Below are 129,496 nucleotides of genomic sequence, written 5' to 3' on the forward strand. Positions count from 1 at the left end.
GGGGTCACTGCCCGGCGTCCTTCCCGGGACAGGAAGCAGGAACCGGGGACAAACAGCCGGAGGAAGCATGCACCCCCCGCCGGGCACGCCGCCAGCCGGCCAGGGCCCAGCCTCGGCCTCCGGGTGTTCAGGCGTGTCCGGGTCCGGGCCCTGGGGGAGCCGCTTCCCTGCCGGCTGCCCTCAGGACCAGGATGCACTGGCCCGTGAGCCCGCCACTGCTCCCGGGTCCCCGCAGGCCTTCTCCCCTCCCCCCACACCCCTCCACTCCCCCACCCACCCCACTTCCCCGTGAGCCCGCCACTGCTCCCGGGTCCCCGAGGGCCCTCACGTCCCTCACACCTGAGCTCAGAGCACAGCGGTGGCCTCACCATCGGTGGGGGGACCCCGGGACCACATCAACACAGGCCCCGTTTTCAGAGCAAACACTTGTAAATGCAGCAGCTGCTGGGCCGCCCGTCGCTGGAAGAGGAACCTGACCCCTGACCTCACTGTTCCCAGGAAAACCCGTGTCCAGCTCATCAGATGGGGTGTCAGGCGCTGTCTCACCCATGGGGAGCGGGGCCCTGCACGGCTCACCCTGCGCTGAGGGGGGGGGGCGGGGGATGGAGAAACTGTTTCCTAGGTTGTACTGAGCCCCAGGATGCCGTCCCTGCTCGGGTTTGGGGGCGTCCCGCTGTGTCCCTGCTCGGGTTTGGGGGCGTCCCGCTGTGTCCCTGCTCGGGTTTGGGGGCGTCCCGCTGGGCCGGGCAGTGTTTTCCGGGTGCACTGGAGTCGCCCCCTGTGCACAGAGAAGCAGGCCGGGTTGCAGCTCACCAGCAGGCCCGGCGCAGCGCCAAGGCCTTTGCGGGGGCGGGGGGGGGGGCGGCGGGGGCCCCGGGCCAGGCTGGCCGTAGCTGCAAGGCCCGGCGGGCAGGGAGAGGCCTCCGTGTCCAGCCGAGGGGGTGGGGGTGCCCGGGGGCACGGCTGGCCCTGGGAGAGGGGGTGCGGGCGAGGGAAGGGCCTTCGACGCCGAGGGCAGGGAGCGAGATGGCGTCGTCCTGGGGGGAGGACGGGCCCGCCCGGCTCGGGGAAGGCGGGACGGCCCCTGCCCGCGTCCTGCCCACGGGCACCGGGTGGCGGCCCGTGGCTCCGTGAACAGAGGGCTGGCGCTGAGAAGACAGAGGTGGTTGTTGAGTGACTGAGTGACCACATCAGCCCGACCCCAGCCCGGCCGCACAGACAGGGACAGACGGGCACGCTCCCCGGCCCCCGGCCCCCCCGACGGCGAGGACCCCTCGTGAACTGCTTCTCAAGGGTCACCCCTCAGTCTCGCAGCCTGAGTCATGGGGGAGACCCGGAGATCTCGCGAGTGTGGCCTTCCTTCACGGCCAGTGAGCGGCCCTGCCCGTGACAGCCCGCAGCACAGCGGGGCCTCCGCCATCCGCAGGAGGGGAAACCGAGGCACGGCTGCCTGGTCCGCAGGCCTGTGCTCACCGGGCCCGAGGGACCGGCCTCCGATTCTGGCTGATGCCTCTGCGTGTGAAGATCTCCCGCCACGAGTGGACGGGGACCCCGACCTCAGGGGGGACAGGGGGCCCCGACCTCAGGGATGGACAGGGGGCCCCGACTTCAGGGGTGGATGGGGGACCCCGACCTCAGGGGTGGACGGGGGACCCCGACCTCAGGAATGGACAGGGGGCCCCGACTTCAGGGGTGGATGGGGGACCCCAACCTCAGGGGTGGACGGGGACCCCGACCTCAGGGATGGACAGGGGGCCCCGACTTCAGGGGTGGATGGGGGACCCCAACCTCAGGGGTGGACGGGGACCCCGACCTCAGGGATGGACAGGGGGCCCCGACTTCAGGGGTGGATGGGGGACCCCAACCTCAGGGGTGGATGGGGAGCCCTGACTTCAGGGGTGGACGGGGGACCCCGACTTCAGGGATGGACAGGGGGCCCCGACTTCAGGGGTGGACAGGGGGCCCCGACTTCAGGGGGGATGATCAGCCCTGACCTCAGGGGGAGATGGGGACCCCCTCAGGGGGGACGGGGGACCCGACCTCAGGGGGGACGGGGCCCTGGGCCACACCGGGAAGGAGAGCAGTCACCGTTGGTGGTGACGGTGGGGTTTCCTCTCCATCGGGCAGGGGCTGCCCGAGGAGGAAGGGTGTCAGCGCCCCCCCCCCCCCCAGGAGAGAACCTGGCACCCAGCAGGCACCCGGGCGCTCTGTGGAGTGGGTGCACCAGGGTCACCACGGAGAGGTTTCGGGGCCCTCGGGGGGGGGGTCGTCTCGCCCCCTGCCGGGTCCCGATGAAACCAGGTCCCCATGGGGGACGCACAGGGCTCTGGGCCACTCACACCGGGAGGGACTCGGGAGCCGCCGGGCGTGGGCAGGCCGTGCTGGGCAGGGCGCCTGGGGGGCCTGTGGAGAGCTGCTCCCCCCCGCGCCCCGCAGCGCCCCCCCCCCCCACTGACCTCAGCACCCCCGGGGGACACGGGCTCAAAGGGTGGTCCCCAACCCGCCTCGCCCATGGGCTCTGCGGACCGCACAGTGAGCTCCTCTTTATAAAATAAACTGTCCTCCCAGCCAGCCGGGGAGCCAGGAGGTCAGGGTGCGACTCCCGGTCAGGGCACAGGCCCGGCTGCAGGCTCCGTCCCCAGCGTGGGGCGGGCAGGAGGCAGCCGACCAAGGTTTCATCACCGAGGTTTCTCTCTCTCTCCCTCTTTCTCTAAAAATCAATGCAAACCCGTATTTAAAAAAGAATATTCTCTTAGCAACATCGCCCCAGGAATAAAGATTTCAGAGGAAAAAGATAAAGAACCCTCACAACACGAAAGGAACGCTGGGATCCGTGCTCATGTTGCGTGCCAACTGGGGAAGGAGATGTTTGGGTCTACGATGGTGACTCACCCCTTTCACCGGGAGGAGGCTGCGTGGGGACCGCGGGTGTGCTGGGTAACGTGCTAGGATGGGCACCACCCACAGGCCAAGGGGACGGGGCAGGAGGGAGGGAGCAGGGGCAGGAGGGAGCGGGCAGGGGCAGGAGGGAGCTGCAGGGGCAGGAGGCAGTGGGCAGGGGCAGGAGGGAGGGGATGGGGCAGGAGGGAGCGGGCAGGAGGGAGGGGGCAGGAGCAGGAGGGAGGGGCAGGGGCAGGAGGGAGCGGCCAGGGGCAGGAGGGAGCGGGCAGGGGGGAGGGGGCAGGAGGGAGCGGGCAGGAGGGAGGGGCAGGGGCAGGAGGGAGGGGCAGGGGCAGGAGGGAGCGGGCAGGGGGGAGGGGGCAGGAGGGAGCGGCCAGGGGCAGGAGGGAGCGGGCAGGGGGGAGGGGGCAGGAGGGAGCGGCCAGGGGCAGGAGGGAGCGGGCAGGGGGGAGGGGGCAGGAGGGAGCTGCAGGGGCAGGAGGGAGGGGGCAGGAGGCAGCGGGCAGGAGGCAGCGGGCAGGGGAAGGAGGGAGCTGCAGGGGCCTGGCTCACACCTCTTTGGCCTTCAGAGGCCCCTGACTTAGCAGCTGTCGCTGGAAGGACCCTCAGGGGTCAGCAAAGTCCTCCCTCGCCGACGGGGCCCCAGCCCTGCAGGCGGCTGCCCAGGTGCCACGGCCCCAGGAGACGCCTCACCCAGGCCTGCGCCGCCCGCACAGACCTCAGGAGCCCTGGCATCTTCCAACCATTTATTTCATCTCGCAGACACAGACACACGGGTGTCCCCGCGTGGGCCCGGGAGGAACGACGAAGCGATGATAAACACACTCGCTGCAGGCTCAGCGTCAGCCGCCCCACGGCGCCCTCACCGTGGGCTCATCCAAGGAGCGGGGACACTGCAGGCCGTGGGGCCCGGACCGCGTGGGAGACTTCAGCCCACGTGAGCGCCGAGCCTTCCGTGTCCCGTCCCTGGTCCCTTCACAGCGAGTCCCGAAGCCCGGGGGAGGCGCCGGGGGCCAGCTGGGCGCTGGCGCGGGGCACGGGGCACGGCCTGGTTGGGTGGAGCGGACGCGGCCCCACGGTCAGAGGCAGCCACGCACGGGCACTCCCCCGCTCGCACCAGCTCCTCTGAAGAACAGCAGCGCGGAGGGGAGGAGAAGTAGAGCATCCGCTCTTTAACCCCAAACACAGCATCCTGAGAGCCGGGAAGTCTGAAACAAGACAGGACACGACGTAACACTTCCGCTTACATTCAGCCGCTCGGGGGTTACCACAGGTCAGGTCCCGAAACCCACCGCCAGGCAGAAGCCACAGGAGCGCCCGCAACGTCTCTCCCAGGAGGTCGGTGACGGGCCAGCAGGTTAGCCCCTGCCCCGGCTTTCCTGAGTGACGGCGGGGTGCAGACACGGAGCAGACGGTGCGCGTTCTCGCGTGTTCGGCGCAAAGCGAGTGCGGGTAACACAGGTGTTTTCTCAGCCGCAAAGGGTCCCCACAGCGTCCACTCTCCTCACGGGCAAGAAGCGCGAGTAAAGCCGCCAAGTTCCAAGCCCAGGGCTGGGGCCCGGCCCACGTCCAGGGGCAAAACCAGAAAGAAAACGAAGACGCTTCCGGCCGGTCCCTCGGGTTCCACGTGAACCTTGGCTGACAACAGGGTCACTGCTTGTCCACACACAGAACCATCACGCCCGGTACCCGGTCGCCCCGGCGGGGGGGGGGGGGGGGGGGGGGGGGGGCGGTGTCATGAACGCATGAGCCTCATTGGACGACTGGTCCAGGATGGGAAATGGTTTTACACCAACTGCTGTTCAGAGTAGGGCTGGGTCTGGGCTGAGAACGTCACGTTGCCTGGGACACGTCCTTCCTGGGCCATCCGTGCTCCGTGCCCAGCACCCCACCACCCCCCCCCCCCCCCCGCACCCGGCCCCCAGCATCTCCAATCCACACGCCAGGCCGGCGCTTTCCTGTCTCATTGGCGCAAACCTGCAGCCTCACCCCCGGAACTGCCCCCAAAGCAAAATAAACTGGTCCCCGCGGCCTTCGACAGTAACCTTCCTCGGAACGACTCCCCGAGGAGCATCACAGGGGCCGGGTGTGGCCGCTATAGGAATGCGAACAGCAGCCTGGTCACAGAAAGGAGATTCGAGACGGGTGCCGTGCTAGGAACGGGGTGTGTAAACAAACACGATGTGTCCTCTCGCTGGGAGCTCCCCGCCGTGGGGTTGCCGTCGCCGTGATGAAGGCCAGGCAGCCAGGCCACAGGACGCCGTGTCCCTCCTTCCGAAGACGAGGAACCGACTTTGCAGCATCGCCACCTTGGGTCTGACTGAACTGTCAATCACGCCCTCCCTCTGGCACAAGCTTCCGATGCGATCAAGCCGATCATGTCCAAACATGTTAACTGCTAACTCTCCTAACCACAGACCTTCCAGAGCCCAGCCGTTCCCGCTGCCCACAGACTGACACAGTCGGCCACTGACCCCTCCACGGGGCGGACAGGTGAGCAATGCTGAGCTGGGCATGAGGGCATCATCGGAGCAAGTATTTCAACTCCAACTGCAACCACCAGGGAGCCTGTCTGTCCGTCTGAGCTGTCAGGCGTTGTGTGACCGGGGAGGGAGAGCCGACGGCTCCCAGTCCCGAGCTCTGCGAAGCCGTGAGGGTCGCGTGAACAATTAGGAAGAACGGGCGTCCACCTGCAGACCTGCCGTGCACAGGCACGTGACGGCCCCTCGTGTCCACAGGCTGGCTGTCACTCTGCCACGTGTGCTGAGGAGGATGTTTCTAAAAACCCACCCGCTCCCCAGGATCACACCATCCGCACTGAGCATCCCGGCCGGGTCCCCAGGGGCCGTGCGCTCGGCCTCAGCATGGCCAGCAGCTGTGGGTTTCAGCTTCTTTGGGGGGAACAATCCTTCCTTCGAGTCCATCACAAAACACAGACGTGGCCCGGCCGGGGTGGCTCAGGGGTTGAGCGTCCACCTAGGAACCAGGAGGGCAGAGTTCGATTCCCTGGGTCAGGGCACAGGCCTGGATTGTGGACTCGATCCCCGGGGGGGCGGGGGGGGGGCGTGCAGGAGGCAGCCCATCAATGATTCTCTCTCATCACGGATGCTTCTATCTCGCTCTCTCTCCCTTCCTCTGAAATCTATAAAAAATATTTTAAAGAGAGAGAGAGCGCACGCGTGCTCATAGCCCTCACCGAAGGCTCTTGCCTAGGGGGAGCCCACCGAAACGCGAGCAGCTGTAGCAGGAACCTGACTTAGTGGGTGAGAGAGGGCTTAAGAGCTTTACTTAGCAGCGGCCACCCTAACCCTCCAGCCCAAACAGGTGTGGCTCCTCTGCGGCTGCGCGGAGAGAGTTCACCTGGGCCTACCTGGCCTTCCAACTCCCGGCGCGCTGCTCACCAGTAAGCCAAGGTGCCCGTGGGCCCCGTCTGTGTCCTGTGCACCCGGGTGCCGGCTGGCCCGCCCAGAGGCATCCCCTTTTGATCAAACCGCCCCCCCCCCCCCCCAACGCTGTCTCTCTGGGAGGTGACCTGTCTGCACAGCCTACACCTGGCGCCAAGGGCAAAGCAAAGCAAAGGGAAAGGCGATGCGCAACGGGGAGGCGGGCCTTAGCGCAGCAGCGCAGAGTCCTGGAAGCCGAGCTGCCAGCTCGCAACTCCAAAGCCTTAAAGGATGGTGGCAGCGCCCTACCCGCCCTCTCTCCCTCCTCCACTCCTGGCGGGCCCTGGGCCCCGGAGGCCTTCCCTGCCCAGGGCTGCCCGGGGGGGTGAGGGAGGAGACGCCCAGGGGACCCGGCCCGTCCTACGCAGCGCCCTCCTCGCCTCTGTCCAGCTTCTCCGGCAGGTTGAGCACGAAGGGGAAGAGCGCGCCCCGCACGTCCAGGGGGCCGCTCAGCGCCTCGGCCTCCACGCTGTCCTCCGCGCCCTCGTCCCCGCCGGGCTCGCCGTCCGGCGGGGGCACGAAGCGCCAGGTGCCGGCGCGGCTCACGCAGTAGATGCTGCCGCCCAGCGCCGCGCAGCGGAAGGGCTGCTGGCCCCACCCCGACGGCGCGCCCGGGAGCCGCAGGTGCGCGGCGCGGCAGCCCCACCGCTTGGCCAGGCAGTGGTAGCGCAGCACGCGCGCCCCGCCGGCCTGCGGCTGCCCGGCCGCCGGCGCCTCCCCGCGGGCCCCGCGCAGGTCGAAGCGGTAGATGCAGCCGCCCAGCGCGACCATGTCGGCCGAGCGCTCGCGGCCGCTGCTGCCCGGGCACTCCTGCCACTCGTCGCGCCGCGGGTCGTACTTGAGCAGGCGGTAGAAGAGCGAGCCCCCGGACACGTAGATCTCGCCGTTGCAGATGGCGGCCTCGTGCGCCACGGCGAAGGCGCCGCGGGGCAGCGGGGCCACGGCGGCCCAGCGGTCGGCGCGCGGGTCGTAGCGCTCCACGCTCAGCAGGCACTCGCCGCCCACGGCGTACAGGTGGCCGTCCAGGGCCAGCAGCTGCAGCTGCGAGCGCGCCTGGCGCAGCGGCCGCACGGCGCTCCAGCGGTCGGTGGCCGGGTTGTAGCAGAAGACCCGGTCCGAGGGCCGCGCGCGGCCGTCGGGGCCCGCGGGCGCCACGCCACCGGCCACGAAGAGGTAGTTGTAGAGCACGCACAGGCCGCAGCCCCGCGCCGGCGCGCCCTCGGGCAGCCGCGTCAGCTCCCGCCACTCGCGGGCCGCCTCGTGCCAGCAGTAGACGGCGGCGTCCCCGCGGCCCTCGGCGTCCCCCGACGGGCTCTGCGGCCGGCTGCCCGCGCGCTCCCCGGCCGGCCCCAGCGCGGCGGCCAGCAGGCGGGCCCGGCCGGCGCCCAGGCGGCGGCGCAGCAGCAGGTCTCGCTCGGCGCCCGACAGGCGCCCGAACACGGCGGGCTCGCGCAGCACCTCCAGGTAGTGGTCGCTCATGAAGCGGTAGGCGGCGTCGCGCAGCTCCGTCAGCCGCTGCCGCTTGGCCGCGCCCAGCACCTCCAGGCAGTTGGCGAGGCTCAGCTGCGGCGCCACGGCCTCGGTGGCGCGCTGCGCGGCGCAGGGCAGCTGCAGGCGGCGCGCGCCCGCCACCACCTCGGCCACGTTGTCGGGCCGCACGCCCGCCATGCGCCCGCTGTACGCGTAGGCCAGCAGCAGCCGCAGCGCCGCCCAGCCCACGCCGCTCACCCGCAGCACGTCGCGGGACGCGCGCGCGCGGAAGTAGTCGCTGCGCGCCGCCAGCACCGCCTTGTGCGCCCGCAGCCGGCGGCCGGACACCTCGATGACCAGGTCCGGCTCCCCGTGCGCGCTCCCGACGCCGGGGGGCACAGGCGCGGGGTCCCCGGCCTCCTCTGGGGATGCGGGCTCTTCCCAGGAAGCGGGCTCCTCCGGGGACGCGGCCTCCTCCAGGGACCAGGGCTCCTCCAGGGACGAGGGCTCCTCCGGCGACGCGGCGCCGCCGACCTCCCACTGCCGCTCCACCACCCGCTGGCCGCGGCGGCACGGGGGCGGGGAGGCCGCTGCGCCCTCGGCGGCGGAAGCGCGGGACTGCAGCGGGGACTCGTCCCCGGAGCTGAAGCACAGGGAGGCGCCCAGGCTGCAGGGGGACTGCGCCGGGGACGGGGACGGGGACGGGGACGCGGCGCCCTCCCCCCAGGCCGCGTCCGGCGGCTGCAGGCTGCCCTCTCCCGGAGCCTCGGGCGCGCTGCCGCCTCCCCCCGTCTGGCCGCGCGCTCCCTGCGCCCCGGGGCCCCTGGGATCCGGCCCTTGGCCCGGGTCATCCCCAGGGTAGAGGACACGGGGGGCCACCGGGTTCTCCATGGCAGCGCCCCTCCCCTCAGGAGCCCACCATGACCTTGGGCGGCTCAAGGTCGAGGGTTCCCTGGGGCTCCCGGCCTCGGTGGGCTCTCCTGGCGCGCGCTCAGGTTCCACGCCCGCTCCCACACTCCGGTGGTGGCTCCCGGAGATTCTCCCGGCCCCCGCCCCACCCTCCTCTCTTCAAAGAGGGCGTGTCAGCCCCCCGGTGCACCCGCTAAGGTGACCCTCGGGGAGCTCAGCCCAGGCCGGTGGTGATGCCTCAGTTAGAGCCCAGGACAGTCCCGGCCGGCCGGCGCCCCTGGGGCCCCCTCTGCAGAGCTGGGCTGTCAGGGGCACGTGAGGAACCTGGGCGGGCCCCCGCCTCCGGTGTCCCGCGTCATTGCTTTACACTCCATGACCTCACGCCCCGAGGCCCCGGGGGTCGGAGCCGGGGTGTCCTCTCAGAACGCGGCCTTTAACTCTGTCTTGTGTAAACAGGCCCCCGGGAGCTTCCTCTTTCTGGGGCTGCCATTTGTCATTGGGGGTCAGGAAACATCAGCCGGGGAGCGTCGGCCTTGCGTCCGGCTCAGCAGCTCTGGTGACCGGCCTGCTCCGCAGCCCCGGAGGCCAGCCCTCCCCTCACTCGCCAGGTGCGCGCTGGAGAAGCAGGATCGGCTGCAGCTCACTCATCAGCCGGCGGGGTCTGCGCTTCCCTCTGACCCACGGCATCCTGTCCGGCTCCTGTGGGGGGAGAGGAGGTGTTTGTGTCAGAGGGGTCGCCACACTCCCCGCATCACAGCTCAGGTCGCAGCTGTCCATTGGGGGGGAGGACCCTGCCTTCCTCCTGCCGGTCAGTGCTGACCGCGCACAGAGTAACAGGGATTTTAAAAATGCCCTCGCCCACCCCCTTCCCCCGCATGTGGGGGCCTGTGAAGGGGAACTCGGTGCAGGAATGGGCTCTGGCAGCATGTGGGGGGCAAAGCACTGAGCTGTCCCGTCCCTTCTGTTCCCCTGACTGGGCTCCAGGGAAAGCACACACCTCGGGGGAGCTCGGCTGACCTTCCTGTTGTTCTGCTTTTCTGTTACTCCTCACCTGAGGCTATTTCCTGTTGATTTTTAGAGAAAAGTGGGAGAGAGAGGGGAAGACAGAAACATCGATGTCAGAGACACATCAATGGGTTGCCTCCTGCACGTGCCCCAACCAGGGCCCAGGCGGGCAAGGAGCCTGCAACCCAGGTATGTGCCCTTGACCAGAATCGAACCCGGGACCCTTCTGAGTGTGTGCGGGGGGAGGGGGGCTCTAACCACTGACCAACACTGGCCAGGGCACCTTATTCCATTTGTTGCGGGTGGCACTTCCTGCAGTCTCCCCCAGGCCCTTGCCTCACACGCAGCCCCAGCAGATGGGGCGCCGGGCGGGCCCCTCCCTGCAGAGCCTCAGGCCCCTCGGAGCCTGCTGCGTGGCTGCCTCTGGGAATTGTGTGTCTGGGAACCGCAGGGAAGCTTCTCTCCCCAAAGCCCCGCGCAGCGAGAGAGAAGCAGAGGAAACCAGCCCGCTTCAAACAAATAACCACCCCGCGCCCAGAAGGCCCGCAGGCAGAGGCCAGACGCTGCGGCGAATTACAAACACGCCAAGAAAAGGCCTTTCCCAAGCGAGCGGCACAGCCTTCCTGGGCTCCGGAGCCGGGAGGGGGCGCAGCTCTGGCTTCCCAAGGAGGAGAAGGGCAAGAGGCAGCCCCACCCGGCTCGGGGTCTCCCTAGATGCCTGCGCCTCAGGGGAGACGACAGGACACAGCCACCTTCCCCAGCATCTCCTGGTTCTCTGCTCGGCGTTCTTCACACCGGGCCCTGGTGCTGAATGCTCAGGGCTGAGCGTGTGAGCGTGTGTGTGTGTGTGTGTGTGTGTGTGTGTGTGTGTGTCTGTCTGTCTGTCTGTCCTGCTCTTCCTGCTCCTGTTACTAACACACTCTCCGATTATTCTTAGAAATAAGTGTCTCCGAGCTGGGAAGGCGACATTCAATGCTCGCTCTCTCTCTCTCTCCCCCTCTCCCTCTCGCCCAGACTTCTTCAACAATAACCCGCTGGCTGGCGTAGCTGCGATGTGGGAGGCACCGTCTGAGGTCACGGGAGCCGTGAGAAATGCTGAGCGTAACCGGAGCCCTGCCGCCCCGGGTCGTGGGACGCTGAGCTCAGGGGACAGGCTGCTGTTTGCTCAGCTGTGTGGCCGCCAGGATGCTATCGCTCCCCCTTCTCGGGGGCCGTGGGCACCTGCCGGGGGAGAACACCGGCCCGCAGGGACCGAGGGATGACACACGAACCGGCCAAGGTCGGAGCGGAGTTCCTGGCCTGGCCTGGCCCCCCAGGCCTCGGCTGTCGTCGGGGGACCGGGCAGGGAAACGGAGTAAACTGGCTCTCTCTCACCAAACGCACGCGAACCGGAATGAAGGCAGAGGCCAGCTCTCACTCGGCTCACCCTTTGCACATTTCTGTGCAAAACAGGGCCGTGACCTCAGCCGACGGTGCTTCTTTCTTTACTTTGGCCTGGAAGAGGGTCCAGGCCGTCCCGGGGCGTCTTCCCGTCTTCCCAGCGCAAACATCAAGGCAGGGAGCGGGCCACCCGTAAAGCGGGGGAGCCTGTTTCCGGCCAAGGGCCCTGTGGAGACGTCTCTCTCTCGGCCGTACTACACGGCCCACTTAAAACCAGCTGCTCCATCTGGTCAGACACTCCATCGGCTCACCCTGATGCCTGGCCCCGCCAGGACAAATGATTTCCAGGGCCCTGTGCGGCCCGCGGGCCGGACGTTCCCCATCCCTGCTGTACAGGCGGGTTCGGAGCTGTTTTAAAGGCCCCGCCACGTGTGTAAGGCCTGAGAGGAGCGGGCGAGGACACACAGGGGGCAAGAGTGGGCTTACAGTTGTGTGCGTGGAAGTAATACAACAAGAACACGGCAAGGACACACGCTTCACGTGCTCACTATGCACCCACTGTGCCTGCCCGGAGGCAGGGGCTCTGGCTCCGTGATGAACAAACAGACCTGAAGCCGCCCGTCACCCAGCCCGTCTCCCCTATGTCCCGCCCCCATGCAGGTCCCCGCGTGGTCCCCACCAGGAGCCCCCTCCCACCCGCTCACGACACTCTCCCGGCTGGCACCCTGGGCCCTGCAGGCAGCCGGCTGGTGCCGGGCACACGGACGACGTCAGGGATGCTGTGACGGCCGGTGGCAGCCGTGCCCAGGCCGCCACCCTCCGCCCCCGGGCAGCCACATGGAAGGTGGTCCCCCACCCCCTCAGAGCAGGACACGTGGCCCACATGGAAGGTGGTCCCCCACCCCCATTCCCAGGACACGTGGCCCCACGCGGCAGAGCCCGGTCCTCTCCGAATGGTGCTGGAGAAACTCCACGGTGGCCGCTCCGTCTCCCAGCCCCCACTCCTGCCCCGGAGGACCCATTACCCCATGTCCCCTGACAGCTGTCAGGACGAGCCAGCCCACTGGGCACCCCTGTCCGCTGAGCCGTGTGCCCCTCGGCCGCGTCGGGGTTCCAAAGGGACTCCTCATTCTTGGTCTGGCTCTGGGCCCCATGGGCGGGAGCCGTCCCAGTGACATGCAGTGACCTCCGTCAGGGCCAGGTGGTATGGCTTAAGCATCGGCCCATGAACCAGGGGGTCCTGGTTCCATTCCCGGTTGGGGCACAGGCCCCGGTTGTGGGCTCGATCCCCAGTGGGGGGCGTGCAGGAGGCAGCCGATCCATGATTCTCTCTCATCGCTGATGTTTCTCTCTCTCTCCCTCTTCCTTCCTCTCCCTGAAGTCAATAAAAACGTATTTAAAAAAGTAACCCCCACTGGCTGAGGGGTCCTGCGGGAGGGATGGGATCCCGGAGCAGCCCCCAGGTCTGTCACCACCGCTGATGACAGAAGGAGCCGCCTGGGGAAGGGCTGTGTTGGGGGGAGGGGGGCATCAGCAGGGTCCTTCTCCCTTGTCCTCAGGACGAATTTTAGGGGGAACAGGTTTGAGTTCAATCTAATGCAGGGGGCGTCTCCCCCTGACGAATATCCATTTCTTCTCGGCCTTACAAACACCGAGACAGAACATTTTTTACAGTTTTCCCCCTTGTTTCACTGTTCACATGAGGCTTAAAAAGACTGTGGATCGTCCTAACATGGACATTATTTACGTGTTTAATGAGGACATTCCTTCACTTAGGATTAACTGCGCTTCACTATACTGTCACACGTTGCTAACAAGTATCTCCCATGCCAGTCATTCGCTGGCTTTAAAAGGTGCTTGTCCGTGGGCGCAGGAAGCTCACGCAAACCTCGCCGCGGGCATCACTTCCAAGGAATTCCTTCTCAGTGGCGCCCGCCCGGGCCACACCCTCGCGGTTTTGTTTTGTTTTAATATGTTTTTAGAGAGAGAGGAAGGGAGGGGGGGGAGAGAGAGAGAGAGATTGATGTGAAAGGGAAACATCGATGTGAGCATCATTAATCAGCTGCCTCCTGCACCCCTCACCCCCGCCCCACTGGGGATCAAGCCCACAACCCCGGCATGTGCCCTGACCTGGAATCAGTATACTTTCTTTTTTTTTAAGAGACAGTGGGAGAGAGGGAAAGACAGAAATACCGACGTGAGAGAAACACATAGATTGGTTGCCTCCTGCATGAGCCCGCCCCTACCAGAGCCAGGGCCAGGGAGGAGCCCGTAACCCAGGTGTGTGCCCTCAACCAGAACGGAACCCAGGACCCTTCGGTCCGCAGGCCAACACTCCATCCACTGGGCCACACCGGCCAGGGCCGGACCAGGATACTTTTGGTGCCTGAAACTGCTCATCCCACAGGGCAACCCCAGCCGGACCCTCATGGTCTCATGTGCATCTCCGGCCGCACCTGCGGGGTCGCACCTGTGCCCTGCCCCTGCCTGCCGCCCAGGGCACCAGAAAAGGCGGGTCACCAGGCAGTGCCTCAGGGTGAGGTTAATAAGCCCTTAAACCCCGGAGAAGCAGCGTCCTAGACACCTAGGGACCAGGGTTTCTGGCTGATCACAGGACCTGCTGGGGCTGCCCACACAGCCGTTGTGTCATTGTCTTCGGGTCCATTTAAAACGAGCTGGCAGTCGTGGGCACGGGGCGGGGGGGAGGCAGGGGGGAGAAGGGAGGGGGGAGCGGCGGGCGGCTGACTGAGCACACGCTAGGACACCCGGGACCCCCCCCACTCCGGATTCACATTCCTCAGGGACAAGAGTTTCGGGAGCAGCAGCCCGAGGGGTGTGGACAGCACAGGCCAAAGCCGCCCCCAAAGCGTCCACACCCAAGTCTTCCTCAGACCGCGTCCCGCTGACTCTGCGCCCGGCTCGGCTCAGCAGCGGGTGCCTGTGGGGCTCGGGGTGCAAAGCCGGGGTCTGCAGGGCGCCCCCGTGCTTCCAGCGGGACGGTGCTGAGGGAAGAGGAGCCCACGGAGGCGCCGGCCTGGGCTGAGCGTGAGCCGCGGACACAGTTCCTGGTCGGGCAGCTCGATCCCCGCCCCATCGGTCCGTGCGGGAGGCAACCCACCCCTGTCTCTCAGATCGATGCTTCCCTCTCTCTCTTTCCTTCCCTTTCCCCCTCTTCCTCTCTCTCAGAAAATCGATGGAAAATATCCTGGGCTGAGGATTAAAAATGAAACATCAGAAAGGGGGGCGGGGGGGGGAGGTGGCAGGCGCCTGGTGGGAGCAGGTTGCTGGGTATAAGAGACTGGGGGGTGTCCGGGACAGGTCGGGGGGCCCTGGCGAGCTGTCCGGCAGCCCCCAGCCTGTGGTTTGTAGCTCTTTCTAGGGAGAAGGTTCCAGAAAGGCTAGCGTGGCCGCCCCTGACCCCCCGAGGAGGGGGCACCATGCTCCGGTCCCATCACGCTGACCCAGCCTCCGAGGTGCCGTGTGTATCAGCACCAACAGGCATGATGCAGGGCCTGACCAGGGGTCACGCATCACGCCAGCCGCCAGCCAAGAGCCCAGACGGGACTGTTCTGTCCGACCAGAGCGGACCGGGGCCCCGAGTCCACGCGTGGGGGTGACTCCCAGCAGGGGGCGCGCACAGGCTGTGTGGGCAGGCTTCCCCCCCCTCCCCCCCGCCGGCCGCCGCCCCCACAAGCTCCCAGCGCGAAAACGGGCGCAAGGCCACTGCCCCCGCCCTGTCACCTCCACCCTCACCTCTCGGACCCACAACGGACAGCAGGGGCACAGGGCTGGGCGGGCTGCAGACAGGGAGCCCTGGCAGCTGATGGGAATGGGGCCTCAGGACCCAGGTCAGTGAGGCGGGAGGATGGGGGGGCCGGGGGGGGCCCTCTGTGGAAACAGCCCAACAGCGGAGAAAACGAGGGCCGGGGGGGGGTCTGCCGGACCCGCTGAGGACAGGGCACGTGTGGCCCGTCTCCTTCTGGAAACGCCCGCGTCCTTCTGCGCGGAGAGCTGGCTCGGCTGCGCGCAGGCGGCTTCCGTCTCGGCGCCAAAGTGACCGCCACGCTCAAAGGGAGCAGACCCGCTTCAGGCTGGAGTGTGAGGGGAAATGCCGACCGCCAGCCGCTGTATCCCAGGCCCACGGTCTCGGGCTGAGCAGGCAGGCCGCCCCCTCGCCGCGTGTTCGTGCTGAGAGGCTGCGGAGAGGCCCAGTTCAACCCGCCCCCTCCCCACACAGGGAGCCGGGACCCGCGAGGTGAGGGCGGCCCAAGGTCCCCGCCACTCAGTGAGACCAGCCCTGCCCGCCGCCCTATCGCCATTCCAGAAAGGAGTCTGAGACCCACCGCTTCCCACGCCTTCTCCAAAGCCGTGAGCGGCAGAAGCGCGCGGCCCACGTGCCGGCGGCCGGGGCTCCGTGGTCGGCGAGAGACTGCCCGCCAGCCTGGCACCTGCTCTGGCCGGGCCCTCGGGACGGGACGGAAGGGCAGACCAGAAGGACAGGCAGGGCGGCCGTGTCTCTGCACCTCCCAACCCAGCGCACTGGGGTGCGGCTCCCACACAGGGTGGGTCTGGGGGGCGCAGGCCCGCAGGCTGGGCGGGTGCACTGCTGAACAACTGCCCACCAGACAGAGGCTCTGGCCACCACCTCAGGGCTGTGGGCCGTCTCCCATGACAACGGGGAGGCGCGGCAGCCGCCATGATGGGACTGGTGTCTGTGAATGCCCCTCTGACTACGTACGAGGACCTGATCGAGGGACCAGACTGATGGCAGAGCCCCCACGGTGACTTGGGCAGCGGCAAAAGCAGCGATGACGTGGCGTGGACAAAGGTGGCAGGTCCGGGGCCACACACTCAGCAGTCCCCCACGACTCCAAGACCTCATGATGAAATAGTAACAGCAGCATCGAAACACTGCATCTCCCCCATCCTGGGAGATGCTGTCCCTTTAAGGCTCGGGCGATCTCCGTTCTGTAAAATTAATCCATGTCCCGCATCCTCCATCGAGCCCTACAGCACAGCGCTCCACTGACCTCCATACGAAACACCGGTCCATCAGGAGGAAGAGTTAGGGCGAGGGGTGCTGCCTGGCCGCCCCGCAGGGCTCCTGTGCGCCCGGTCCCACCACAGGGCCTTTGCACTGCTCTCCCTTCTCATCCTCACCCTCAGACCTCAGCTCCAGGTACCCCTGCCCGGGGCTCTCAGCCCTTGTCTCGGCTCATTGCACGTGAATTAGCTTGACTCTGTGTTAATGCCCTTCGCCTTAATTAGAATCCCAGCGGCAAGGGGTGGGCACCGGGTCTGCTCACTGGCCACTGGACCCCAGCACGCGGGCCTGCGCCTGCCCATGGTGGGCACTCAATAAATACTTGTGACAGGAGGTTAATGTTTCACCCGCACACGGAGCGGGGCTTCGGGTCCCAGGCACCCCCACTAGCAGGAGCTGGGGCGTTGCAAACGGTTAAGCTCCTCGAAGTTTCGATTTTATTCCAAACAAGACTGCTCGTTGCTAATGATTTCGCAAACAGGGGCTGGGCACCAAGACTATGACTTTAGCACAATCGCAGTCATTTCACTAGAAAAGCCTGAATCACGGCCGCGATGGAGACAGGGGTCCCTGAACTCCAGAGTGGCAGCTGTCAGCCATCCCGAGTCACTGGGGTGGGGGCGGGGGGTGGAGAGAACAGGGCCGGCTCCTGATCCGAAGCCCACCCCGGCCACAGCCAGGAGCCTCAGGGGCCGTGGGCTCCGCAGCCTCCCAGCTGCCTGTGCCGCCAGCTTCCCACACAGCGATTGTCACCCAGCAACGGATGCCGCTGGCATTCAGCATCCAGCACACAGCGCGGCCTCGCCAGCCGGAGGCGGTGGCCGCGGGCAGCCTGTCGGGTGGGTGGAGGGACAATCAAAGCAGGGCCCTCTTTCCTGTGGACCAGGCAGCTTCTCACACCCAGACGGGTGGAGCCAGGCCCGCGGCCCTGGGGACGGGGGTTACAAGGGGAGCGATGGCCTCACCCCAGTCCTCACCGGCTCCCCCACAGGCAGAGTGCTGTGCGTGGGGGCAGGACTCCCACCGTGTGACCGGAACCAGAACCACCACAGTCGCCCCCGGGACCGCCTCCAGCTCAACTCTCCCCGACGGACAGCCTCTCGCTCTGTTCCCTGCAGCCACGCCTGCCCTCTACGTCTCTGCACCAGCGTTCCTCCCGGGCCTCCCAGCAACGGCCTGCGCTGCCCAGTGGAAGCTCAAAGCCTTTCTGTCCCATTCAGGTCTCTGCTTGGTTACGAGCTGAATGCCAAGGGCCATGCGGGCAGACCTGGGCCGGCCCTGGCGCGAATCCGAGGGCTTCCGGGGCTCAGTCGTGGAGACGGGTGTTCTAGCCAGGAAACGTCCACTTGGGAGACCAGGCCCAGGGCGCCTGGCCCCCATCCCGCTTCCTAAACGCCCCAATCTCCAGCGAGTGGCTGCTGTGGGGGGGGGGCGGGGAGGAGTGGAGGAGCTGAGGGTCACCCGCCTGCAGTGGGTGCTGCTGGGTGGGCGGGGAGGAGTGGAGGAGCTGAGGGTCACCCGCCCGCAGTGGGTGCTGCTGGGGGGCGGGGGGGGGGAGTGGAGGAGCTGAGGGTCACCTGCCTGCAGTGGGTGCTGCTGGGGGGGGGGGGGGGCGGGGAGGAGTGGAGGAGCTGAGGGTCACCCGCCCGCAGTGGGTGCTGCTGGGTGGGTGGCGGGGGAGGAGTGGAGGAGCTGAGGGTCACCTGCCCGCAGTGGGTGCTGCTGGGTGGGTGGGCGGGGAGGAGTGGAGGAGCTGAGGGTCACCCGCCCGCAGTGGGTGCTGCTGGGTGGGTGGGGGGTGAGGAGTGGAGGAGCTGAGGGTCACCTGCCTGCAGTGGGTGCTGCTGGGTGGGTGGGGGGGAGGAGTGGAGGAGCTGAGGGTCACCCGCCCGCAGTGGGTGCTGCTGGGTGGGGGGGGGGGGGGGGGGGAGGAGTGGAGGAGCTGAGGGTCACCCGCCTGCAGTGGGTGCTGCTGGGGGGGGGGGGGAGGAGTGGAGGAGCTGAGGGTCACCCGCCTGCAGTGGGTGCTGCTGGGGGGGGGGGGAGGAGTGGAGGAGCTGAGGGTCACCCGCCCGCAGTGGGTGCTGCTGGGTGGGGGGGGGGGAGGAGTGGAGGAGCTGAGGGTCACCCGCCCGCAGTGGGTGCTGCTGGGTGGGTGGGGGGGGAGGAGTGGAGGAGCTGAGGGTCACCCGCCTGCAGTGGGTGCTGCTGGGTGGGTGGGGGGGGAGGAGTGGAGGAGCTGAGGGTCACCCGCCTGCAGTGGGTGCTGCTGGGGGGGTGGGGGGGGAGGAGTGGAGGAGCTGAGGGTCACCCGCCTGCAGTGGGTGCTGCTGGGGGGGGGGGGAGGAGTGGAGGAGCTGAGGGTCACCCGCCTGCAGTGGGTGAGAGACGTAAGGCCCCTCACTGCCTCGGCTTGTCCTTTCCCTCAGAGCGGACCCAGGGGGGAGGCGCACACGGGGAGATGGCTGTGTGCGACCTGAGAGGTGGTGAACTTTTTAAAATTGGTTTTAGAGGGGGGGGAGGGGGGAGGGAGGAGGGAGGAGGAGAGAGGAAGGAGAGAGGGAGGGATGTGTGGTTCCACTTAGTCATGCATTCATTCATTGGTTGATTCTGTACAAGTGCCCAGACCCAGGATCAAACCCACAGCCTTGGCCCCAGCTGGACTCTGCTCTAACCACTGAGCTTCCAGCTGGGGCCAGTTTCAAACCCTCCCCGTTTACCGTCCCAGGAGCTGGTGGAGGTGAGGGGGGAGGGGGGAGCCCCGCCCACACCTGCTCAGGAGGCCGGCGCCCAGCACGGGGGGGGGGGCGGGGGCGGGGCACGGAGAAAGGGGGTAAACTCACTGCAGAGCCCGCGGGGGTGCAGCTGGGGACCCCAGGAAGGGGTGAGAGGCACCGCCGGCCTGGGCCCCACGCGGGCTCCGGGTCCATGAGGCTGCTTTCCGGCCCCCCTTCCCCACCCCGGCCCCTCCGCACGGGCCGCGCGGTCAGGGGGGCAAAGGCTCCGCGAAAACAAAGCGTCCAGTTTTCGGGGGGCCCAGAACCCGGGGGGCGGGGGACGCAGGAGGAGCGGCTACCGGAGGTTCCGGGGCGAGAGCCACCCCGGGGCCCGCGGGCGCGGAGCCTGGCTCCCTCCAGCTCCAGCTCGCTCCTCCCGCCCCAGGGTCCCAGCCGGGGGACCTCTCACCCCCGCGCCCCGGGTCCCAGCCGGGGCACCTCTCACCCCCGCTCCCCGGGTCCCAGCCGGGGCACCTCTCACCCCCGCTCCCCGGGTCCCAGCCGGGGCACCTCTCACCCCCGCTCCCCGGGTCCCAGCCGGGGGACCTCTCACCCCCGCTCCCCGGGTCCCAGCCGGGGCACCTCTCACCCCCGCTCCCCGGGTCCCAGCCGGGGCACCTCTCACCCCCGCTCCCCGGGTCCCAGCCGGGGCACCTCTCACCCCCGCGCCCCGGGTCCCAGCCGGGGCACCTCTCACCCCCGCTCCCCGGGTCCCAGCCGGGGGACCTCTCACCCCCGCTCCCCGGGTCCCCCAGGAACGCCGCCCGGCAGCGGGGAGCGACCGGCTCAGCCCGACCCGCCAGCCAAGAGCGAGGCTGGGCGCCCGGCCGCCTCCCCGGGGCGCGCAGCGGGGCGCGGGGCGCGGGGCGCGCGTGGGGACGCGCAATCGGCGGCGGGACCTGCTGTGTCCTCCGAGCCTGAGCCTTCCCGCTTCCAACGCCCAAGGGCCGGCGGACCCCTTCCTGCAGGAGCGCACTGGGGTGGGGTCCCCGCGGTGGGCCCCTCGCCACGCAGACGTCCGGGACGGAGCCACCCACCCCTCACCGCCCCCCACGCGAGGCTGCCGCCCCGCCGCCCCCCGTCCCGGGCGGCCACTAGCCCCCCTCAGCGCCCCGCCGCCCCCGCACCTGCTCCCGCCCCTGCTCCCCGTCTTGCGCGTACGGCCGAGGCCTTGTCCCCGTCCCCGCCCGCCACCCCTACCTCGCCGCTCGGCGCCGCGCCCTCTGCCCCGGCGCTCACCGAGCCGGGACGGCCCGCGGGGTCTCCGGCGCGCGGTGCGCGGTGCGCGTGCGCAGGGCCTCCTCCCGGCACCTGTGCGAGTGCCCGCCGCCCGCCGCCCGCGCCCTCCGCGCCCCACCGCCCACCTCCCGCCCTGGAGGCGACCGCCCGGCCCCGCACTCACCCGCGACCGACCGCGGAGGCCCAGCCGCTGGGAGGAGCGCGGGGCTGCGCGGGAGTGGGGGCGGGGGCGGCTCCGTGTGGAGCGCGCCGGCGCGGGCGGGGGCCGGGAGTGGGGGCGGGGGTGGGGGCCGGGGGCCGGGGGCGGGGGCCGGCGCGGGCGGGGGGCGGGGGCCGGCCGAGGAGGGGTGGCCGGGGAGGGGGTGGCCGCGCTCTGAGCCTCCTGGGCGCCGGCTCCCGCGGGAAGGGGGCTCCAGGCAGGAGCGCGCGCACGGGAGGCGCGTCCCCTGCGCCCAGGACCCTCTCCCCTGGGGAATGGGGCGTGTGAACCCCCACGCGGAGGAGCGGAAGGCCTTGCCCACGGCCTCTCTCTTCCAAGTCCACCCACCTCCCCTAGGAACCCCGAAACTGTGGGATTCCGTGTTCATACCCTATTGTCTAACTAGCAGGGAAGAGGCGTTGTTGACAAATTCGTGGTTCAGAGCCTCTTGCCAGGGCCCCCTCTGGGTTTCAGGTTTGATCCCTGGCCAGCAGGACGCATGCCAGGGTCGCAGCCTCCCTCCCCAGGAGGGGCCTGCAGGAGGCAGCTGATCACCGTTCTCTCTCATCATTGATGCTTCTATCCCTCCTCCTCCCTTCCTCTCTGAAATCAATAAAAATGTATTCAAAAATAAATAGTCATTTCCCCAGCCAGGTCTTTCCCCTCCCCCCCCCCCCATGTTTTTGAAGAGCAACCTTGGGGGGACCCACAGCCTCAGGCTCCCTCGGGCCCCCTCACCTGCCTCTGCAGGGGAGCCCCAGGCCACGGGGCTGTGCCCCTCCTCGTGCTGGCCGGCCTGGCCTGACCTCTGTACCTCTCTGCGTGCCTCCGGCGATCGGGGGGGATCGGGGGATCGGGCACATTTAACTCTTCCTGCCACTGGGGTTACCATGCTTGGCACACACTAGGTTCTCAGTAACTGCTTATGGTCAGAAAGAACACACTAAGCGAGTTAACTTAAACCCCTGCACCAACCGTGCCGTCAGTCCGGCGTGTGGGGATCCCGCCTGCCGTTAGAGTGCGCTGCGCCCGGCACCGTCGGGGGAAACGCAGAGGGGCGTTCCACGACTTCATTAGCCCCGGGGTCTACAGCAGCCTCTGGAGCCCCCCAAACAGAACGGGGGATCACGTGAAGGAGGAGGAGGGCTCACCCCAAAGGTCAGATAACCCGCTTCACGAGCATTTCAGCAGTAACGACACGTCACTATTTCCAGTCTCCGCCTGCAGACTGTAGACTTGAAGACGTGCACAAATATATCCCCGAGCAACCTGTTCCGGCCAACGAAACCGCTCACAGGGCTGTGCTGGGTGGGATGTGTGCGCCCCAAACACCACAGTCCAGTGCCGGGTTCCGGGCCCACGAACCCGGGCAGCGGGGAGGAGTGGAGAGAGCCCGCGTTGGGACTCCACAGGGGGGGTGTCAAACCCCAGTGTCACCATTTGCAAGTCTGTGACTTGAGGACAGTTATCCTCTCTGTGCCCCACCATTCTCTTCTGAAAATGGTGGGGGGGGGGACCTCCCGTGGGGACCGAGGTGGTGCGTGCACTGCACGTACAGCGTGGGGGCCCCACCCGAGAGCAGGACTCCCCGTCTCAGGTCTGATCCTGCCACTGCCCCTCGGGGGACGTACCTCCGCACGCAGATACCACGGCCCGCCCAGCGCCCAGGCGCCCCGAGGGAGGCGGCTGTCAGTCCCGGGCCGGTTCTGAGCCTGTGGGGACAGACACAAAGCAGTGTGTCCTGATGCCAAAGCCTAGATGACTTCCCGAAGCCTTCAATGGCCCACGGAGTTCCCGGCCCCCCTTCCTCACCCTCCCCCACCCCACCGCCATCCGCCTTCCAAAAAGCAGCCGGTGAATCCCAGTAGCTGTCGGGAGTGGACCCAATGGCTACAAAGCACGCTGAGCCTCCCGGCATGAAACATGCGTGACAACGTCTGTGAGCTGCACGGACACAACAGCCGCCGTTGCCTTTAAAGCTGTCTCTGTCTGAGGAAGGAGAGCTGCCTTCCCCACGGCTCACTCCTGCGGGGGGGAACGGGGGTGCACTTGCCTCTTCTGTGAGCTGCTCCCAATACCCTGAGGGTCTCCCCTCACTCGGAGCTGTCCCAAATGTCCTGCAGGCCGGGGGCTGCGAGCCCCATGCAGGGACAGCCTGCGCCCCCTGCGCCCCGGGGCGTGGCTGGCCCTGTGTGCCCGTGGGTCCCTGCCAAGTCCCCGGGCGCGGACCAGGCCCCGGGGTCCTATCTGAAGATGCGAAAGGGACCTCCTGCAGCCCGGAGCCCCGCCCCGCGCTGCGATGCGGCACGCGTGCTCAGTGGTTTCGGACTCGGTGGACCGCGTGGCGCCTCCCATGGTCCCTTCTCGCATCCCCCGTGGGCGCCTGGTGCTGAGCACTGGCCTTCGTGGCCCGAAGCTACCGGGAGCCAACACGTGCTTATCAATGGGGCAAACTCACAACCACCACGTGGCCGTTAGGGTTATGAGTGTTGGTTCTAACAAACCTTCTTTGAAAAGAAATAAAAATGAGCATGTGATGGTTTTTAAACTATTTCCATCGCCGTTCTCAATAGCAAACCCTCAGCCGTGTGAATACACAAGGGCCTTTTCCACAGAGCCGCTCCAGTTCCAGGTCCTGTGAGTGGACGTGTCCCCTCCAGAGAGACATGCTGGGCCCTACCCCGACCGCAGGGTGTGCCCTGGTGGAGACGGGTCTGTATTCGTGATCAGGCGGTTGGCAAGGGGGCCCTGGTTCTGTGGGGCCGTGTCCTCCTAAGAAGAGGAGAGTCAGGCACAGACACACACAGGATGAGCCACGTGATGACGGAGCCGGGCCACAGACGGGGCCACAAGCCAAGGACAGCGAGGAGCCAGCCAACAGCAGAGCCGGGAGTCTCCAGAGCCTTCAGAGCAGCCGCCTGCCCACACCCTGACCTCCGACCCACGGCCTCCAGCTGTGAGAGGTGATGTCCTGCTGTCTGAATCGCCCCGTGGCCTCAGTCATGGCCGCCCCTCCCCCATGGCCTCGGTCACGGCCGCCCCAGCAAATCCCTGTGAATCTTTTCCGTGTGAGCAGTCCTTCCCAAACCACCTGCTGTGATCAGTGAACTGTTTTCTTATTTTCAGTCCATGAAAGCGACTTGCTGGCCAAATGAAAAGCTTAAACAAACAGAAGACACAGCCCTGGCCATGGCGTTACGTTTCACAGCCTTACACTCCCTCTGTGGTCTCAGGGCAGGGCTGGCCAGGTGGCAGGGCCTCAGGGAGCTGGCTCCACGGACGCCCGTCCCACCAGGGGACACAGCAGCTGCTCATCCTTGAGAAATCCCTGTGGTATGGCCACGCAGAGACATGGCCACATAGGAACACGGCCACACAGGGACCACAGCCACACAGGGACATGGCCACACAGGGACACGGCCACACAGGGACATGGCCACATAGGGACATGGCCACACAGGGACACGGCCACACAGGGACATGGCCACATAGGAACACGGCCACACAGGGACCACAGCCACACAGGGACATGGCCACACAGGGACATGGCCACACAGGGACATGGCCACACAGGGACACGGCCACACAGGGACATGGCCACATAGGAACACGGCCACACAGGGACACGGCCACGCAGGGACACGGCCACGCAGGGACACGGCACACGGTGGTGCTGTTGGAACACCCACCCTCGGTCTTTCCAGTGTGTCACTGTGGAGTTAGGGATGCACTTCAGAAAAATTAGGGGTTTTGGGGGGAAATGTTTGTGAACGGGCTGAGCTGCGTCCGGCCTGCTGGCTGCCTCCACGTTCTCCCCGACAAGGTCCCTGCCCGCTCTCTGGCTCGATGCCGACATCACCCGTGGGTGGACGCTCCGTCGGGGAGGCCCAGCCTCGGGGACCCTGCTCCTGACCCTGTACCCCTGTTCTCCGGGGCAGACATCCCCCTCGGCTCAGGACCCAGGGGCCCCCGGCCGCCCCGATAGTCCAGGACCCTCGTCTCAGCTCAAGCCCCTTAGTTTGGTGCCACGTGCAGACCACTTCCGGTCCGCGGGCCGCCGCTGTCCCCGGAGCCCCCAGCCAGGCCGCCGTGTTTCCAGTCAGTCCTCCTGTTGTTCCCTGGAATCCAAGAACCACGCGCAGGTGTTCTGGGGCGTCGCACTTGGCATGACCCAGGACGCCCGGGAGGAGCGGGGACCCTGGCTCCACCCGGCAGGGCCAGCAGCTGGATCTCCCGGGGTGGGGGGAGGAGGGGGCCCCATGACAAGGAGCGGGGTTCCTGCCTCGGCTGACACCTGGGGCTGCCGTGCCAGCATCCCCGGCCACCCTCCATGCTCCTGGACTCACCGGCAGCGACACCGGCCATGTCCCCGGCATCAGAAATGTCCCCTCCATCCCCGGCCACCCTCCATGCTCCTGGACTCACCGGCAGCGACACCGGCCATGTCCCTGGCATCGGAAATGTCCCCTCCATCCCCGCCCACCCTCCATGCTCCTGGACTCACCGGCAGTGATACCGGCCATGCCCCCGGCATCGGAAGTGTCCCCTCCCGGAGTGACAACTGCCCGGGTGACAACCACCGCTAGACAGAGCAGGATCCCATACGTCAGCACCAAACCCCAAACCCAATAAAACAAGAAACGAAAGAGCAGTGACTGGGGTGCGTCCTCATTGCTTACCTGACCGCCCCGCGCAGTGTGTCCGCGGCCTCACTCCTCGCCCAGGTCCCCTCACGGCTGTCCGGGAACCAGGGACAGCAGGAGGCGGGACGGACGGAGCGGGCACATGGCTCTCCATCTCCGCTCGCCCACCCGCCTCCCACACACGCCCCACACTCGGGGCTCCGGCCTTCAGCCACCACACAGCCTCCTGGGCAGGAGGTGGATCTCTGGTGCCCTCAGGAGGCGGCCGCCAGGCCTCGGGCGCAGGCCATCTGGTGCGGCTTTTCCTGCCAGCACCCCCCCTCCCCCCTCCCCCCCCCCCCCCCCCCCGCGTTGTCCCTGCTGCTTGAACGGAGCCGCAGGAGCAGTGTGAGGGGCATGAGGTCCCCATGTCTGTGTTCACTTTGGCCCCAGCCCAGCCCCCAGCTGCCGGCACAGGGTCCCATCTCAGCCCTCCTCCCCGGGGATCCCAGCCTGTCCCCCTGATTCTGGCAGGTTCTGCCGATGGACGCGGGCTGCCCCAGGTCCCCGCCGGCTCGGTCACAGACGGTCCGCACCCCTGACCAGAGGCTCAGCCGCGGCACCTGCCTCAGTGCCTCCCAGGGACACCCCAGCTCTCAGCGTCTGCCACTCCCTGGCGGTCACCGTGGGCAAGACCCCCCGACTCAGCCTCATCTGTGACTTGGGGGGCTGCTGCCCTGAGAAGCCTGCGGAGGCGCCTTCCCGTCCTTCCCAGGCGGCTGTGGGGCCGCTCCGACCACTGTCCCCCGCCCGGCGCTCCGTCCCCTTCAGTCACAGGGACAAGGACCGGGGAGCCGTGTCCTGCCCACTGCACACCCTCCTTAGGGGCAGGCGGAGGGGCACCGGGTCCAGGCCTGGGCAGCGGGAGGCCTGTGACCCCACCTCAGGGTCCGGGGGGCATTCTCAGCCCCATCAGGAGGCTGCAGAGATACGCCGGGGCCTTCACCCAACAGAGCCGTCAGGTACCAGGAGTCTGACCTGCATCTCCAGGGTTAATTCTGCCCGCGCTCCTTGGAGAGAGTCCCGGGGCCTGCCAGCTGTCCCCTGCCTTTCCGCCCAGTAAACAGCTCCCAACAGCCCTGCAGGGAGGGCAGGGAGCCTGGGGGCATGTGCGCATGTGTGTGAGAGACATGTGCATGTGTGTGCATGTGAGTCCATGTGTGTGCATGTTAGTCTCTGTGTGTGTGACGTGTGCATGTATATACATATGTGAGTGTGTGTGGTGCTCATGTGTGTAGCTGTGTGTGCATATGAGTACGTACCGTGTGTGGGCGTGCGTGCGCATGTGTGCACTGTGTGTGGGTGTGTGTGCATGTGTGGGGCGTGGAACACCTCTCCTCATGCTATCCTTACATTGCAAGCCTCAGCTCAGACATGACCTGCCCCCCTCAAGGCCCGGGGGACCCTCCTGCCTGGGCCCAGGTGCCCTAGACCAGAGGTCGCCAACCTTTCAGACCTCACGGACCCCCTTGGCAACCGCTGCTAGACAGGGGCCTGGGCAGAGCCTCAGGTGCTCCCTTTCCGCAGAAGTGCAGTCCAGGTGGCCAGGGAGGGAGGGAGGGAGGGAGGGAGGGGGGAGGGAGGGGGAGGGAGGGGGAGGGAGGGGGGAGCGAGGGAGAAAGAAGGTTCAGAGCAGGGAAGCACCCATCCGGCAGGGAGCTGGGGACAGTCGGTGGCAGCCTCCCTTCGCCCTTGGAGGCCGGAAGTCCGGACCCAGGCAGCAGACTGGGGGTGGGTGAGGGTGAGCTGTGACCTCACCTGGCGGAGGGGCTGGAGCTCCGGGGTTTGTAAGGACACTGATGGGATTCATGCTCATCACCCCCACAGGCCCCGCCTCCTGACACCGTGCCCTTGGGGTTAAGATTGAACACCTGAGTTTGGGGGGCACATTCAGTCCGCGCTCCGCCCCACACTCACCGCGCCTGTGGCTTTGCCGTCACCTGTGCAGGCTGCTGCCCGGGCGCCGGGGCCAGCCCCACGGAAGGCCCTCCGGAGTCTGAAAGGGGGAGGGAAGCAGGACCCCCGTGGACCCGCTGCTCGGACCTGGGTGGGGGGTGAGGGCAGAGCGGGCCTGGCCTTGCCCAGCACAGAACGGAACCCGCGACCAGGTCACAGCGACGGGCCTCCTCGGTGGACGGTCAGGTCTGGGAGCCGCCGGGCAGAGGCGTGAACGAGGCCCCGGCCGGCCGCTGTGGCTCTCACTGCCCCGGGGGAGCCCGGCTCTGCGAGGCGGCGGGTGATGGAGGGATGTGACAGCCGGAGGGACTGCTGGTGGCGCGGAGCGGGCGGGACTCCCGGCCCCCGAGCGCAGGGACCGTTGGCGGCTCCTGAACGCAGGCCGCCGCGCCCGGCAGGGAGGTTCCTGGTTCTCACCCACTTAGCGTGAGAAACCTGGTGCTTGAAACAAAACGAACTGAGGAGCGGAGTGGATCCAAGGAAGCAAGGAAGAGAGCGTGGAACCTCGGAGGGAGGCCGGGAGGCAGGTGATCAGCCGAGGACCTTGGAGCAGAGATGCAGGCCAGGGACACACACAGGGGCGGTGAGGGCCTGGGCCAGGGGAGCGGGCTGGAGGGGGTCAATGGGGGAAAAGGGACATGTGTAATGCTTTCAACAACGAAGATTTATTTACTAAGAAAATAAGGAATGCGTTACTGAGGCATCGATGCCGCCAGCACGCCTTCCGAGCCCCGCACTAACTGAAGGCGTCTGCGAGGCTGCGGGCGCCAGGGGCCCCCGGAAACGCCCCATCTCATCAGGGCTCGTGCCCTCCGGAGACCTCGCCCTGTTTGACATGCAGCCCGCGCTTCTCCAGGCGGCTGGGAACAAAGCTGCCGCAGACACGGCCTCCCCACGGCCCGGCTCCTGCTTCCGATTCGGAGCACGTGTGCCCGCGACCGCCTGCATTTCCCCGACTCCCGGCCGGCGAGGGAGGCTGACTGAAAGGACCCGACCCCTTCCGCTCCAGTGGAATCGCCCCTCTGTGTGTGACGGGGGAAAGGCAATGCACAACGTTGTGTTTTTAAATAAAAAAACTTTATTTATGAAATGAGCTAGCAGCCAACCGGGTAAGACAGCCTGCGGCAAGTTACCGTCCGGGGCGAGGCAAGCCCCTTGGGGAACACGTGGCTGAGTCACAACATTAGTGATCGGTCCCTGTAGGTGCTGAGGGAGCTGTTTCGGGGGGGGGGGAGGGAGGGGACCTCCGTGTTTTCATCATCCGGTGCGTGGAGCGCGTGCTGATGCGCGAGTTCACCCCGAGCACAGCGGCTGCACCTGCTTCTCGCACCGGCTCCCCGCTAGCTGCAGGCGGCCGGGCGAACCTGAGGGGGGGAACCTGAGGGACGCCAGGCCCTGGGATCGGGGGTGGGGATCCCCCTCAGGGCCGTCCGCCCCGGCAATGGCGCACCCTCAGCAACAGTGTGTCGGGCCGACGGGCGCGGACACAGCTTCAAGGAGCCCAGGAGCTTTGTTTGCGCGTCTCCTGCGAGACGGAGGGCGCCCTCCAGCAGGGGGTAGGGGGGGTCCCCGCTCCTGCCTGTGAGACGGGCCACGGACGCTGGACTCTGAATGTGGACAGGCATCGCGCATTTTGGTCCAAAGCAAACATTATCTATGCAGCGTTTCAGGTAATACATTCACTAAGATTTAGCTGTTAATTTCAATGGAAAAAATGCAATATAAAAACACGACTTCGTTAAAACATACAACGGGCACATGATGCCCCTTCGGGAAACCCAGCTCACGTCGGAAAGCCAGTGACACCCCCCCGCCCCCGCCCCGGCTTTCGTCACCGTCACAGGTCCCGCCCGGGCACGAAGACACACGATATAAATAAACAGCGGCTCTGGCCGGAAGGCGTGGTGAGGCCGAGTCAGTCCCCGCTCCGCGGATCCGCGCGTTCCCGGTGCTCAGCTCGCCCGGCCCCTCAGCCACGGGATGGGAAGGGGTGGAGGGTGGCGCTGGCGGGCGGGTGGTGGCGGGGAGCGCGGGGAGCCCCCAGTCTCCTGCCTTCCCGCGTTGGTCCGGTTCTCCGCAGGAAGGAGGCCGGGGACGCCGCCCCCACGATATTGCACGTTTCTCCCCGAAGCTGTTTAGTGGTCCCGGGGCGCAGACGGGCCGTCCCGTGTCACACGTGCAGCAGGGGGATCTGCCAGACCATGACGGAGGAGGCCAGCTCCTCGGGCCGCTGCTGCCGGGGCCGCCTGCCCACCCGCCGGTGGCCCTGGCCCCCGCACGCCACCAGCACCGAGCTGACCCTGGCCCTCCGGGCGCGGCGCCCTCCGCCCGGCAGGGTGCTGGGGTGCCGCAGGAGGTCCTGGAGGGTGCTGTCCTCGGGCCGGGGCTCCAGGGACCCCGACGACCCCGACAGCTCGCTCCTGTGCGTCCCGGAGCCCAGCGAACCCCCCAGCCACACGGCGGCGTCGGGGCCGCCCGGGCTCGGGCTGGGGCAGGGCCCGGCGCGCTCGCTGGGGGCGGCATCCTTCCGGTCTTCCTCCTGCGGCTCCGGGCCCGGCGGCGGGCTGTCCCCGGGCTTGTCCCTGTCGGCGCTGGGCGCGGCGGCCATGACCAGGAACTTGACGGGCCCGTGGTGTGCGTGGTAGGAGACCATGCCCCGCCCTGCGGGGAGAGGGCTCAGCTGTGGCCGGGGCAGAAGCCGGGGCCCACCCCACCGTCTCCGGGGCCCACCCCACCGTCTCCGGGGCCCACCCCACTGTCTGCGTCCCCCTGACAACGTCCTGCACAGACGCCTGCGACCTGAGCGACAGTTAAAGTTAAAATAGCTCCGAGGTGATGTCCTCGAGGGCTTTAAGTCAATACAAAGAAAGCTTTCAAAATGGTGGCCGGGAACACGGTGTTGGGTTTTGTCAACAGTATTCAGTTCTAGTATCTCGTGCTTTTATTTTTTTATTTTAGAGAGAGAGAGCAAGGGAGAGGGAGAAAGAGAGAAACAACGATAATGAGAATCATCAATCAGCTGCCTCCTGCACACCCCCTATGGGGATCGAGCCCACAACCCGGGCATGTGCCCTGGCCGGGAATCAAACCTGTGACCTCTTGGTTCATGGGTCGGTGCTCAACCACTGAGCCACGCTGGCCAGGCCGGGCCGAGATGGTGCTTTTAAAGCAATAAAACAGTCATTTCCCCGTGCTCTAAGAAAACATAATTTCCCTAAGTCTTGATGGAAAAACTATGCATCTGAAATGTGTCAGCGTTAGGAACAAGATGCCCAAACTTCCTGCCGTTTTTCATTACAGAAAGGCTTTGAGGTGGAGGGCAGGCTAACTCTATGGCTTTAATTCTGGGAGGGCTTTTCACTTAACACGTGATGAGATTCACGTTTCAGGCCTTTCCCTGAAACCCGGGGCCTGCACGCCGACTCCCCAAGGCCAGTCCGGGAGGGCTTCCCGGGGGAGGAGGCCTGGCCCAGGACGCGCGTCCCTGCCCACCACGTGCCTCTGGCTGAGACGGGTCTGCGGGCCCCCCTCCCCGCCCCCGTGTCCCACGTTGGCCAAGCTGACGACTAATTACAGGTCCGTGGCCGTGGTCAGCTGCCTCTCCTTGAGGGACAGCTGGGAAATTCAGAGCCCGCAGCCGCAGGGCCGCGGAGGGGGGCCGGGGAGGGACCTGACCACCCGGGAGGCACCTGAGCCTCACCTGGTGACTGAGGGAGCGGCTTGTTCCCTCCTCACCGCGACGCCACGCCCGACACCCCCCCACCCCGGGGAGCTGTGCCCTGACCCAGGACCCGGGGACGACCGAGCAGCCACCATGAGGCGTGGAGCCCAGGCCACTGCCCAGCACTGGGCGTGGACCAGTCACACGCGGGACAAGGACGCAGCTCAGAAACCAGGCCGCCAGGGAAACGTGTAACCTGGCAACACAGGCACACTGTGTAACAACCCTGCATGTTCTAAACACGGCACATTACAGCACGTGCTCCTTCGCACGGCAGGACGGAAGGACAAAAGGTTTGGAATGCACGCACAGCCTCCACGCACACTAAACCCCGCACGTGACGTGGCGCAGCAGCGGCCGGACGAGGAGGCGGGCCGGCCAGCGCGGTGAGCCGGCAGGAGGCGGGGGCGTGTCTGCTCACCTGTCACTTTGGGGATGCCCTGCAGACGAGGGACGGGCAGGGCCACCACGAGCCCCAGGCTGGTGCCCACCATCAGCAAGCCGTGGCCGACGAGCAGGCTGGTCACGGACAGCCGCTGGTGCCCTGCGGGGACGGAGAGGGGCGGCCGGGCGGCCAGGCGTGCTGTCTGAGCTGGGACGGACCTGGCCCCAGAGCCACGTCCACAGCAAGCCTCCAGGGAGCACCGTGAGGGAGCTCTGACCACCCTGCACCCCGTCCACGGGACGAGAAAGACAGGCCCGACCCTGGGAGCGTGTCCGGGCAGCCCCTCCGCAGAGCCCGCTGCGCCCCCGCCCGCTCCGCCTCGCTCGGGCTGGCACCCTCCGAGGCGAAGCAAATGCCACAGGTCATCTCTGCACCCATGTACTCTGTTAGTAAAGCAAGGAGTCCTGAGGCATACACACACACATGTATGTGCACTTGTACAAGGCACACATGCATACCCCTGTGTACACACATATGCATGTAGATGTGCACATACACACACATGCATGTGGCACACATACACTCAGACACATATGAACGCATACACATATGAACGCATACCCGCATGTGGGCTCACACGCATGCACATTCACGCATGCCCAGGGAGGGAGGTGCTGCCTGTGACCCCGAGGGTCCGCCCAGGGAGTCCCCCTCCTCTGGCTCCAGCTGCAGGCCCTGCCCGGGGCCCAGCCCGTGGAGTTAATGCTGAGAGCCGGCCCTCTGGATCGGTGGCTACACAGTCCGCACTGGAATCGGGTTCTCACCAATCCAGAGAGCCGCTGGCAAACGCAGGGTCCTTGCCCTGACAGGACGGGGCCCACGCGAAACTGAGACAGGCTGAGCCCAGCTCCGCCCCCCACCCCTCCTCTCCACACCGCTCCCATCTCCACGCACGCCCCGGCCCCGGCCCCCGACCGCCCCCACCCCGTCTCCATCACCCCTCCGCCTGCGGGACCCGCCTCCCCCAGCACCTGGTAACAGGTGGTGGACCGGGGTGGCGATGTTGATGTCCTGGAGGTGTTTGAGGGTCTCCGTGTGGAACAGGCGCAGCGTGGACCCGGCGGTGAAGGCGATCCAAATCCCCACGCCAGCGACGGCCATGTGCGAGACCACCATGCCCTCCTCCTGGTGCGCCTCCAGCTGGCTCTGCGGGGCAGGGAGAGGTGTGGGCGGGCATCGCGGGCGGGGCCAGGCGGAAACCCGCCTCTGACCCGCCTGGAGCTCCGGGTCCTGCAGCCGACCTGCCTGCGGCGTCCACACGTGTCGGCGGGGCTGCGGCTGCGTCTTCAGGTTTGTACAACCTGCTGAGCGCGGGGCTTGGGAGTGTCCCACCCACCCCTTGGGCTCGGATAACCCGAGGGCCCAGCCCCTGGGGTGGCGCGCTCAGTGCTGCCGAAGATGGGGGACAGAGCCGGCCGCACCTGCACCCCCACCTGTGACGCACCAACCCCTACGGCGCTGGCAAGTCACGTGAAGACATTTAAGCCTCCGGCTCCTTCCAACAGCACCTGGCCCCTCGCACCCGCTCAGCCCACGCCCACTCCGCTCCCACCCCACAGAGCACATTCCGGAACGTTCCTCTAGCGCCCCCGCCCCCCCCCCTCCCCGCCATCCCAGGTGGAGACGCATCTGGAGGGGAGGTCTGCCGAGCTGTGCCCACCTCTCCCTGCTTTTCCTGCACAGCAGGGACTCAACCCCTCCCTCCCTTCCTTCCTCCCCCCGCCCCCCCGCTCCCTCCCTCCCTCCTTCCTTCCCTTCTTTTTTAAGAAAGCAGATTTCTACTTCTCTCTCTATAAACGCACTTACTCATTTTGGAGCTAAAAATGCACAGAAAGGGGACTTTTATTTACATCAAATATATTACTTCTGAGTCTCCCGGATGCACAGCCAGGTCGCCTTTGGAACACTGGAAATGATGTTTGATTATAACGAGGCCACACTAACGTTACGTCGGCCTGGGAACGCGTGCTGGGCGCTATGGAAACCCTCGTTCAGTGGTTTGGTATAAATTGTGGGAAAAAATCAACACACTGTTTCTGCAGAAATGTTTTAAAGGAAGATTGTTGTGTTGTTATTCCTTCTCTGTGAGAAGAAACCCACGTTCAGACTGAAAATGTTCTTTCTGGCTCTTGTAAATTATATTTCTTCAAATAATAACTTACTGCACTAATAAATAACGGCCACGCCAGGGGGCTGCCTAAAAAATCTCCCTTAACCCACAAAACAACCTGAGAAGGCAGGTTTATCCCCATGGGACAGACCTGATCACTGAGGCCCAGCTGAACGGCTCAGCCAAGGTCACTGGGCCTCGGTGATCAGGTCTGTTAACGCGTTTCTCTTTCTACCGCTCAGTAAGACGTCTCTACTGCGAACATCCGCTCCCAGCCCCAGAGGCAGCACACGGGCATGTATTTCCCCAATCTTTAAATTATAAAAATGGTGATGCACACGCATAGCAGATGTGGAAAAGCTTCCAAAACTACCCGGCGAATTGCTCCCTTTCTTCTGGCAGCTCCTCGGCACGGACTGTCCCTGGGACGCCTCCCGGATTCCCGGTGGTAACACCCTTCTCCCACTCTGACACGGAATGCTCCGTTTCTGTCTCAGCACCGCGTTCACCGGGCGTGTTTAGGAGAACGGGGCTGGGGCCTGGCACAATGCCCTTCCCACACGGCGACCGTGTCCCCATCCTTGGCTGAAGAATCCATTCATCCCACAGCTCGGAACGCCACTTCCGCCCTGGCCAGGTTGCTCAGTGGTTAGAGCGTCGGCCCATGGAGCATGGGGTCTCCGGTTATGCCCAGTCAAGGGCATGTACCTCCGTTGTGGGCTGGATCCCCGGTCCCCGGTTGGGGAATGGGCAGGAAGCAACCAGTTGATGTGTCTCTCTCAAATCGATGTTTTTCACTGTCTCTCTCCCTCTCCTCTCTCCAAAAATCACTGGGAAAATATCCTTAGCTGAGGGTTTAAAAAACAACACCACCACTTCCATCGAAAGCTAACCTCCCACAGGACCCTGAAGACTATTACGTTCTCACTGAACGCAGTCTTTACAGGAAACGGCGAGCAACTGCTCAGGGTGAGTGGCCAGACCAGGGTTGTGGAGCTTCCTGGGCAATCCTCCTCCGGAGGAATCGGGAGGAGTTTTCTCTGAGCTTCCGGCAGGGCGAGGCGCTGCTGCGGGAGGGAGGCCCGACCTCCAGCCCTGGGAGGTGATGGGGGCCGGGGCCATCCTGGGGGCACCGCCCCCCCTCGGCACCGCCACGCCCAACCACTCACCTCCACGGCGTGCGTCTCCGCGCTGATGACGGAGACCTGGCCTCCCGAGGCGGCCCACAGCGTGTCCTCCGCCATCAGCAGGCTCCGGACCGGCAGCACGCCCAGTTTTACCACCTTCCGAGGCTCCGGGTCCCAGGATCCGTCTGAAGAGGAAGCACTTCTGTTAATTTCACTCATGTGCAGCGAGCCGTGCGCAGGGCTGGGGGAAGGGTCCGGACGATCCCAAAGAGCAGAGAGCCTAGTGTCCGCTGCGGCCCGCGGCTCAGGCGGGCTCTGGGGGTCTCGAGTTCCCCGGTGGGCACCGTTGTCACGGCAACCTGGGCAGCAGGCCGTGCCCACCCCCGCACAGCCGCTTGGTGTGTGCCGGACACGTTATTCACCCTAAGCCTCGGCTTCCTCCTCAGCAAAAGGGGGACAACAGTGCCACGGCCTGACAGGCTGTGGTGAGAATCGACAATAATGCGATGAAAAGCCCAGCACAGCGCCTGGCAGACAGGCGTTCCATAAAGACCATCATCTGTGTATATAAAAGCCTCACACACTAAGTGTCCCCTTGGGAGTTTGACCGCGAGAACGGGAGTTCGATCACTCGCTAGGACCTGCGCTGTTATGTTCACGGACGGCGCAGAACATGGCGGGTGACCAGCGATGGCGAGGGAAGGAGGAGGCAGGGAGGTGGGGAACCTGATTGGCCCTGATTGGCCCTGATTGCCGGCCAGGCCTAGGGACCATACCCGTGCATGAATTTTGTGCACCGGGCCTCTAGTTTACAATAATCATAGATATATGACGTGACTCAGTCATCATAAAGGGAATTGTACCCAAAATAATTCAGCAAATGTTTAAACACCCCCATTCCTGCTTTTATTTTAAAATATGCCTTGATATGGACTGTATTATTGGGGAGAAAACACATCTCCATGGAAAATGAAGAACTTGCTTCAGTGCTGAAACCCAGGAAATAGTAAGTGTTCTGGCTTCTAAATACTGCCAGACACCCACCGCTGAGGTGCATCACCCGGGGTGCGTGGTGAGAGCCAACAGACAACGTGAAGAACAATAAAACATCCCTTCAGCCTGGCTGGTGTGGCTCCAGGGTTCAGGGTCGACCTAGGAACCAGGAGGTCAGGGTTCGATTCCCCATCAGGGCACATGCCCAGGTTGTGGGCTCGATCCCCAGTCGGGGGCGTGCAGGAGGCAGCCCATCAAGTCTCACTCATCATTGATGTTTCTCCCTCTCGCTCCCTCTCCCATCCTCAATAAAATATATTTTATTGATTTCAGAGAGAGGAACGAAGAGGGAGCAAGGGATAGAAACAGCAACGATGAAAGAGTATTATTGATTGGCTGCCTCCTGCTGGGGATGGAGCCCAAAACTGGGGCATGACCGACCTGGAATCGAACTGTGACCTCCTGGTTCCTAGGTTGACACTCAACCACTGAGCCACACTGGCCAGGCAGGGGGGGAACCTTTGTTCTGCCAAGGGCCATGTGGATATTTATAACATTAGAGGCCCAGTGCATGAAATTCGTGCATGTGTGTGGGGTGGGGGGCCCTCAGCCCGGCCTGCACCCTCTCCAATCCGGGACCCCTCAGGTGATGTCCAACTACCGGTTTAGGGCCTAAACCGGTAGTGGGACATCCCTCTGGCAATCCGGGACCGCTGGCTCCTAACCGCTCGCCTGCCAGCCTGCCTGATCACCCCTAACCGCTTCTGCCTGCCTGCTGGTCTGATCGCCCCTAACTGCTCCCCTACCAGCCTGATCGCCCCTAACTGCTCCCCTGCAGGCCTGATCACCCCTAATTGCTCCCCTGCAGGCCTGATTGCCCCTAACTGCTCCCCTGCCAGCCTGATCACCCCTAACTGCTCCCCTGCAGGCCTGATCGCCCCTAACTGCCTCTGCTTTGGTCCCTGCACCTGGGACCCAGGCTTCCCTCCCTCTGGCCAGCCACAGGCACCCAGACTCAGGCTTCCCTCCCTCTGGCCGGCTGCAGCACCCGGGACCCCAGGAGGCTTCGCCCCAGCCGGCCACAGGCACCTGGGACTCACGGCGGCTTCTCCCAGGCCCCAGCTTTGTCAGGAAGGATGTCCGAAAGACGTCCGGTTGGACTAATTAGCATATTACCCTTTTATTAGTATAGATTCACAGGCCATACAAAATGACCAACTTAAAAATGAGCTGCTCTATGTGGTCAAACATTTAATTAACTCACCCCAATGCCTCGGTAGGGCCAGACCAAGTGATTTCACGGGCCTTATATGGCCCGCAGGCCAGACGCTCCCCCGCTGCCTTACAGGAACAGGAGACCAGAGCCCTGGTGGCCGTAAGTCACGGGGAGAGGGCGCCCTCTGCAGGCAGCAGCGGCCCGACCTCGGACTCCCAGCCCCTGAACCCCGTGCGCGTCTGTGGCATTGGCTGTGGCAGCCACCTGCCCGCGTGACCCCGTCACCTGGTGCCTTCGCGTAGACGGCCACGGCCCCATCGACCAGGCCCGCGTACAGGCTGCGCGGCGTGCAGGCCAAGCTCAGGACCGCGGCCTTGTCGGGCGTGAAGAACTGCTGCAGCCGCACCTTCTTGGCGCCTGGGCTGCTTTTGTAGACGGAGATGCTGGAAGAGAAGGGCGAGCCGTGAGCCCGCCCGCCGCGCGGACAGAGCCCATGCCGGGGCCGCTGCCCGGGCCGCCGCTTTCCACGGGACGCCCACCCTCACTCCTTCCAGAAACGCCAGCTGTGTCTTAGCCTCTACCACTTTGGCCTCTTTCTGGCATTTTAAAGGAGAAATTTAGCCCGGCTGGCATGGCTCAGTGGTTGAGCGTAAACCTATGAACCAGGAGGTCACAGTTCGATTCCCGGTCAGGGCACGTGCCCGGGTTGTGGGCTCCATCCCCAGTGTGGGGCGTGCAGGAGGCAGCTGATCAGTTATTCTCTCTCTTCATTAATGTTTCTGTCTCTCTATCTCTCTCTTCCTCTCTGAAATCAATAAAAATATCTTTCAAAAAATAAGGTAGAGGAGAAATATTGGGCTACAAAGAAACGAGTCCCTCCGATGTCGGTTGGGAATTCGCATCAGGAGCCACGTTAGCTTTCCCGGAGGCGTGTCCGTGGGCGTCCATGACAACGCAGACTGGGGCTGTTTGTCCCCAACACACGCGGGACCTGCACCACCTCCGCTTCCCCGCACACGCCTCACAGACGGGCGTGACCGCTGCCTCACACTGGCCCAGCGATGGGACTACGACCAGCAGTGAAACTGTGATCGGGGCCGGGACTGGGACCGAGGGGGGACCCACCTTCCTTCCTCGGTCCCCAGGCAGACGGTGGGGACGCCCAGCGCGCTCCCGGCCGCGGTGCCGGGCTCCGGGGCGGGGCTGGGCGGGGGGCCCCGCTCCGCGGGCGTGTGCACCATGCAGAGAATGCGCGACTCCACGTTGAAGCACTCGATGACTTTGGGGTTGGAGTTGTGGAAGGAGATGATGGCGATCTGGCCCATCTGGCCCGTACAGCTTCCGATCTGAGGGGGAGGGGGGGACAGGAGGGGAGAAACGGGCCTGAAGCACCCACAGCCCACGGAGACCGGCGCTGACCCGCAGGGACCAGGGCCAGGGTCCCGGCAGCCGCCACGCTTGTATTTAAAGGACCTGCTAACAGAGCCCGCTTTTCTACGTGTTAATTAGGTGGTTTTTCCACAAGCGGCTGGGAAGGCCTGGGCTGGGGCGGGCTGGAGGGGCTCAATGGGGAAAGGGGGACATACCGAATACTTTCAACAATGAAGATTTATTTTTAAAAAAAGGCTATTTTTCTTTTAATTTGGATAACAAGAACAGAGTTTTGATTTTTTAAATCATATTTCATATGCTTTGAAAACCATACACCTCACTCTACACAAGGATGTTTACACACAACGTAAGTCTGAGGAAGCAGATTGATGTCAACTTTAGGAAATTTCAGTCGAGTTTACCCGCTGTTTGCCAGGAAAACTGCTCAAAAGAGAGGGAAACACCCGGCCGGTGTGGCTCACGGGCTGAGCATCGACCTAGGAACCAGGAGGTCACAGTTTGATTCTGGGTCAGGGCACAGGCCCGGGTTGTGGGCTCCATCCCCAGTGTGGGGTGTGCAGGAGGCAGCCGATCCATGATTCCCTCTCATCACGGATGTTTCTCTCTCTCTCTCTCTCTCTCTCTCTCTCTCTCTCTCTCTCTCTCTCCCCCCTCCCTCTCTGACATCAATAAAAGGATTTTTTAAACGAGGGAGGGAAGCGGTAAGCAGACCCCAGGTGGCCCGCAGCGTCTCCCTGGCAGGTGCCGCGCCTTGCCCACGCTGGCCTGCTGCTCCGTCCCCGTGGCCCCTCCTCCCGCTCGCTAGAGCCTTCGGGGACACCCGCAAGGCCCTCCCCGACGTAAACCTAAGTGCCACTGCTTTTCAGTGGACAGAGCCAGGCCTCGCTAGGACGAGAGCGGACGGAAAGAGAGCCGGCCTCCTGAGGGCTGTGGCGGGGGGGGGGGGGGGGGGGGAGGGCGGTGGGGACTGTGCTGCACGGATGGCTTTCCTTTCGCGGGTTTGGGGATGCGGTGACGCCCGCGCTGTGCTTCCTGTCACAGACGGCTTCCCGCTCCACAGGCTTTCCTGGGAAAGGCGCGGTCACCGGCCTGCTCCGGGGCCAGGGGCGGGGACAGCGGGGGGCGGGGGGGCGGGCAGGAGAGGGAGAGGGAAGGCCTCAGCTGCAGGCCCCGATCATGGAGAATTCCTCGTAAGGTCCTCACACCCCGAGGCGACGGCCTGCCTGTCCCTTCCTCCAGCGGCGGGGCCTTTTTGGACCGGCGCCCGGAGGACACAGGCGCCTCAACATGCACCGACCAGAAACGCCCGCTGCCCCCGGGGCGTAATCACATGCAGTGTTTCCTCTGGCACAAAGGCACTTTCTGCTGTTTCCAGTAAAAAGCCAGCAATGACTTGGAAGGTTGGGGGGCGGGGGCAGAGGAGAGGGGGACCCACACAACTGAACCCCCGAACGAATGAGAGATCTGAGAGAGTCTGTGAGTAAAGCCGGCTGTCTCTGTCTGAGAGAGTCTGTGAGTGAAGCCGGCTGTCTCTGTCTGAGAGTCTGTGAGTGAAGCCGGCTGTCTCTGTCTGAGAGAGTCTGTGAGTGAAGCCGGCTGTCTCTGTCTGAGAGAGTCTGTGAGTGAAGCCGGCTGTCTCTGTCTGAGAGAGTCTGTGAGTGAAGCCGGCTGTCTCTGTCTGAGAGAGTCTGTGAGTGAAGCCGGCTGTCTCTGTCTGAGAGAGTCTGTGAGTGAAGCCGGCTGTCTCTGTCTGAGAGTCTGTGAGTGAAGCCGGCTGTCTCTGTCTGAGAGAGTCTGTGAGTGAAGCCGGCTGTCTCTGTCTGAGAGAGTCTGTGAGTGAAGACGGCTGTCTCTGTCTGAGAGTCTGTCAGTGAAGCCGGCTGTCTCTGTCTGAGAGAGTCTGTGAGTGAAGCCGGCTGTCTCTGTCTGAGAGAGTCTGTGAGTGAAGCCGGCTGTCTCTGTCTGAGAGAGTCTGTGAGTGAAGCCGGCTGTCTCTGTCTGAGAGAGTCTGTGTGAGTGAAGACGGCTGTCTCTGTCTGAGAGAGTGTGTGAGTGAAGCCGGCTGTCTCTGTCTGAGAGAGTCTGTGAGTGAAGCCGGCTGTCTCTGTCTGAGAGAGTCTGTGAGTGAAGCCGGCTGTCTCTGTCTGAGAGTCTGTGAGTGAAGCCGGCTGTCTCTGTCTGAGAGTCTGTGAGTGAAGCCGGCTGTCTCTGTCTGAGAGAGTCTGTGAGTGAAGCCGGCTGTCTCTGTCTGAGAGAGTCTGTGAGTGAAGCCGGCTGTCTCTGTCTGAGAGAGTCTGTGAGTGAAGCCGGCTGTCTCTGTCTGAGAGAGTCTGTGAGTGAAGCCGGCTGTCTCTGTCTGAGAGAGTCTGTGTGAGTGAAGACGGCTGTCTCTGTCTGAGAGAGTGTGTGAGTGAAGCCGGCTGTCTCTGTCTGAGAGAGTCTGTGAGTGAAGCCGGCTGTCTCTGTCTGAGAGAGTCTGTGAGTGAAGCCGGCTGTCTCTGTCTGAGAGTCTGTGAGTGAAGCCGGCTGTCTCTGTCTGAGAGTCTGTGAGTGAAGCCGGCTGTCTCTGTCTGAGAGAGTCTGTCAGTGAAGCCGGCTGTCTCTGTCTGAGAGAGTCTGTGAGTGAAGCCGGCTGTCTCTGTCTGAGAGAGTCTGTGAGTGAAGCCGGCTGTCTCTGTCTGAGAGAGTCTGTCAGTGAAGCCGGCTGTCTCTGTCTGAGAGTCTGTGTGAGTGAAGCCGGCTGTCTCTGTCTGAGAGTCTGTGAGTGAAGCCGGCTGTCTCTGTCTGAGAGTCTGTGAGTGAAGCCGGCTGTCTCTGTCTGAGAGAGTCTGTGAGTGAAGCCGGCTGTCTCTGTCTGAGAGTCTGTGTGAGTGAAGCCGGCTGTCTCTGTCTGAGAGTCTGTGAGTGAAGCCGGCTGTCTCTGTTTGAGAGAGTCTGTGTGAGTGAAGCCGGCTGTCTCTGTCTGAGAGTCTGTGAGTGAAGCCGGCTGTCTCTGTCTGAGAGAGTCTGTGAGTGAAGCCGGCTGTCTCTGTCTGAGAGAGTCTGTGAGTGAAGCCGGCTGTCTCTGTCTGAGAGGGTCTGTGAGTGAAGCCGGCTGTCTCTGTCTGAGAGAGTCTGTCAGTGAAGCCGGCTGTCTCTGTCTGAGAGGGTCTGTGAGTGAAGCTGGCTGTCTCTGTCTGAGAGAGTCTGTGTGAGTGAAGCCGGCTGTCTCTGTCTGAGAGGGTCTGTGAGTGAAGCCGGCTGTCTCTGTCTGAGAGTCTGTGTGAGTGAAGCCGGCTGTCTCTGTCTGAGAGGGTCTGTGAGTGAAGCCGGCTGTCTCTGTCTGAGAGTCTGTGTCAGTGAAGCCGGCTGTCTCTGTCTGAGAGTCTGTGTGAGTGAAGCCGGCTGTCTCTGTCTGAGAGTCTGTGAGTGAAGCCGGCTGTCTCTGTCTGAGAGTCTGTGTGAGTGAAGCCGGCTGTCTCTGTCTGAGAGTCTGTGTGAGTGAAGCCGGCTGTCTCTGTCTGAGAGAGTCTGTGAGTGAAGCCGGCTGTCTCTGTCTGAGAGAGTCTGTGAGTGAAGCCGGCTGTCTCTGTCTGAGAGAGTCTGTGAGTGAAGCCGGCTGTCTCTGTCTGAGAGAGTCTGTGAGTGAAGCCGGCTGTCTCTGTCTGAGAGAGTCTGTGAGTGAAGCCGGCTGTCTCTGTCTGAGAGAGTCTGTGAGTGAAGCCGGCTGTCTCTGTCTGAGAGAGTCTGTGAGTGAAGCCGGCTGTCTCTGTCTGAGAGGGTCTGTGAGTGAAGCCGGCTGTCTCTGTCTGAGAGAGTCTGTGAGTGAAGCCGGCTGTCTCTGTCTGAGAGGGTCTGTGAGTGAAGCCGGCTGTCTCTGTCTGAGAGAGTCTGTGAGTGAAGCCGGCTGTCTCTGTCTGAGAGGGTCTGTGAGTGAAGCCGGCTGTCTCTGTCTGAGAGTCTGTGAGTGAAGCCGGCTGTCTCTGTCTGAGAGAGTCTGTGAGTGAAGCCGGCTGTCTCTGTCTGAGAGAGTCTGTGAGTGAAGCCGGCTGTCTCTGTCTGAGAGTCTGTGTGAGTGAAGCCGGCTGTCTCTGTCTGAGAGAGTCTGTGAGTGAAGCCGGCTGTCTCTGTCTGAGAGAGTCTGTGTGAGTGAAGCCGGCTGTCTCTGGCGGAGTGTAACCGGCAGCTTTAGGGAAGGACAAGAGGAAGCATCTTCCTCCTGAGAACCCACAGCGTCCCCGAAGCCAGGAGAGCCCCCCGCCAGGGCCCGCGATGACGCCCACGTTTAGACACGGGCCCGGGACAGTGGCAGCCACAGCTCCACGTAGCACGCCCAGGTCTCGGTTTCCTGTCCCTCCCACCGCACACCTGCCCGCCAGGGGCGTGGACGCGGGCGGCATCTTACCCACAGGAAGCCCTGGGCTGCGCCTGTGGGGTCCGGCCGGCCGGCGCGGCCCGGGTGGGGCTCGGGGTTGTAGACAGCGCACTCGATCTGAGGGGAGAGGCGGCGGTTAACCGGGCGGAGGCAGCGCGGGTGGGTCTTCAGCGAAGGCAGGCTCCGCGCTGAGCCAGCTGAACCCGAGACCCAGGCCGCGCGATCCCACGTGGCGGGGGGAGGGGGAGCGCAGGCCCGGGAGCGGACACCAACGTGCGCGCTCCGGTCTTGCGTGTCTCTTCGTGGACCCAGGGCCGCTGGGACGGGCCGTGGCCTGGCGCCAGGCGGGCTCAGCTCCTGCGTGGAGGTGGGGGGCCCTGCCCCCTCCCCGGCCGCCCGCCTCTCCCGGGGGAAGGGACCCCTCCGCCTCGGGTGTGGGTGTCCCGGAGACCAGCGTGAGAAATAAGGTCTCCCGTTTCCCGCAGACACACGCACGCCTGAGCCCACGCGGGGGACGTGAACAGAACGGCACCGGGAGCGCGGCCCACGTGGACTCTGGATGCTGCCGTGCGTGGCACAGCGTCCACGGGTGGGGTGCACCCCGCTCCACACCCCCCAGCACCCAGTGCCACGACACGGCAGGCACAGCTTCAGACCAGGGGATCCCCGTGGGCCCTAATGCTGACCCCAGGGCAGGAGTGGCCGCGCTGACCAGGGACCCAGCACTCAGCGCTGGACTCTGCCCCCCGCTCGTCCCTCACTCCCCGAGCGGGACAGGAGTCCCCCACACCCTCCACCCCCCGCGGGGCGAGAGCCCCCCACCCCCCGAGCGGGGCAGGGACCCCAAGCGGCACGCAGACCCTCCGGCACCTTGAACTCCTGCTGCTTGGCCACGGTCACCGGCATGTGTCCCACGAGGAGCGGGTGTCTGTCCTTCGTGACCTGGTTCCCGTCGTCCTCCACGCAGAACCAGCCCATGTGGTTGTCCTCCTCTGTGGCGTTGGGGAGAGGCGCGAGGACGGCGTGAGGGGGCTCCCCGCGTGGGGGACGGGGAGCCCCCTGCCTCATTCCCGGAGCAGGACCCCCCTCTCCTCCAGGGGCGTACCTGCCCCCCCACTTCACACAGGGTGGCAGGTGAGTGATGGGTGGGGGCGCGCGCCCAGGGGGAGGGGCGTGACCTCGCCGCAGGAGCACGCGGGGCTATGTTTTCTGATCTTTGCTCATTTTTTTTAAGCAGCTGAGCCGTTTCAGTTCGGAGACAGAGTGAGAAATGAGATTTCCCCACCAAAGCTTTCCCTGCGGGTGAGCGCGGGATCCGAGGAGAGGACACAGCGGCTCAGCTTCCTGTTTGCGAGTCACCCTGCCCCGGGCTGGGGACCCCCCCCCCCCCGCCATGTGCAGGGGAAGGAGCTGCGTCGCCGTCCGCGCCCACGCACGCCCGACACAGGCCGTCCCGGGCCACGGCTCCCGGCAGCCGAGCGCGGCCCCCACAGCCCCACGGCCACGGCTCTGCTGTCCTTTATTTTCTGTTCATTGTTCACTGTCGGGGTGTGGCTGCATCTGACAGAATTCCACACATGCACCCCCCCTCCCCAGTGCTCTGAGCAGCAGACGCCTCGCCCTGCGTGTGAATTACATGAGAATACACGTCGACACATCTCAACCGCCCGTTTCATACGCAGGGGCCGGTGCTGCTGTTCACGTGGCACCTACTTCATCTGAAGCAGGGAGCTTGGATCCGCTTTGTCTAGGGGACACGCCTCGTCTGGGGACACGCCTCGTCTGGGGACACGCCTCGTCTGGGGACACGCCTGGTCTAGCGGACACGCCTCGTCTGGGAGCCCGCCCTTACCCAGCGCGAGCTTGGCCATCTGCAGGCTGCTGAGCCAGGACTCCTTGCAGGCGGGCGTGAAGGTGCTGAACACGGCCGTGAAGAAGGTGGGCCGCCCGGACCTGCGGGGACGGAGGGCTCAGGTCTCGGGGCCTCAGCGCCGCGGGTCCCGTGTGCCCGCCGTCCCCGTGACCGGGCCGCGGCGGGGACACTCACTTGTCCTGCTTGCCCGGGAGCTGCAGCTGGAGCCGGCAGCAGTCGGCGGCGCGGATCTCCTCCTCCTTCCGCAGGACCAGCCGCTGCAGCCCGGACGCCCAGTCGTGGGCCACGGCCTGGTTCAGGTTCTACGGCGGACACGTGGGCATTTCCCTTTTTCATTTTCCTTTATTGATCTCTGCCCCCCACTGGCCCGTTCCAGCCCCCCCCACCCCCCCGCAGGCCCTCACCCGTCCCTGAGCCTGTGGGCTATGCACATGTGCACACGAGGTCTTCATTGCTCTCTCCCACCCCCCACCCTCCCTGCCTTTCCTCGGAGGTTCGCAGCCTGTTCCGTGCATCTCTGAATATTTTTTAAAAATATATTTTTATTGAATTCAGAGAGGAAGGGAGAGGGGGAGAGAGAGAAAAATATCAACGATGAGAGAGAATCATGGATCTGCTGCCTCCTGCACGCCCCACACTGGGGATAGAGCCCACAATCCAAGCATGTGCCCTTGACAGAATCAAACCTGGGACCCTTCAGTCCGCAGGCCAATGCTCTATCCACTGAGCCACACCAGCCAGTGCATGGATATTTTCTGTTCACCAGTTTATTTGGTTCATGAGACTCCACGTATGAGTGAGATCATGTGACACTGTCTTTCTCTGACCAGCTTATTTCCCTTAGCTGAGGAGCGGCTGGGGTGGGGAGCATTGGGGGAGACGCAACGCATTTTAGAGTGAGATGGGACCAGGCGGAGGGGGTGGGGGGGAAGCAAGGCTGTCACACAAGAAAGAGAGCCTGGGAGGCGGCCGCGCGGCGGTGCTGGGCGTTTCCATGACAACTCACCCCTGGGGTCTGTGAAGGGACGTTGTCCCCCCCCCCCCGCCCCCCGCCCCAGCCCACCCTGTCCAAACCAGGGCAGACACGACCGCTCGGGTCTCACCGCAACCTGGTCTGGTACCACCCGCGACCCCAGGCCGACTCCGGCCGGAGGCAGACAGAGCGCCACGGCGGGCGGGCGGGCCCTCACCTGGTAGTGGCCCCGCAGGTCCCCGATGAGCTGCGCGATCTGCCCCACCACGTTGAGGTCGTGCAGCAGGTTCTGCAGGTCCTGGTACAGCTGCCCGGGCCCCACGTGGACTCTGTCTGCAAAACACGCACAGAAGGCGGGCTGGGCCGCGCCGCCGCTGCCCGGGAGGAAGACCGCGGACGAGTGCCGCTCGCTTCCAGTTTAAACAGTGAGCGCTTTCGGGCATTTGGAAATGCTGACTTTTCTTTTCATTTTGAAACTAGAGGCCCGGTGCACGACATTCGTGCACTGACGGGGGGGTCCCTCAGCCGGGCCAGTGCCCTCTCGCAGTCCGGGACCCCTCAGCGGACATCCCCCGAGGGGTCCTTAGCGCTGCCTCGGAGGCGGGAGAGGCTCCCGCCACCACCGCTGTGCTTGCCAGCCGTGAGCCCGGCTTCTGGCTGAGCGGCGCTCCCCCTGTGGGAGCGCACTGACCATCAGGGGGCAGCTCCTGCATTAGCGTCTGCCCCTGGTGGTCAGTGCATGTCATAGCGACCAGTCGTTCCCCGGTTTGGTCGATGTGCATATTCGCCTTTTATTATATAGGCTAATTTCAGATTTACAGAGGACTTGCACTCCTGAGGTTAAAACCTCTCAGAACCTCAGCACCTCCGTCACCACGGAAACCACCCCATGGGACCAGACCGGGGGCACCTGAGCTCAGAGCCACCTGTGCACACAGACAGCCTCCTCCTGTCCACTTTCCGTGGAAATGCACAGCCCGGGCACATGCCAGGGTTGCGGGTTCGATCCCCAGTGTGGCACATGCAGGAGGCAGCCGATCAATGAGTCTCTCTCATCATTGATGTTTGTCTCTCTTTCCCTCTCTAAAATCAATAAAAATATATATTAAAAAATAAACTTAAAAAATCTACAGTCTAGCTGAAACCAGTTTGGTTCAGTGGATAGAGCGTTGGCCTGCGGACTCAAGAGTCCCAGGTTCGATTCCGGTCAAGGGCATGTACCTTGGTTGCGGGCACATCCCCAGTAGGGGGTGTGCAAGAGGCAGCTGATTGATGTTTCTCTCTCATCGATGTTTCTAACTCTCTATCCCCCTCTCTTCCTCTCTGTAAAAAATCAATAAAATATATTTTAAAAAATCTACAGTCTGAAGACTATCCTATATAATAAACAGGTAATATGCAAATTGACCCTCACACCCTCACACAAGATGGCCGCCCCATGTAGTCAAAGATGGCCACCACAAGATGGTCGGCACGGGAGGGTAGTTGTGAGCGATCAGGCCAGCAGGGGAGGGCAGTTAGGGGCGACCAGGCCAGCAGGGGAGGGAGAGCAGTTGGGGGTGACCAGGCCTGCAGGGGAGGGCAGTTAGGGGCGACCAGACCGGCAGGGGAGGACAGTTGGGGGCGACCAGGCCTGCAGGTGAGGGCAGTTGGGGGCGACCAAGCTGGCAGGGGAGGGCAGTTGGGGGTGACTAGGCCTGCAGGGGAGGGCAGTTAGGGGTGACCAGGCCTGCAGAGGAGAAAAGTCAGGGGCGACCAGGCCTGCAGGAGAGGGCAGTTGGGGGCGACCAAGCCGGCAGGGGAGGGCAGTTAGGGGTGACCAGGCCTGCAGGGGAGGGCAGCTAGGGGTGACTGGGCTGGCAGGGGAGGGCAGTTGGGGGCAACCAGGCCTGCAGGGGAGGGCAGTTAGGGGCGACCAGGCTGGCAGGCAGGCGAGCAGTTGGGAGCCAGCAGTCCGGGATTGTGAGAGGGATGTCTGACTGCCGGTTTAGGTCCAATCCCTGTGGGTCCCAGTTTGAAGTGGGTGCAGGCTGGGCTGAGGGACACCCCCTCCCCATGATGAATTTCGTGCACCAGGCCTCTAGTCCTATATAATAAAAGCCTAATATGCAAATCAACCAAACGGTGGAACGCCCGGTCGCTATGACACGCACAGACCACCAGGGGGCAGACACTCAGGGCAGGAGATGCCCCCAGCCCACAAGCCCCAGGCCAGCCAAGGCGGGTGCCAGCGGGGGCCCCCCCAATCGCCCCACCGATTGCTCCACAGATCGGCCCTGATCGCCGGCCTGGTCTAGGGACCCTACCCATGCATGAATTTCGTGCACCGGGCCTCTAGTTCATAAATAATAACCGTAAATATGATGCAACAGCTGAAGCGTTTCCAAAGTACGTGATGCCTTCCTCTCACTTTCCCTGTGAAGTTCACAGCCCAGGGCCCCTCCATGGCCGGGGAGGCGCCGGGCGCTGGCCCGCAGCAGAGCCAGCCCCAGACCAGGGCTCGCTGTCCATCAAGTCGGTGCACACACAGGACAGGAGCCTGCATCCTAACTGCCACGGGACACGCAGCACAGAACCGGGCCTGGGGGACGGAGCCGGCCACATGCAGGAGCTTCGCCAGGAACCCGGAGTGGCCACTGCCCGCCCCAGAGACAAGCCCAAGGTCAGCACCCAATCTGGCAGGTCAGCCTGTCCGCCCGCCAACGCTGACAGTGTCACCCACACAGTTCCCACATCTCTGCCCACGCCGCCCACGCCAACAGCGAGGTCACTTACGTGGCTTGGCGTTGGCCACCACGGCCAGGCTCTCAGGTGGGTGCTCGGCGGCGCCCTCAGGGTGACCGTACTCGACGACCGCCACGTGGCCCAGCGGCACGCTCCACTTCAGCAGGTGCCTCTGGCCGGCCGGCAGCAGCGCGTGGCCGTCCTGGCCCGTCCTGCCACGACAACCCGAGCCATGGCGTGACGTCGGACACTTCCCACCCGCAGCTTCCCCAGAGGGAGGCCCGGAGCTGTGCTCCCCGAGCCCTGGTGCTCTCGGGAGCCAGCACCACCTGCTGCACGACAAGGCTTCCCATCAGGTGAGCGGGAGGGCGCCGTCCACGGTCTGCCCCGGAGAGCCCGGGGGAGGGACGGGACGACCTCACGGAGAGCCCGGGGGAGGGATGGGACGACCTCCAGCAGAGCCCGGGGGACAGACGGGACGACCTCCAGCAGAGCCCGGGGGAGGGACAGGCCAACCTCCAGCAGAGCCCAGCGCCGAGGGCTCCCCGAACACTGCCAACAGGAAACTCCTGTGGGGGAGCCCTCCTCTCACTGCCGCCCCGGGGCTAATGCTCACATTCCTTCTTTCCTCTCGAGCACAGCATAACCATGTTAGTGACATCAAATCACCTCATAGTCTCTGTGACCAAAACACGCATTGAGGCCCTGGCTGGTGTGCTCAGTGGTCAGAGCGTCGGCCCCGCACCGAAGGGTCGCAGGTTCGATGCCTGGCCCCGGTCGGGGCACGTGTGAGAGGCAACCAATGGTTGTGTCTCCCTCACATCGATGTTTCTCTCTCTCCCCTCCTTTCACTCTCTCTAAAAAAAACGAATGGAAAAGATATCCTCAGGCGAGGATTAACAGCAACAAAAGAACCTTATCGCATAGGCAGCAATTAAACGTTTAAAACATCTCATGATCCACACAGATCACTTTCTTCTTTGTCACACAAGGAGCAAACATGCAGAAAAACACAGAACACACGTACGGTCGGGTGAACCCGGAGAAAGCATGTATGAAAGCGTGTGTGCGCACGCGTGTGTGCGCGCGCGTGCGTGCGTGCGTGTGTGCGCGTGTGTGTGCGTGTGTGCGTGCGTGTGCGTGTAAGGAGAAATGACCCCGTCCGCCCTCATTTCTACCAGCGTGGCCTTGGCGGCTCCCAGGGGCCCGCCCGGAAGTAAGCGGTTCGTGGTTGGTTCGAAGCGTGTCCCCCGCCTCACGGGCGGTCCCTGCGCGTGGCACCCAGGGGGCCGGGACGGATGGGCACCAGCAGGCGGCCCGCTCCCGGGCCGGGCCGGTCCTTACCGGGCGCTGACGGTGACGCACATGAGCACGTCGGTCAGCATGAGCAGCCGCCGCTCCTTGGTCTTGAGGACCTCCCCGCGGTCGTTGTACACGGTCTCGATCACGTCGTCGGACCGGATGAGGTGCCGGCTCCCGCTGCTGAGAAGCTGGACATTCACGTCACGCTCGACACGGTCGCCACGCTCGCGGTGATCAGGAAAGGGAGAGGAGCGCCCGCGGGGCACGGACAGCGCGGGGTCAGCCGCGTCTTCAGGGAGGACCCGCCCGGCGCCCGCAGCCAGCGCTGGGAGCTCAGAGCGCGGCTGTTCCCCCGAAAGCTCCACAGACGGGTTTCAGGTCCTCTCCACGCGGGAGGGACCGCACCCCTGTGACACGCTTCTGAGGCTGAGACACTGACACGCCTGGCCATGGCTCAGGGGCTGAGCGTTGACCCGTGAACCAGGAGGTCACGGTTCGATTCCCGCTCAGGGCACAGGCCCGGGTTCCATGCCCGAGTTGAGGGCTCCATCCCCAGCAGGGGGCGTGCAGGAGGCAGCTGACCAATGATTCTCTCTCCTCATTGATGTTTCTCTCTCTCTCTCCCTCTCCCTTTCTCGCTCTCTGAAATCAACACATATATCTTTAAAATATGTAAAATATAAATAAACTGCACACACAGGGCTTTAACTCAGCATCTAAAATAACACCCCGCGTCTGAAAGCAGAATTCAGCGGGAAGAGCGGCTCTTCACCTTTTCGGGGTCCTGGGTCCCCTTGAGGGCCCGATGAACCCGTGCACCCCTTTCCTGAGGACGCCCAGACTCTGAAGCGTAGGCAGCCTCCGGCGTCGGCGGCTGGCCCGGGAGCTGCCGGAGGCCCCGGGGTTAGTGGCAGGGCGGAGACAGCGGCGGAGACAGCGGCGGGTTAGTGAGAGCAGAGGGCACCCCGGGAGGCGGGGCAGCTCCGGCCACCTTGTTCAGGTATCGCTCGTTCACGGCCTTCGCGATCTGCTTCATTTCGCAGCGCCGATCCGCGTCTCGCTTTCTCTCGTTCAGCTTCTCTGCCAGCGTCTCCAGCTCCGTCAGCGCCATCTGGAGGGGCAGCCGGTCGGGGTGTCCGCGGGGCGTGTGCCTCAGCATGTCCTTTGGGGGAAACGAGTAAACGTGTGTGTGCGTGTGTGTGTGTGTGTGTGTGTGTGTGTGTGTGACTGCCCGTGTGGGGGCCGAGGGCCGTGGTCACCCGCAGACGCCCCGCCCAGGGCCCCATCGCCCACGCGGCCGCAGAGGGTGCCCGTGAGGTCAGCGGTCGCTGGGGAAGAATAAAAACCCGCCGGGAAGGACGCAAACCAGGTGAGTCACAGCCTGACGGACGCTTCGACAGGGCCTTGCCCAAAGACGAGGTTAGCTCACCCCACGGCCTTGCTCACGGAAAGGCCCTGGCCCGGCCGCGTGGCTCAGGGGTTGAGCATCGACCTATGAACCAGGAGGTCACGGCTCGCTTCCCTATCAGGGCACATGTCCGGGTTGGGGGCTCGATCCCCAGTGTGGGGCGTGCAGGAGGCAGCCGGTCCATGATTCTCTCTCATCACTGATGTTTCTCTCTCTCTCCCTCTCCCTTCCTCTCTGGAATCAATAAAGATAAATTTTAACACCCACACACACCAACACCACACTCGGTCCTGCCCCAGGCCAGGCTGCAGGCACGGAGCCCGACACTCGGGTTCTGAGTGACGGGAGGAGCCTGTCCAGCGCGGCTGAGCCGAGGCCAGTGGTGGCTCCCGTGGCCGTGGCTCCAGGTGGATTGGAGGCTGCCCTCCAGGGAGGGGCCTGAGGGATGAGGGGGTCCCCATTGGCCAGTGAGGCCATCCGTCTGCCTCCACAGGGCACAGCCCCGGAAACCCACCGGCAGGGCTGGAGAGGGTCGGGGTTGGGAGGGTGGTGAGCGCCCGGCAGCCCCAGGCCCCCCGCCTGCCCCTCCCCCGGGCGTCCATCTGGCGGCCGAGGTATAAACCGAGAACGCCAGTGCCTTCCTGAGGTCCGGGAGCCCCGCCAGCCCGTCCCTGAACCTGCGGGGCGTGGGGACCCCGCTGGGTAGCCGAGTGGGACAGAACTGGGTGGCTGTGGCCGGCTACTGCACTTGGCGTCTGAAGTGGACGGGCCCTGGGCCTGAGGGCTGACGCTCGGGGGTCGGTGTCAGCTGAGCCGGACGCAGGAGGCAGGCTGGTGGGGGCCCCCTCGGAGGAGAGGAGGGCTGAGGCTCCAGGGAGGACTGGTTCCAGGGGCCCCTGGGGTCAGCAGGGGTCAGCAGGGTCAGGGGGTCGCGGTACCTGGAGCAGCAGGATGAACTGCGGGAACCTCTGGATGGGCCTGGTCATCAGGCTGTAGAGCGTCACGCGGTCTGGACTGGACTCCTGGCTCTGCTGCGAGGAGAGGGGTCTCACTCACCTCGGGCAGCGGGTCGCCAAGGCCGTCCACGCCCAGCACGCGGCCTCGGGGCGGTCAAGGCCACGCAGGGCCTGCGTCCGCGTCTGCAGACACTTCCTCCACTGCCTGCCCCCCGCCTGTCCCCCCCCCTCCTGTCCCTCAGGTCCGCCTCTCGGCCCCTGGCCTGCAGCGCGCGGGGCTGGCTTCTGAGTCAGAGCCTTCGAGCCCTGGCCGGTGTGCTCAGTGGTTAGAGCACCGGCCCGCACACCAAAGGGTCCCAGGTTCAGTTCCTGGTCAAGGGCACGGACCCGGTTTGCAGGTTTGATCGCCAGCCCTGGTTGGGGCGCGAGGGGGAGGCCACCAATGGATGTGTCTCTCTCACATCGATGTTCCTCTCTCTCTCTCTCTTTCTCTCTCTCTCTCTCTCTCTCTCTCTCTCTCTCTCTCTCTCTCCCCATCCCTTCCACTCTCTCTAAAAATCAATGGAAAAAATATCTTCAGGTGAGGATTAACAAAATAATAATAATAATAAAATAAATTATAAAAAATAAAAGCTATGTTACCCCTGAAAATGCATCTTTCTTTCTCGCATTGATCCAACACCCAGGGCGCTGTTAGTTCTAGAGCCGTTACAGTGAGCGGCACGGTACACGGAGCGGCACGGTACACGGAGCGGCACGGTACACGGAGCAGCACGGTACACGGAGCGGCAGGGTACACTGAGCAGGGTACACTGGGAGGCGAGGGTGCGTCGTTTCATTATCAGGTATCCCACGTGGAGCCTGCTATCAGAGGCGTTAAAACCCAAAATGGGCCCTGACCGGTGTGGCTCAGTGGATAGAGCGTCGGCCTGCGGACTGAAGGGTCCCAGGTTCGATTCCGGTCAAGGGCATGTACCTTGGTTGCGGGCACATCCCCAGTAGGAGGTGTGCAGGAGGCAGCTGATCAATGTTTCTCTCTGATAGATGTTTCTAACTCTCTGTCCTTCTCCCTTCCTCTCTGTAAAAAATCAATAAAAAACACACACACACAAAGAAAAACACCCCGAAATGGGGAAAGGCTGCCTACCTTTAAAAACTCCAGGAAGGCGGGCTTCGTGGAGCAGGCCTTCCTGAGGACGGCCACGGCTGCGCTGAAGTTGTTCACGTACTCGCTGTAGGCGTCCAGCACCATGGACTTGGAGAACTGAAATCGGACGCGAGAAACGTGAGGAACGTGGCACCCAGGGGCCTCCCAACCTCAAGTGACCCCCGTCACGGCCACGCCACATGAAACAAACTCCATTTCCACCAGGTATGACTTTCTGGGGACTCTGTTCCGTTCCATTGGTCTATGTGCCTGCTCTTGTGCCAGGACCAGGCTCTTCTGAGCGCAGTGGCTTTGTAGTGTAACTTAGTATCTGGTATTGTGATCCCTCCCATTTTGCTCTACTTTCTCAAGATGCTGCGGCTATTCAGGGTCTTTTTTGGCTCCATATACATTTTTGGAGAGTTTGTTCTAGATCTGTGAAATATGGCATTGGTATTTTAATAGGGGTTGCGTTGAATCTGGAGCTTGCTTTGGGTAGTATGGACATTTTAATGATGTTGATTCTACCAATCCATGAACATGGTATACTCTTCCATTAGTTTATGTCTTCCTCTACCTCTTTTTTCAACATCCTGTGGTTTTCTGAGTACAGGTCTTTTACCTCCTTGGTTAAGTGTATTCCTAAGTATCTTAATTATTTTGGGTGCAATGGTAAATGGGATTATTTAGTTTCTCTTTCTGAGAATTCATTATCGGTGTATAAAAAAGTCATAGATTTATGGGTGTGGATTTTGTTCCTGATACATTGCCAAATTCATTTATTAAATCTAGTTGTTTTTTTTGGTGGAGTCTTTAGGGTTTTCTATGTACAATATCATGTCATCTGCGAATAATGAGAGTTTTATTTCCTCCTTTCCAATGTGGATGCCTTTTATTTCTTCTTCTTGTCTGATCGCTGTGGCTAGGACTTCCAGTACGATGTTGAACAGGAGTGGTGAAAGCCGACATCCTGTCTTGTTCCTGTTCTTGGGGAAAGGGTTTTAGCTTTTGCCCACTGAGCAGGATGTTTTTAAGCCAACGCGTCGGCGTTGTTTGAACAGCGGGGTGCGGGCGCCTGCGCGCAGGCCTCCTTGCTCAGAGCCGTGGCAGCCTGGGTTTCCGCACACGTCCTGGCCGTCCACGTGCAGAGATGACATTACAGCCGCCCTTCCTTACGCTCCGGCCCGCCCGCCCTCACGCCTGGTTCCCCCTCCAGGACAGGGCGGCACGCGGGGCAGCGTGAGGTCCCGGCTCCTGCAATGCCCTGGGCCGAGGGCCGTGCACGTAGGTCCTCGGTCCTATTTTCCGAGAAGCACAGAGGCGCCGGGAGGCAGAGACGTTGTCTCGCTCTGTGTTTCTCTCGAGTCCGCACGTCCGTCCGCCAGGATGGAAGCCACGGCCTCGGGCGACACCTGGTGGGGCCTCACTCAGGGAAGGAGCATGCTCACCTGCGTCACGCTTAAAACAGAGAGGACTGTTTCCGCCCGTGGGCGTGGCTCAGTGACGACCTATGACCCAGGAGGTCAGGGTTCAATGCCCAGTCAGGGCGCAGGAGCGGGCTGGATGCTCCCACACCAGCATTCACGGGCGGAGCCTCCAGCAGGGGGCGTGCAGGAGGCAGCCCAGCCATGACGCGCTCCTCTCTGACGCTTCCATCTCTCTCTGTCCCTTCTTCTCTGAGATCAATAAAAACATGTGTTTCTTAAAAGGGCTGTTCCCATTCAAAAGTTGGTCCCAGGAAAATATTGTGAGAAGGGGATGGAGGAAAAGCGGAGGTGACGACAGAGGAAATGACCAAGATTTCCGTTTCCCTGACAACGGCCGCAGGGGTGTGCGCAGACCCCTCGGCGAGCTCGGTTCCTCCTGCTGCCCCAGAGGAAGGAGGCGTCACATGGCGGTCACGGCGCCCACACAATTCCACGGGCACGGGACCCGCAGCTGCGCCCTTCGCCGGCGCCCTCGGTCAGCGCCACCCATCCATCCATCCATCGCGTGCCGCTCTGTTCCCGCGGGCTCCTGCGTCCTGAAGCGAAGCTCGTGGGTCACAAGGCGCCTGAGCCGTGGACGGACCGAGGACGGACGGATGGTCCAAAGGGCCCGACGCTTCCTCCAGGAGCCCGTGCCCAGGAGCGGCCGCAGCCCCCCCCCCCCCGCCCCCCGCCCCCCGCCGGCCCGGGGGCCAGCGTCTGCACAGGAGCTCCGGCGCGGAGCACGGGCTGCGGGGCCCGGCAGGTGTGCTCGGCCAGCTCCCCACGGGCCCAGGAGGGGACGGGCTACAGAGGGACGGCCTCACGCAGGCTCCCCGCCCCCGCCCGCACGCTGACGGGCACAGCCGGGCTCGGCCACGCGGCCCGTCAGACTCTCAGACCCCCGTCCCCGGGCCTCCGCAGACTGTCTCCCGGCGACGCACCAAGTCCGCCTGGAGGTGCAGGCGTGGCCCGTCCTGCCGGGCCCGCCCTGGGCAGCAGGCGGCTGACCGTGGGGGCGGCCGGCACTCACCGAAGCCACGAAGACGTCGCCGATCATCTCCACGGCGTCCCACTCGGCCACGCGGCTGGCCAGCGCCATCTGGAACAGGCGGTGGCACTGCAGCACCTCCCGGAGGCGGTGGAACACCACCCGCAGCTTCCGCTCGCTCAGCACCCGCGGCTCCATCTCCGCCAGCGGCCGCTCGTACTGCTGGGGACAGGGGGAGGACGGGCGGGCGAAGTGTGGAGGGACGTGTCGTGTCCGTACAGGGACTCCAAAACGCACCACTCCGCGCATCTTTACTTACTTATTACTTATTTATGTTTAATCCTCACCCAAGGATATTTCCACTGATTTTTAGAGAGAGTGGAAGAGAGAGGGAGAGATAGAGAGAAACACTGATGTGAGAGAAACACATCGGTTGGTTGCCTCCTGCATGGGCCCCGACCAGGGCCCAGCCGGGGAGAAGCCTGCAACCTAGGTACATGCCCTTGACCAGAATCGAACCCGGGACCCTTTGGACCACAGGCCGGTGCTCTATCCACTGAGCCACACTGGCCAGGGCTCAGCCTGTTTTTAGCTTAAAAGACGTCTGTTAACGTTCCTACAGGGGAGCCACCGCTGCAGCCGCCAGCGTTCCCTTTCCAGGGCGTTCGGCGGCGGCGGCGGCGGAGCGAAAGGCAGACATGAAGGGCCTTGTGCCCAGGTGGACGGTGAGGGACACGCACCTCCAGGATCCGCGTGAGGGCGTCCACGTAGTTCTTCTCGCTGTCGACAATGGAGCCCAGAATATACCTCCTGACCACCTGGAGGGAGCGGACAAACCGCGGAGACATTACCTCCTGCAGAGAGAGCCACGTCACTCCGCGGGAGGCTGCTGACAGGCGCTGGGGTCCGGTTTCACGGCCGTCGGTAAGGAAACCCCTGGGCCTCACCGCACTGTAAACAGCGGCTCGCGAGCTAGCGTGCGGACAGGCGCGCTGCCCCAGCCGCAGCGTGTCCGTCTCTAACCCTCACGGATTCGCTGTAACCACAGGCGGGCACGCGGCGCCACAGCACCAACACATGCCACCATGACGCACGGCGGTGACCGTCAGGCACGCACCGCCCGACTGAGTGACACGTTCCATGGAACGCGCCCGACTCTGAGTGACACGTTCCATGTAACATGCCCGACTCTGCGTGACACGTTCCATGGAACGCGCCCGACTCTGAGTGACACGTTCCATGTAACATGCCCGACTCTGCGTGACACGTTCCATGGAACGCGCCCGACTCTGAGTGACACGTTCCATGTAACATGCCCGACTCTGCGTGACACGTTCCATGTAACACGCCCGACTCTGAGTGACACGTTCCATGTAACACGCCCGACTCTGAGTGACACGTTCCATGTAACGCGCCCGACTCTGAGTGACACGTTCCATGTAACATGCCTGACTCTGAGTGACACGTTCCATGGAACGCGCCCGACTCTGAGTGACACGTTCCATGTAACGCGCCCGACTCTGAGTGACACGTTCCATGTAACGCGCCCGACTCTGAGTGACACGTTCCATGTAACGCGCCCGACTCTGAGTGACACGTTCCATGTAACACGCCCGACTCTGAGTGACACGTTCCATGTAACGCGCCCGACTCTGAGTGACACGTTCCATGTAACGTGCCCGACTCTGAGTGACACGTTCCATGTAACATGCCTGACTCTGAGTGACACGTTCCATGGAACGCGCCCGACTCTGAGTGACACGTTCCATGTAACGCGCCCGACTCTGAGTGACACGTTCCATGTAACGCGCCCGACTGAGTGACACGTTCCATGGAACGCGCCCGACTCTGAGTGACACGTTCCATGTAACGTGCCCGACTCTGAGTGACACGTTCCATGTAACATGCCTGACTCTGAGTGACACGTTCCATGGAACGCGCCCGACTCTGAGTGACACGTTCCATGTAACGCGCCCGACTCTGAGTGACACGTTCCATGTAACGCGCCCGACTCTGAGTGACACGTTCCATGTAACGCGCCCGACTCTGAGTGACACGTTCCATGTAACACGCCCGACTCTGAGTGACACGTTCCATGTAACGCGCCCGACTCTGAGTGACACGTTCCATGGAACGCGCCCGACTCTGAGTGACACGTTCCATGTAACGCGCCCGACTGAGTGACACGTTCCATGTAACGCGCCCGACTCTGAGTGACACGTTCCATGTAACGCGCCCGACTCTGAGTGACACGTTCCATGTAACGCGCCCGACTCTGAGTGACACGTTCCATGTAACGCGCCCGACTCTGAGTGACACGTTCCATGTAACGCGCCCGACTCTGAGTGACACGTTCCATGTAACACGCCCGACTCTGAGTGACACGTTCCATGTAACGCGCCCGACTCTGAGTGACACGTTCCATGGAACGCGCCCGACTCTGAGTGACACGTTCCATGTAACGCGCCCGACTGAGTGACACGTTCCATGTAACGCGCCCGACTCTGAGTGACACGTTCCATGTAACGCGCCCGACTCTGAGTGACACGTTCCATGTAACGCGCCCGACTCTGAGTGACACGTTCCATGTAACGCGCCCGACTCTGAGTGACACGTTCCATGTAACGCGCCCGACTGAGTGACACGTTCCATGTAACGCGCCCGACTCTGAGTGACACGTTCCATGTAACGCGCCCGACTCTGAGTGACACGTTCCATGTAACGCGCCCGACTGAGTGACACGTTCCATGTAACGCGCCCGACTCTGAGTGACACGTTCCATGTAACGCGCCCGACTCTGAGTGACACGTTCCATGTAACGCGCCCGACTCTGAGTGACACGTTCCATGTAACGCGCCCGACTCTGAGTGACACGTTCCATGTAACGCGCCCGACTCTGAGTGACACGTTCCATGTAACGCGCCCGACTCTGAGTGACATGTTCCATGTAACGCGCCCGACTCTGAGTGACACGTTCCATGTAACGCGCCCGACTCTGCGTGACACGTTCCATGTAACACGCCCGACTCTGAGTGACACGTTCCATGTAACACGCCCGACTCTGAGTGACACGTTCCATGTAACGCGCCCGACTCTGAGTGACACGTTCCATGGAACGCGCCCGACTCTGAGTGACACGTTCCATGTAACGCGCCCGACTGAGTGACACGTTCCATGTAACACGCCCGACTCTGAGTGACACGTTCCATGTAACGCGCCCGACTCTGAGTGACACGTTCCATGTAACGCGCCCGACTCTGAGTGACACGTTCCATGTAACGCGCCCGACTCTGAGTGACACGTTCCATGTAACGCGCCCGACTCTGAGTGACACGTTCCATGGAACGCGCCCGACTCTGAGTGACACGTTCCATGTAACGCGCCCGACTCTGAGTGACACGTTCCATGGAACGCGCCCGACTCTGAGTGACACGTTCCATGGAACGCGCCCGACTCTGAGTGACACGTTCCATGGAACGCGCCCGACTCTGAGTGACACGTTCCATGGAACGCGCCCGACTCTGAGTGACACGTTCCATGGAACGCGCCCGACTCTGAGTGACACGTTCCATGGAACGCGCCCGACTGAGTGACACGTTCCATGTAACACGCCCGACTCTGGTGATACGTTCCATGTAACATGCCCGACTCTGAGTGACACGTTCCATGTAACATGCCTGTCTGGGTTACACGTTCCATGTAACACGCCCGACTCTGAGTGACACGTTTCACGTGGAAACGACTGCGAGGAGCAGCTCATCCTGACGCGGAGGAGCCACTGGCCACCTGCCCAATACCCTGCTCCCGGACGACAGAGGCCCGGAGCCCTGGAAGGCGGCGGACGCTTGTCTGCGGAGATCTGACCGCCAGCAGGCACCGCGGGCGGGAACACGGCAGCATCGCCCGCCTGCTCCAGGCGCGGAGCTCGCTGCGGCCTGAGCCGCCTGCCTTCTGAACGCTGACACCATCGTTGGGTCCAGGTTCACCACGGCGGTGCGTCTGAGCACACGGCAGGCTCTGTGACGCCTGTGACGGCCCGTGACCGCCTCGGCGCTGGCCGCAGCCTCAACACCGTTCGGCAGGTTATTTTTGCCAATAAACGGAAACCAGCATAAGTCACAATCAGGCTGGTTTTAAAGCACACGCACATGCACACGCCTACAGGCACACACATGCACACGCCTACATGCGCACACATACACACATGCACACACGCACAGGCACACACGGGCACAGACAGGCACACATGCACACACATGCACAGGCACACATGTGCACACACATACGCACACGCACACAGGCATACACAGGCACACACGGGCACAGGCACACACAGGCACGCACACACATGCACACGCGCACAGGCACACACATGCACACACAATCACATGCCCACCCCCAGCCAACCCAGGGAGTGCACGCCCCCGCACCTGGCGGCCGGGACAGCGGCTCCCACAGGAAGTAGCTCAGCTAACAGACGGGCCACTAGGACAACAGACCTTCATTGACAAGCGAGTGGATCGTCCTTCACAGAAAAGACTGTTCGATTCACAAAATTAAGACCAAAATAACCCCTCGGGATAGTTAAGGAAGAAAGGACGCAGTGAAGACAGGACGGCTGTGCCCGGGATTAGACCCAAGCACACAAGCCGGCCAGTCCCCACCCTCCCCGGGGGCCAGCCCCCACCCTCCCCGGGGGCCCCATCCGCCTGGCTGGGCCACAGCCGACCCTCAGAATGGGAGTTAGGCCCAGGTCCGAGTCACCTCCCGCCTCAAACGGGCAGAGGGTCAAACCGAGGCCAGCTTCCCCACCATTCACATCACAGACGCGGTCTCCCCTCGGAGGGAGGCTCCTCGGGGTCTGACCTAGGGAGACTACTCTAGGTCTGACCTATTTCTTTTTCTAAAGTCCTGAGATAATCCTCACGTATCGGACAAAGGACCTGGCATTGGTCCAAGACAAGTTAATAAAAATACAAGAATTCTCCCGCAGACGTGACACCACCCGGTGAACCCGCCGTTCTCCCGCACCAGAAGTAACTCCCCCGTGTACACTCTGCACCTGCAGGCCCTCAGAGTCACCCCGGGGAGACTCAAAATACTCAAGAACCGGCATGTCCGAGCCCAGGTCCCGGCCGCCCGGGTCCCGGCCGCCCCTGCTGGGTAACCCTCCGCCTGCCCAGCGTCCTACCTGCTGCTGGGACAGCCCCTCAGGCATCGGGGTGAGCACGGCGTCGGGGTGCCGGCAGTCCACGTCGATGAACACGCTCTGCTCCTCCTCGAGGCCCGGCCTGGGATCTGAGGAGTCGGGACGTGCGGGTGTGACACGGAGACCACGTCCCCCCACGTAGCGGAGCAGCCAATCGCTGTCGACCGAGACCGAGCACGGTCTCCCGTTCCCGTCCACCCCCCCCCACCCCCCCGCGATGACCCAGGCGACACGCCCACACCGCGGACACACCCTGCCCACAGGGAGCTGCTGGTGCGCGGAATGTTCAGTCCCTGGAGTTCACCTTCCAGGGCAGAGGGGGCGTTTGAGTGCCTGATGGTGAACTAGAAATGGCTATGCTATATAATGCTATCTAATAAAAGGCTAATATGCAAATCGAGCACCCGGCAGAATGACCGGTCGCTATGATGCACACTAACCACCAGGGGGCAGACACGCAACACAGGAGCTGTCCCCTGGTGGTCAGTGCGCTCCCACAGGGGGAGCTCTGCTCAGCCAGAAGCCGGGCTCACGGCTGGTGAGCACAGAGGTGGTGGCGGGAGCCTCTCCCACCTCCGCAGCAGCACTAAGGGTGTCCATGGGACAGAGAGGGTGCCACGGGACTGAGGACCCTCCCCTCCCCCCGAGTGCACGAATATCGTGCACCAGGCCTCTAGTTTAATCTATAAAATATCACTGCCATCCCTGGCACATGCCCAATCTGTCGATGTTTCTCTCTCTCTCCTTTCCCTTCCTCTCTCTATAAAATAAAATAAATAAAACAGGTCCTTGGATGAGGATTAAAAAAATAATAAAAATGAAGTCTCACACCCAGAAACAGAGAACGGCTGCGGAGCCGCCTGAGAGCCAGCACTGCTGGCCAGGACGCTCGGGGGACTCCCTGGGCTTCCTGACCGCCTGCCTGGCCCACCACACGTCTGAAAAGGCACAGGTTCCCCATTCAGAAAGTTTACAGCAAAACTACATTCTTCTTCGCAAACGCAGTAAAGCTAAACAAACGAAGATTCCCCAAAGGGCTGGAAACCAGAAAAGCACGGGACGTGGCCCGGGTCCCAGCCGGAGCTCTGGGCCTCCACGGGGCCCCCTCCCTGGGCCCGGGTCCCAGCCTGAGCTCTGGGCCTCCACGGGGCCCCTCCCTGGGCCCGGGTCCCAGCCTGAGCTCTGGGCCTCCACGGGGCCCCCTCCCTGGGCCCGCGTCCCAGCCTGAGCTCTGGGCTGCCACGGGGCCCCCTCCCTGGGCCCGGGTCCCAGCCTGAGCTCTGGGCCTCCACGGGGCCCCCTCCCTGGGCCCGGGTCCCAGCCTGAGCTCTGGGCTGCCACAGGGCCCCCTCCCTGGGCCCGGGTCCCAGCCTGAGCTCTGGGCCTCCACGGGGCCCCCTCCCTGGGCCCGGGTCCCAGCCTGAGCCCTGGGCTGCCACGGGGCCCCTCCATGGGCCCGGGTCCCAGCCTGAGCTCTGGGCCTCCACGGGGCCCCTCCCTGGGCCCGCGTCCCAGCCTGAGCACTGGGCTGCCACGGGGCCCCTCTCTGGGCCCGGGTCCCAGCCTGAGCTCTGGGCTGCCACGGGGCCCCCTCCCTGGGCCCGGGTCCCAGCCTGAGCTCTGGGCTGCCACGGGGCCCCCTCCCTGGGCCCGGGTCCCAGCCTGAGCTCTGGGCTGCCACGGGGCCCCCTCCCTGGGCCCGGGTCCCAGCCTGAGCTCTGGGCTGCCACGGGGCCCCTCCCTGGGCCCGGGTCCCAGCCTGAGCTCTGGGCCTCCACGGGGCCCCTCCCTGGGCCCGCGTCCCAGCCTGAGCTCTGGGCTGCCACGGGGCCCCCTCCCTGGGCCCGGGTCCCAGCCTGAGCTCTGGGCCTCCACGGGGCCCCTCCCTGGGCCCGGGTCCCAGCCTGAGCTCTGGGCCTCCACGGGGCCCCTCCCTGGGCCCGGGTCCCAGCCTGAGCCCTGGCCTGCCCTGGAGCCCCCTCCCTGGGCCCGGGTCCCAGCCTGAGCTCTGGGCTGCCACGGGGCCCCTCCCTGGGCCCGGGTCCCAGCCTGAGCTCTGGGCCTCCACGGGGCCCCCTCCCTGGGCCCGGGTCCCAGCCTGAGCTCTGGGCTGCCACGGGGCCCCCTCCCTGGGCCCGGGTCCCAGCCTGAGCTCTGGCCTGCCACGGGGCCCCCTCCCTGGGCCCGGGTCCCAGCCTGAGCCCTGGGCTGCCACGGGGCCCCCTCCCTGGGCCCGGGTCCCAGCCTGAGCTCTGGGCTGCCACGGGGCCCCCTCCCTGGGCCCGGGTCCCAGCCTGAGCTCTGGGCCTCCACGGGGCCCCTCCCTGGGCCCGGGTCCCAGCCTGATCTCTGGGCTGCCACGGGGCCCCCTCCCTGGGCCCGGGTCCCAGCCTGAGCTCTGGCCTGCCACGGGGCCCCCTCCCTGAGCCCAGGTCCCAGCCTGAGCTCTGGGCCTCCACGGGGCCCCTCCCTGGGCCCGCGTCCCAGCCTGAGCACTGGGCTGCCACGGGGCCCCTCTCTGGGCCCGGGTCCCAGCCTGAGCTCTGGGCCTCCACGGGGCCCCTCCCTGGGCCCGCGTCCCAGCCTGAGCACTGGGCTGCCACGGGGCCCCTCTCTGGGCCCGGGTCCCAGCCTGAGCTCTGGGCTGCCACGGGGCACCCTCCCTGGGCCCGGGTCCCAGCCTGAGCTCTGGGCTGCCACGGGGCCCCTCTCTGGGCCCGGGTCCCAGCCTGAGCACTGGGCTGCCACGGGGCCCCTCCCTGGGCCCGGGTCCCAGCCTGAGCACTGGGCTGCCACGGGGCCCCTCTCTGGGCCCGGGTCCCAGCCTGAGCTCTGGGCTGCCACGGGGCACCCTCCCTGGGCCCGGGTCCCAGCCTGAGCTCTGGGCTGCCACGGGGCCCCCTCCCTGGGCCCGGGTCCCAGCCTGAGCTCTGGGCTGCCACGGGGCCCCCTCCCTGGGCCCGGGTCCCAGCCTGAGCTCTGGGCCTCCACGGGGCCCCTCCCTGGGCCCGGGTCCCAGCCTGAGCTCTGGGCCTCCACGGGGCCCCTCCCTGGGCCCGGGTCCCAGCCTGAGCCCTGGCCTGCCCTGGAGCCCCCTCCCTGGGCCCGGGTCCCAGCCTGAGCTCTGGGCTGCCACGGGGCCCCTCCCTGGGCCCGGGTCCCAGCCTGAGCTCTGGGCCTCCACGGGGCCCCCTCCCTGGGCCCGGGTCCCAGCCTGAGCTCTGGGCTGCCACGGGGCCCCCTCCCTGGGCCCGGGTCCCAGCCTGAGCCCTGGGCTGCCACGGGGCCCCCTCCCTGGGCCCGGGTCCCAGCCTGAGCTCTGGGCTGCCACGGGGCCCCCTCCCTGGGCCCGGGTCCCAGCCTGAGCTCTGGGCCTCCACGGGGCCCCTCCCTGGGCCCGGGTCCCAGCCTGATCTCTGGGCTGCCACGGGGCCCCCTCCCTGGGCCCGGGTCCCAGCCTGAGCCCTGGCCTGCCACGGGGCCCCCTCCCTGAGCCCAGGTCCCAGCCTGAGCTCTGGGCCTCCACGGGGCCCCTCCCTGGGCCCGGGTCCCAGCCTGAGCTCTGGGCCTCCACGGGGCCCCTCCCTGGGCCCAGGTCCCAGCCTGAGCTCTGGGCTGCCACGGGGCCTCCTCCCTGGGCCCGCGTCCCCGAGGCCTGGGGGGACGTCGTGAGGGAGAGCAGGGGAGGAAGCCCCTCGGGTGGGGGCACCGATGGCCCAGGGCTGAGAGGGGACAATAAAGAGGGGTGAAGGCGACTCCCTGGGAGCTCACTCAACTTCCTGTGGTTTGTGGAGTGCCTGTGAGCAGGTCCCTCGGCTCAGAGCCCCACCCTCAGCCCCACAAAGCCTCCCAGGAGGGAGCGCAGGCTGAGCAGAGCCCAAGGTGAGCAGGCCCCAGGGTCGGGGGAGCAGGCCCCGGGGTGGGGGGAGCAGGCCCCAGAGAGGGGGGAGCAGGCTCCGGGGAAGTAGAGCCCAAGGTGGAGCAGGCCCCGAGCACATGTGGGAACTGCCCACCAGCTTCCCGGCCGGAGGCGCACAGCCAGGCCCCCCGCGGGGACCGGGCGCCGACCTTGGGCAATGAAGGACTTGGTCCTGATGAAGGAGCGGCCCCTCTTCACGGCGGCCTTGGTCTTCTCCAGCCCGTCCCGCGTGCCCTCCTTGGCAGCCTTCATCAGCTTCTGCACCTGCGGGCGAGGCGGGGCGTGAGGGCGGGCGGCCCGTACAAACCCACCTGCACTTTCCACCTCCTGTCAAAGAGCACAGTCGGAGTCTGATCGGAACGTCCCGGAACGGCCGTGGGACCGGGGAGCGCGCTCCTGTGGCCTGAGTGCGTGTGTGGTGCGGGGCGGTCTGTCTTCTTAAAAAACAGGGAAAAACAGCCTGGCCGGCGTGGCTCAGTGGTTGAGCATCGACCTATGAACCAGGAGGTCACGGCTCGATTCCCGGTCAGGGCACAGGCCCGGGTTGCGGGCTCCATCCCCAGTGTGGGGTGTGCAGGAGGCAGCCGGTCCATGATTCTCTCTCATCATCGATGTTTCTCTCTCTCTCCCTCTCCTTTCCTCCCTGAAAACAATAAAAAAACCATTTTTCTTTAAAGGGAGGAACAAACTTTAACTACAGAGCCCTCCTTTGATTGACATGGTTACAGAGTCCCCTGATGTTTAAATCTTTATTGGAATCACTGGCCGCACAAGCAGCTTTGCAGACCGGGCAGGCGGTGAAGGCCTCAGCCCCGGAGAGGGCAGACCTGCCCGCACACCTGCCCGCCCGCCAGCCCTGGCCTCCGCAGCCCGCCCCAGCCACGGGCAGCCACGTCCACGGCCCACAGCCCCGCCCACTGCACAGAGCGCTGCATCCACGCGATGGTAAGACACAGCAAAGTGACTGCAGACAGACAGAGGGGCAGACAGACAGAGGGGCAGCGGGGGCAGGACCAGGCCGACCTCCAGCCTCTGCGGACACCTGAGGCCACAGGCACGCCCCGGCCGTGGCCTCCCTGACCGCGTTCCCCGCGAGCGTCTCAGAGCGGCCGGCAGAGGTGTCTGCTTCCTTAAAGGGCTCACGTCTGAGGGGTGGCCTTGGGGACCAGGGCTCCTTCCGGAGAAACTCGACGGCCTCTGACGGGAGGCCCAGCGCCTTCCCGAGCGACCCTCTGACCCGTCACCCTTGTCCGGTGGAGAGGCTCAGGTACCGCCCAGGGCTCCCGCCTGCGCCTGGCTCCCACCCGCCTGCCTCCCGCCAGCACCCCCGCAGGCCTCAGGCCCGCTGTGCACCGTGCGAAGAGGCGCTGGCCCGGGCCCTGCTGCCAGCCCAGGTGCGAGCGGCTGGCGTTCCAGATGGGCCGGGGCTGCCCCTGTGTCTGCGGATTGGGGCTCCGGTGTGAGCAGGCTGCCCCCCGCCGCCCCCCGGGGAGCGGCTTCCAGGTGAGGTCACACATTGCACCTCCAGCCCCACCGTCCCTGCAAGCCCTTCCCCCACACACACACCCCCCCTGCCCCCCGAGCCTCAGGCGCCTTCCCAAAACTGTCCAGCAGGACCACGCTCACCCCCCTGAAACTGAACCACGTCAGCGCCCAACAGGGCCCCACTTCCGGCAGCCGGAGGACCCCTCTGCCACGGCGTCCACCCTGTGAGCAGCTGGGCGTCCCTAACCACAGCGTCCACAGTGCGCCCGACACCCCCAAGGCTTCCCTTCGCCATGGCCCCGAACCCCACTCTCTTCCCCCAACCCGGCCACTATGCCTCATCTCAGCCCATTCCTGTCTTGGCTCTGTCCGTCCGAGGCTGACCCACTCCCTTCCCCCCCTCCCCCTCTTCCCACCCCCCCCCCCCCCTTGCCGCCACCCTGCATGTGCAGGAACAAGGAGGCCTGGCCCGGAGCTGGGGAGGCACTGCAGGTGAGGAGAGCCTCCGTGTCCGGCCAGAGGGAGGAGCCAGCCGGCCCTCAGGTACCCACCCACCCATCGCCAAGGCTGCCCATGTGCCCGCCTCCCCTGGGCCCTGCCGCTCCCGACCGACCGTCCACCGTTCCGTGGACCCGGCCACCTTCACACGCTCCCGCTGGCTAAGTGGCCGCCCGGAAACCCGCCGGACCCTGGACTCGCCCAGGACGGCCCTGCCCAGACCGGCCACCCGCGGGACCTGCCTGACCCTGAGCGAGCCTGCTGACTCCGGGCCCTGGTCCTGCTCCCGGCCCCCGGCACAGACACACTGGCCCCCGGCACAGACACACTGGCCCCGGCACAGACACACTGGCCCCCGGCACAGACACACTGGTCCCCGGCACAGACACACTGGCCCCCGGCACAGACACACTGGCCCCCGGCACAGACACACTGGCCCCCGGCACAGACACACTGGCCCCCGGCACAGACACACTGGCCCCCGGCACAGACACACTGGCCCCCGGCACAGACACACTGGGCACGGAGCAGCGGGGGAGGGGGCGATGCTAAGCAGACGTCTACTTCCAGGTAAGCGCACTCAGCACACGGCCACGGCCACAGGACAGGGGAGGAGGCCGGACTGAAGGAAGCTGCACGAGACAGGGGCCTTTAAAACAGCGCAAGGGCCCGGTGGCGTGGCGCAGGGGGTGAGCGATGATCTATGACCCAGGAGGTCACGATTTGATTCCCGGTCAGGGCGCAGGCCTGGGTTGTGGGCTCCATCCCCCGTGGGGGGCATGCAGGAGGCAGCCGATCCATGATTCTCTCTCCTCATTGATGCTTCTCCCTCTCTCTCTCCCTCTCCCTTCCTCTCTGACATCAATTAAAAAATATATTTTTAAAAATAAGTAAACAAGTAAAAAAATAAATAAGACACATCTCAAGGAACTGGTGGCCGTCACACATCCAAACCCAGCCCCTCACACCCGGGTCTCCGGACCCCGCTCCGCTCGGGACAAGGATGGAGCCGCGGGCCGCCGTCCACCGGGGCTGTGTCCCTGTATTCACTGCAGGACTCGGGGACGCTGAGGGGACTGAACGTTTTCCATTAATAGTCCCTGAAAAGTAATCATAACCCTACTCCTGTGTCTTCGCCGACACGTTTATGGAAAAGCCATTGTCTTTCCCCACTGCCGGGGCGCTCTGCAGGCGGCTGGGCCCTGCCTTCCAGGGGCTGGGATGGCCCACCTGGGGGGCCTCTAGGAACCCCTCCGCCTGCAGTGAGAGAGCGAGGGGGAGAGAGGGAGGCAAATGGCCCCCCAGCTGGACCGGAAGCTGCTGAGCATCTGGGCGGCCCCGGGGAGGCCCCGGCCAGCTCCGAAGCCGCGTTCCCTGGGTGCAGCTGAGCAGTCCCCAGGGCCTCGGGCCTCGGGCGCGCATTGTGGACACAGCGGGTGGGGAGGGGCCCACGCTACCTTCAGCTCCTGCTTCTGCTTGAGCTGCTGAATCTCCCCCGCGCCCACTGTGCTGGCCACCAACTCTCTCATCTTTCTCTCATAGCGCGCCTTCACCCGGGCCAGGTCGTGGGACAGCTGAGCACAAAGAGACACATCCTTTCACAAGGCGCTCCGCTGGGAACGGCCGACACTCTTACCCCGAGGGGCTCCCGGGACCCCACACCACACCGCCAGCCCCGAGGGCCCACGACTCTCAGAAATAAACACCAGTGATTGCAGCCCGGCCGGCCGGCCTGGCTCCGTGGCTGAGTGCTGACCTAGGACTCAGGAGGTCACGGTTCGATTCCCGGTCAGGGCACAGGCCCGGGTTGCGGGCTCGATCCCCAGTGGGGGGCGTGCGGGAGGCAGCCGGTCCATGATTCTCTCCCATCACTGGTGTTTCCATCCCCCCCTCCCTGCCCCTTCCTCCCTGAAATCAATAAAAATACATTTTTAAAAATAAAAATAAGCATGCGTGATGACAACAGCATCGGGACAGACGCGACCCCAGGCGAGCCGGCCGGGAGAACTGTCTATGCGAGAGGGCAAATGCACACGGAGGCCTGGCCCTCGTCCCACCATCGGGAGGAGGTGAGGGACCGATCTGGGAAGCCTGCAGGGAAGACTCCTGTCCGTCTTCTCCACACGCAAGAACCCTGGGCGCGGGCCTGCAGGGCTCGACGGGTCGGCCAGGGGGCCTGTGAGTCCCCAGGTGAGGGGACGCCCTCTGCAGCTGGTGGGACACAGCGAGGTCTCACAGTGGGACCACAGCGTCCACGTTGCTATGCCAACGGGGCCCTGCTCCCCGGGTCAGCACGCCCACTGCGCCGGGGCGAGAACACCGGAAGTCGTTTCTGATGGACAGGGCGGCTGTTCCAGACGCCCTCCCGGAGCGACAGTGCCAGGACTTCTCAGCCAGGAGCCTGGTCCTTGTGCGGCACCGCCCCCTCAAACACCCCTGGCCCCACCCCTCCCCAGGGTGTCGCCACGGCAACGTGCTCCCGGTCAGCGTTGTGCTGGCCTCGCACTGGCTTCCAGCGGGGAGGCTGCTGCTCGGCCCATGTGCTCACTGGCCTGGGGGGGCTGCCTGGCGCCAACAGGCTCCTCGGGGCCCCACCCGACCTGGCGCCTGTACCGTCCTCGACCAGGCTGACTGGAGGCGGGATTTAAGGGGGCTTTGCCCGCTCTCCCAAGGCACCGCTGAGCACCCCATCCTGCTGCAACTGGGCCCCGAAGTGCTACTTTCAAGTCTGTTTAAAGCCAGAGTGCTGGGCGCGGCTGGACTGAGTCAGGTATGGCTGTCGCTTCACCCCCTGGCTGAGGCTGGCGCCGATGCTCCCGGTGACAGCAGGGAGCTGAGTTCCCTAACACTGAGCCGTCGGGGTGCCCACCAAATGCAGCTGGTTCTCGAGGTTCCTGATACAGGTCACCCAGACCCCTGGACCCTACCTCCGGGGTATGTGCGTCCGGTTCCAGTGTGGGCGGGGCCACGCCAGGAGGCATCAGGTCACGGGCTGCTTCTGTCCCACCCACCAGGTCACACCCGGGCTGCGTCTGTCCCGCCCACCAGGTCACACCCGGGCTGCGTCCCAACCTCCACAGAAAGTACACGAGGACGCTGACATCACTGCAGACGTCAGAACCACCCCCTTTGAAAACAGCCCAAACCCCAACAACCAGAGTGGACGTGGCACAGCCAGTCACCACGGCAACCCGGGACCTCACACACCAGACCTGCCTCCGCCCGGTCCCAGACTCCATGCCTCAATCCTGTGTCCCCTGTTGGGCCCTGAGGCCAGAGTCACACACACTCCCCTCCAGCGTGGTCGTGGGCAGCTCGGGGCCTGTCCTGTCACGTGGTCTGTGTTACGTCTTCCTGCTCGTGGTGGGCTCCGGACTCACACCGCCCCTGAGGGACAGCGGGTGGCACTGTCTGGCAGGCCCGGCTCCACCTCAGCGTGCAGGGAGGTCACCGTGCACACCGATTGTCCAGAGGACGGCGATGTGCTTCTGAAACACGCAGGAGGGCAGCTCTCCCAGGCCTCTGCGGGCTGCGCTCCACATGTGCGCTCCCCGCTGCCGGGATGTCGGCCCCTCCTCTGCCAATACCTGTGCTCGCCTCGAGCCGCCTACCGGCACCCTAAAACACTCGTTTACACGCCCTGTGAGCCGGCACCGCACGGGCTGGCCCGGGTACGTGTCGTAAGCCGACGGCCGCACACGCACCTGCTTCCTGTGGCTGCTGCGCAGGAAGGAGCGGGGGACCCCGTTCCTGCCCTCGGAGTCGCTCTGCTCCCCGTAACTTTCAAACTCACTGGAACTCCACCCGTACTCCAGGGAGCTGTTTCCGCCCTCGTCTCCGTTCTCGACGTCGTCGTAGATCATCTCATCTGGGGCGCAAGCACAGGATGAAGTTAGGAGCGCACACCTCACCCGCTACCGATTCCTGCAGGTGCCTCACTTCACCACGTGGCGGGGGGAGCGCTTCAGAAAAGCAGCGGGCGGGGCAGGCTCGGGGCTGCCCCTCCGGGAGGCATCAGGTGGGACCTGGGGGACTGGAGATGCCTGGGCTTCCCAAAGCTCTGACACCTCAGCCCCGTCTGTATCCTGAGGCCCCTGGTCCTGCACAGAATCCACAGTGACCCCAACACGAAATCCACAGTCACACCAATGACTGTTGGTCAGAGACCTTCCCATGGAGAAAATTTTTTGTTTAGATAAATGCAAGGGATAGAAATATTTTGGGTGGATGGGTGGATAGATGGATAGTGGATGGGTAGATGGATGGATGGATGGATGGATGAATGGATGGGTGGGTGGGTGGGTGGATGGATGGATAGTGAATGGTGGATGGGTGGTTAGATGGATGGATGGATGGGTGGATGGATGGATGGACGGTTAGATGGATGGATGGTTAGATGGGTGAATGGATAGGTAGATGGATGGAAGGGTGGGTGGGTGGGTGGATGGATGGATGGATGGATGGATAGTGGATGGGTGGAGAGTTAGATGGATGGATGTGTGGATAAATGGACGTTTAGATGGATGGATGTTTAGATGAGTGGGTGAGTGGGTGGGTGGGTGGGTGGGTGGGTGGATGGATGGATGGATGGATGGAAGGGTAGATGGATGGAAGGGTGGGTAGATGGATGAAAGGGTAGATGGATAGAAGGGTAGGTAGATAGATGGATGGGTCAATGGCTTAATAAGACTATAAATAATCTGCTCCCGGATTGAAAGGGCTCTATCACCTCGGCCCCTCTGACTTGTGAAGGACACGCCAAGGCAATGACACACGTGTCCTCACAGGGGACTCCTGCTCTGCATTCTCAGAGAATCACGCTTGCGTTTGGTGGGTCCTCTCTTCTGTTTTCTGTCTCCTGGTTCCGGTGTGTGTGTCGTTTTTACTTCTTCCCTCCCCTTCTCTGACTGCCGAGTCGGATGCTGAGCTCATTATTTTTCATTCTTTTTGGTTTTTTTTAGCAGATGCCATAATCTCTTTAATTTCTAACTATTCTAAATCCACTCTATAAATTCTTATGTAATATTTTCATTATTATTCAAGTTAAAACATCTCCTAACTTCCACTCTAACTTCATCTTTGGCCATGGGGTGTGTGTGGTCATGTGACTTTTTAAAAATTTATTTCAGAGAGGGAGAGGGAGAGATAGAAACATCAATGATGAAAGAGAATCATTGATTGGCTGCCTCCTGCACACCTCCTACTGGGGATAGAGCCCACAGCCTGGCCATATGCCCTTGCCTGGAACGAACTGGGGACCATTCAATCCGCAGACCGATGCTCCATCCACTGAGCCAAACCGGCCAGCCTATGTGACTTTTAATGTTCAAATGTGTGTGCTTATTTTTTCCTTGCTCTATCAGGCTTTCAGCGAGCAATGAGGCCTGAACACCAATTCTCTGGCGTTTGTTAGTATCTGCTTTGGGGCATACGACTACGCAGTCAATGTTCAGAAGCGCCCCAGGTGTTTGAAAAAGCTGTGCATTCTGAACCTATTCGCTTCAGGATTCCATGTGTGTCTTTCGAGTCATCGGTACACAATTATGTACTAATCTGTCACATTTTGCTTTATATATTTTTTTGGTTTTTTAAAATATATTTTTATTGATTTCAGAGAGGAAGGGAGAGGGAGAAAGATAGAAACATCAATAATGAGAGAGAATTGATTGGCTGCCTCCTGCACGACCCCCACTGGGGATGGAGCCCACAACCCGGGCATGTGCCCTGACCGGAAATTGACCTCCTGGTTCATAAGTCGACACTCAACCACTGAGCCACACCGGCCAGGCTGTTTTATATGTTTTAGGCCATTTTGCTGGATGCACACACGTTCAGAACTGTGACATCATTCTCCTGTGGAGGAATCTCTATCTAGTCATGTTTTATAGCTAACACACCATATATTATCCAGTTGTACTGGCTATGTAGTGGTTAGCATTGTCTTACATTCCTTTTTACGTACAAATGCTTACATACAAATGTCCTGTGTCCTTACATAGTTCTCATAATACATGTCTGGCTTTACTATGTTATTCAACCCGGGAACCTCTGTTCCTGGTGACTGGAGCCCAATCATCTATAATAATAAAAGTGTAATATGCTAATTAGACCAGACGTCCTTCTGGATAACCTTCCAGACAAGCCGGGGCGGAGGGAAGCCCAGGTCCTGGGTCCCGGAGGGAAGCTGGTACTGGCAGCTGGGGGAAGGAAGGCGTACTCTTGCACAGATTTTATGCACCGGGCCTCTAGTATTTGCTGTAAGTAGCAATACACCGGGCTCACTCTGCCATCTTCCTGCCACGCCGTTCGCCGTGCTTCTCACTTTACTCTTTCTTGCTGGCTGCCAGCGTGCGTGTCGCTCCACTAATCCTGAAGTTAAATCCTCTCTTTCTGGCCTTTCAGCGGGAACCCATGAACTGCAGGCCTGGCCTGTCACATGAAAGCCAGCGTCTACGCGCTTCTCCTGAACACCGCACGGACGGTCGGCCCCGCTGACGGCTCCGCTCGCTGCCGACTCGGTGCGGTTCCCACGACTCACTGATCTGTCGGTTATTTGCTCACTGTTCTCTCTGCTCCCCATTATGTTCCGCATCCTCCTCCCTGAAACAGGAACAACATTAAGTGTTTCCTCAGAGTCTGTGCGTGGGAGAGCTCCGTCTCCATCTCTTCTTGAAGAGGTTACTTTGGCCGGCGGTGGAAATCCGGGTAGAGACGGCGGGCTTTCCTCGGCGCTCTGCGCGTACCACCCTGCCGCCCCCAGCCAGAGACGTCGCTCCTCCTCCCGAATCACGGCTCCTCGTGGGCACCGTGCCGGCCTGCGGCCTGTCGGGGGCTCGCCGGGACGCGGTGCCGCAGCGTCACCTGCACGGGCCCAGGGTGGCCAGGTCGATGCGTGGCCCACTCCGAAGCCGCATTTCTGCCATCTGAGAACTTGTGTCTTCCTTTAATTCTAGAACATTCTTAGTCCTTTCTTCTATTTTCTCATTTATTAGATGTGCGCTGGTGCATCCCACCTACATGTTCCCGACCTTTTCATTCATACTTTTCATATTTCAACTCTTTCTGCTTCTTTAGGGAAATTAAGGTAACAACCCTCTGGTCCTAGCCGGTGTGGCTCAGTGGATAGAGCGTCGGCCTGTGGGCTGAAGGGTCCCAGGTTCGATTCCGGTCAAGGGCACAAGCCCGGGTTGCAGGCTTGATCCCCAGTGCAGGGCGTGCAGGAGGCACCTGACCAATGATTCTCTCATCATTGATGTTTCTCACTCTCTCCCTCTCCCTTCCTCTCAGAAATCAATAAAAATATATTTTAAAAAAAAAGATACCGACCCTCTATGAAGTGCTGTGATGTAAACGCACACAGGTGCGCCCACCACATGGATCGAGCGAGACACTGTGAGACACAGAGAACATGGACGAGACACACACAGCACACGCAGAGGAGTGTGTACAGGCGGCATCTGCAAGCCTGGGAGAGACGGCCCACCGTCTCCCGACACGCAGCGCCGGACGGAGTCCCACCTGGCTCGGAGTCCGACTCCTCTCTCGGGACGTCGTCATAAATGGCTTCCTCGGGGTCTGCAAGGAGAGGGGGACCTGTGAGGACAGCCAGACCCGCCGAGCGCACTTCCCGGGGCAGGGCCCGGTCCCCAGGGAGCCGGCCATCCCGCGGCCGTCGGCGCGGGCACACGGCACCTGCCAAGTGTGAGCACTATGGTGAGGGCCGGGCGTGTCCCTGGGGGTGAAGGAAATCCCTCTAGCAAGCGTGTCAAACCCCAAGGCTAACACGGGCCAGATGAGCGAGGCATGCGGCCCGTGGGCCGCGAGTTTGACACGCTTCCTCCAAACGGACCGGCTGGGCGGCATCCCCACAGGGGCTTTGTGGTCCAGGCCAACGCGGCCCATTACTGTATGTTCAGTTGCACGTGTCCCCGTGGCCCTTTGACAAGCATGAAATTCGTGAAGGTGGTGTGTCTGACACAGAAACTCGACGTGGCATTAACGTGTCAGAGACAAGCACCGCCCAGTGCCGCGGGGGACGTGGGAAAGTTCACAGGAGCCGACGACGCAACGCCTGAGCCCTGGACGCGAAGGACGGCCACCGGCGGCGGGAGAATGGGGAACGCTCAGCCGCTGGCCGCTGTGCTCAGGGGCTAGAGCGTCGGTTACAAATCAAAGGGTCAAGGGTCGGCTTCCTGGTCAAGGGCACGCACGCGCGGAGGCAACCCATCGCTGTGTCTCTCACAGTGTTTTGGGTGTGTTTTTTCTCTCTCTCCCTTCCACTCTAACAATCGATGGGACAATATGCCCAGGTGAGGGTTAATTAGTTAAAATGTTGGACTTTGAGGACAAGATTTCTCAAGCAGCTTCACGTGAAACATTCGTTTCCTTAAGTTAAGTGGGCGGAGCTTCGTGGGCAAATCCCGAGTGTGCGCTGCGGAGGGTCGTGGAGGACACGCGACGTGGGAGAGTCATCGGCTGTCGGAAAGGGTGGTGTGTGACGTGGACTTCGCCACACGTCACTGCTCCCACGTGGAAACAAACCAGCAGGCCACAGGTCACAAAGCAACACCGGGAAGAAAAGGGGGGGTCCCGGTCAGTCCCGGACCTGGAGCCACGGCGACCCCCCGCCGGCGGGGGCAGGGGCCAAATTCCGGAACAGCCCTAACATTTACACCTACCACCCCGTGAGTGTCTGCTCCTCCGGGCCCCGGGGGCTGCGGCCTACGGGGCACCTTTCACACAGCATCCCGACTGTCATCTGGAGCGGACGCACAGCGGTGGGGGGGGGGGGCTGTCATCTGGAGCGGACGCACGGGGAGGGGGTTGGGGGGGGTGCTGTCATCTGGAGCGGACGCACGGGGAGGGGGGGGCATTCAGGCCATTTTACTTTGGGAATGAAATCGCTACAGAGCATCCTGTGACGATCCTGATTTAACCCCCTCCCCGCCTCCCCAGAGGGATCAGCTAATGACGCTGAGCCCTATTCACTACAGTACCCTAACCAGCCAGGGCGACGCCTCCAGGGGGTTCCTAATTGGGAGGCGGCTATGGCTGCGAGTCTGTCACAGAAAACGATCCCACAGCAATCAGCGGGTGGAAAGGAGGCGGCTGGAAAAGCAAGCTTCACTTTCCTTTAAAAATTTAAAAACAAGTAAATCACCCTGGCCGGGTTGGCTCAGTGGGTAGGGTCCCGGGTTCAATTCTGGTCAAGGGCATGTACCTCAGTTACAGGCTCCTCCCGGCCCAGGTCAGGGCGCGTGCAGGAGGCAACCAATCGATGTGTTTCTCTCACATCAGTGTTTCTCTCTGACTCTCCCTCTCTCTTCCACTCTCTCTGAAAATCAATGGAAAACTATCCTCGGGTGAGGATTAACAAAAAACGAAAAACAACAAGTCAATCCAGCTAAAACAGCTGCCCTCTCTAACCACACGTGGGCAGGCCTGGCCCGCCGTGGGGTCCGTGGTGGCTGCACCCCCTCCCCCCACCCCCATGGAGAGGCACCAGCTGGCGGGAAGAAGCCTTTCGGTGTCAAACACCAGGGGGCGCCGTGCTGGGCGGGAGAGCTCCCAGTGACTGATGGGAGATGAGTGGCGGATGTCATAACCTTTAGCCCGGACGCAGGGCAGGAGGCTAACGGGCTGAGCCCGGCACCAGCGCGGGCGTGGCGAGGACCCGGGCGGGGGCAGCCCTGGCGGGCGGGCAGCTTACTGTCCATCCAGGCGGTGTTGGCGGGATCGGCCACCCAGCGGGCGAGGGCGCTGTCCTCGGCTTGGGCCCGGTCCTCGCTGCGGGAAAGCAAACGGCACGTCACCACAGACCATCCTTCCCGCCCTCGCTGCCGCGGGTCCCCGAAGCACACAGGGCCCCCACGCGTGCCCGCGGCGCATTCCCCCAACGGGCCCGGGCTCTCCCACGCTCCGAGTGCTCCGCCCACCGCTGAACGCCCAGCTCGAGGGGTGAGGGGAGTCTGGCCGGGAGGGGTTCCCCTGGGCACCCCGAGCAGAGGAAAGGCCGGTCAGTAGACCAGCTGGGAGGACTCCGGTGAAATCGGGCTTAAACAGAGTTAACTCTTTTTCTTCCCAGCCAAGGGTCCTAAGAGCCTGTCACACCAAGGCACACGGCGCGCCTCCCCGAGGGAGGCTGGGCCTGCACGGCTCCTGTTTGGCTGGTCTCCCACACGGAATAACACGAGCGTCTTGCCGTCCTGTGTTCAGGGGGACCCACGTGGGGGCCCTGATGAGGGCAGAGGCTGACGGACAGCGGTGAGGAGCCACGGGGGCCCGGGCAGCCGGCACCTCCGCGCACCGGCCCCCCGGCCCTCGGCGCCGGGGACCAGTCGTGGCTCAGGACACCCGGGAACAGCCGCTCGGGTACCTGTTTGCCGGGTCCTCGGAACTCACAGAGTTGCCCTGGCCGTCTTCCGCCACCTCGGGCGTCTCTGCCAAGAGAGAAAAGAACGCGTGTGGCTCGAGGCCGATAAACATGCAGGTTGATCTTCACCCTAAAATGATTTCCTCCGTTGTTTCTGACCAACGATCGAGTATCTTAGCAGGAAGGTGGGTGAGTGATGGATTCGAGGTGTTTTAGGTTTCAGATGGAGTGTCTTCCACGTGGGGTCACACTACAGAGTGATGTCCCAGGGTCGTCGGAAACAGCCAGAAGTAAAAGGGCACCCCAACAAGTCCCGTTCCTGGGACACAAGGACCCTCGGTCCCAGCGGCTCTCCCGGGAGGGAGTTCACAGGGAACGTGAGGCCCCGCCGTTCCGTACGTTTCCCCGGGAATGGGATGGGATGCATTTGGAAGTGTCTGCAGGGCGTCCTCGGGGAGTTCCAGGCGAAATGCTAACACGCTGCGGACGGGTCACGAGCGTTCTCGTGTTTTCACATCACACAGAGCTTACCAAGTCTCGTACTTCAAAGAGATATGAGCTTGTAAGAACATGTAATAAATAACTTCAAATGCAACGGGTATTTAATTTTAAAGCGTGCCGTTAACATGTATGTAAAACGTTTTTTGTACTCGTTCGATAGAAATGTATCTGGCCGCTGGGTAAAGCGAGCGATAAAACTACTGGTCCGCAGGGTGTTAAGTTGGTGATAGTGAACAACCAAACCTTCCCTGCTCTCACACATGCACACACTCACACATACACAGCCACACATACATGCACGTGCACACACACATACACACTCTCATGTACATGTGTACACACTCATGCACACACATTCCCACACACCATATGTAGTCATGCACACACATATACACATTCATGCATACATACACTTATGAGCATACACATTCCCATGCACACACTCATCTACACACACATTCCTACACACACACACTCGTGCACACACACATTTCCACACATGTATACACTCGTGTGCACTCACACAGACAGCCACACCTCCGTGCTTGCACACACACACACATATACACACTCATGCACACACACACGCGTGCGCACACGAAGTCCGTCTCGCACGGGGAGGCGGTGCAGGGAGAGGGCCCACCTTCCTCGTCCAGGGACACGGAGCGCACGATGACGGGGCTGGCGTAGGCGGGCAGGAGCGCGGGCAGGCTGGAGGGCACGGCGTAGCCGCAGGGCACGGGCACCGAGTACCCGCTGGGCACGTGCAGGCTCACGGCCTCCTCCTCGGCCTCGGGGTCTGGGGGCGCGGGCTGCTCTTCCTGGAAGGGCGTGATGTCGATGATGGAGTAGGGGTTCACTCTCGCTGGGGCCCCAAGCTTAGTCGGTTCCACCGGCGCGCCCAGGTCGGTCCCCGTCCCGTCTTCCCCTCCTGGAGGCAAACCCAGCGTCAGGCCCACGCGCTCGGGCAGCAGTGCGCCCCCCCCCCGCCCCTGCCCTACCCCGACCCCCAGCGCCAGGGCTCCTTGAGGGCCCCTCTATGGGCAGATAGACGGTGTTCAGGGTGCACCCCCTGACCTCGGGGAGGGTGAACTTTGGGGCAGGAGGGCCCCGTGGCCTGGTGAGAGGCTCTGTTACAGGAAAAGCAAGGCTGGCCGACCGGTGCACGGGCAGCGGGTAAGCAGCCGGCCCTCCTGGCGCCGACAGGCAAAGTCCTGCATCGGGTTCCCCAGCGGCAGCCTGACCGCTCCCCGCCGGCAGCGGCAGCGGCACCTGACGAGGCCGTGCCCATCGGACACCAGGAACACCTGTCCCGCCCGGTGAAGAGCGGGCATTGGGGAGACTGACAGTCTGGAAGCGGCGTGAGTTCAAGTGCACACGGCCCGGGTTCCATGCAGTCATTCCAGCTCCCGCCACATCACAGAGGCACACCTCCCTCAGGCCCCCGGCCCAGCGGGCCCTTCCTGCCGGCGAGGGGCCTGGGTCCGAGGCCACCGGGCACTCACCGGAGCTGGTGGGGGCGGTGGCTCCCACGTGCCCGGCCTCGGGGGCGCCCGGGGCTCCTCTGTCCGCTTCTGGAACCTCATCTCCGCTGTCAAACTCGAACTGTTCTCCCTCCTCCTCCTCCTCCTCATTATTGTTCGTGTCGTATTTTACTTCATTTCCTGCTGTTTAACAGAGATGACATGTTCACAGGCATGACCAGAGAGATGACATGTTCACAGGCATGACCAGCAAAACCACTTCCACGTTCCGGACAGAGACGGCTGGGTTCGAGGTGCCGGCCGCCCTGTGCTGGGGGAGACCTTCGGGGCTGGGCTTGGGGGTCGGCGGCTCTGACTTCCTCTCATGGGACCCACAGCTCCCCCTGGGAAAGGAAGACAAAGGACGGGCACTTTCCTCACCGGAGACCTTCCTCCCCCCCCCCCCCCCCGGACCCTGAGAGCCAGGGAGCTCCCTCCCCCCCAACCCTGAGAGCCAGGGGGGCTCCCATCCCCCCCGGACCCTGAGAGCCAGGGGAGCTCCCTCCCCCAGGGACCCTGAGAGCCAGGGGGGCTCCCTCCCCCCCCCCACCCGGACCCTGAGAGCCAGGGGAGCTCCCATCCCAGCGGGCGCTGGACCACAGGGGGCGGGGCATTTAAGTCCCTGGTTCCTGTCCCTGGGACACAAGGGACCTCGGGTGGAACCTGGGCCTCAAGATTCGCCACCCCCTGCAGCTCTGTCCAGGCTGCTCTTCCGGGAGGCCGGGAGGCCGGGAGGCCGGGAGGCCGGGAGGCAGGGAGGCCGGGAGGCCGGGAGACTGGGAGGCTGGGAGGCCGGGAGGCTGGGAGGCCGGGAGACTGGGAGGCTGGGAGGCCGGGAGGCTGGGGGGCTGGGAGGCCGGGAGACTGGGAGGCTGGGGGGCTGGGAGGCTGGGGGGCTGGGAGGCTGGGAGGGCAAAGTCCTGCGGACGTGCCGGCTTTTACAGCACAAACCACAGGTCCCGAGGACTATGTGGCCGCAATCCCAAATCGCAGAGCGGGCTCTCTTTAAAAATTTGTAGGGAAAATACATTCCTGGAATTGAAAGGGTGCACAATGGCATTGCAAGCCTCCATGCTGGCCTGTGTCTTGTGTGTGTTACATATAAAAATACTTAAAGATTAAATGTATAAATATTTTCTTTAAAAAGAAATGGGTGAAGGGATCCAAAGGTACGAACTTCCAGCCCGGCCGGCGTGGCTCAGGGGCTGAGCATCGACCTAGGAACCAGGAGGTCAGGGTTTGATTCCCGGTCAGGGCACCGGCCCGGGTTGTGGGCTCCATCCTCAGTGTGGGGTGTGCAGGAGGCAGCTGACCAGTGATTCTCTCTCATCATGGATGTTTCCTCTCCCTCTCTCCCTCCCTCTCCCTCTCTCTCCCTGACGTCAATAAAAATAAATAAAACACAAACAGCGACAACCAGAGCAGCCGTCGGTCCGGAGGCGCTTCCTGCTCCGGCAGCCGGGGGAGGGCACATCCCAGCGGGTGGGTCTCCGGGAGGAAGCAGACGCTTCCTTTCCCCTGAGGAGGGGGGTCCAGGCCGGGAAGGGGGGCAGAGTCCCGCCCTCCCCTGCCGTCCGGAGTCGGTCGGGTCCCGGGGACCCAGGGCGGCCTCACCCCACCTGTCCGTGGCACACAGGACCCGCGGGACATTCGAGAACACGTTCCCCCAGCTTTCCCGTGCTTTAAAACGACGACAAACACTGAACGGGGATCCAGAAAAGGCTCCCGGAGGGTACCCTGAGCACGTTCCTCTGAGAAGCGTGTGCGTGCGGCCTGTCCCAGGGCCAGCTGCCACCCCGAGAGCCCTGCACCGGGGTCCTCCTCCGATCCGCCGCTGAGCATTGTCTTCAGGAAGCAACCGGAAGGCGTAGGAGACTTGAGTGCCAGGACAGTTTTAAGAAACAACCGGAGGGTCTCATGACGAAAGATCGTCTTTCAGATCAGGACCGTGGTCGGCAAACTGCGGCTCGCGAGCCACACGCGGCTCTTTGGCCCCTTGAGTGTGGCTCTTCCACAAAATACCACAGCCTGGGCGAGTCTATGTTGAAGAAGTGGCGTTAGAAGAAGTTTAAGGTTAAAAAATTTGGCTCTCAAAAGAAATTTCAATCATTGTACTGTTGGTATTTGGCTCTGTGACTAATGAGTTTGCCGACCCCTGGGCTCGGACACCCTGCAATGAGCCGCTACGGGCAATGAAGCTGCGGCTGAAGGTTCTCGACACCATGGAGCTTCGTTCACGTAAGCTGACCAGTTACGTGAACGCAGTTTTTAATATGTCTCTTCGCGCTCATTTACTAGAAGATAACGGTGTGGGGAGGGAGTGGGGGCTGGGGCCGGGGTGCCGCCATGGAAACCGGTCCGGTGATGACACGCGATCACCCTTGGACCCGCAGTCCCACTGCCGAAAGCCACACTCAGACGGCCTGCGTGCCCCGCGCTCACAGGACGCCGAGGGGGGGGCGCACCCGCGGGTCCGGGCCGGCCAACAGGTAAACAGAAGGTGCCCGTCGCCCACGGGGGGGCCTCAGTCCTGCAGCGGAAGGAGGCGCTGCCGCCGGCGATGGGCCCGGGGACACTGCCCAGCGCGAGGGCAGCGCAGAGACCGACACTGACCCCACTCGGGGCCCTGGAGCCGGGATTCGGAGACAGAGGGGATGGTGGTGCTGGGCGGGGGGGCGTGTTCAATGGGACGGAGTTTCAGGGCGGGAAGACGAGCGTCTGGAGGTGGGGGTGACGTGGCCCCTGACCCACCGGGCGACCCACCGGGCGGTGCCGCGGACTGTGCCACCAGAGGAGACCGCACCTCCCTCCTCGCCCAGCTGAAGTGCCTGCCACGGCGGCCGCCTCTGCCGCGCTGCAGACACAGCGGCACCTCAGTTCTCGGACTTAATTCGTCCCAGAGGCTGTTCGAAAATGAAATCATTTCCCCATCAGAGATCACAGGAATGGAATTATTCCATTCCAGACCCCCACGTGACCCCGCGTTAACCTTCCTTATTCTCAGCACATGTCTCCTGCACTGATTAATCTATAGATAAACACTTCAAAACAAAAAGGACAGGATGGCCCTAGTCGGTGTGGTTCAGTGGCTAGAGCGTCGGCCTGCGGACCGAAGGGTCCTGGGTTGGATTCTGGTCCAGGGCACATGCCTTGGTTGCAGGCTCCTCCCTGGCCCGGGCCCAGGTCAGGGCTCGTGCATGAGGCAACCCATCAATGTGTTTCTCTCACATCGATGTTTCTCTCTGTCTCTCCCTCTCTCTTCCACTCTCCCTAAGAATCAATGGGAAAATATCCTCAGGTGAGGATTAAGCCAAAAAACAAACAAAAGGGACATGAGCTATAAATGAAAATTTAATCAAAGGAGAGGAAATGTACGGTAAAAAATGAAAAATTAATAATAAGAAGCAACAAGAGTCAAAACCCATGCAAACATTCACAGCTCACACTCCTGGGATATCAACCACGTGAGGCAGGCTGTAAGCTGGCTCCACTCCCGCATCCCTCTTTTGTCGCCCGAGGGACACGTGACCGATCACACGGGTGTCGGCAGGAAAGGGGGTCAGGCTGAGAGGCGAACTGGCCGAGATGGAGACGTTCGAGACCCGAGGGCTGACTGTCATGGGCATTTTCTCTGTGTTTCTCTGCGTTTTCCGAAGTTCCCGCCACAAGCCCGCACTCGTCCCTGGTGCTCCTGTGTCGCTAAAACACAAAGCCGCCGCCCCCAGAAGTGGCCAGAGCGTGTCTGTCCCGAGACCCGGAGCTCCGGCCTGGCCCGTGAGACACAGCCGGGCAAGGGGTCCTGCCCCGCGTGGTCGCCCCTCGCGCGCTTTCCCACCAGCCCGTGTCCCGCCGCCGGAGAGCAGCGTGCAGCGGAGAAGGCGTTTGGGCTCCGAGACTAAGGAGTCACCTTATTCACTAAAGAAGCTGCTGAAGGCGTTAGCGCCATTCGTCTCCTTCGCGGAACACAGACGTGTCCAGGCCACTCCCCAGATCCCTCGCCATCTCCTAAGCTCACGGTGCCCCACAGGGAACCGATGCCGCCCGGCACCCTGGCGCAGCCCTGTCTGAGGGACGGCGGGCACGGGCCCAGACCGCGGCCTGCCTCCGAGCCACACGCGGCTCCTTCTGCCGGCACTCGCCTCCCCACGTCACAGCTCACGCTCTGAGCTTTAACGATTAGGTCACACCCCCCAAGTGATGTCTAGGAAACTGTTTCTTAGACAAATAGAGCTTTGAAAGGTGTGGCCCAAAACCAGCTCCTAAATACTTGTGAAGGGACGAAGCGAAGAGTGAGCTTCGGGCCCTAAAACGCACGCCCCCCCGCCATGAAGGGGACAGTGGTGTGCCCAGTGTCCTCAGGTCTACGTGGGCACTCTCACCCCCCCCCCAAACAGGAGGCAGCGCCTCTGTAGGTCACACCTGGGAAGGCACGAGCTGCTGAGGACAGCTGCCCTGTTCGCCACGTGCCACACATCTCCTGGGTGAGACTGGCCTGCCAACTGCTCACTCCCCATGCACTTGTGCAAAGAATGAATGAGTGAGTGAATGAATGAGTGAGTGAGTGAATGAGTGAGTGAATGAATGAGTGAATGAGTGAATGAATGAGTGAATGAGTGAGTGAGTGAATAAGTGGAATGAGTGAGTGAGTGAATGAATGAGTGAGTGAATGAATGAATGAGTGAATGAGTGAGAGAGTGAACAAGTGAAAAAGTGCATGAATGAGTGAGTAAATGAGTGAGTGAGTGAATGAATCAGTGAGTGAGTGAATGAGTGAGTGAATGAATGAGTGAATGAGTGAATGAGTGAATGAATGAGTGAATGAGTGAGTGAATAAGTGGAATGAGTGAGTGAGTGAATGAATGAATGAGTGAGTGAGTGAGAGAGTGAACAAGTGAACAAGTGCGTGAATGAGTGAGTAAATGAGTGAGTGAGTGAATGAATGATGAGCAGATGAGTGGTTTCAAATATTTTCCCGCCACGAACATTAATTTCCCCCCCAATAGAACTGCAAGTAGAACCCCAACCAGCAGAATGGAATAAAATACAGAAACCCTCCGAGGGTTTAAGTCTTCCTTTAAACCACGGTGCCTCACGCAGCGCCTGAGGGGCCAGGGGCCTGGACGCCCGGATGCTGTCCCTGCGCACAGACGACGGCACCGGAGCTGTGGGAGCGGCGGCTGCACCCTCCCAGCTGGGTCCGTCCCCCCGGAACACGGAGCGCACCACAGCTGCCTCAGAGAGCACGCTGCCGTCCCGCATCCCTGTCCTGAGGGCAGGACCCCAGGCGCCAGGCTGGGCCTCGCTCGCGGTGACCTCATGTGCCCTGACCGGCAATTGAACGGTGACCTCTTGGTGAGGGGGCGACGCTCAATCCACTGAGCCACACCGGCCGGCCCCCGTGGCATATTTCAGTGGCAAAGAGGTTTCTGCTTCCCACGGTGAGTCACACCAGTGAAAATGCTGTTTCCGATCCCACGGATGCTAGTCCGTTAGGGTTCTGGGCGGCCCAAAGCAGGGGCGGGGCCCCGGGCAGGGCGTGGGCATCCGTCTGCCCGCGCCCGCCCAGCTGCCCGTGCCTGAGCCAGCCAGACCCGCAGCCACCGTTCCAGGTCCCCTCTGCAGGGCTCGGGGCAGGGACCGGCCACCCCCCTGCGCCCACGGCCCTCCAGGCGGCTCCGCCCACTCACAGCCTTAGCGCCCACCCAGGCCAGCACGCGAGGACCAGTGAGAGAACACCGCTTTTCAGCCCAGAGAGAAAAGTCATCCACTTTGTTCCGAGGCCCAAAGAGCAGAGTTAATTAATTACAATATGAAAGTTTTATCTAAGATGCAATGTTTCTCTTCTGTCTGATGAAGGCTGTTTTGTTTTTAAATCTTTTATTGTTTAAAACAAAGGAGGAGTGTTGTAAGGGGCAGCTGCCTGGGCCTCCAACAAGGGGCTGCTCACAGCCTCCGCCTCCTCCTGGCCCTGGGTGGCCCTGGGTGGCACAGCCTGTGCTGAAGGGGAGGTCCCCCAGACCCAGGCCAGGCCCCCCCGCCCCCAGCTGTTCTCCCAGGTCTGAGCTCCCTGCCCAGGCACCCACATCCCGTGCAGTGCGGCACCCGCACCAGCACAGACACACAGACCCCCCTGACAGAACTGGGAGCCAGAAATGAACCCCTCAGTATGACACCTCCCGGGTATACCCCCCCCCCAGGGCAGGAACAGCTGGGGCAGGTGTGAATGCGGTTCACCGCCCGCCCCACCCCACCCCCGGCCTCCCCTTCGGACTCGGAGCTCAGCATCCTCGGGGTCGCACCCGGAGCTGTGGTTTGGGGAAGGGCCCCCCCTGGTGAGGCCGCAGGAGGACACACTCGGGTGGTGGTGGCTGTCCTTGTTTGCGAGGGCGGGTGGGAGCAGCGCTGGTCTCCCTCATTCTCAGTTAAACCAACCAGTCAGACCCAGCCCAGAAGCCCTAACAGCAGGACGCCCACAAGGAGGAACCCCGCAGCGATGAAACCCGCAGCGAGAACGCACCGTCTCCACGGCCTCCAGCGAGGCGCAGCCTTACCTTCCGCAGCGGCAGCGGGGGCAGGCGGCTCCGGCTCCGGCTTGGGCTCCGGGGGGTCCATGCTGTGCGGCTCCGGGAGCCTGGCCCTGGCCCTGGGCAGCCCTGTGGGAGGAGAGAGGCCGTCAGGTCAGGTGCGAGCTGCCCTCAGCCCACAGGCACCCCAGCGCCAGCGCCAGGAGGGACACTGGGTCTCAGTCACAGCCACACGAGAGAGCTCACCCCTGCCAGTCACAGGGCCACAGGACGGAACCTCCGGAAATAACCAGAGGAACCCAGGGTCCCATTCCTGCCTCACCCAGCGGCAGCCAGGGCTCCCCACCGGCACGGGGTCACCCCCAGAACCCCTCTTCCTCCGGACTCAGGCCAAGGGGAGACGGGACACACAGGTACACGTGTGGCTTCCTCTTCCTCCAACCAGCACTGTGGGGTTTGGTTTGGTTCTGTTTGTTTAATATATTTTTACTAGAGGCCCGGTGCACAAATTCATGCATCAGTGGGGTCCCTTGGCCTGGCCTGTGGGATGGGGTTGAAACCAGCTCTCCGACATCCCCTGAGGGGTCCCGGATTGCGAGAGGGTGCAGGCCAGATTAAGGAACCCGACCAGTGCATGATCGGGGCTTAGGCGGGACGTGGGAGGCTGGCCAGCTGGGAGGGACCCCGGGAGGGCTCCAGGGCGTGTCTGGCCCGTTTCACTCCGTCCCAATCAGCCGGACCCCAGCAGCAAGCTAACCTACTGGTTGGAGCGTCTGCCCCCTGGTGGTCAGTGCACATCATAGCGAGTGGCTTTAGCATATCATTAGCATATGTCATTTTGATTGGTTGAACAGACTACAGGACAACCAGACACTTAGCATATTAGGCTTTTATTATATAGGATTGACTTCAGCGAGGAAGGGGGGGAGAGAGAGAGAGAGAGAGAGAGAGAGAGAGAGAGAGAGAAACATCAATGATGAGAGAGAACCATGGATCGGCTGACTCTTGCATGCCCCCTACTGGGAATCGAGCCTGCAACCTGGGCAAGTGCCCTTGACCGGAATCGAACCCAGGACCCTTCAGTCTGCAGGCGGACGCTCTACTCACTGAGCCACACCAGCCAGGGCCACTGCGGGTTCTGAGTGAAGAACCGTTGCCCCGGACTGAGACCGAGGCTGCCGCTCTCCTAACGCGGTCTCTGCAGGCGGCTTCAGTTTCTCTTTCTGCGTCTCTCGCTGCCCCACGGGCCGCGGAGAAGGAGTCTGAGCAGGCGTGTGGCAGCGGCTCCATCAGAAGGCGGGTCCCTCGCGGCCCCATGGAGACAGCGGTTCCCTGTGGCTGGCGGCACCTGCCCGGCTCCCAGCACAGTTTGCTCCGGAGGCCGCTCACTGCAGGGCGACCTTCGCGGGTCCCAGGAGCCCGGGCGGGGGACGAGGGAGGGGGAAAGCACAGAGGGCGTGGGGACGGCACTGACTCCCCAGCCTCACCGCCAGGGGCTGCGACCTCAGGACCCTCTGGTCCCTCCGCGCGGCAGGGCGGGCTCTCAGTCCCGCAGCCCCTGGTGCCACCCCGGAGCTGCTGCCCCTCATAACCAGGAGGCCCGCGTGTCTGCGCTCACGGGGGCACATCCCGCCCGCTGCCAGCCCGGAGCTGGGGAGGCCCTTTGGGAATCGCCCATCGAGGGCAGAGCAGTTCCCCTGAGGCCGCCCGCCTCTCTCTGGCCCCTCCCCCAGCCGCTGCCTGACCGCCGGGGCCAGGCTCAGACCCGCAGGACGAGTAGGAGGACAGGGCACCGGTTCCTCCGCGGAGCTCAGTCCCGGACGCCAAGGCCCTGCGGCCTCCAGAACATGATCAGCGCCTTCCCCACCCTGGCCGCGTCCTCACTGACCCCGGGACTCCGATCCTGACAGCTCACAGGTCCTCACTGACCCCGGGACTCCGATCCTGACAGCTCACAGGTCCTCACTGACCCCCGGGACTCGGGTCCTGACAGCTCACAGGTCCTCACTGACCCTGGGGCTCGGGTCCTGACAGCTCACAGGTCCTCACTGACCCCGGGACTCGGATCCTGACAGCTCACAGGTCCTCACTGACCCCGGGACTCCGATCCTGACAGCTCACAGGTCCTCACTGATCTCCTGTACTCCGATCCTGACAGCTCACAGGTCCTCACTGACCCCGGGACTCGGATCCTGACAGCTCACAGCTCCTCACTGACCCCCGGGGCTCCGATCCTGACAGCTCACAGGTCCTCACTGACCCCCGGGGCTCCGATCCTGACAGCTCACAGGTCCTCACTGACCCCCGGGACTCGGGTCCTGACAGCTCACAGGTCCTCACTGACCCTGGGGCTCGGGTCCTGACAGCTCACAGGTCCTCACTGACCCCGGGACTCGGATCCTGACAGCTCACAGGTCCTCACTGACCCCGGGACTCCGATCCTGACAGCTCACAGGTCCTCACTGATCTCCTGTACTCCGATCCTGACAGCTCACAGGTCCTCACTGACCCCGGGACTCGGATCCTGACAGCTCACAGCTCCTCACTGACCCCAGGGCTCCGATCCTGACAGCTCACAGGTCCTCACTGACCCCGGGACTCCGATCCTGACAGCTCACAGGTCCTCACTGACCCCGGGACTCCGATCCTGACAGCTCACAGCTCCTCACTGACCCCGGGACTCCGATCCTGACAGCTCACAGCTCCTCACTGACCCCGGGACTCAGGTCCTGACAGCTCACAGGTCCTCACTGACCCCCCGGGCTCCGATCCTGACAGCTCACAGGTCCTCACTGACCCCGGGGCTCCCATCCTGACAGCCCAGCAGGTGCCCTATGCGCTCAGGCCACTGGGACACCAGGCGTAAGGAAGGCAGAGGATGGCGGATTGGGGTCCCCCCAAGCACCCCCAGAGACAGAGCCGCCCATCCAGCCGAAGGCTCCTCTCCAATGGGCTTGAGTCCCGCGTGAGCGTAGACACCCCTTTCCAGCCACTGCCTCGGGCCCTAACCCCGGAACCCGGCTGAAGCCACCCTGCTTCCCCCTCCGAGACGGAAGGCAGTGACAGGCTGGAACAGCAGCGGCACTGGCGCTTCGTCCAGACGCCCTTCCGGCCGCTCCAGCCTGGCCGGCTCCTGTCCGACCCAGCGAGGGATTAGAGCGCAATACTCACGCATACATCTGACTTTGGGGTCTGACCGTCCACACTGCTTTCTTTAAAATAATAATGACGTCCACCTGTGAGGGCCCCGTCCCCACGGCCAGACAGCAAGCCTCCCGCCCGTCAGAAGCACAGCCTGCCGGGCCGGCCAGCGTGGCTCCGTGGTTGAGCATCAACCTATGAACCAGGAGGTCATGGTTCAATCCGTCAGGGCACAGGCCCGGGTTGTGGGCTCCATCCCCAGTAGGGGGCGTGCAGGAGACAGCCGATCCATGATTCTCATCACGGATGTTGCTATCTCTCTGCCTCTCCCATCCTCTCTGAAATCCATGAAAATGTATTTAAATAAACTTTTTAAAAGCACAGCCTGTGGCGGGAGCCCGGAGGCCTCGCTGCATGGGGATGGGGGGCAGCGTGGCCAGTCCTTCTGTTTTCTGCCGAATTCCCAGGCGACTCACTGAGCGGAGGGGCTGAGGCTGAGGCTGTGCCGCCAGGGGGCAGCCCCTGGGAGGGAGCAGCGGGCTCGGCTCCCAGTGGCGTCGCTCTGAGCGGGACTGAATGTGCGGCCTCCCCACGCCCCCTTCACCACGGCCACGGCACAGCGTGACAGCGCGGACACTGTATTTTACTTTAAAAAGCCACGTCTAGTCCTGACCGGTGTGGCTCAGTGGATAGAGCGTCCGCCTGTGGACTGAAGGGTCCCGGGTTCGATTCCGGTCAAGGGCATGTGCCTTGGTTGTGGGCACATCCCCAGTAGGGGTGTGCAGGAGGCAGCTGATCGATATTTCTCTCTCATCGATGTTTGTAACTCTCTATCCCTCTCCCTTCCTCTCTGTAAAAAATCAATAAAATATATTTTAAAAAATACAAAGCCATGTCTAGTATCAGAAGTGGTTCATGGAAGAGGAATGCTTCAAACCTAAAAGAAGCATTCTGAATATTTTAAAAAGTCCTTTCACTATTGTTTACTAAAAGTATAAAACATGGGCGGCTGCCGGAAGATGAAAGAGGAGCGGGCAGGGGAGATATGGGGGGGGGGGGGGGGGAGAAGAGGAACAATTGTAATAATCTGAACAATAAAGATTTATTAAATTAAAAAAAGAGAGAGAAAAAAAAAAAGAGGAGCGGGCAGTGGAAGAACCACAGGCCTGGGCGTTTTCATGAAGCAACTGCTCATCTGAAAGCCCTCACACAAGAGCAAATGAAGACGCGAACACAGACTTCCAGGCTCCGCCAGGCTGGGGAGGCTGACCCGGGGTCAGGAAGAGGCGGCAGTGGGGGGTGGGGGGCAGGTGAGAGGGTCCCCCCCCCCCCCCGGCTCTGCACCCGCCTCCCCTGCTCTCAGGCAGGGCCCCTGCGACCATGACCTAGGACAGGACCTGGCCCTGCCCCTCACCCTGCAGGACGCAGCCCTGGCCTCCTCCGGGGACCTCGCCACGTTTCCCTAGACCCGTGGTCGGCAAACCGCGGCTCGCGAGCCATATGCGGCTCTTTGGCCCCTTGAGTGTGGCTCTTGCACAAAATACCACGGCCTGGGCGAGTCTATGTTGAAGAAGTGGCGTTAGAAGAAGCTTAAGTTTAAAAAATTTGGCTCTCCGAAGTAATTTCAGTCGTTGTGCTGCTGATATTTGGCTCTGTGGACTAATGAGTTTGCCGACCCCTGGCCTAGACCCAGACTTCCCTCCACTGCCGAGCTCCCAGGACGCCCCTCATTCCGCCACCTCCCGCTTCCAGGAGGCTTCACTGAGCGCTCTCCCCCCCCCCAAACGCTTCACAGCCGCGCCCCCGTGTCCTAGTCCACTCCACGCCCCGCTCTTGTGGTAACTGTGACGTCTGAACCCAGCAGCCACGTGCTGGACGTGGCGCGACCGAGCACTCCATGGCGGCAGCCCCACGCTGCCTTGTGCAATAACGAACAGCGTCGCACACAGCAGGCCTCTCAGTGCTGGTGAGCACGTTTTCAGACCATTACTGACAGAGGAGTAAGCTGAAATCACTGATTTCCCCTTCCCTCTAGCTGATGCGCAACACGCTCCGTGTAAAGAGCATTTCACACACCTGCCTTCCAGCAATGTGGTGAGTAAGCGAAGGTCTGTGAGTTGGCTGGGCGCGAGGGGAGCAGTCCACCGCCCCACCAGGGCGCCTCTACCCACAATTCCCACAGCGTCTCCCTCTAACCTCACCACAAAAATAACTCCGGAGGAAATGTGCCTCTCAAAATAGCAACGCGGTGAAGTTGGTCAAACTAGAAAGTCAGCCTTCACTTTGACAGATAAAAAGCCATCCTGACATAACGGAGTTTTACCTCTTCCCTCGCTGTCTACCCGCCCTGGACGGGGCACTGATCGATTATGCACAGCACCTGCCACGACCACCTTCCAACTGACAAGCGATCGGGACGTCTGTACTGACCAGAGGCGGCCACTCGGCCACGTCCCAGGGCCCAGCCAGCCACGGTCAGAGCTCAGCGGCCATCACATTGCAAAGCACACACCGGTTCCTCTCACGGGTCTTTCCCAATAAGAGTTCTCTCCCAGCCCTGGCCGGTGTGGCTCAGTGGATAGAGCGTCGGCCTGGGGACTGAAGGATCCCGGGTTCGATTCCGGTCAAGGGCCTGTGCCTTGGTTGCGGGCACATCCCCAGTGGGGGGCGTGCAGGAGGCAGCTGATCGATGTTTCTAGCTCTCTCTCCCTCTCCCTTCCTCTCTGTAAAAAATCAATAAAATATATTCTTTAGAAAAAAGTTATCTCCCATGAGTGAGACGCCCGACGCGCATTTAAGCGATGTGTGGACAGTGGCCGGGGCCTTCCTGGAGGGACATGGTGGCTCCTGCAGGAAGCGCAGGCTGTGGGCTGGGGCAGCCGCCAACCGGGTGGCCCCAGCGCAGGGAAGCAGGAAGCCCTTTGCACGACCTGGGAGAGCCTTCTGCTCCTGCAGGACCGTGCACCCCGCCTGGGAGAGCCTTCTGCTCCTCCAGGACCGTGCACCCCGCCTGGGAGAGCCTTCTGCTCCTGCAGGACCGTGCACCCCGCCTGGGAGAGCCTTCTGCTCCTGCAGGACCGTGCACCCCGCCTGGGAGAGCCTTCTGCTCCTGCAGGACCGTGCACCCCGCCTTCTGCTCCTGCAGGACCGTGCACCCCGCCTGGGAGAGCCTTCTGCTCCTGCAGGACCGTGCACCCCGCCTTCTGCTCCTGCAGGACCGTGCACCCCGCCTGGGAGAGCCTTCTGCTCCTGCAGGACCGTGCACCCCGCCTGGGAGAGCCTTCTGCTCCTGCAGGACCGTGCACCCCGCCTGCAGCTTCCCCGGGGCACCGACCTCCTATGAGAAGCCAGGACTCAGCTCAGCCGTCCCGCCCAGCGCTCAGGCCCCGCGGAGGGAGGGGCGGCAGGTGGGCAGGGCACCTAAGGACCGGGGCGCCGCTGCAGCTTCAGCCGGGCGGGCCGCAGGGCCGTTACCGGCCGGGAACCGCACCGGGGGCTGTTTATAGTGACGTCGTCATCCTCCGGCCAAGGATCAGCCTCCACGGAAACACAGATGATGCCCCCCAAACGCCTCCACTCACCCCCTCGCAGCTTCACCGCGGGCGGGCTTTCTCCCCCCGACCCCACACCCCGCCCCGCCCCGCCCAGGGGTCCCTCCAGCAGGTTCCTGGCTGTCCCTGAGTCTCGGCCCCATCACCACCCGGGGAGAAGGGCACCCCGACGAAAACGGGGTCCGCTCCCAGGGCCTGACCCGTTCCCTGCACTGCGCCCACCAGTCAGGGGCCACCAGCTGAAGTTGGGGGGCTGCTCGCGGCCCCGTTAACCTCACTGTCTGTGGTGGGAACAGAGGGCACCATGCCAAAGTTGGGGGGATGCCCTAGGCCCGCGATCACCAAGCAGAGACCCCCGCCCCCGGGGGCCCGCAACTCACCCCGCCGGGACCCCCGCCGCCGTCCCTCCGAGCGCCCCTCTCCCTGCCCCGCGTCCGCCGCCGGGATGCGCTTCGGCCCCGCCCACGGGAAGACAGCTCCACCCCCACATCGTGATTGGCTGGTCCGGACGGTGCCGGGAGCCTATTGGCTGAAGTGCCTGCCCATTCTTCAGCCGCGCCCCGCCCTCGCGCCAGCGCATTCCTGAGAGGCCACGTGGCTGCCCGCACCCCTGCCCGCGGCCCAAAGCCCCGCTGCCCCGCCCGGCTGCGCCCGCGTGGGCGGGGGGCGCGGGACAGACCCCGGAGCACCCGCCCCTTCCCTCCGAGCCCGCCCTGCCCCGACGGCCCAGGCCCCTGAGCAGGTCAGCGGCCCTCAGACCCGCCCGTCCTGGCTGGGAAATGCAGGGTTCACACGTCTCCCAGGGATTGCTCAGGCTCGCCGAGCCAGAAGCTGTTTGCTGGGACCTTCCAGTGAGCTTGGTGGCAGCATTCCGTGGCTGGGTGAGCCTGCTGGTGACGTGGTAGGAGGCATGCACCTTCCAGCTGCTCCCCCCTCCTGCCCTCCCCCAGGGCGCATGGCCACCTGGGGCCTGAAAACCTTGTGCCGCCCCAGTGTGTGACCCTGAGCAGGTGCAGGCACGGAGCAGCGGTCCAGGAGGAAGCTCCAGGAGGCCGCTCGTCTGAGCCCAGAGCCTTTATTAGTTTACAATTAAAAAGGAAGCAAAACCCGGCCAGTGTGGCTCAGTGCTTGAGCACCCACCTATGAGCCAGGAGGTCACAGTTCTATTCCCCGTCAGGGCACGTGCCCAGGTTGTGGGCTGGATCCCCAGTGTGGGGCGCGCGGGAGGCAGCTGGTCTATGATTCTCTCTCATCATGGACGAGAGGCCCAGTGCATGAAATTCATAAACGGGTAGGGTCCCTAGGCCTGGCCGGTGATCTGAGCCCACCAGGGCCTTCCAGCTGCTGGCTGGGACCTTCCTTCATTCCGTGCCGCCCCCTGGTGGTCAGCACACGTCATAGCAAGCGATCGAACTCCCAGTCTCCAGTCGAAATCCCACGGGGACACTTTGCATATTAGCCTTTTATATATATAGAAGATGTTTCTATCTCTCCCTTTCCCTTCCTCTCTGAAATCAATACAAAAAAATATATTAAAATAAATAAATAAATAGAAAAAGGAAACAAAATATCATTATAATTATTACTAAAGCATCTTTAACAAGAATACAAAGAAACCAAGATGACGACTAAAGGCCGTGGCCATTGCCCGTTCCCTGGTCAGCACACATGCTACACCTCCTCCTGCCCACGTCTCTGCATCTACAAGGAACGTGAAGTCAGAGCCGCCTGACCTTCACTCGGTTTGTGGGATAAATACAAAATAGCTAAGTGTCCCAAAGCCAACGCCCGCCCACGTTCAGCGCTCGGAAAGCTCATGCTCAGAAGTTCTTCCCTGCACATTGTGGTTACTGTAGCTCACAGCTGACACATAAAGACTACGAAGGTTAGCAAAGGAGTACAAGGAAGGCAACAATTTGGCAACTATTAACAGTTCACTGTTAGCATGGGCTCCGTGTCTTTTAAGTGGACTGAGCTACTGTGAAGCACTATTTTAGTCCTATCCTAGAGCTCAAATGGGTTAGGAAAGATCTTCCCTCTCCGCGACTTCAATATCAGAAAGGCTGTTTGAGTCTCTATTCCACGGGTTCTGTGAGCGTCTCATTCGCTCTGCCCAGTTATCTGAATGGCCCGGGCAGAGAGGTGAAGAAGCAGGCGGCGCTCGGCCAGCGCGCCTCACAGGAACACCCTGGCATTTGCCGGTTTCCGGCCGGGGCAGCAGAAACGAGAAGGGAACATGTAGCACCATGTATGGGTGCAGCAGTGGGTCCGGGCCCAATCTGGGGCTCCTTTTTTGGTGTCGGGGACTGATAAACACTGTGTAACCTACAGGAGCCTCTGAGCTTCCGTCTACCATGTAGAACACGTGACTACGCACATGTAGGTCATAGGTGAGTCTGAAAGGGAGACCCCCACACACCCCTCACTGCGGTGTCTGGGAGCGTGGGTGACCGTGGGCCCCATAATAATGTGGGCCCGTCTGTTTATTTCTTCTCCGAACAAAGAAAACACATTGAGTCAACTTTACTCAGAGCTGGCTCACAAGTGTGTTTTCAGAAACTTAAAATCAAGAGGCTGCTATTGGGTCATTATTTTGTAAAAGAAGCCGTGTTGTTCTTGGCCCGAGGGGACAGCAGTGGCCCCATCATAACTAGAAGTACAGGGGCAGCGTCCACTTGTCCACGGGGCCTACGACCCCGAAGCTCGGGGCCACCAGCAGGGACAGTGGGTGGCACCGCACGGCAATGCCGCCAGGTGGGGCTGGGCACGAAGAACTCTCACCCAGGACTCGGACCACCATGGCCTCCCCACCATGACCTCCCTCCCCTCCGTGGCCTCCCCATCATGACCTCTCCACCATGACCTCCCCTCCGTGGCCTCCCCATCATGGCCTCCCCTCCATGACCTCCCCTCCCTGACCTCCCCACCATGACCTCCCCTCCATGGCCTCCCCTCCGTGGCCTCCCCTCCTGACAGCCCTCCGCCTGCCTGCCTCCTGGTGAGTCCTGACACCCCACAAGCCAATCCGTTGCGATGAGTCTCGAGGTCTCCTAGGGGCTGCATTTCTCTGTGCCCTGGCTGGTGGCCACACCCACAGCCTTGTCACTAGAACCAGGTAACAGCAGGAGAGCGCGCTCAGAGTGCAGACTCAGTCACCGAGGGGCGTACCTGCAGAAAGGGGATGCGGAAGACAGGGAACGGGCAGGCAGGTAAACACCCGTCACCCGGTCAGCTCGCCCCCTTCACTCCCCGGGCGGTGGTCCCCGCCAGGACAAGGGCTCCTGGGAAACCCCAGCACCCCATCTCTCCCCAGTGCTGGTGACCCGCGTGTCTGTGCAGCACCCCCAGCCCAGGCCCCGGGCTGAACCAGAGGCCGGTGGGAGAGGGTCACCCGGGAGCAGGGACAGGGGCGGGCGGGGCTCACCCAGGTCCTAGCACAGAGGCGCTCTGCTCACTGAGCATTCCTGTTCCCGGCAACAAAGGGGAGAGAGCAGGCCAACAGGGCGAGGGGAGGAACAGCGAGAGCGATCAGGGGGAGGAGGGCCCGGCCCTGGGCAGCCAGCATGCCGCGGGCAGATGGGCAGCCGCCCAGTGTCCAGTGGGGGCAGGGGTTGTCCCAGCCCCACACAGCGTCCCTTTTGTCCCGGGCACTGGGACCACAATGGGCCTGTTTTCTCCTTTGCTCCTTCTCCGTGGGTGGAGGGGGGGCGGCTCAGAGGGGCAGCAGCCCCCGCCAGGAGACCAGGCCCAGCAGGGAGCGGCGGGAGGAACAGAGGCCTTGAGCTAAATGATGGGCGTGCGGGCTCCTCTGGGGCCCGGCAGGCTGAGCGCGGGGGATGGAGGGCGACCGGAAGGGCTGTCTGTCTTCACACGGGCTGGACCACAGGGACCCCTCCCTCCCTCCCTCCCTCCCTTCCTCCCTGTCCCTCCCTCCCTTCCTCTCTGTCCCTCCCTCCCACCTCCTCCCCTGGTACCAAGCCTCTGGCAGAACAAAGTCTGGGAAGAAATGTCAAAGGGACAGAGAACCAGGACTCTCGTGGGTGACCTAGAAGGTTCTTTCCTGCTTGGGCCACAAGCTCTAATTTCCGTGCCTTCTGGCGCGGAGCCTCCTGCCACTGACCGCGGGGGGTGCTGTGACTGCAGGGCCCAGGCCGTGGGGTGCGCCCGCGGCGCCCCTGAGTGAGCAGCATGGGGAGCCCTGCGTGAGGAGCTCAGCGTGGCCTGTGCCCTGTGCCCTGTGCCCTGTGGCCTGTGGCCTGTGGCCCGTGTCCAGCCACGGCCTCCTCTAAGGACACTCCGGAGGGCGCGGGAGCCGGGGCAGGGGAGTGTGGTGTGGGCACGGGGCAGGTGCTGAGCAGGAGGGACAGAGTCTGAGACCAAGGAGGCTGCAGCACCTGGCCTCGAGCCGCTAACCCCCTAACTCTCCCCCCCCCCCCCATGGCAGCGTGTTCTCTGTGCTCCAGTCCTGGCCCCTCGGTAGTTATTCCCACCTTGGCCCACCCCCGGCTGACCATCCCCTTCCTTCTCTCAGCGGGCGCGGACTCCCCCCGCTTCACCCGTGAGCACCCAGGCCCGGGGACCCCGGCCACGCCACCTGTCTACCCCACGGAGCACGCAGGCCAGGCCCTCATCTCAGGGACACCGTGCCGTCCTGGCTGCTGCGTGGCAGACATCTCACCTCTGTCACTTAAACCCCAACGCCGCACGCCTCCCCCCCCCCAGGAATGCACTTCATCTTCACTGAGGAGAGGGGAACGGCTGTGACGGTCTGCCCTCTGTGGTCCGCGTGTGTGAACGAGTGAGGCAAACAGCAAAGATGTGGAGGTCCCCCCGCAACCCAGCGGCTCAGATCCTGAAGCCCTCCATTCCCCACCAGCCGTTCATGTGCGCGGCGGAAAGTAGTCCAATTGGGCCTGACCCTGAATGCGCTGGGCCCCTGGGTGCCCATGGCCTTGGGGTCGCTGTTGTCTTCCCTAGAGAGCTGCCCAGTCCAGCATCAGCCCCGCAGTCAGCCCCACAGTTAGTCCCACAGTTAGTCCCACAGTCAGCCCTACAGTCAGCCCCACAGTCAGCCCTACAGTCAGCCCCACAGTCAGCCCTACAGTCAGCCCCACAGTCAGCCCTACAGTCAGCCCCACAGTCAGCCCTACAATCAGCTCTACAGTCAGCCCCATAGTCAGCCCCGCAGTCAGCCCCGCAGTCAGCCCCGCAGTCAGCCCCACAGTCAGCCCTGCAGTCACCCCTGTGGTCAGCCCTACAGTCAGCCCTACAGTCAGCCCCGTGGTCAGCCCTGCAGTCACCCCTGCGGTCAGCCCCACAGTCAGCCCTACAGTCAGCCCTGTGGTCAGCCCTACAGTCAGCCCTACAGTCAGCCCCGTGGTCAGCCCCGTGGTCAGCCCTGCGGTCGCCCCGCGGTCAGTCCGCTGGCAGCGCTCCGGGGAGCCGGGAGGTCGGGTTGCTGTCCTCGTTGGTGCGGTCCCAGCTCGGGCCGGTCAGCACCGTCTCCACCCCAGGGCGGCCGCATGGCTGCCGGAAGCTCCCTGCCAACTAGGCTCCGCAGGCCTCTCCACGGAGCCCGCGGGCATCTGCTGGGTGTGCAGGGGGAGGCGCCAGGACTGACCTGGGGGACGGTGTGGGAACCGAGCCAAGTGGGGGCGCCCAGCGGCTGGGACCCCGGAGGCGGGCACAGATCTGTCCTGACATACCCCATGCCCTAAGGTCCAGGCGATGGGGTAGGTCAGGACAGATCCGTGCCCGCCTCCCCTCCCGCCGGGCCGCCGCGGGGTACACCCCGCCCGGCAGAGTCGGGACCCGGGCCGGCAGCCGAGCCCGGCCTGCAGCGGGGACGCGTCCAAGACAGACCGGCCTCCGCGCGGGGCTGGGGGGACTGAGCGGGGTCTGGGCGCTGAGCTCAGACTGGGTGGGCCGGGGTCCTCGCGGCTGTCCTGGTCCCTAAGGACTTCCCTGGGGTCGGGGGTCGGGGGGGGGGGGCGCGGTGGCGGCTCCGGGGCTGCAGGGGACCGGCCCGGCCCCGCCCTCCTCCAGCTCCGCCTCTGCCTCTCAGACCCGCAGGGCGGGGCTTAGGCCCTCGGCCCTTTCCTAAACCTTCGGCTCTTTCCGTACACGCTCGGCCCCCCTCCAGCCCCGCCCTCCACCGGCCGCGCCTCTGCCCTCCCAGGCCCTCGGCTCTTTCCTAAACCTTCGGCTCTTTCCGTACACGCTCGGCCGCCCTCCCGCCCCTCCCTCCCCGTCCGCCTCTGCCCCTCTCGGGCCCTCGGCTCTTTCCGTACACGCTCGGCTCCCCTCCAGCCCCGCCCTCTCCTCCCGCCCCGCCCTCCACCGGCCCCGCCTCCGCCCTCCCAGGCCCTCGGCTCTTTCCTAAACCTTCGGCTCTTTCCGTACACGCTCGGCTCTCCTCCCGCCCCGCCCGCCCCACCCGCCTCTGCCCCTCTCGGGCCCTCGGCTTTTTCCGTACACGCTCGGCTCCCCTCCAGCCCCGCCCGCCCCGCCCTCTCCTCCCGCCCCGCCCTCCACCGGCCCCGCCTCCGCCCCCCCAGGCCCTCGGCCCTTTCCTAAACCTTCGGCTCTTTCCGTACACGCTCGGCCCCCCGCCCCACGGGGCTCTCCGGCAGCCTCCGCGCCCAGCTGCGGTGGTGACTTGGGGCCGTCCGGTCTGCTGGACCACGACTGACGCCCGTGGAGGAACCGGGTCGGAGCAGCGCACGCGGCGTGCTAACCGCAGGGCCACGAGCCTTTCAGAGCCGAAGTCACCGTGTTTCAGCCCGGGATCCGGGGTAGACGTGCCTGTTTCAGACGGGTGGACGGTCGTGACCCTGTGGGCACGTGGCCCTGAGGCCTGCCAGGCTGCTCCCGGGGGAAAGGAGCGGAGAGCCCTGGCTTACTGCGTGACCCGCGCGATATTAAGAAACAGGAATAATAAAAAATACTTTTCAAAAAATAGTAATTTTCTGCTGGCCAACATAAAAGAATTCCGGAAATAAATTACCCTGCACTGCTCTGACCTTGGCTTTGGCTTTTTATGGAGAGGTAAAATCCGTGCACAGAAACGTTAACTCACACATCAGCGGCCGGAGCAGAAGCCAGGGCCTGGGCCCCACCACAGCCGCCGAGCCGGCCCGTCCCCGCCCCAGACCCCTCTCCCCGCGGGGAAATGAGGCCCCAGACTTACCTCCTGTTCCCAGAACGTCCCGGAGCTGGGAGAGGCTGGTCCGAGAGCTATTTTTACAGGGAATTCTCTACAGGCCGAGCCCAGAAAACTTCCCGCGTCTGGGGCCTGCTTCCAGGCCTGTCTGGACGGCACACCCAGCAGCTCCCTCCGGAGCCCCCCATCCAGCTGCCAGGAACCTGTGTTTCACTGACGGCCCGGCTCACACAGAAGACCGAGTGCTGAGCTGGGCCCAGCGCGGGGCTCAGGGGTTGAGCATCCACCTATGAACCAGGAGGTTAGGGTTTGGTTCCGGTGCTGCGGGCTCCATCCCCAGTAGGGGGCGTGCAGGAGGCAGCCGATCAATGATTCTCTCTCGTCATTGATGCTTCTCTCTCTCTCCCTCCCTTCCTCTCTGAAATCAATGAAAATATATTTTGTAAAAAACTCCAGAGTGGAGATGCAGTTTGGTCGATGACATAAGGTACAGCAGCACCACCAGCAGGGCCCGGGGCCCTGGGTAAAGGCGGACTGAGCAGTGACTTCCACTCCCTGAGACCTGGCTGAAAGGGTTTGTGAGAACTAGGGGAGAGGCTGAACCCCCAGAACCAGGAGCCCGAAGGGACGGATGGAGGCGACAGCCCGGCCTGGGAGCTGGGATGAGCGTGGTGGGCAGGCGGCGAGGCGACCGGAGGAAGGTGATGGGCAGACACGTGGGAAAGTGGGGGCAGGACCCAGGAAGCTCAGGGCACGGGACACCCCCGGGGTCCGGGACCAGAGGCCCCAGGTCGCTGGGAGGGGCTGGCGAGGCGGAGACAGGTGGGCCATGGACAGCACATCCAGTCCTGGGCCAGCCCGGACCCCTCTGCACCCAGGAGAGAGGCCACGCCCACCCTGGGGCCGGGGGTGGGGGGTAGGGGGCGGGGGAGGGGGGTGGGGGGCGGAGCAGGTAAAAGATGGAGACGGGCCTCCTGGGGACCAGGGCCCAGGCCTCAGGGAGAACGTCCTTCAGGCACAGCAGGGCCACCGGCCGGGAGACAGCAGATGAGCCGAGTGGCCATTCCAGGGAGCGGCGGGGGGCGGGGGGCGGCAGGGTCCCCGCTTTCTGGTTGAGCCCACGGAACGGCTTGACTTGGAAAGGTCATTGAGGGGGCCTTGGAAAGAAATGCACTTTAAGGAACCAGAAAGCCATAGGATATGCCCAACCCTCAAACCGCGGCGACGGTGACGGCGGGTGCAGGTCCTTCAGGCCTTCCCGGAATTCCGTCACCTGCGGACTCGGAGCTGGGGCCATCCCTGCCAGATCCGCCCAGTGCGTTTGTAACGTTGTTGTCGGTGACATCATGGCATCTCGTTAACGAGTGCGTCTCCTCTTTCTGCTCTGGCAACCCTCCCTCCGCGGAGGTGACGGGTGCGAGTGGCACCCTTGGGGAAGAAGGCACCATCACCACCTGTCACAGCGAAGATCTCAGTTGGAAAGGTGAGCGGACATGGGAGAGTCGGAGCTGGGCTGGGGATGAGGGTCATCTCAGGGAAAACATCCCCCACGGCTCTGAGGCTCTGAGGCTCGGAGCCACACTAACCAGAAACAGCGGGACCTGAGCTGGGGCGTTCGGCGTCCACCCTGAGGCCGACGGAGCCCCGTTGTCACTGTAAAGTGTGCACCAGACCCGGGGGGGGCACCGGTTCTTACACGACGCCACCCCGTTTCCCTGGCCCCGAGCTGCTGTGGGGACCAGGAAGTGGGCGTGAGGATGGCTCTCACAGCGGCTCCTGGGCAGTTAGCACCAGGTGTCCCCAGGGACAGGGCACACCGGTGGTCGCCTGGCTTCCTGCCCTGGTCAGCCTCACCTTTGTTTTATATATATATATATATATATATATATATATATATATATATATATATACACTAAAGGCCCAGTGCACGAAATTCGTGCACAGGGGCGGGGGAGTGTCCCTCAGCCCAGCCTGCACCCTCTCCAATCTGGGACCCCTCTCACAATCCAGGACTGCTGGCTCCCAACAGCTTGCCTGATTGCCCCTAACCACTTCTGCCTGCCAGCCTAATCACCCCCTAACCACTCCCCTGCCAGCCCGATTGCCCCTAACTGCCCTCCCCTGCAGGCCTGGTCACTCCCAACTGCTCTCCCCTGCAGGACTGGGTCCCCCCCCCCCCAACTGCCTTTCCCTGCAGGCCCAGTCGCCCCCAAGTTCCCTCCTTTGCCGGACTGGTTGCCCCCAACTGTCCTCCCCTCCAGGCTTGATCGCCCCCAACTGCCCTCCCTTGCAGGCCTGGTCCCTCCCAACTGCCCTCTCCTGCTGGCCATCTTGTGGCGGCCATCTTGTGTCCACATGGGGGCAGCCATCTTTGACCACATGGGGGCAGCCATCTTGTGTGTTGGAGTGATGGTCAATTTGCATATTACTATTTTATTAGATAGGATGTATTTTTAATAATATATTTTATTGATTCTTTACAGACAGGAAGGGAGAGGGAGAGAGAGTCAGAAACATCGATGAGAGAGAAGCATCCATCAGCTGCCTCCTGCACACTTCCTACTGGGGATGTGCCCGCAACCGAATCGAACCCGGGACCCTTCAGTCCACAGGCCGACGCTCTATCCACTGAGCCAAACCGGTTAGGACTGTTTTATATTTTTATTGATGTCAGAGAGGAAGGGAGAGGGAGAGAGACATCAGTGATGAGAGAGAATCATTGATCAGCTGCCTCCTGCACGCCCCGCACTGGGGATGGAGCCCGCAACCCAGACATGTGCCCTGACCGAGCATTGGACCCTGACCGCCTGGTTCACAGGTTGATGCTCAACCACGGAGCCACGCCAGCCGGACAAGCTCAGTCTCATCTGAAACCTCCTCTGGGTGACAGGCAGCAGGCTCCCCCTCGGGGAGGGGCACCCCAGCACTCCCCGTGAGAAAACCCCTGAGAAAACTCGGTCTCGGGGCTGGACACGCTGGCGTCCAGTCAGGCCCGAGGTAGGACACAGGTGACCCCTTACCCCAAATGGTGACTGTTTCCCAGTTGTCTAGTTTTCCAAACTCCTCCCTCCCTCCCTCCCTCCCTCCTGTCGGCATCACCTCCTGAGTGGAGGGGACGGGAGGCCAGGCACCCACCGGATTCTGCCTGCTCGGACTCTGGCCACAGGCGTGTCTCCTGGGAGTGTCGGTGCCCACGGCAGGGCCGACACGGGGGCCCAGTGAACCGCCAGGCCTCGCATGTCACAGGGAGGAACGGAAAACCTGAGCGATGAGGTGACTGAAAAGTTAACCAACTGGCAGGGGGCAGAGATGGGACCAGCCGCAGACGTCGGGTGTTGGGGCAGCAGGACCAGGACGGCACCGGTGTGGGGCCAGTGGGTCAGACCCGACCTGGGTTCAGCCACCTCAGTCCTCGCGTTCCGGCAAGGAAAGAACTCAGAGCCAAGACCCAAACTATAAGAGAGCATCCTATAGAATAAAAGGCTAATATGCAAATTGTCCCCTCCGCCAGGAGTTCGACCAGGGGGCGGGGCCGGCGGCCAACCTCCCACGTCCCCTCCCCCTGGCTGGCCCTGCCTGAGTGGGCAGGCCAGATCCCACCGGTGCACAAGTTCGTGCACTGGGCCTCTAGTTTATCTATAAAATCACAGCGGTGGGAGAGGAAATGGGCTTAGGAGACAAGTGAGGGAGACCAAGGCAGGGCCCTTGGAGATGAGAAGTGAGTGAGGTGAAGGAGATGTGCCTGGGGGTGGGGGTGGGGATGGGGGTGGGAGGGAGCTGGCCCTCGGTCCTGAGGGCGTTCCGGGTGGAGGGCTTAGGGGGGTCCCAGGGGAGGGTCTCAGGAGAACAGTCGGCAGCTGCCAGGTGTGTCCTTCCAGGGCCGGGTCTCCATGGACGGGCAGGCCGGCGCCCGGGCAGGGTCCCTGGCCCATGCAGCTGGTCCTGAGGCCGCCATGGGGTCCCTGTCTGGTTTGGCTGCTTTTCTGGGCCTGGAGCCGGTACAACTGAAGCCGAGATGCCGTCTCAGGGAGGAAAGGCAGGGGTGCAAACCACGTGACAGGGATGTGCTAGGGGAGGAGAGGTCACCCGGGGGCGAGCCCCCCCAACGTCCTTTGCTAGGCACTGGGCTTTCCGTCCTGCTGGCCCTGTCTACCTGCCCACCGCAGTCACGGCTAACTTGCCGGTGGGGGAAGCCGAGGCGCAGACGAGGAGGGGGGCAGGGACCGCAGTGTCGGTGGGAATGGGAGGGCCCTGGGGCTGGGCCTGGGGGCTGCGGTGGGCGGAGGGCAGCGCCTCACTGATGGGGTGCTGTCGGGGCCGGGCGCTGTGAGGAGGTGTGTGACTGTCACACAATCAGCCCGGGAGGCAAACGCGCCTCTCCGAGGGGCGGCGTGTGCAGGAGGCAGGCTTCCTGAGCCTGCCCGACCCACTGGGACCAGGAGCTTGGACTCAGGGAGCAGGACTGGGGGTTGGGGACCCGCCCCCCTTCGGTCAGGAGAAGGGCAGGCTCCCCCGGAACTTACTAACCAGGCTCCCCAATGCTCCACCCACGGGCCCTTCCATTGGAGCCACACACCCCACCACCACCTGAGGCTGAGCCTGCTCCTCCCTCTGCCCAGGTGAGGCCTGACCCCGCTGCCCAGCCAGAACCCAGCTAGGGTCTGTCCCCCCACATTCATACCTTGACTCCTAACCCAAGGTGAGGGGCCGGCCCCACCTCTGCATCCGTCCTGGGAGCAGCCCGGCCTTGCTGCCGAAGCAGTGGGGTGTGGGAGGGGCTCATGTGCACGGGGAGCATCTCTAACCCCACAACAGTCCTGGGCAGGAGGCTACAGCTGACCCGACCACGTGAAAGGCGGGGGAGGCGTCGGGCCTCAGGGTGCACCCCTCGAATGAGAGGAACAGGAAGGCTCAGAATCCGCAGCAGGAAGGGGGACACGGCCCGATCCCCCGATCTTCAGGAGACCCAGCGCTTCTTATCATTAGCGGAACCCTCCCGTGTAGCCTTTGCTCTCCACGGACGTGAGTCACACAAGCAGTGTCCACGGGCAGGCGCTATGGGGATGGCGGGTGCCTCACACCCCAGCTCTGCCCAGCTGCGGCTCCGGACGTCACCTGGACATGTGTCTCTCCTGTCACCTGCAGCCCTCAGCCAGGCGGACGGCTGGGCGGGAACCTGGGCCGGGGGCGGGGCCCGGATAGCGGGGTACCACCTGGGAGCCTGCAAGTCCTGGCAACGCAGACCAGGAGGGAGGGGGTCCTCACGACAGAAGTGGGGTCAGGACGGAGGACCGCGAACGGAGGGTGCCACCCCTCACCTGCTCTGGGCCCTGCCCTCCTGCGCCCCAACACCTTCACTGAGACAGGTGGGGGCGGTCGGAGTCCTGGCGAAGGTCAGATAAACACGGAGCCGTGAACACGAAGGTCCCCATCACGTGTGTCTGACAGATCACTCAGGGCGAGAGCGGCGCTGAGAAAGGACCCACACCTCGGGCTCGGCAAACACCGGCTGCTTTATTTACCGTTAGACGTGTGGCTGCCGGCCCCCCTGCTTCCGCAGGCACGGGAGCGCAGGCCACCGGTTAGCTGTGGGCATGATTCGTGGGTAGTTAAGATTTAACTCACTTCTTAAGGGGCGATAAATAGGGGTGACATGATCAATAAAATCAGAGCGCCGTAATCAAACGCTCCATCTGAGGGTCCCGCACGGAACGGCCCGGTCCCACGTGATCTCACCAGTAAACGTGCTTCCATACAATCCCTTTGGTGGAACAACACTCGTGACAAGAACAGATGCTGGGCGGGTGTGCAGGTCCCCGGCACGGCAGGGACCGGGACGTCCTGGGCTGGTCCCCGGCAGCCGGGAAGCAGGGGAGCCGCAGGGCCTGGCAGCCCAGCACCCCGAGGCCGAGGCCGGTCTGCCCACAGCTCGCAGGGAGCCGTCACCCTCTTGTCGTGAAATCCAGAGAAAACCACCAAGGAACCGGGGTCTCATTCGGGCACCTGCTGGCAACGCAGTCAAATGGGATGTCTCTGAAATCTAGGCAGTTCTGGTCATTAAATACCCTCCTCATTTCATCACCTGAGCGATTCCACGTGAGCACATCACTCTGGTTTCGTGTGGCTTCCCTGATAAAAAGTCTGCGTGACTCCTGCACGTGCCGCTGCGGCGTGGCCCCCAGAGGGCACTGTTGCTCCCGGCTGGACAGTCACCGGGAACTTGTGACAAGGCTTCCACCTCCGGGCGGCTCCTCCCAGGGAGCAGGCAGGGCGGGAACAGCAGGCGCAGGCTGCGCAGACCCAGTGCGTGCATTTCCGTAAGACTGTCAGCCAGGCAGCCTCACAGACGGGCTGGGCTCGCCCACAGCAACCGGTGAGCAGGAAGCACCGCGGCTCCTACCTTCCTGCAGGCGGAGACCGGTGGAGACCGGCCCTCGTTTGCAGAAAACGCCATGTCTGTGCGGCCCAGCAAGGCGAGGGCAAGGAAGCCGCGGGCCTGCACTCGAACCCAGCCCCGCCTCCCCGGAACCTTCCATGGCCAGCGCGCCCCCAGGCTGGGCCCCCAGGAAGGAACCAGGACAGACAGCGGGACAGGAGGCGGAGTTCTGCCCTAACGGCCTTCACGTCCTGGGGATTAACACTAAGGCACCACCAAGCGGTCTCAGGAGCGGCGCCGGGGCGTCGGGAGGCGGGGGCTCCCAGCGGCTACAGCCCCTTCTTCAGGGGCACCTGGCCGTTGGCCCTGGGCGGGGCGGGGCCCCGGGGCGGCGGCGGGGGCGATGCGAAGTTCCAGTCCACGGGGCTGAGGAGCTGCTGGGTCTTCTTGTGGGTCCAGTAGGGGTTGAGCACCAGCGTCAGGAGGCTCAGGCCCAGGAGGAAGAGCGCCAGGTGGGGCGGGTGCAGGGTGTCCCGCAGGCCCGCCCAGTGCTGCGCGCACACCCACCACATGTGGTAGGTGAGCACCATGCGGCAGTGGAACATGTGGACCATCAGCCACTGGTTCGCCTTCCAGAGCAGGGAGTCGGCCCAGCCAGCCTGCGGGGACACAACACGTCAGCACGGCAGCCTCCTCCCACCAGCACCGGCACGGCCCGCCCGTGCCCAGCACAGAGTGACAGCGGCGCTGGCCGGGCGCTGGGCCTGCTGACCAGCCCTCCCCTGGGGACAGCCCAGGAGTCGCTCAGGGCAAGGCCGGTCCCTGGTCCACGGGCTTTTGTGTATTTTATCCCGGTGCCCTGGGACGCGGCCACAATGACCCGGCCTGAGGTCATTCTAACTCACAGGACACCTCGCTCCCAGGGTGCAGCTAAACCACAGAGCCAGCCCGCCAGGGTCCCGTCTCAGCTGGTCTCAGCGAGGACTTCAGGCCTGACCCCAGACTGTGGGAGACGGCAGCAGAAGTCAAAGGGGGGCTTTTGCCTCGTTGCTACAGAGAAAGCAGATGGGTCCCCAGCAACTCTGCGGGAGCCCCCGAGGACACTCGGCCAGGGCGCTCCTTCTGGCGCGGCTGCTTAGCCCACCACGGTCTGACCGGGAAGCGCGGCCCCCACATGTGCACCAGCGTTCCCGTCAGCGCGAGGACATGGGCTTCGCCAAGTCACACTCAGTGAACTTCCAAGGGGCATTCGAGACCCCCATCTACCTTCTGACAGATGCTGGCTCTGTACATAGAACAGTTTCCCACAGACAGCGACAGCTCTCTGAGCGCTGATGCCGCTGGCGGTCAGGAAAGTCCTCAGACAGCGAGACCGGCCTCCCGCCCGCCACAGGCACCAGGGAGAGAGAGGACGGGCAGCGCTGGGGGGCGTGGGAAAGAGCATCGTGCCACCGCAGCGGGAACGTGTGGGGCTTCATCTTCTAAAAGCAGAACTAGGGTCCGACCCGGCACCCCGTCTGTGGCCTCCAGGGGAAGCGGGCTTCGCGGCTCCTGCTCAGGCCTCACCCGCCGCCACCTGGGCTGCACCGACGCGTGTGCACAGGGAGGCTGTGCACAGGGAGGCTGTGCACAGGGAGGGAGGGGTGTGCACAGGGAGGCGGTGCACAGGGAGGCGTGTGCACAGGGAGGCTGTGCACAGGGAGGGAGGGGTGTGCACAGGGAGGCGGTGCACAGGGAGGCGTGTGCACAGGGAGGCTGTGCACAGGGAGGGAGGGGTGTGCACAGGGAGGCGTGTGCACAGGGAGGCTGTGCACAGGGAGGGAGGGGTGTGCACAGGGAGGCGGCACTCCCAGGCCCCGCAGGTGGGACTGTCACATGATGGTCAGCCTCGTGTCCGTCACAGAGCGTCGGACATCTCCGTGTCCAGGTACCTGTGCACCAGCAGGATGCAGTGAAGCCCGCCCTGCACCACCTGAGGGTCCGACTCGGTCAAGGGCTGCACCTCAGTTGCAGGTTCCCCACCCAATTTAAACCATTTCTTTAACGTGAATAAAGTTAGCCCTGGCTGGTTTGGCTCAGTGGACAGAACGTCGGCCTGCAGACTGAAAAGTCCCGGGTTCGATCCTGCTTAGGGCACATGCCCGGGTTGTGGGCCCGATCCCCAGTTGGAGGCGTGCAAGAGGCAGCCGATCCATGATTCTCTCTCATCATTGATGTTTCTCTCTCTCCCCCTTCCTCTCTGAAATCAATAAACATATCCTACCTAATAATAGACAAATATGCAAATTGACCATACATTCACTATGCCCGCGATTGGCCAGGAGGCGCGGGGGGGCGGGACTCGGGGTGGCCGATTGGACCTGCGGGACGCTGAGCTCGCGTCGCCAGCAGCGGCTCGAGCTCAGCGTCTGCGCCATGGCTGTGCTGCGGCACAGAAGGGGCCTCTGGGGCAGCGAGCTCAGGTCCCGCCGCGGACCATCAAAAGCGGGGGAGCTGGGTGCCTGTCCGCTCAGGCACCAGGCCTTTCAGAAGCCTCCCCCGCGCCGGAGGCTTCTGAAAGGCCTGGTGCACCAGTGGACAGGCACCCAGCTCCCCCGTGATCGAAAGCGAAAGCGTGTAGGGGACCCTACACGTGCATGATTCAATCATGCACTGGGCCTCTAGTTTTAAAATAAAATAATAAAATTAAATTCAACCAGAAAGAGCTTGCTGCTGATGCTGTCTGCAGTCGCTCAGTCTGCTGACGACCCCACGGCCCCCGCGAGCCAGACACGGCGCTCGGCTCCCGGGCGGAGCAGGGCCTGCCCGGGGAGGGCTCACCTTCAGCAGCATCCAGGACACGCAGGTGAAGGGCGTGCTGGCCTCCAGCAGCAGCGTGGCCATGGCCAGGTAGTGGCCGGCCCGCAGGTTCGCCACGAGCCCCAGGAAGCCCAGGAAGGCGAAGAGGTGGTGCAGCGCCAGGAAGGGGTCGAAGGTGCGGAAGCGAGCGTTGGACAGGTGCAGGGCCGCGTTCTCGAAGCAGAAGAAGCCGGTGGCCGTGGCCACGTGGAACCAGGACCAGCTCTGCTGGGCGTGCGCCTTGTCGGCCGTCAGCACCGGGTCCACCAGCAGCGTCCACAGGCCCGCGGCCGTGCTCTGCACGCCGAACACGGCCCGCGTGGCGGCCAGGTTCCAGAAGACCTTCTCCTTGGCCACCAGGGAGTGGTATGTGGCGTTCAGGGAGGAGGACAGCTGGTGGCACACGACGAAGACGCCCAGGTAGAAGGCAAAGCCGGCGGCCACCAGCGTGGCGCGGATCCGCCAGGAGGCGTAGTCCAGGTCAAAGATGCTCTCCGATGCCCCTTGGTCGCCCGTGAGACTCATTGTCCCGAGTCCCAGGTCACAGCGCGCCACGGTCAGCACAGGGCCGCGGGGCCCCACGCGGAGTCTCGTCCAAGACAAAGGGCCGCGGTCGCTGGGGTCTTCATGCGTCCGCCCTCAGCCTGAGGAAGAAAAGACAACTGCCTGACACCGGTGAACTGACGCGGGACAGCACGGCGCCAGGCCCACATCACCGCCCTCTCTGCCCGTTTGTGGCACCGGCACAGCAAGGACACGCTCCCTGGTCACGTATGAGAAAGAAAGGCACATGAAGGACGGGAGGCCCAGCGGGAACAGGAGGTGCAACCGCTGACAGGCCCCGCCCTGCCCCCCCCCTCTCGGAGGTCATCCCAGGTCAGGTCCCAGTAATTACACTGGACGCAGCCCTTCGCCTCCAGACCCCAGGCGAGGCCTCTGCAGGCGCCCGTCTGCGGGCCCCCCTTCCCAGCACAGGCGCGGACGGACAGCGCCGGCTCGCCGGGGGTCAGGCCCAGCGGCCCAGGTCCTGGCGCCGCCGCCGCAGTGGGCAGCTCTGCGGTGAGCACACGGAGGCGCTGTGCGTCCAGGGACCCACCAGGTCTGGCGCACAGTAGGTGTTGGTGCCCCCGTGTCCCCATGGACGGAGGAAAAGCAGGCCCTCCTTCTAACCGGGAGACACCCCTAAACCAAGCACATCAAAGCGGCTTCACCGAAGGCCGCGGGGAGAGTTCACGGCACCGGTTCAGGACCCACTTCCTCCTGCGGCCGCGGCCGTGCGGCGGGGAATGCTGTGCACAGGCCTCCCTCTCACCAGCTGCTCTCTCCACAGCACAAACAGGAGGCCGCCCTGCACGGCCCGCGGTGCTGCTGCTCACACCATCGCTTCTCAGTGGACGTGGGTTTGACAGACAGAGATCACGTGAGCCGGGCTCCACGTTTTACTCCGAGGCACCGAGGTCCCTGCCGCCTGAGGCCGCCTGGCCTGTGTCACTACCGGTGAGTCCCCCGGGGACATAAGGTCAGAGCCTGACCGTGTGACCTCGGAGCCCCCAGGACCCCCGGCCTCCTGCCCCTCCCCGGCTACCGCCCAGTGAGCCTCTAGTGTCTGAAAACGCCGGCTCTCCTGGCCCCGCCTGGACCTAGCGGGCCCCCCTCCCCGCTCCCCGCAGGCCCAGCTCCCACCTCCCTCCCCCCAGGCCCTCCCAGGCAGGGCTGCCGGGGGCGGGAAGGGCCTTCCTACAAGCTCCCACTGGCCACCCTCCCCAGCGGGGGCTCCCGCGTGCTCGGGCTGCCCTGTGCTGACCCCGCCGGCCGGCCAGCGCTGGAGGCCCCGGCACGGCTGGAGGGCGGACAGGCTCCAGCTCTGCGCGTGTCCGAGGCTACATACGCGCGACCGTCTGTGACACGGAAGGGGCCTGCTCAGGGGGACCCGGCCCGCAGGACCCCCCAGGAGGCAGGCGGTCCTGGCGAAGCAGCCGGGGAGCAGTTGGGTAGAGTGGACACATGTCCGAGGACGTGACCTCCGTGTAATAAAACGTGTTTGACGTAAAAAAAAGTTGTTCTGTACACAGACCAGGTCCAACACCAGATTAAGAGGCGGCAAGAGCACTTGGGTGTGGGTGTGGGCCGGGGGGGGGGGAGTTCCCGCTGGTTCTGATGTTTGCCCCCCCCCACGCCCCCCATCCCCCAGAGCAGCCGGGAGCACGCCTGGGCAGCCTGGGACCCCACCAGACATCCAGAGCCTGAGACCAAGGCAATCCAGCCACCCGCGTCCCCTGCCCGCCTGCCCCTCCCGGGGAAAGCCCGAAAGGGCCTGGCCTCGACCTTCCCCTCTCCTGCCACCTCCCCCCGCCCCCCACCCCCCGGGTCTCCCCATGTGGTGCTTGTCTGGGACCCGCGTGTAATGACCGGCTCTCCGTGGCTGCCCTGGCGGACCTCAGAGGAGCACAGCTGCTTGTGCAACACGCCACCCCCCCCCCCCCGGCAGGGCTCTGAGTGCTGGGGGGAGGAGCCCCCCCCCCCCCCAGAGGACCCCTCGTGGCCGAGGGGCTGCCTGCCTGCACCCAGAGCTCCGCCTCAGCTTCTTCTCGGGCTTTCTGTGGCAGAGAGGGGCTGGTTCCCGTTTTGTGCGATTGCGTGAACGAGCCCTTGGCCGAGCCCTGGCTCCCACGGAGCCTCTGCATTCTGCACGAGAGAGGCCGGCCCCGGAGGCTGACCGCAACCCCGTCCCCTCGCAAGTGCCCAGAGCAGGGCTGTTGGCTGGAGTGGGAGGGGGAGGGCGCCAGGGCACTGGGACCAAGGAACCAAGAGCAGCCGGCTCGGTGGGTTCGGATCCTGGTTCTGCTATCCAGGAGCTAAGAAAACCATTTCCTCCCACACCGGACCCCAGGCCTGCCCACAGAAATGAGGAACAGATAAATGCAGGTCGGCGGGTGTCCATTACTGATATGCAGCACCTGGTATGCGCCAGGCGTGTTCAACTGGCCACCTTCTCAACACGGAGCACCAGGTTCCAACTCTCAGACGCGCAGGCTGGTTACGGCCCCGAGTCACAAGCTCCGCAGGGGCTGGGCCAGGGATGAGGCCGACGGCCTGGTGCCGCTGAGGCCGGGCCGAGGCTGCGGGCCATCTGGTGCCCGTGCCTGTGGAACGTGCCCGAGCCTGGGCCCCCCACAGGCTCTGCCTTCGTTCCTGCAGTGCCCCCAGGCGTGGGCATTTTTGGGTGCCCGGGTGCCCATAGGCAGGTGTAAGACCACGGAGCTGGCATGATCTCCAGTGTCACCTGGGGTGAAACCCTACGACTCCGAGGGGGACAGTTCAGTCTCTCCCTTCCTCCGGGCGAGACAACCGAATGACGGCGTATGCTCTCCTCCTGCTGTGGCGGCTCTCGCTGTGAGCTAGGCACCAAGCACACCAAGCCTGGCCGTGCTGGAGCTCTGAACAGACCTCCACGAGTCCCTCTCCCGCCTCTCTCCTGCCCCTCCTCCGACCCCCAGCCCCACCCACAGCACAGGGCAGTGGGGCCCTGAGACCAGGGCAGAGGGCCAGGGGAGGTGCCCAAATGGACGGCCGGGCGAGGGAAACTGCAAGAGCAGAGGCTGCAAGACAAGGGACCACTGACCAGCTGCCCCGAACCCCTAGGACTCGGGAGGGGCCAGCACACGGACCCAACACATGGACCCCAGCACGGGGCCCTCGTGTTTCTGAACCACAAGCTCAACTGTCTGATGGTGCGATGCCTGCGGCAGGATGGGAGGGGCCGGGTGCAGTGAGAGGCCCACACCGAGGGCAGGGAGGGCAGGCGGTGGTGCCAGCACCCCAGGGGGGAGCGGAGCTGGCTCCAAGGACTGGGCATCCAGGAAAACACCGTCCTTCCAGGTTACACCCCGAGAAACCCAGACTGGCGTCTAGCCCGTAGGTGCCCCTTTGAAGATGATGCTCATTACCTACACACAGCTCCCCACACACACAGCTCATTACTTACACACACAGCTCATTACCTACACACACAGCTCATTACCTACACACAGCTACCCACACACACACAGCTCCCCACACACACACAGCTCCCCACACACACACAGCTCCCCACACACACAGCTCCCCCCCCACACAGCTCCCCCCCACACACAGCTCCCCCCCCACACACAGCTCCCCCCCACACACAGCTCCCCCCACACACAGCTCCCCCCCACACACAGCTCCCCCCACACACAGCTCATTACCTACACACAGCTCCCCCCCACACACAGCTCCCCCCCACACACAGCTCCCCCCACACACAGCTCCCCCCACACACACAGCTCCCCCACACACACAGCTCCCCCCACACACAACCAGTACAACTCGTTACAGACACAACTCGCTACAGACACAACTCGCTACAGACACAACTCGCTACAGACACAACTCGCTACAGACACAACTCGTTGCAGACACACTCGCTACAGACACACTCGCTACAAACGCTGTTGCCCCTTCCAGCCCTAACCACTCCTCGCTAACCCTGGCTCAGGACCTCCCCGGTGTCTGCACAGCTGCGCCCACTGGTTTCTGGGCAGCGGGTGCTGTGCTGTGTCTCGGGGCTGTGAGCACCCGCGGGGTGCCCAGGCCAGGGAAGCACTGAGCCACGGGACGAGGCCAGGCTGTGGGGATCTGCAGGGACCCAGCCCGGCCATCCTGGAGCCGCAGAGCTCCCGAGCGTCCTCTCAGGCTGCTCCCCCTGACCACAGCCCTCTCACCTTAGGTGGCGCAGGGGGCAGGGCCCCGCATGCCCACCTCACCCCAGGACCCGGATGTAGGGCTTCTCCACGTCCCCCAAAGCCTAACGGGTAACGTGCGGCTGGGAGTCACTATTCCCCTCCCAGGGGACACTGGGGACTCGCCCCCTCTTTGGATCCCAGGACTTCACAGCCCAGCCCCTCCATAGCAGCAGCTTTGGGACTGACCGACCGACCGACCGTAGAGGAACCGCAGCCCAGAGGGAAGTGAAGACGCGAAAGCCCGGCCGGCCGACTCTGCAGCTTCATCTCTGTGGGAAAGTGTCTGCAGCCATCGCCTCCTTTCTGCGGCGGGACCTGGCGGCCGGGCTGCTGGGCTGCACTGGCCGGGCATTCTAATCAATAAGATGGGACAGGCCCCGTGGGTCCGGGACAGCACGCGCCAGGGGGCCCTTCAGCTCGGACACACCTGTGGGTGCACAGGGCGCCCGATCGCTATGGAGACCGACCGGCATTGTGTATGGTGAGCACACGGACCCCAAACTCGGAAATGGAGTCAAAAACAGGACAAGGTTCGTGTTCCATCCTGCTGGACTATTGAGTAACAAGCCCCCAGGTCACTGGACTGGCCAGGCCCGCCAGACCTCGGCCTGCGAGTCAGAGGTTGACCTGCAGGACACGACCAGGGTGAGGCGTTCCTGCCCCGGAGACAACCCGGTGGCTCCCCCAGGTGCCCTCACCCAGCGTGTCACTGCCCGGCCTCCCAGCCCCGGTCCTCCCCCCGCCATGAGCTCCCTGTGGCCACAGGAATAGTTTGCAACATCCCGAGCCTGAAACGTTAACAGATGCAACAGCACTTCCTCCCAGGCCAAGAGCCCCTTGCTCCAGGAACGGAACTCGGACAACCAGCCCAGGGGTGACCCCGGTGACCCCACCCGCTCCAAGCAGCCCCGGGGCTGGGTGCCTGCGGGGCCCCTGCGGGCTACAGGTCAGCTTTGACTTGTTTCCTGAAAGGGCCCGGGAGGGGGGCTGCCTTGATCCGGTGCCAGCTCCCCGGAGCCCCCTGGGAAGTGACCCTCGCGGGCCCGCGGCGCCCCTGGCCCGGCCGGACCCCGCGCCCCGCCACCCCGCCCCCGGGCCCGCCTTGTACCCCCAACTGTCCGGACGCGGTGCTCAGCGAGGACCCCCGCCAGCACCGGGGCCTTTCCGGGCCGCCGCCCCCGGGCCCCCCGACCCGCGGCCCCCCCGGCCCCGGAACCACCGGACTCGCCGCACGAGATCCCCCGGCCCGGACTCCAGCAGAACCCGGACCCAGACCCGTGCGCCGTGCACTGGACCTCCCGCCCACGGCCCTGATGCCCCGGCCCGGACCCCGCGCCCACCCCGCCGGCCTCGCCTGCCCCGCGCCCTCACCTGCGCGCGCCGCCCCGCGCGGACCCCGTGCGCACAGCTGCGCTCCCGGCGCCTGTCACCCGCGCGCGCCGCCGCCCCGCCCGCACCGACGGCCGCCATCGCGACCCCGCGGCGGACGCGGACGCGCATGCGCACGGCCGGTAGGCGGGGCCTGAGCGGCGGCCGGGCGGAACCACGGGCCGGGGCGGGGGGGGGGCCCTGGGGGGCGGAGCGGCGGGGCCCGCCTGCCCTGTGCGCTGACCCGGGCGCACAGCCGCGCCGCGGGCTGACGAGCGCGAACACCGGGCTCTGCGCGGAGGCTTCTCCGGGCGGACCCCGCCAACACCCAGTCACACCCCCCAGAGCCCCCCTGAGTCCCCGGGGAGCCCCCAGTGACCCCTTGAGCTCCCGGGGAGCCCCCAGAGCCCCCTGAGCTCCCGGGGAGCCCCCAGAGCCCCCCTGAGCTCCCGGGGAGCCCCCAGTGACCCCCTGAGCTCTCCGGGGAGCCCACAGAGCCCCCTGAGCTCCCTGGGGAGCCCACAGAGCTCCCCTGAGATCCCGGGGAGCCCCCAGTGACCCCCTGAGCTCCCGGGGAGCCCACAGAGCCCCCTGAGCTCCCTGGGGAGCCCACAGAGCTCCCCTGAGCTCCCGGGGAGCCCCCAGTGACCCCCTGAGCTCCCGGGGAGCCCCCAGAGCCCCCCTGAGCTCCCGGGGAGCCCACAGAGCCCCCCTGAGTCCTCGGGGAGCCCCCAGTGACCCCCCTGAGCTCCCGGGCGCCCCACACGGACACACCCACTGAAGCCACGCGCGCTGCCCCCGCTGCCCGCCCCGGGCCCTGGAGACACCCAGCGGCAGTCACCCGGGCCGGCCCCGCCGCAAGTCCTGGAAGGGCCTGACCATTGCAGTTTCACTTCCCCCGGACCCGTGACCTCGCAAAGGCCCGGTCCTCCCACCGGCCCTGCTCCGCGGGGAGGAAACCCGCCCAGCCCAGCCCAGCACGGTGGCTCCCCGAAGAGTCCCAGGACCCACAACCCACGGGTCCCTGCTGTGTCCCTCCCAGGCAGGGCCCTGGAGAGCGCGGTTAACCCGGGTTTGCCTGCCTGTGGTCTCTGGGCCTGTGCATCACCTCATCCCGCACACAGGTACCTGCAGCAGCGCCCCCCCCCTGTCAGCCCTGCCCCGCCCCCCCACCCCCACCCCCACTCTCAGAGTGCAGGTCCCGCGCAGAGCACTGCCCTGAGGGGACCGCAGCCGCCCTCCAGTTGGAATTCAGCGCCTATCACTTAATTTAAAGAGTAATTAGTTGTGAGATACGGTGGTGAGCCAGGTTCATAAGGCAGGTGCTTCCACCCATGAGCTGAGCTCTGTGCACGGAGCAGAGTTTTACTGGCCTGCACCCCCTTCCCGCGCCAAGGCAGCCCCCAGACCCCTGGCAGCCCCCCCCCAGCAGGCCCCCGGCCCCCTGGCAGCCCCCCAGCCCCCCAGTCCCCTGGCAGCCCCCCCCGGCAGCCCCCCCGCCCCCTGGCAGCCCCCCGGCCCCCTGGCAGCCGGCCACAGCGGGGGAGGCCTGGCGGCCTGGAGCTGGGCTGATGGCAGCGTGCATGGCAGGCCTCGGGGAGCCGGGAGCCTCACCTTCTTGCAGAGAAAACGTGGCTCTGGAGTCAGACCTGGCTCAGCCCCGAGGCGGGAGCTGCGCTGGGACCGTGGCCCCGCACTGGACCGTGCTGACCCGGGGCCTCCCGGGGGCTGGGGCACGGACGCCCCGCTGGCCGGGAGGGACTGGGGACTCTCGGTGTCCTGAGCAGAGCCCTGGCGGGAATGTCACCCCCAAGCCTCCCCGTCTTTAAGGCCGTCACCACCCCGTGAAGGTGGGCCAGACCCCGAGGCCAGGGCCGCGCTCCCTCCCTGGGGCTGGTGATAGCCTGGCTCTCAGGACGCTGAGGGGACAGATAAGAGGCTCACACGACGACCCCGCCCTTCGCCCTTCGGGAGTGGCATCGGGGAACAGGGTCCCTGCAGCCCGGGGGAGGCCCGCTCTCACGGGAGCCGCTGCTCTCTGGCCACTGGGTCCGGCTGGCACCCCGACCCTAGGGGTGTGGAGACATAAGCTGGGAAAATCCTCGGGCAAGTGGAATGGGGAACTGGGATGGACGGGGCCCCAGGGGGCCTGTCCTCCCCTGCATGTCACCGGTCATGCGGTTCGACCTTCTCCTGACCTTTCCTCCCTGGGGGTAACTGTTAGGCCCGTAGGGCAGTTCGACCCTCCAGGGCCACGTGTAAGCTCCCCCCACAGGAGGACAAGGACCGGGAAAAGCTCGCTGGACACCAGGCGTCAGACCACACGAGGAACTGAACCGCCCTGAAGGCACCTGAGCGCACCCCCGTTCCCGTCCCCCCGCAGCCCAGCCCAGCTCGGCCCCAGGCCCACCCTGATGAGCTTTCGCCCGGGACTGCACAGGAGGATGGAGCCCCTGCTCCCGGGACTGCCCCATCGCCCCCCCTCTCCCCCCCACCCCCGCACCCCGTCCCCGTGGCTGGTGCTGGATAGCCCTTCCTTTGCATATCCCACCCCCACCCCTTCCCTTAAATAAGTTTCGTTTTTCTTAAGCCACCGTCTGAGAGGGCTGCTGAGCCTGCCTGCCCACCCCGCGCTGACCTTCCACTAACAACACCCCAATAACAACACCGAGCCTGCGCTGCATTTCAGCTCCAGGCCCAGAAGAGCCACAAGACGGGGGAGGGGGGGCGGGGGGGGGCGGGGGGGGGGGACCCCTGCCCCAGCTGCAATGACTGGCGCTGGAGAGCGCCCCCTAAAGGCCCTGAGAAGGCTAACCCCCGTTTTGTAAAACCACTGTTTGAAATTATCTATTTTTTTAGACAGCTTCTTATTCTAAAAATAAACAAACAAACAAACAAATAAATAACTTTGCTTTCCAGCCTGCTTTAGCCTGAACAATGAGGAAGATAAACTGAGCCGTCTGACCTTGTAGGCCAGAGACTAGACACGCCCATACTCTCCTGCCATGCCGGGTGTATTATTTAGTTGGATGGAACTGTGTGGTTTTCAAGGCCAGCAGCGGGATAACCACTAAGCACACACGGGGCTGGCTCTTCAATAAAGAGGGAAGTTCTGCTTGCAGCTTGGCTTGGAATTTGAATTCATTTTCTCTGAGCCCACCGGTGAGTAAAGTGTGACTCCAAGCTCTCCAGCATTGTTTGATTTATTCCAGTTTCCTATAACAGCCCCAGCCTTCCCGCTTTCTCCCTCCTGGGGGCGCCCCATGCCTCCCCCCTTCTGGCATCTCCTGAACACTGAGGGACCCCAGGAGCCAGCCACCGGGGGAGCAACAGGCAGGGCAGTGGCAGCTCCTCCAGGCTCACCCCCTGAGCCCATCCCCCAGCCCCCCCTTTCTCTGACTCTCCAGTGAGCGGACAGCAGCCGCCTGGCTCTGCTGTTGCTTCTGTCCTAGGCCTTCCTGTCACACTGTCCCAGCTGTCACAAACGTACCCTCACGTCACCTGGACTCGAACCGCGGAATCGCTCCTGCACAAAGTCAAGAGCCCACACGGGACCGGCCGCCGCGGCAGACCCGCTCTGACACACACACACACACACACACACACACACACACACACGCAGATGCCACGGTGCCGGTTCCGTGCGGGCCGCGGGCAGGTTCCCGCTGCCTCTCCCCTCTGTGCGGGGTGCGGGAGGTCGGCCCAGACAGGAGCTGAGCGGAGAGCCAGGAGCCGGCTCAGTCGGACACGGGGTGGCTCCCTCGCCCGGAGTAACCGCGCAGGCTGTCTTTGCACGCTGCCGTGTTTACAGCGCAGCAATGGAAACCATCGCCACCTAAACACTCAGCTGTCACCGGTGACGAAGGCCCAGGTGCAGCGAGAGGCCTGGGTCCTGCCCACGCCTCACCTTCCCGCCCGTGAGCACCAGGCGTGTGACCAGCCGGCCTCCTCCATCCTCCATCCTCCATCCTCCATCCTCCATCCTCCATCCTCCATCCTCCATCCTCCATCCTCCATCCTCCATCACGCCTCAGTGCTTGAGCGTCAACCTCTGAACCAGGAGGCCACAGTTCGATTCCCGGTCAGGGCACGTGCCCTGGTTGCGGGCTCGATCCCCAGTGGGGGGTGTGCAGGAGGCAGCCAATCCCCGACTCTCTCAGCATTGATGTTTCTCTCTCTCTCTCCCTCTCCCTTCCTCTCTGAAATCAATAAAAAAAATTTTTTTAAAGAAAAAAGAAAAAGACACATTTTTAAAAGACACAGAGGGGTGGTGAGATTTCTGCTCTTCTGCTGGTTCTTTCTAAGAACAAGGCAGAGGACGGTCGCAGAGGCGGAGGGAGGGAGGGGGAGAGACGGGGGAGGGGGAGGGAGAAGGGAGCCTCAGTGGGCAGCACCCTTCCCTGGAGAGTGCTCCTCACACTGGGCTTCCAGAAAACGGGGGCAGGGCACCACGTCCACTCAGCGGACAGGGCAGCAGGAACGGGGATTCTCGGGACCAAGGCAGGTCCTGTGGTCCGGCTCCCGCCGGCCCGGCCGAAGAGCCTCCCAGCCGCCCTCGGCCTCCAGGCCCACCTGGCCCAGTGCTGACGGATGAGTCCCCTGGGCTGGACTCTGGTCCCCTTGCCGGCCGCCCAGGAATGCTGCCCGGTTGGCCTGCAGCATTCCTGGTGCCTGGTAATTAGCCTCCCACCCGTCACCAGCCAGCTGCCTGGTTGTGGGTCCCGACTGCTAAGGGTGCTCAGGAAGAAACACGCTGGGGGAGAATGCATCTCCTTGAGCCGCTCCTGCTCCGGGGGCTCGGGGTCCAGGCTGACTGACAGCCCCTTTGGGGCGCGGGGCGGGCTCTGGGCTGGGGTCGGCACTGGCCTGTGGGTCTTACAGTTCCTGCTCGGTGACCTCACAAGGGCTAATGAACTCTGAGCACAAACCTGAAATGGTGAATTGGTCTCTAAGGCCTCTTCCCGCATCAACACTCTCTGGTCAGAGCGTCAGCTGCACCCTGAGGGCAGCCCCCCCCCGCCCCCCCCCCCGTGACCCTGGGAACTCAGGGCTGCAATGATCTGGGAGCAAAGGGTCCTTCCAGGGCGTCCCGACCAGCCCCCCCTGCCGCCAGTCTGGCCCCCACAGCCCTGGGGTGGGGGTGGGGCCGGAGACGCTGCCACCGCTCTGACGCCAGGCTGTGCCCACAACAAAGGAGGTCAGCCCACTGGTGGCGGCGTGGCTCCGTGGGTGAGCGTCGGCCTGTGAACAGGAGGTCACAGTCCCATTCCCGGTCAGGGCATCCTGCCCCAGAGGGGGCGTGCAGGAGGCAGCCGACCGTGATTCTCTCTCATCACTGATGTTTCCATCTCTCCCCCTCTCCCTTCCTCTCTGACATCAATTAAAAAGTAAATATATAAAAGGAAGGCCAGCCCTGGGGGCGGAGAACCCTCTGGAGGAAAAGGACTCCCCCCCCCCACCGCCCCCCCAGCACAGCCTGAATCTCTGGGAGAGGCTGAGCCGCGAGAGGGCTTCCCGCCCCAACAGGCCCGTCCGGCTCCGGCTCCGGCTCCGGCCTGGGCCAGCTTTCGGGTGACCTGTGGGGCAACTTTGAGAACCGCCTGACTCGCTTGCTCAGAAGCAGCGCCGTGGTCTGTGCCTCAGCCCAGCGCCCATTTCAGGAGACAGCCCTCAGCCCAGCACAGGCAGGTGGGATCCCCACACCACCCCCACGCGTGGCAGTGCCGGAGCGCAGGCGCAGGCCCGGGGGACACCCCGGGGCAGACTTGGGACAATGCCCAGGAAGCTCACCTGAGTCCCCCTCCGGCTCCCGGGCCGCCAGCGCGGAGCAGAGACGAGGATGTGAAACTCCAGATCAAGCCCCACAGGCGGCAGCCAGGACCCGGCCAGGCGCGGGGCCGCCCTTCAATGTCACCCCTTCCAACAGCCCGAGGGCAGCTCGGCTCCGAGGTGGGCAGGATCGGGCGCCAGCGCCCCCTCCTCCCGCTGACCTGACGGCTCCGGAAGGGCCGGTGCTCACTGACTGTAGCCATCGCCCGTGGGCGTCCGGGGCGGTGCTCGAGGCCTGACTCACTCAGCACGAGGAGGGTGTCGCCACGTCCCGTAGACGCCCACGGTCTGCTGTGAGGCGGGACAGGCCCCCAGCGAGCACCCGGCACGCCTGTGACTGTGTGAGCCGTCCAGGCAGAGAGACCACGCCAGACAGGACTGTGAGGACCCGGGGAGCAAGCCGCCCTGCCAGGTGAAAGGCCACGGCAGGTCACGTGGGGTCAGGGGCACGCTGCTCTCCAGGGCAAGAGCCCCATTTCCAGAACAAATGTGCCAACAGTTGCGTTATCTCTATACACAGGCCATGGGCTGTGCCTTCATGTCACCAGTAACGACCGGCCACAGGCCAATACCCTTCTGATCCTGCCTGTAGGCACCGGACCCTCCTCCCCCTCCCCCACCCTCCCCTCCCCCTCCTGCTCCTCTTCCTTCTCTTCCTCCTCCCCCTCCTCTTCTCCTCCCCCCTCCTCCTTCTCTTCCTCATCCTTCTCCTCATCCTCCTTCTCTTCCTCCTCTTCCTCTTCCTTCTTCTTCTTCTGCAAATATATTTTTATTGATTTCAGAGAGGAAGGAAAGGGAGAGAGATAGAAACGTCAATGATGAGAATCGTGGATCGGCTGCCTCCCGCACGCCCCCTCCTGGGGATTGAGCCACAACCAGGACGGTGCCTTGGCCGGGAATCGAACCCTGACCTCCTGGCTTATAGGTCAAAGCTCCACCCGAGCGATGCCCTGGGCTGGGAGCAGAATTCCTGAGCGGACACAGTGTACTGAAGAAAATGAACCGTCTGCTGTGTCCGAACACCGAACACCGAGCTCGGAGACAGCGGATCTCAGCTGAGACCGTGTCTTGGAGACCTGACGCCCGGTGGGACGGTCCGCTCACCTGGTGTTGCCTAGACACCGAGGCGCTGCCGCTGTACCAGCTGGGCCCCGAGCGCAGCCCATGTTCTCGGGCCTCGTTTTCTGAAACAGAATGAAGTCAGCAGGCCCGCCCCGCCGCCCAGGGACTTACTGCGAGACGACGGACAGCCACCGAGGGGAGGGCCGCCTGCCCGCGGCCCCGCCCGGTGCCGGAGGCTGGGCCTGGCCCTCCTCAGCCCTCCTCAGCCCTCTGAGGCCTGGTGGTTTCGGGGCCTGGTGGGCGCAGCCTGGCCCTGAGTCCCTTCCAGGAGCCAACCGGCCTCCCAGGTCCGGGGCAGGTGCTCCTCATCAGCCGGCGGCGGAGGCGCCTGCTCCCCCTGGGCCTGAGGCAGCCGGCCTGGGACTCTGGTCGGGAGCCTGGGTGGGGTGGGGGAGGTGGGGGCGGGGGAGAATGGGCTGGCGGGGGCCTCAGGAGCGCACTGCACACTGTATGTGGGGGGGGGGTCCCCCAGGTTCAGGCAGAAAGCACTTTGCGGCGCGTCACAGAAATCAGGTCTCCCTGTGACCGCGGGCACGGTCCCGCCTTTCCTACAGATTGGCCTCGGTGGCTCCTGCTCCTGAGATTTCTCCTCCGGGGGGGACGCTCCTGTGGAGAGGAAGTAGGACTGAGAGGAGGCAGGGCATGGGTAGGACTTTGAGGAGAGCAGTGGTGTTTTTTGTGTGTGTGTGTGTGTTTTTAAGTATATTTTTATTGATGTCAGAGAGGAGGGGAGAGGGAGAGAGAAACATCAGTGATGAGAGGGAATCATAGACCAGCTGCCTCCTGCACGCCCCCCACTGGGGATGGAGCCCGCAACCCCGGCATGTGCCCTGACCGAGAATCAAACCGTGACCTCCTGGTTCGCAGGTCGATGCTCAGCACTGAGCCACACCGGCCAGGGCGAGAGCAGTGTTTTCAGGAACTCGGCCCCAGGACACGGAGTTTAGGCATGGCTGGGACTCAGGGTTGGAGGGTGCCCGGGCCGGGGTGGGTCAGGCCTACATTCCAGGGCGGAGGAATCTGGGTCGGTGTAGGCACGCCCCACGCCATCACGGGATCTCCGGGCGCTGTACCCACAGCCAGACTGGAAATTCCCTGGGATCCCAGCTGTGCCGGCCAGCTGTGCACAGGCAGGGCGGGAGGGAAACAGGGAGGGAGGAGGGAGGAGGGAGGAGGGAGGAGGGGAGGGAGTCAGGGCCCAGGTGGGAGGCCCCGCACTCTGTGACGGAAGCTGAGGCCACAACCCGGACACCGTCACCGGGGAAAAATGTTTGGAGCCGCCGAGGTCCGGCGTGCGGCCTGGCCTTTGTCTGGCAGGGAGCGTTGGGCGGGGCGGCCCTGTCACGTTACGTGACTAACAGGAGTGAAAAGACCCCAGTCTTTTTTTTTTTAAATTTCTTTATTGATTAAGGTGTCACATATTTGTCCTCATCCCCCCATTCCCATCCCACACCCCTCCCCACGGATGCCCCCACCCCCCTGTTGTCCTTAACCATTGGTTAGGCTCGTATGCATGCACACAAGTCCTTTGGTTGATCTCTCCTAAAAGACCCCAGTCTTAGCGACTCCAGGGACACGCGGTCGGTCGCTAGCAACACCGTATGGAGGTCGGACAGCTGCTCAGAGAGCAGACCTTAAGGTCTCACCGTCACTGTGGGGACCTACGTGCACCTGGCTGGTGGTGGGAGCATTTCCCAACGGACACAGCCTCTGGCTACAGCTGAGCCTGATGTAATGTCCACTGCACCTCAGCAAAGACAAACAAATAAATCAAGAGAATCCAGGCCACGGGCCCGGCCAGCCGCATCCCTCGTCAGGGCGGGCGTGCGGGCTCTGCCTGAGGGTTGGCTTCCTGGCCGCACTGACGGAAGGCTGGAATCCTGACCGGCGTGCTCCGTGGCCTGCTCACCACGGCTACATGGGGAACACTTCTCACCCGGAGGAGAGGAGCACAGGGGCCCGCCGGTGTGGCTCAGTGCTTACAGCGCCGGCCTGTGGACTGAAGGGTCCCGGGTTCCACCCCAGTCAGGGCCCAGGCCCGGGTTGTGGGCTCCATCCCCAGGGGGAGGGCGCAGGAGGCAACGGGTCAATCATTCTCTCTCATCGTTGATGTTTCTCTCCCTCTCCCTTCCTCTCTGAAATCAATAAAAACACATTTAAAAAGGAAAGACTCGTCACTGCCTTCCCGTGCGTCCTGTTTGTTTGTTTTTGTGCCGCGGAGCGGTCTTCCTGAGTCGGCCTGTGAGCTCAGAGGGGAGTGTGTCCTCACAGCCTCACGGTCCATGGCCGGCCGGGCCGCGGGGCTGGGACAGCTGGTCCTTTTAAACTACTATCGCTTTCCCATCCCCTCGCCAACCTCCCGGAGCGGAACGGTGGAGAATCTCGCTGAGGCTGGGTCCCAGGCTCACACAGGAGGGGAAGGCCTGTTGGCGGTGTGCGTGCTGCCCCCTGGGGGCCGGTCTTTGCACTGCAACGCTCAACGCTCTTGTCCAGCCTCTACTTGGTGAACCCCATGTCCTTTGCCGGAAGGAAGCGACCCGTATCCCTGGGCACCTCGGTTCCGTTTCCCTCTACAGACAGGTTGTTCCTGAAGCCCCTCGGCCCCTCGCAGCCCCTTTTAACCATAAACCCCCAAACGGACCTGCTGGGTGCCCGCTGCTTAATTCAAAGGCGGGCTCCCTGTCCGACGTCGCGGTGGGGGACGGCAGGTGGCCCTCGGAGCGTGTGTGCGGGGGCTGCGGCTCCGGCTCCATCCCGCTCAGCTGAGCCGCCATCGCCCCATCGAGCTGCGGTGCGCCAGCCTCCGCTCGGCCTGTTTGGGCTCTCTGATAAAACCCTTCCCCTACAGCTGAGACAGTCCTCATGGGAGCGACTCGTTTGAAACAGCTCATAGGCCTTTACAAAACTGCAGGCCAACATCCTTAGGGAGCACAGACCCCCCCCCCCCCCAAGGCTGGGCCTGGAGAATGCGGGGAGCCCTGGCGAAGGTCACAGGTTCGTCAGCATCACCCCCCCCCCCCCGCCCCCGCTCGGTTAAGGAGAGCGTCGCAGCTCCGAGCGGGGAGCCCCTCTGGTCCTGTGGTGATGGTGGCCCTGGGCCAGCCACCGCGGGCCTGCTGGGTACGGCCTCCCTCCGCGAGGCTCAGGCCCCCAACGGACTGGACGCACCTTGACGGCCAGGGGACGCTGGCTGGGGAGTCCCGGGGGACGCGGCTTGGAACAGGAAAGCAGCTCGGAGAGGAGTCTGATCACCCCCAGGGGGGGCCTCCGTGGGGCCCCTGTCGCTCCGTTTCTGCACAGAACCCCCCGCTGGGGAGACGTGCTCAGGCTCAGCAGCTCCCCCTCCGACCTGCCTTTCTGAAAATAGGTTTTCACTGGTTTGTTTAGAGAGAGAGGAAGGGAGAGGGAAGCACCAATGACGAGAGAGAATCATGGATCGGCTGCCTCCTGCACACCCCGCACTGGGGCTCGAGCCTGCACCCCAGGCCTGTGCCCTGACCCGGAATCGAACCCGGGACCTTCCGGTTCCTGTCGATGCTCAGCCACTGAGCCGCCGGCCGGGCTGTCCTACCTGTGGCTCTGCTGACCCACGGCGGGCGGTGACCTGACACCGCTGCCCGCCGGTCCCAGGGCCGTGCCCGCTGTCAGAGCCCTCAGGGCGACGTCTGCCCGGGGCCGAGAGCCCCCTCCCCACTGTCTCCTGTGGCAGCGGCTGCGCCTCACAGGGCGGAACCCGGGCGCCCGCATCCGCCCGCTCCCACGGCCCTGGGGTCAGGGCTCCACGTGGGGCGTCCACGCAGCACCACGGGCAGCTTGTGGTTGTTTGGAAAGTGACCGCAGACACACCTCCCTGGCCCTTCCCGGGCCTGACCCGACGTGGGGGGAGACCTGTGGGGGCTGAACCCAGTGTGGGGGCGCCTGCCCCTCCTGTCCGGCCCGGGGGACCCCAGCACGTAATGCTGCCCAGTGACCGGCTGGTGACCAGGGGAGACGCCCAGGGCTCGGATCTGTCCCTCCCCCAGCGGGTCCCCCAGGGCCTGGGAGGATGTGGGGTCCATGCTCATGGGGAGTCGGGGTAGGAGGAGGGATGCACGTGATTTCTCCCATTCAGAAAGCTCACAGCCTGCCCACGCAGTGGACACATACATGCTGCTCCGTGTGAGGAGGTGCGGGGACAGGCTGAGCTTCGTCTGGGGAGGAGAAAGGAGACACGGACCAGCTCTCTCGGGAAGGACAGAGAGACCCCGGATGGAGACTTGGCGGGTCGGTGGGCCTTGGAGAGTCCACGGAGGCGAGGCCCGGGACGGGATCCACCCGAGGGAAGGCCCGGGGCCCGGGGCCTGAGTGGCGCCTGTGGGTGGGGCTGCGTCTCCCCCTCCAGCGGGAAGACGGCGGCTGGAGGGGCCACGGGCTCTGAGGACACGGAGCCTTGTGAGGCGGTGAGCAGCCGAGTGGGATCTGCCTGGAGGGCAGGCACCCCGCGGCCACGGGAGCAGCCGGGAGGGGGGAGGGGCTGGGGGCGGTGGTCTGTGGGCACAAGGGCAGAGGCTCCTGTGGGTGTGACCGACGAGGGAGGTGAACGGAGAGAGAGGCCTGGACACCGGCTGCCCACGATGCCAAGGGTGCCCCCAAGCGCCCACCGGGAGGCAGGGCCCAGCCCCAGGGGGGCCGGTGCTGCGGGCCGGGGTTCTGCCGAGGAGACGGATGGGGAGAGGGTGGGGGCCTGGGAAAGGGCAGGAAGGACAGAGGGGCCTCAGAGAGAGAAGGCTCTCGCGGCCCCGGCCCCGGGGCTTCCGGGAAGGGGTGCCCGGCGCAGGGGGAGGGCAGGCTGCCGCCGGGACAGGCTGTGTGCGGGGCACCTGGTCTGACCTCCGCCCCAGGGATGCTGGTGAGATGAGGTTCTCACTCAGGCGTGTGGCCGGGCCGGTTGGAAGTGGGCGTGGTCTCCGGGGAAACCCATCTGTGCGTGTAAACCGCGGCGACCGTGGGCGGGGCACCCCACGCATGGGGTCTGCGCCCGGAGGGACCCCGAGCTCGTGGCCGGCCTCCCTCCTCGCTCTCCTTGCTCTCTGCTCTGCCTGCCCTTAGCGGTTTCACTCCCTCGCCCCGGGAAGCGGAGCAGAAGCGCCCCAGGCCGCGCTCCCACGGAGCCCATTTAAGGCGGCGAACAGCGAGAAGCAAGCTGTGAGCGTCCTTTGCTGCTCTGGCCGCTTCCGGGGGGAGGTGGTCGTTGTTTTTAATTCACAGCTGACCCGGGAGCGTTTGGGTTCACGGACAAGTGGGGAGGCCAGGACAGAGCCCTCGCCTCCCTCTCCCCCTCCCCCCCCCCATGGCGGTGATGTCCTCGTGACCACGTTGCAAATGAACGCCCCAGACGGTCGGGGCTCTCACTGACCTGACCACAGTGTCCCGTGAGGCCACGCCAGGCCGGTTCAGTCTCACTGAGGGAGCAGGACCCCTCGGGCTGGGTGTCCGCGCTCCGGAGGAACAGGGTCCGTGGAAGCCTGGAAGCTGGCCACGCCTCCTCCACGCTGAGCCCTGCTCCTCCTGGCTGGAAAGCGAGCCACGGGGAGGGATCCTGCGTGGACTCGGCCCCGAGCGGCCCTGACGCCGTGTCCGTGAGCCGTGGCGGGAATTCCCAGCACCCGTGTGTGACGCCCTGGGGAGGAGTCAGACACAGACACTCCCAAAGACTTTTCTTCTGCTCCTTGTCCCCTCCCCTCCCGGCCTCCCAGGCCGGAGCCGGTGGAGGGAAGTGCAGGGAGCTCGCCCTCATGGCCACGCGCTGTGATGGCCACGGGCTGTGATGGCCACGGGCAGGAGAAGGCGGCGCGGGCTCAGGGAGCACGTTGACGGGAGGGACAGCTGCCAAGAGGGCGGTGAGCAGTGGGGCCACCCCGGAGACGGCGGGCCCCTGGCGCTCGAGGCCGCCCCTGAGCTGGGTGTGCGGACGCACCCACGGACCGCCCGACACGTCTCTTCTCGTTGCTGCTCAGAGCCTAGGACAGCCAGTGGCTGAAGACCAGGTTACTGAGCCCCTGTGGCCGGTGCCGTCTGCACACGGGAGATCGCAGCGAGGTGAAGGGCCGTCGCTTCTGAGGTGCAGACGCGGGGGCTGTTCCGACGATGAACGGGCGATGAGGGCGGTGGCCTGCTCTCTGGTAAAGCTCTTTGGTCTGCACGGCTGTGTTTTCCGAGTTTAAAACGACACGAGAGTTCACTCCAATAAAGAGTAAACATTGCTTCCCCAGACATTTAATGGCAGAACCATTTACAGGAATGGAACATGAGTGCGAGGTACAGAGGCCCATGGAGCGGGGGGGGGGGGGGGGGGGGGGCGCGATGGGGGAGGGGAACGCCTGAGCCGCTCTCCCTGTGACCGGACCGCGGGGAGAGCCGGCTGAGCCCTTTAGAGAGGAATGAGCACAGTGTTGGGGGCGGGCAGGCGGGGGGGGGGGCCGGTGGCGAGTCCGGGGTGACGTGTGGGCGGCGGGCGGCCCTGGGGCTCTCCTGGGCGTGCCTTCCTCTGCGTGGGGACCGCGCTCTGCCCCTCGAAAGTGGGGCCTTTGTGCCGACGTTTGCACCGAAGCCTGGCACCGTCTCTCCTCCATCGGACGCCCCTCCGTGGGGCCGGGCGAGCCGGGCCGAGACGCTGGGGTCGGAGGCAGCACCCATGAGGAAGTCGCATGGCGTCTAAGGAAGGAGGGAGGGGTCCCGGGCCCCCGTCCGAGTCTCTACAAAACCTCGTGCAAGCAGCGCCGTGTCGGTGCCTGACGCTCCTCTGCACAGGCACCTGTCCAGGGTTTGGACGGAGCCTGGACATCACTGCTTTCAGCGCTGGACGCCAACGCCGGGGTCAGGGCCACCGGGCAGATGGTCCTGGTGTTTGGCAGCGTCGGTGGGAAGGGACGGTGGCTTCCTGGCGCGTCCCCAGGACCCTCCGCGGTCTCCCCGGGGGCAATATGCCGGGCTCAGCATCCTGCTTCCACACTAACTCCCCTTCATCACTTTAAATTAAAAAATATGTATCTATTTACTGATGTCAGAGAGGAAGGGAGAGGGAGAGAGAGAAACATCAATGATGAGAATCATGGATCGGCTGCCTCCTGCACGCCCCCTGCTGGTCATGGAGCCCGCAACCTGCGCCTGTGCCCTGACCGGGAATCGAACGGTGACCTCCTGGTTCATAGGTCGAGGCTCCACCATGGAGCCACGCCGCCGGGCCCTTCGTTACTCTAATGTGCGGGGCACTAGCTCTTCATTTCGTCTCCGACGCAGCTGAGCTCGAGCCACGGCGAGCACATCGCTTCATCCCGGGTGCACCTGCTTCTTGCTCATGGAAACATCTGGAACGTTGAGATCTGAGCCAGGAGAAGCGGAAAATGCCCCGAGGTTGTTTCTCCACCTCCACACCGTCAGGACCCTCGTCTGCAGTCGGCGGGGGCCGGGACCCGGCTGGTCCTGCCCTGGAGAGGCTGTGTCCTGCCCGGACCCTGCCCCGCACGCCCGTGGAGGACGCATTGGGAATGGGACCACGTCACCTTCAGCCACCGCCTGGCCCTGGGTGCTCGCGGGCCTGGAGAGCCGGGGGCCACTGACCTTCACGCCACGTGACAGAGTCGAGGGCGGGATACCCCAAGACGTGGGGTCCCCTGGTTTCTACGACCAGAAGCAGGCGGTCCGGCTGCTGTCTGGGGGTTCTGGGCGTCGCGTGCGATCCCAAGTCCTCTGCGGCCGCACTGCCGACGGGCGTTCCGCCTGAGCTGAGAAGGCCGGCCCCATCTGTCCCCGCCATCCCGACCGCGGCGGTCAGCGCCCTCGCAGGACGGGCCGAGCCCCGCTGGGCAGGTTCACGTCTGGTCCGACCTCGGGTGCCGGGTCAGGACAGGGCGCCCAGGGGGGCACACAGCTCAGGCCGCCCACGCTGTGGTTTTCTGCCTCGAAGTCTGGAACCCTGTGCTCCACCCAAACTCTCAGACAGCACAGACAGACACGCAGACACGAGAGCAAAGCCCTCGGCCAGGCCCCGGGCGGGCGGGCACCACCGGGCGGCGTGGGCCGCAGCAGGAAGAAAAGCCACGGAGGCTCAGGCCTCGGGGAGAAAGGACGCGC

The 129,496-nt window shown here is 63.9% G+C and overlaps 3 protein-coding genes and 1 long non-coding RNA gene across 14 annotated transcripts; all 4 read right to left on the reverse strand.

Annotated features, from left to right (window-relative positions):
• Positions 1–6,567: 6,567 nt before the first annotated feature.
• KBTBD11 (kelch repeat and BTB domain containing 11) lies at positions 6,568–20,383 on the reverse strand. Of its 3 annotated transcripts, none has more exons than XM_079778852.1 (2): positions 20,332–20,383; positions 6,568–9,422 (listed from the first exon to the last, which is right to left on the reverse strand). In XM_079778852.1, exon 2 carries the CDS (start codon positions 8,703–8,705, stop codon positions 6,705–6,707), a length of 2,001 nt encoding a protein of 666 aa, XP_079634978.1. In that variant the 5' UTR covers positions 8,706–9,422; positions 20,332–20,383; the 3' UTR covers positions 6,568–6,704. The 3 variants fall into 3 exon arrangements, with proteins under 3 accessions (XP_079634978.1, XP_079634979.1, XP_079634977.1); XM_079778853.1 differs by lacking the exon at positions 20,332–20,383 and adding an exon at positions 20,130–20,255; XM_079778851.1 differs by lacking the exon at positions 20,332–20,383 and adding an exon at positions 9,721–9,885.
• Positions 20,384–28,047: 7,664 nt separating this feature from the next.
• Positions 28,048–92,384, reverse strand: ARHGEF10 (Rho guanine nucleotide exchange factor 10). Of its 7 annotated transcripts, none has more exons than XM_079779022.1 (29): positions 92,307–92,384; positions 85,262–85,363; positions 78,693–78,851; positions 77,831–78,118; positions 76,690–76,753; positions 76,024–76,100; positions 73,833–73,889; positions 70,019–70,182; positions 67,772–67,888; positions 64,481–64,595; positions 60,395–60,501; positions 55,944–56,021; positions 55,246–55,425; positions 52,747–52,863; positions 51,582–51,674; positions 50,227–50,397; positions 49,278–49,423; positions 47,985–48,145; positions 45,427–45,542; positions 44,411–44,538; positions 44,216–44,316; positions 43,234–43,355; positions 42,394–42,480; positions 37,743–37,963; positions 36,903–37,060; positions 34,451–34,593; positions 32,143–32,317; positions 31,148–31,270; positions 28,048–29,666 (listed from the first exon to the last, which is right to left on the reverse strand). In XM_079779022.1, exons 2-29 carry the CDS (start codon positions 85,320–85,322, stop codon positions 29,176–29,178), a joined length of 4,020 nt encoding a protein of 1,339 aa, XP_079635148.1. In that variant the 5' UTR covers positions 85,323–85,363; positions 92,307–92,384; the 3' UTR covers positions 28,048–29,175. The 7 variants fall into 7 exon arrangements, with proteins under 7 accessions (XP_079635148.1, XP_079635147.1, XP_079635146.1 ...); XM_079779021.1 differs by having other exon boundaries at positions 78,693–78,854; XM_079779020.1 differs by lacking the exon at positions 92,307–92,384 and adding an exon at positions 80,447–81,613 and having other exon boundaries at positions 85,262–85,335.
• On the reverse strand, positions 74,707–75,835 carry LOC307104227. The gene is made up of 3 exons (XR_013813864.1): positions 75,801–75,835; positions 74,993–75,755; positions 74,707–74,833 (listed from the first exon to the last, which is right to left on the reverse strand). It is a non-coding gene; the product is annotated as an uncharacterized lncRNA (long non-coding RNA).
• Positions 92,385–104,562: 12,178 nt separating the features above from the next.
• Positions 104,563–120,509, reverse strand: CLN8 (CLN8 transmembrane ER and ERGIC protein). 3 transcript variants are annotated; one of them, XM_079778907.1, is made up of 3 exons: positions 120,224–120,509; positions 108,285–108,946; positions 104,563–106,123 (listed from the first exon to the last, which is right to left on the reverse strand). In XM_079778907.1, exons 2-3 carry the CDS (start codon positions 108,825–108,827, stop codon positions 105,794–105,796), a joined length of 873 nt encoding a protein of 290 aa, XP_079635033.1. In that variant the 5' UTR covers positions 108,828–108,946; positions 120,224–120,509; the 3' UTR covers positions 104,563–105,793. The 3 variants fall into 3 exon arrangements, with proteins under 3 accessions (XP_079635033.1, XP_079635034.1, XP_079635032.1); XM_079778908.1 differs by lacking the exon at positions 120,224–120,509 and adding an exon at positions 116,048–116,769; XM_079778906.1 differs by lacking the exon at positions 120,224–120,509 and adding an exon at positions 114,437–114,569.
• Positions 120,510–129,496: the final 8,987 nt, after the last annotated feature.

This window comes from Cnephaeus nilssonii (assembly GCF_951640355.1).
Source record: "Cnephaeus nilssonii genome assembly, chromosome: 8".
Classification (NCBI taxonomy): domain Eukaryota; kingdom Metazoa; phylum Chordata; class Mammalia; order Chiroptera; family Vespertilionidae; genus Cnephaeus; species Cnephaeus nilssonii.

Bases quoted from the DNA above. Each gene is read 5' to 3' on its own strand.
- KBTBD11 (XM_079778852.1), bottom strand. From the start codon at position 8,705: ATGGAGAACCCGGTGGCCCCCCGTGTCCTCTACCCTGGGGATGACCCG.
- ARHGEF10 (XM_079779020.1), bottom strand. From the start codon at position 80,552: ATGCTCAGCGGCGGATCGGAGGAGGACCCCGGTGCAGGGCTCTCGGGG. The intron at 76,754-77,830 runs GTGGGCCCTCTC...CTCTCTTGGCAG, and splicing joins CGTGTCCCTGGACGAGGAAG to AGACGCCCGAGGTGGCGGAA. The intron at 31,271-32,142 runs GTGCTGGGGGAG...CCGTCCCCGCAG, and splicing joins GGTCCACCACCTGTTACCAG to GGCACCAGCGGCTGTCCGTG.
- CLN8 (XM_079778907.1), bottom strand. From the start codon at position 108,827: ATGAGTCTCACGGGCGACCAAGGGGCATCGGAGAGCATCTTTGACCTG. The intron at 106,124-108,284 runs GTGAGCCCTCCC...GTGTCCCCGCAG, and splicing joins TGTCCTGGATGCTGCTGAAG to GCTGGCTGGGCCGACTCCCT.